The 121,896-nt window shown below is 29.5% G+C and overlaps 2 protein-coding genes across 2 annotated transcripts in view; both read right to left on the bottom strand.

The window, feature by feature from the left end:
• Positions 1-260: 260 nt before the first annotated feature.
• LOC129965842 (transcriptional coactivator YAP1-like) lies at positions 261-76,998 on the bottom strand. Its single transcript, XM_056080060.1, has 7 exons — positions 76,341-76,998; positions 10,877-11,067; positions 8,217-8,299; positions 6,794-6,970; positions 4,381-4,609; positions 3,132-3,226; positions 261-1,594 (listed from the first exon to the last, which is right to left on the bottom strand). Exons 1-7 carry the CDS (start codon positions 76,817-76,819, stop codon positions 1,514-1,516), a joined length of 1,335 nt encoding a protein of 444 aa, XP_055936035.1. The 5' UTR covers positions 76,820-76,998; the 3' UTR covers positions 261-1,513.
• A 39,600-nt stretch (positions 76,999-116,598) lies between these two features.
• The window catches only part of LOC129967080 (collagen alpha-2(IV) chain-like), a 79,903-nt gene continuing 74,605 nt past the window's right edge, over positions 116,599-121,896 (bottom strand). Inside the window, exons 37-39 of the mRNA XM_056081746.1 lie at positions 121,222-121,530; positions 120,023-120,309; positions 116,599-118,469 (exon numbers count right to left, since the gene is read on the bottom strand). Coding sequence (XP_055937721.1) covers positions 118,194-118,469; positions 120,023-120,309; positions 121,222-121,530 — 872 coding nt within the window. The 3' untranslated portion in view covers positions 116,599-118,193. The remainder of the gene's footprint in view (positions 118,470-120,022; positions 120,310-121,221; positions 121,531-121,896) is intronic.

Raw genomic sequence — 121,896 nt, 5'->3', positions numbered from 1 at the left:
CCATTCAGTATGAAATCATTCATTAGTTACTAATAAAGTTATAAGAAGAGTGGGATGGTGTGTTAAACACTAAGGATAAAAGTGACAGTTACAAGACTTAACCAAATGCTTCTTGCAAGTGCAAAAGTTGTAATAAATAGTGTATTTAACTGCATCAGTAGCAAGAAGTAGTAAGTCTTGATAAAGAGAGGTGCAACAAGGAGTTAGTAATGCCATTCATGCTATTGATGTTCATCATGAATTGTGTGATTACAAAACAAAGTGCAACCTCTCCTGAATGCTAGTAAGTGCAGCTTGTTTCATGTAATATGAAATTACATGCTGATGCCAGTGCTGTCAGGTTACAAGCATGCACCCAGTGTTAAAGGGGGGGGGGGTGAATTATAAACTTTTTAAAAGTTTAAAATTCACGAAAAATTTATTAGTAAAGAAATTCAACTTTTTAATTTAACAAATTTTTCATTTCATTTTCATTAAACTGAAATAAAAGTACAAAAATTGTAATGAGAAACCGGTTTAAAATATAGAGCATTACAATTGCGTATGTTTACTTCAAACATATGAATGGTGGTATAGGTGTCATTGGAAAAAAGTTAACCTGAAAAAAAGATGAAGTTATTTTGTGCTAAAATACCATGATTGAATGACTATGATAGCTGTGGCTATGAATGCTGATAAGACAAAGCACAAGTTTTGAGCACAAAACTTAAATGGTTTTTTATAAATGAAAACATGGAACAGAAGAAATACAGCATGTAGCTTCTGATGGTGAGCAAATGGTCATACAGCTTTCCAACACCTTTCATATATTAGTCTTCCAAATAAAGAAATAAGAGTAGTAGTAATTGGTTATGAATTTGAATATTTTTGTTATTGTTGTAATTTTCTATTGTTGATGCTGACTTTTTTTATAGGCAATGCATAAAAATTAAACACGATTCATATATGAATATACATATTTTAAACAACCTACATTTCATAATATAAACATGCTTTATATTAAGTTGATACACAAACATTTTAAAATATACTCTAACTTTGAAGTTATGAAATAGCAACATTTAAAATACAAGATAAAATATAGCTTAAACATTTCACAGTCTTAAATGAAGAATTAAAAGGAAACAATCCCATACAAGATTTCCTCTAGATTTATCCATACAGTTATAACCAACCACAACTACTCCTTTATTTGGAAGACTAAATATCTAGTAAAAGTTTTCTTGGTTAACATAGAAAGAATAAAAATAAGCAATCAAAGAATAATTACAACAATAAAAATTACAACATTTTACAGTTTCAATCACTGTACCACCATCAAATTTAAAAGTCAAAGAAAAATAAAGAAACAGTAGAGCAGCCAAGAAAACTTTTACCAGGTAATAACTACACATGCACATCCGAAAACAAACCCTCTTCATTCAGAAAGTTTCCAGACAGCAAGTAAACAAACAATTTTTATAGCTATCTCTATGGCCTTAGAAAAAGGCACATCTTGCCACAAAATGTCCATTTATAGCCATGTCAACACGCTGTCCTTGTTGGCAGCTAAAAGTGCTTCAACGTCAGACAATATATCAGCATTCAACTCTTCCTGAAAAGAAATTAAGAGATATTTCAGAAATTTTGGTACATTCTTATGCACTTTGGTTACATCCAATTTCACACATAATTAAACATGAAAATTTAAAAACATCTATTGTTTTTTCATATTTTATTGTTTATGAAATTAAATGCTTTTCATATATTGTTTTATTATTATGTATGAAAACTTTTGTTTTATTATGTTGAGAGTAAAACAAAGCTGGGTTATAGAAACAGTAATTATAAATTTGAAGTAATTTATCAATACATCAAAATAATATCCACTGAAATATTATTTTCAGAGCAAAGACATTTTACAACTTTTAATAAATCACATTTCCATTCTTTTTAAAGATAGACACAAAGCACTATGAAAAATAAAATGCCTAGTAAAAAAGCAATCAGATGGTCAAACGAAATCAAAGAACAAATTTTGAATTGCTAAATGGAACATTAAATAACACATTTGATTACTTTTAAATTGGACAATATAAAAATATTCATAAATAACAAATCAATTCTTTTCACAAATTTAAATCACCTAATTGCTTGATGTATGAATATAAAAAGAAATTTTTTTAAAAATTAATACTCTGAGGGAAAGCTCTAAAGAATAGTTTCCTTTTACCTTTTTTTTAAAAAAAATTAAGATGTGCATGTCAAGAGGGGGGGGCATGCATGATATTTATGGCAATTTTTAAATTTCTTGAAATCAAATAAAAATTGTTTAAAATAAGTGAGTGCTACATTTATAACAATAATGTGATAAAATAATGCAAGATACTATGTAATATTTGTGAACTGTCCAATAAAAGAATTCAGTCCAATGTAATATTTTAAATTTTTGATAAAAAGAAATGCAGACAATCGTATTCAACGACCGAAACACTATTGAAAAACAGGAAAGAACAAAACAAATCAATATTAACACAACAAAGAAGCAAAATTATCATGTTCATTGTTAAAAAAAAAAAAATTTCTAAAGAAGATGCTTAAAACTCTTCAATTTTTTTTATTTTTTGTTTTCAATCCGTAAAAGGGAATACTTATATCTTAGTCTTTTTATAGTCCAGGTTTGTTCAATCTTCAATCAAGCAATAATTTATATGTTAATCTACATTTAGTAAACAACTGTGATATTATATGAAAATTTAAAAATGCATCAAATTAAGATATATTAAATCAATAAAACATATTTTTAAACAAAAATTTCACTACTTTAATTGTAGCAAAAAAGACAAATCTTTACAAAACTGTTTTAAAACACTTGATACAGTTTATAAATGATGCATAGTTGATATTACTTATAAATATATGCTTTCCTTTTTTTAATTAATATAACTTATATTAATGATTATACATTTGAATTCAATTTTTATTAGCCATTCATTCATTCATTTTCTTATTTAAAAAATCAATATGCTTTTATTTGAAATAACTTTGGAATTTCATGATGAAAAAATTTGATGAACATATTGATTGTCTAAAATAAGTAAAATGTCATGATATACAAGACTCAAATTTATTTATTTATGAAGTATATTTACTTGTAAACTTGGAACTAAATCATCAGTGTCCATGTTATCATCACCAAGATCCAAATTTGTTTGAAGATCCAAACCCAGATCATTACTCTGACGATCTGAAAGAATAAAAACATTAAATTATATCACAATTCACCAACATATTATTGTCAGATATGATATTTTTACAATATTTGAATAATGTCAATAATTCTAGAGGCATTCTTCATTCATATTCCAAATTACAATATTAATAACATAATCAGTCATTAAAATTGAAAGACTTTTTATTTAAATATTCATATAGTTGAATTATTAAAAATTAAACATTCTGTGCAAATGAAAGTTTTAATATCTTATAGAACAAACTAAAAAGGGGAGGTAAAAATTGGTATGAACTATAATGCAGCATTATGTTCTATATAGTATAATTTAAGGTTTCAAAATAAGTTAATAAGATTAAATTCACATTGAAAAGTGTACTTTTAAGAAAATGGAGAATATAATTTTAAAAATTAAGATTATAAGAATTAAGGCGGCATACAAGTATGATGATTAGAAAAGATTTTAATATAAGTCATAAGTAAATATTTTTATGTGTGTATGCATACATATTTATATATATGTGGAATTTTTTTAACCAAAAAATAAAATTAATACAGTAAATAAGATAAGAAAAATATAAAAAGAAAGAAAAATTGCTTAATCCTTAAATGACAAAAAAATATAAAATGCAGAAAAATTTAAGTACCGAAAAATAAGTAAATACTACATTAAATCAGATGTATAAACTTTAATAAAGATAGTAAAATATTCACAAAGAACAAAAATGAAAATGGTTTACCAAATTATTAACTTGTATTTTTATTAACTTGTTATCAAATTATTAACTTGTAACTTTTCCAGTATTTTGCAATTCTAACAGTATATTTATCATTAGCACTGCAAAATCAATAAAAATTGCAACAGCTAACAAGTAAGTTTAAAGAATTCATTGTTTTGCATTCATGATGTTGCAAGAATATTGAATTGTATAAAAATCATTTAAGTATTTCCTACATATTATAAATCAAAAACAATCATACAATATTATATACATTTTTAAGACCTAAAACAATATATCGTAAACATTAACACGACACAGAAATGTGCAAGAAATTTTATGGAAATATCAAAAGATTAAACATTACTAATTTATATAAATAAGGATGTTTTTTTTGTGGAACTCTTCTAAAATCAAAACATTTTTTTTTTTCTTTGAAAACTGTAGTACCTTCAATGTCATCCAAGTTATTTAGGAAATCTTCCGGTGTATGTGGAAGGCTGTAGTTGGGACCTAATCCTAGGCCACTGTCTGCACTCTCTTGACGGGAATGAAAGTCTGTCCCTCCTTCCAGAAATGAATCGAGACTGGTAGATACAGGAGGCAGTTCAGGAGTGGATCCTGTAGGGGAGGGTGCCAAAGTCAACTTTTCACCAAGAGTCTGTCTCAACATTATTTCCTGTAGGAAAAAAACAGATATTATAAATATTTCTATAAATTTAGAGAAAATAATTTTGTATAATATATATTGGGTAACTGAACTATAACAGTTATCCAATATTTTATTTCAAATAAAGAAAATAAAACAAATTATACATACATATATTTGCATAGGAGTCCAGTACTTTTTAAAATATATATTGTTTTTAATTATAATGTACTTTAAGTAATAACTTTGAAAAAGATAATTATTCATGTTTTTCAACATTCTTGAAATTTTCATGAGAAGTTAAATTTATTTCCAAACATGTAGTAAAATATAAAAATTATAGACATATAATATGTAACAGAAATTCAATACCATTAAAAGGCACTGTATAAATGATCTGTTACCACCTGAGAAAAAAATACTTCTCTTTACCATTTTTATAGCACGAGAAGGTTACATTAGAATATATAACTTAGAAATGAGAGCAAAGTTATACATTTTAAATTAAATAATGGAAAAATAGTTCAGTAATTATCTCTCCAAATTGTTTACAAGTAAATAAGAAAAATTTACTGTAATTCTTCTTTGAGATATATTTACAAATAAAAATTTTATTAAAATTAAATGAATAAGTAGTTTTAGTGGCTAATATCATTTGTAGGATAAATAGAAAGCTGTAATTCTAATTACCAATAAGGATGGTATTGAAAAAAATCAAAGATTATATAAAACAGTGTTAATAGATAAGATTTCCTTTTCTGCAGAAATGAATAATGAGATTTATATTTCGATTGCAGCACATTTTTTTAAGAATTGTCTCCAAAATTTATATATTTAAAAATGCTAATTAATCTATAGATATCCTCATTTTTATTAAACAGAACTTTAATGATAAAAGAACATATATTTTACAGTAAATATTATGAAAAATGTCTTTTTAGCATCAAGTTTTTGTTATTGAAAAATATCTACATAGTTATTAATGTTGGACAATTATTCAGGCTTTGACAGTTGAATAAAAAAAATTGATTTCATCTAGATAATTTAAATTTTAGATATTTTAAAATGCAATAACTATGAATAGATTGAAGTGGCTAAAAAATTAGCAATAAAGATCGATAGGAAAATAACTAGAAACAGTATTTGAGCTTCATCAAAGAATCCATTCAATGTGTATGCACATATTTCATTATTACTTAGGACAGTGTTTAACAAATTTGACCTTAATACAGATTACTATTAACTATTCTTATCATTTCAAATGCTGCTATATTTTTTTTGGGGGGGGGATGATTAATCATTAGTATGGCAATTGAATTATCTCCTCAACCCACTCCCTTCCACTTACATGTATTCCTTAAAATTCATTTTTACTTCCTACACATAAGCATTCAAACAACACATAGCTTGCTGAAAAAGGATTTATATTATATATATATTACAACAGATGAACTTTAAAATTTATATTTATTATTTAATACAATTTATCAAAGAAGAAAATTAAAATGATTTTTCTTTTTTCTTCATAATTATATATGCTCAGTTTTACTCATTACAAAATCTGCCCTTGATCGATTGTTTGACAAGATTAAATAAAGAATAACTATTCAAAACTTTGAAACTTCAGAGAACTTCCAGTTTTTATAAGTTAAAACCTTTTTTATGTTTATCACAGTTGAAGATATCATAGTTCTTTAAAAATATTTTTCCTGTTCTTTATTATCTTACAAATAAAGCCCTTGACTTTTTAATTTTCACGGTGAAATAAAACAGAACATAAAAATGCATATTAACTTTTTTAATAATATAAGATTGCAAATATTTTCAAGGTTTAAGAATTTAGTCAAAACAAAAAGAAAAGAAAGAGAAAGGGAAATAATATGTATAGATGGTGCAACAGGGTGTGAGTGTGTGAATGATTCTTCAGCTTCTATCAAAAGTTTAATGTAAAACCAAAAGAATATATAGAATAGCTTTAAAAATATTTAATTTGATTACATTTTAATATCGCTCGTCATCTATCAAAATTCCATTTATACATATATTCTTCCGAAAAAAAGAAAAAAGAGGATTAAATATTTTTACAAATATGAGACTTTCATGAAAGTTTAGAAATTCTTCAAAAGAAAGAAATATGATTAAAAACAGTATAAAGCTTTCAGTACATTTTTACTATATAAAAAACATTTAATATAAATCAGACAGGAATTATACCTGACGCATTATCTCCTGTTGTCGAAGTCTTAGTTGCTCTCTTTCCATTTCTAAGCTCTGCACACGGAGATTCTGTTGTCTCTGTTGTATACTTACAGCAGCTGCAACTGAAGGTGGCAATTTTATACTTTGTGCAGGAAGTTCTCTTAATAGATTGGCATTATTTGTAGCTTGTACCTGCAAAAGAATGGAAAAATATGAGAAAAAGGTTAATATTTAGCAGCTTTTGCTATAAATATATATATAAGGAATTAAATGTTGAATTTATTTCTCCATCAATGAAATAATAGCAAATCATTTGTAAAATAATGATAAAGCATGTTCTGAAAACTGTAATTCAACAATAAAAGATATCTACATAGAATATAAAAAGAAGCAAGACAAAAATAAACTTCAATATTTTAAATGCATAGCAAATAACATTATGAATTAAAAGCAGATTTAAGAATTCCAATGATTAACTTGACTGCAAAAGATTTTCATATATGGTAATAAATCTAATCGAATAGATTACTTTGATTAGTTTAATGTAACTATACTGAAGTTTTTTGTTTTGTTTTTTAATAATTGACAATTGCGATTTAAAAACAAGCAGCAGTTTAAATTTCTGAATCCTTCAAAATTAGAAGAATAAATTATTCTATACATAAATAAATTCAAACATAACAGTAAATTTTACTTTTATATAAACAATTATAAAGCCTTATTCTCAAAGGAAACCTTATCTCTCAACGATGGGCTTTTCAATTTTCAAAAGTGGTTAATAATAAAAATAATAACATGCTATAAAAGAGATTAGAAATAGATAACTTTAATTTCATGAAATACAAATATAAAAGAAATATTTTAAATAAAGAATATTGAATCTTGATAACCAAGCTTCTTGAAGACATTTTTACAAGTTTTTAATATTCAGTTAAACTGCTGTTTTTACAATATGTGGATTAGTTTTCTAGATATTTAATATGATTTGACAATTTACAATAAGTTCTATTTATTTAATATAGTTTAATTCTGATATTTCACATACATTACAAATCAAATAAGTATAATGTTGAAGCCATACCAGTTACAAAGAAAGTTTCTATTTGTAGGTAAGGAGAAGAAAGAAAGAACAACACTTAATACTAAATAGTATCAATTAACTTATACAAGATAAAGACGATCTCAAAGGATTAATAGTAAGAAATAATAGATTCATTTTAATTAAGAGAATATAGAGATAAGGCAACTAATGAACTGAATTGGAAAGAAATGGTTTAAAAGAATTCAGCAAAAAAATCATAGGGCTATATTTTTCCGTATGGTGAGAACAACAAATGCAGCGATTATCTAAAATTTAGTAATTAATTAATTTAGTTAAATTTAACAAAAAATTCTATATTTTAATCCTAGTTCCAACTCAATCAAATAAAATAATTACTTGAGCTTGAGTTTGAGACTGAAGAGTAGAATTAGACTGCTGAGTAGGAGTTGCTACAGTTGGAGGATTCTGAAGATGAGCAGCTGCAAAATGAAAAAAAAAAATGCCATAAATATAAGTAAAGACATACACAAAGTGAAATATTGAGAGAAATGAAGTAATTTAATAAAAGTTAGGATACATCTTCTATATTTGAACTCAAATCTTTGACAGTTTAGAAATTTAATTTACAAAACTGACTTTACACTAACTTATATTATTGTTGAACTATTGTAAATGTGCATTACATTAAATATGTGTTATACATTTTATTCAACAACAATACAAATATCTTTTCCTTCAAGTTGAATAATTGACAAAGAGCACAGCAAAACGGAGCCCTCCTTTTGTTTTTGTGTTTCCAATCTTTAGGCTCTATGGCAAAAATTATTGGGTTTTGTACGCTTCATCTACCTTTAAAATTTGTCTTTAAATTTTGTAAACGACTTTTTGATACATCTTGCATAACAAGAAAACAAATGGAATGACTCAAAGTAAAGTTGTGTTTATTTGTTGATTTTGAAGAATCTGCCAATAACAGAGTATTTCAAAATATTCAGAGCAAGAAAACTGTGGATCATGATGTACGGTTAAAAGTTATCTTTATTTAGAAAACAGTTACTACAAAATATATTTTGATCTCTTAAACTTGTTAGAATGTGTTTTTACAAGAATGGTGACAGGACAATTATTCTCCTGCTCATGAGAGGAATCATGATAAGAAAAGTCATTTAAACAAGCAATCTACGCAGGCATCTTTTTCTATTAAGCTTTTTTCATTATATTTTGACCGCTTTATCGAAATAATGATAAATCAATAATAGTAATCACATTTGGATTACCTGCATCATATACAAAACAAAAAAATGGGAGCTGGGGTTTACACTGTCTCAATAAGAAAACTTGCTTCGACTACAATTGCATTTTTTGCTCATAAGTGAAATTACACAAATATTGAGTACCAGTATAATTTTAATATACTAATAAAACTTGCAAATAAACTTAATTTTTTAAAAAAAAAATAAGTTTAGATATTCCCAGGAATTGATTAAAAATATACCCCCCCTTATTCAAACAAAATTTCCAATTCTATGTCCAAAAATAAATGGATATTTAAAGATCAATGCATATTGATTTCAGATTTCACATTTGGTACTTGTCGCCGCCGAAAAGCGCCAAGAAAAAAATCGTCAGCCTATATAGCATGTGATTCGCACGTTTAAAATTTTTCATAATAAATAATAATGCACTTGAGTATATTTTTATAATTTGGCAAAATTTTTGATTGCCATTGAAACCGAATTAAGCTTTGGATTTTAAGTAAGACACGGAAACACAAATTGAGGAAAAATTGAATATTGTTATAGTATTTCATCATATATACAGAGTGAGAACAGAAAACTACTGAACTGATTTGTTGAAACAAATAATTTTTATTGACAAATCCGAATTTAATAAAAAAAATAACTAATAATGCCAGAAGTATTATTCAATACGGAATTTTATTTAAATTACTATACTGGAATTTTTTAAAAATAACAATTGGAAGAAATAAACCTTTCGGATTCATCTTATCTCTTGTATGCGACCATTTATTTCAATGTCAGATTTCTGGATTATAGACCGGAAGTGATGCAAACAAGGATTAAGTTTTACTATACCATTGTTAGTTATGTTCGATGTAATGCAAAACACATGCAGATGAGCATTTACTGTTGTATGAAAGACAAGTAAGAATAACCGGCCTTCCTTAAATTCCATAGTTATTCAATGCCACCTGATTCTGATCTTAAAGATATTAGACAATAGCATAGTTCTATTTGACATCCAGTTATGAATATTAAAGTAGAGTTCTTTATTTTCATAGATACATGAAGTATTTCTCTTATTATATAAAAAAAAATTATGTAAACATTGGATTTTATTCGCTTTGTGATTCGTAGATAGCGAGTCACCTGACCCATGATACTTGAGGTTTGGTTTGTCAATATTGTGTACGATATTTAATGAAAATTATTATTACATAGCAGCAAATACTTATATTGCACTTGACGGTGAAATGGTCGGATAAAAAAAAAAAAAAAGGAAAAGGAAAACTTTAATAACAAGCAAGTCTAAAATATTGTTATTTATTTTCTACTTTTGGAACACCGCTTGTGGCAACATAAATGAATGGTTTTTCGGTTGTTCAACGAAAATTTATCGTCTCCCAGCTAACAATTGTCTGAATATTTAAGCAATACATTTTAAACTTGAGTTGTTTTATAAAATTGCAATGCAGCGTTAGACGAAGAAAAAAATATGAAGGAAGACCGAGCGGGAAGACATTCATAATTCGAGGATAACATCGGGGTTGGCGAACAAAAGCAAGCACGGAGCAATCCACCCCCCAATCCACCCCCGAACAAAAGCAATCCACCCCCTAATTATACAGAAATACATAAAGACTTTTCCCATATAAAAGCCTATGCAAGGATTAAAGTTACTAAAGTGAAAAAAAAAAAAAAAACGTTTGGAAATCATATAACGTTACTTTTTAATCTGTTTATTTTCTAATCTGTATCACAAAAGGAGGGGGGGGGGGGCGTATTAACTGTAAGCAGTTCATTAAAAGCACTTACGTATTCGAGGATCCAACCAACTCGTTGTACGTTCAATGTGATTGATAAAATAGACTTCTCCTTCAAGTGTTGTCGCTTGTTCCCAACCTTTTGGCAAAGGGCCTAGGTTTTGCATGTTTACTGAAGTTGCCATGCTTCCAGTAGTGATTTTCTTCCGTGGATCCACCCAGGTAGTGGTCTGTGTTAAATGACTGAAATAGAATAAATCAGAATGAATATATTAATGCAAAACATACCCGAAAACATATTTACTTTACAAAGTTGATATGTATTTATTTTTAAAAAGTGAAGATCTACTTTGCAAATTTTATATAAGGGTTAGCTTTATAGAAATAATCAAAACATATATCTTCAATATAGAAAGATATAAGCATTTTATTCAATACATGATTTCTTTATTTTACAATCCATTTTATGGTCTTTTTTCATGAAGAGTTTGTTTAGTATTATCAAAAAGATAACGCTTAAATTTGTGATACATTAGTAAGGCTATTCAAAAATAATGAGCCACATATTACTTTCAGAAGAATACTCATCTTTTAATACCAAATATGAGACCAAGCCTTTTCAAATATCTCATATTTGCTGCCATGAGTACCTCGTCTGCAGCTTTCAGAATAAAGGGAAAAAACAAAAACTTTCAAAGTCAAATGATAAAGGATTAAATTTTAGTTATTAAAGTAAAATTATTTTAAATAAAAAAAAATCTTCATTCGCGATTTTCACAGAAAGAAAATCTAATCACGGCTAAAAGAAGATCAATACAAATTAGAAATGTATATAAATATAGATTTTTATTCCATCTTTATGGCATACTTCTCATTTTTGGTAATAAAGTTAGGAAATCAAATTTCATATTCTAAAGAAAAATAATTCTAAGATTCCTTTCAGTTTCCCAATAGTTGGCGTCAAATGCAAATGAAACTCTGTACAAACATTTTGTATTAAAATACAGAAGTATGAGTTGACTTTAATTTTTAACATCGTTAAAGAAAAAGCTGTTCTAAAAGATGTGAAGTGCTTCTTCCGCCTGTTCAACATACTGTTATGATTTCTATATAAAATTTGCACTTATTTATTGACGTAAGAAAATAAGTATCAATATTTGCATTAAATCATAATTAAAAAAAATGTTAAATCATAAATGAAACATGAAAGGTTTTTATGTTGCATTATCTCAACTGAGAGAAAGAATACTTCCATTCTAAGAATATCGACATAAAATAAGACAACTGGGCAAATTATCGACATAGATTGTTACTGGAGATTGATCACTATAATATAGACCAAACACGAGGAAAATATAAACCACTACTAACCATAATATAGACCAGGGGTGGGCATTAACTCGAACGCGATCGACCCGTGGATCACCAAGACATTTTGGGTGACTCTTACTAAAACCTAAGACGCGCATACTAAAAGAAACCAATTGTTATATTCATGTGCTTTACCTATTAGTGTGAATCTGCATTTTCAACGATGAATATAATTAAGACAACATACCGTTCACTTCTCACAGACGGCCACTTAGAATCTAGTGCAAGATTAGCAATTAGTAATTATATACCGAGATATTCAAGATTGGAAGACAGTATGCAGACTAAGTCTTCTGCCTTCCTACAACTACGAGAACTAACTTTAAATGAAAATGATTTATTGTTTTAATGTATTTTTGTAGTGATGTATATTTAATGTGTCATTGTTTGCTATTAACAGCATCCTTTAATATTACTATATTTGTGGCCACTATTATTATGTTTGTAGTTATGTAGGTACATATTCCGTATTTATTATTAAACTATAATCAATATGAAACGATATTAATATAATTTAAATACTGTAGGGTTTTTTTTTTTTTTTGGTTCACCACACCTATGCTACTGAGTGGACCGCAGCGCCCTGAAAAAATTAAAAGTATCCTTTACCCTAGAAAAGTCTGCCCACTCCTGATATAGACCAATCACAGTTGTCATCTAAAATATTTAACACTAATGGCAGCGATGCCCATATAACAAAAATATATTTTCTTAGTGCATTTTAAGTCATTTTGTGGGATCGTTAAGGATTTCAGAAAAGAGTCCGAATAAGTGTAACATTTATTGATTTACAGGTTACGTTACACACAACCAATTTACATACAAAATTTTAGAATAATTTAAAGATATACATATAAGAGCATGGATCATCGCATGCAGCACATGCCATCGATAGATCTGAACTGAATTATAGTGCCACATGGCATCAGAGGTCGCTGTCTCTAACGTCATCATAATCAGTTATGGTTTGTGTTACAAGAGTGGCTACAATTTAAAATTATAGAGCTTTTTTAAAAAAATTATAAGCTTCATGCCAGGGGAAACGCGCTGCAGCAATATAATTTATTTAGATCTTTTATCTCTTTTCCTTTCCCAGGTTGAAGAGCAGTCCATATTCTGAAAGTAATGAACAATGACCCAGGGTAAATACTTAAAAGCCGTCGAACTCCGAATTCAATCGTTTTCCGGAGACAAGAACAACCATTATTAGAGGGCCCAAAAAGCGTTGAGGTCTATAGTCGGAGTCGATTTCCGGAGAAGTCACTCACAGCAGCAACTTCCAAACATGGCCCAGAATCTGAAATGAGACGGCGACGAAATTACAGCTCACGCTCCGGTGCTCAACGGACCCCGACACAAGAGATTTACTCGATCACGTGCTAAAAAGTTCAGTGAAGCAGCGACATATAAGCTAGAAGTTTCGGTTTATCATGGTCAATTTTCTGACGTAATTTAAAAACGGAGTTGCAGAGAGCGGTTGATCAAACTGTTCGAACACGAAGGATAATTACTGAAACTTAATGATGTAAGAATAACCCGTGAATAACAAATAAAATTATATTCCCACAGTAATGCGTCAACATGAGGCAACTTTCTCAAAATAACATGCTTATATAAAAACTGATTGGTATCGCATTGCAGTTGAAAGATTCGAACGATTTTTTTTTAATAATTAAAAAAAAATGAGGCAATTCAGAAAAAAGACAACAATTTTTCTTTTTTCAATAAGCTACCTCAACTAAACATACTATTTGAAAAATTGATTTGCGGGCGCAAACAATGTGGATCTACAGATATGTTATTAAAACAGAGAGCACACGTTAAAAACAGATAATCGCAAAATAACGTGCAAATGGAATAAAAAAAGTAGAAATGGGTGTATACTATTCTACTGGTTTTTCAATGAAATCGTGCCTTTTTCTAGATTTTTTTTCTATTCATCTTACATAAACAAAGATCAATGAAAAAAGAAACATGTAATTTTAATATAAATTCATTTAAGAACATAGCCAAATTCAGTAATGCCTAGATCAAAACGAATTACTATGGTCACATATCTTTTCATAATTTTTTATAGACATATAGAAAACATTTATACAAGGATAATCCAAAAATATCAATTCTATTTTTATTATTTCCATTTTGTTATTTTCTTCAATCAGGAATTTATTATATACCAATACATGAATTAAACATATGATCAATACTTTGTTTTTGTGGCCACGGTAGTAACAATAATTACAGTATATGTAGTAAAAATTGAATAGACTCGCAGAAAGAATAAATGGAATGCATTAATTGATTGCATCAAGGAATTCAAAGAAGCTCGCGAAGTTATCTCAATGAAACTTAGTCACTGTATTGAAATCAAAATAGGAAGAATTTAACTGAAATCGAATTGTTTATAAAAAGCGATGAATCATTCATTATTTGCATTTCAATCCATCAAGTTTCCGCTAAATATTTGATTCTGCATCGGGGCGTAATTAAAAATTTCTACCTTTCCTTTCAAAAACTTATATAACTTATGTGGATAGATAAATTGAAATACAATATATTTTTTTAAAATATCATGAAAAAAGCATAAATATTGAATTGATGAATATAGATATTGTGCAATTGGCGAAATCCACTGAACAGTGTATAGCTGTTCAGTGAATTATAAGTGGTGGCAAAGCTTTATAACATAGACCGGTTATAAAGCTTTGCCACCACTTTTCTTTCCAAGAAAATAACTAATTTCTCGAGAGCTTCAGAATGGAATGGCATTATAAACATTGCTAAAAAAAATCCATATTCTTGTATAATATGAAATATTTCACGATATATGAAATTTGATCAGAAAACATGATTTTTTCAGTATTGTCGGCAAAAGTTTCACAAAGATGTCCGGGCAAACGACAACTTCATGTCGTTAACTTTTGGAAAAGTAAATTATTCATCACATATAAGTCATTATTACACGCACTCAGTCTTTTCTCACGATTTTAAAACTTTTCGTGTTTTCTGACCCCGGGGAAGTGGAGGGTAACTGAATGATTGTGAGATCATTTTTTTCGCTTCTTCCAGATGTCAAAAACCTCCGATTCTGTTTTTCTTTTCATTGAAACATTGTTTCTCTCTGCAGCGTCCGGACACGCTGGTTGGTTTCGTAAGAGAAGCGGGCGAGCAACTCAACTCTAGTCGCTCAAAATCACAGCGTGCCTGATTAGATGAAGGTTCGCCGACTGAGAAAATAGTCTACAGCAAAACTTTGTCCGAACAGCCAAGAGATGGATTGGAACAGTTACTGGAGCCTGAGATTAGGCGCATCCAAAGCCGTCCAAATTGTTTCAGTTTAGTCTTTAATGGGCTAAGATGGTCAAAAACCATGACTAATTTTTTTTTTTTTTTAATGCACAGAAATGTTGTAGAAAGCAGAATCTTAAACGAAGATCCAAACCTTTTCTAGCAAATAATACTGATATCATTTATATATATATATATATCTATATATAAAGGTGGCTAAGAAATAGTTAATCTTGTTAACTGTGATATCTATAATTATCACGGTTAGTAGGACAAGTATAAAAATGTTTTTAAATATAAAATACAAAATGGTTAACGAAAATTTTCTATGAAATTTTACTGATTTTAAATTATTTTATCTTTTTAACAGCAGCAAATTTTCAGAAATAATAAAAGGAATACATGTTACATTTCAAAATTGTAGAGTCATGTATAAAAAATCTGTTGTAACTTTACTAATATAATAAATAGTCAATTCTATTCTGAAGTTTCGATATCCATACATAATTTTACAATATGGGAATAATTATAAAGAGGAAAATAAGTGCTGCACCATAATCATATTTTCAAAATTTTATTATATTTACGTATGACAAAATGCATATAAAATTTTCACTAACTTTTTAGATATCAGAATGTATAATTGTCAAGTAAGATCATATGATTCATCAAGTGAAGAACATGTATTATTATTTTTTAAAAATGAAATTTTTGTACAATACTTGTGACTTCCGGTCTTTACTCATTACACCCATGAGCATACGTATGTAAATATCAAAAACGTTTTACAATTTAAAATTTTTTTCAAATTAAAATTCTTCGAAAATAAATCAAATCCCATCAGTTTTTTTTTTTTTTTAAAACTGATAGGAATTAAAAATCAGGAAGTCAAATAATTTATGCCCATCATTTCTGGTCAAAGCTTCACCTAACACCAAACGATTTTTATTATTATTATTATTTATTTATTTAATATTGGGCAACTGGTGTTGCTTAACATAACAAACAGTTCTGAACTGGCGAAGCGACATTTTATAGCAAATGGAAATGAAGAGGAGAAGCAATTGTCACATTAATGGCAATGACAACGATTCAAACGCCTGTTTCAGAAAAACCTATCAAAACGATCGAAAGTTCCCGTTCACCTGTCAAATCTTCCAACAGACGGGCAAGTCATAACTTTCAGAACAATACGCCGGTCTCTCTTGTTAGAGGGCTGGCCGCGACAGTTTTCCGACGAGAAGAAACAATGGTGGAACGTCACAGGAAGGAAGTGCGACAGAGAGGAAACGTCTCCCTTCTCTATGGCCGACAAACAAAACGCAAGAATTAAAAGACACATCAATGGAAAACCGAGATGGAACTGAGGCCTAGTTTCGAATTGTGGGCGAGAGAGACAAAGCATCCCATCTATCTATCGCAATCGATGTGGTGAGTCAGCAAAAGGCGCGTCTATCCATCCGTCGCAATAGGTGCGGAGGCGTACGGACTGCAAAAACACAGGCACCAAATATTCCGAGTCTAGTACAAACAGAAAACTAAACAAACCAATGATGCAGTCAAGAATAGTAATTCTGCATCAAAAGTAGTGGGTCTGGTACCAAGGGAGTTCGGAGAAAATGACATAAGTCGGTCGATCGTGGTAAGCTGTAACGTCAACTGATGGTTAACTTTAAATCCAATCAAACAGCATGTCTAAATGGAACAAGGATTTTTAACCTATCTATTAGGACTTTACAAGTAAATGTCTAAGTATGTACAGTATATATAAGACACGTTCATTTGATTTGCTATCCATTTATAAGCATTACAATGAATCCATATAAGTTTTATAAATATTGAATCTGATTAAAAATAGTCTCAACAGATTCAAAAAGTGGCCCTTATATTAAATGAAGAATATGATTAGATAACTGTAGTTAATTCCTGTAGCTGTAGTCCAATAGACCGAAATGTTAACTCAGAACATTTCGGTCTATTAGAGTAACTACACTACATTTCCTTTCAGTTAATATTATAGAAAATATTTAATCGAGAACTACTCGGAGCACATTGTTTTCACGAGTAAAATGTGGAATGATAATATTCGAAATAAATGTGAAACTCAAATTAGAGTTATAATATCATAAAGCATTATGTGGTGATATACAAAATTAAAGTATGTGAATTCAGCCTTTTTATTAAGCTGGTTATATAATATTATAGGGTTGTTTGAAATATTGTGATAATGCAAATAAAAATAAATCATTATTACGAACTACAAACACAACGAGATGCAAGCAAATGGATATTAGATTTCTTGCTTACGATACTGCTAATGGCTCTTGATAATTCGAAACGATTGAGATCGATTTAAAGATTCATTTTCAATAATATTTCAATACAAGCTCCCTTAATGTATTAAAAACGAATAAAATATACGGAATTAACAATCGGTTATAAATTTATATGCGTCTAAATTAATTTCCTAATTTTAAAATTTACTTTTGATACGAGAAGAATGAAATTTGAGAAAGCAGATGAAATGCAGTTTTCCCATCTTTCTTCACAGAAGAGATTTGGGTTTCGAAAGAAATATTTATTTAATCCGACAATTTAAAGCGTTCGGAACAGGTTCAATCTCGTTCTTTTACGTCATGAGACATCATAAACCACCATCAAGACGAGAACAATATTTATGTGAAGGAAAATGCCTTTTCCAGCGAACGACAGATAACATGTTGAGGAATGGAAAGAATTCTTCTATAAGCTTCCAACAAAACGGGCTGCACATGAATTTACGTCACTGGAGTTAAAATGCTTGATCTTTGAGACGTATCAATTAAAAAATGTTTTTAAAAAAGCAACACAAGAGTTACCGCACAGCTGTTGTTTGGATTATTACGAGAAATTATCAATTGATAATCTAAAAAGGCATTCGGTCTTTGTTAATGCTCTATAAAACTCCAATATACGAATTAAATGATGAGAAAAACAGAATTAAAATGTTATTAATTCTTGACTAAAGTTTTGCTTAAATTTAAATAATAATTTTAATAGTTTTGGATTTTATCAGATCAGATTTTAAAGAGAAGTTGTAGATGAAGCTCCTCTTGGATAATAAAACAAATTAATACACAATTCTATTATTTATATTTAAACTGATACTTTTTTGGAACGGGAGAAATTTTTAAAAATAAATTCCAAAACGTAATAAATATTTAAAAATATTCTGTAAGTTTAAAATTAGTTTTGAAACAATCTTTATATCTTCGGTTAGTGTATCAAGAATTAAAAGCATAAAAGAAATTGGAAACGCCTTTAATTTTTCTTACATAAAAAAAAAAGGACATCACTTACGATTTATCCCACAAACTAAATAAATAAATAAATAAAAATTAAATAAAACATAAAAACCAGAAGAAATTCCGCAAAGTCCTTAAATATATGGAAATATAATTTTTTACAATAAGCAATTCCTACACCATTTTTTATGTATCTAAATACGAGGCAAAATTAATTCAATTAACTAATTTTCAATAAATTTAAACAGTTGCACAATATGCAGAGGAGCTGAAATCAAATTTCTGCGAGAACTTCTCAACATCGAAATAAATTAAATATTCATGATTTCTTTCATTTATACAATAAACCGAAAGACAAAGGCAAGCCAATGCACCTTTTACAAGCAATGCATCTGAGAGCCAAACAAAAGCAGGCACACAAAATTTGAAGAAAAGGGAAGGTAAAAACACCTCAACTCGAAGTTGTTACTTCAGCTTTCACGCGAAGCCTGTTTTCGGTTTATGAAAGCAACTCCATTGTTTCCATTTTATTCGCTATTTTAGGCTTAATTTATTTCATTCGCTTCCGTACTCTTTGCCATTGATTTTAGTCTTTTTGTGACTTTTCCAGAAATAAAGAGGGGAAAATAAAGGAGGGGGAGGGGAAGTAAAGAAAAACGCGATTTTCTTTCATTTCTTTTGGAACGGAAATCAAAATAGCCATGTTTTTCGTTCGTGACTCAGTCAATTCTTACTTTCTAGGTACAACGATTTTTTTTAAGTATTTAGTTTTTTAAGTAGTTGTTATATATATAATTAGAGTTAAACGTGAGCATATTCCTCAACATTTCAAGAATTCAATAATTAATTTAATTTCAACATAAAAGAAGTAAATATTTTCGATTGTCTTATATAAGTAAACCAGTTGAAACTGACAATGCTGTGCTTTTTCTAGATTTGAGTATATGTATATACAATGAAATCTTGATATCGATACAATTGTATCGATATCAATTATTATATTTAGTTGAAATTAGGCATTTATATACATATACATCCACAGTCATCTTGGATTAAATTCTGAATCGATCACATATTTGAAATTAATCTTGCATCCGATATAGCTGACTGCATTCAAGTCCTTAATAATAGAAAAGATTCTGATACTAGTATGCTTAATAACAACTTAATTAAAGAGTTTTCTCTCAAACGAATTTCCATGCTTACAGAAATAGACAAATCTATTCTGAAATTGAAAATTTTACCATTTGTTTGGAAAATCGCAATCATCATTCCCATTCATAAACCAGACAAAATCTTGATTAATTCGATAATTATAACGCCATCAACTCCTTCCTAGCCTCAGCAAAATTACTGAATAAATCCTTCTTAATAACTTTAATTAACATATTGAAAATCTCATTTTTATCTAGCAATCTGGATTCAGAAGAAACTTATCTACCAACGAGCAAATCCATAGAATGGGAAAAAACATTAGATAAAGATGTAATTCGGGTCTGGATATTGATGCAGTTTTCTAATATATTCTATGCAGTTTGGATTGCATTTACAAAATGTTTAAAATGAATATATCTGATGGCACTGTCAAGCTGTTGGCTTCTTATTTATCAAATAGAAAATTTATGGTCAGAATCAAAAATTCACTTCCAATTCCTAGAAACTTTAAAAGTTGTAGCCTTCAAGTTTACAAACACGGTCCGAATTTTTTGTCAATTTTACACTAACGATGGATCTAAACATAATGACACCACATGTAGCCTTATGTGCTGATGACATGGTAATTTTATGCACTAACAAGCAGTCTAGAATAATAACCGAAAAACTTGAAAAATCGAGAAAATTGGAAAACAATATAACCAGAGGAGGATCAAAATAAATATTAGTAATTGCCAAGTTTTCCTTTTTAACATGGAAAATGAAGCCCCCCTCACAGCTTCAACTTTAGAAAAAATATTCCTCGGAATAATGAAGCAATCTACTTTGATGTAACAGAGGGGGAAAAATCATATTTAAAAACCATAATGAAAACTTAAACAAAGCTTTAAAAAGGCGCCAGCAAAACTCTACTCAACCATCAATTCTGAATTCTTACTTCTTCGTGAGTAAATTATGTACAAAAACTATGCTTCAAATTCTTTTTAGTTATATTATATATCAGGTAGGTACTGCTTTCAAAACATACATGAAAGAACTCAAAACTTTTCAAAATAAAATAACTCTACAAATTAGACACATGCTGTAGTTCGTCAGGGATACTGATATCCAAAAACATCTTAAACTTATAACAATAAATTCCATACAAATATCCAAAAGGTCCTTTATATTATATAGATATATTTGGATACATAGATTATATAGATATTATATATTTGTTTTCATAGCCAACTCTTCAAAGACTTGATAATGCAATTATACTAATTTAAATCCAAAGTGAAATTTTGTATATCCTAAATACATTTGTATATCCATTGTATAATAGAGTCAATATTATGTAAATCTAATTCCATTTCATATTCTTTCCCTTTCTTATTGTTATTATATAACTAAATTCTTCCTTATTACATGCTACTTAATTAAAATACCATATCCATATTTTTTAGATAATTATATGCAGTGCCACTTTTTTTTTTATATATAAATACTTATGCCCGGAGGTTAAGAACCTTTGAGTCAAAAAACTCCATTAATCTATTACTGAGAAGCGATTTCAGGAAGCAAATTCTAGAAATCAAACACTGTCTTCCTCACATGTTCAAATACTACTTAATAATAATAATAATAATAATAAAATAAAAAAATTGATGTTTTTTCAAATTTTACGATTCGACAAGATTGTCTCATAATTCAGATACAAGTATTATATATTAATTATAAGTGTCCTAAATATTTTTTAATACATTCGTGGAAGTTAATGTTATAGCATTTATTTTCATTTGATTTCAAATGACAGCATTCAATTTTTCAATTCAATTGAAAAATAAATAACACATCGCATTTTTTCAGCTCATTGAAAAGTTTACTTTCCACGAGCCTATTAATAATATAAGGTGTTTAAAAATTGAAACGCAAGGTTTCTTTCTATCTACATTTAAATAAAATGAGAAAATTAAAGAATATTTAGGATACTCCAGCATACCTGCCATCTTCTCGCCAAAATGCTTCTTGGCGAGATGGCAGACATGTTCAATGAAAGAGGTGGGAGAGAACAGATTTTTCTTGAAGGTAATTTGTAGAAATGATAAATGAGATGAATAAAACACTGGGAAAAAGGAATGTGAAATAACAAACGGGAAAAAAAATGTGAGATGAAAAAATGTACATTTATTCTCTGCTTATGGACACAGAACTCTTTGTTCAAGTCTGAAATGCACGCTGATTACATATTCATTTAACAGCTGAAAAATTTGGAATTCAATCTATTCAATAATATGTATAAGTTGGATAATGTCTAAAACACAACGAGCTACTGTATTTCTAATCCAGGATCGGGAAAGATTCTTATGTAATGAGGCATGGGAGATTAATCAAGTAAGATAAGGTAAATTGACGGCAAAGTTCTTCTGAGAGCTTTCAAAACAACCCATGCTTGAGATGCTCTTTAATCGCTCTATATCGATAACATTACAAAACTTCTAAGATATTTACCATTCTTCATGCAGTAAAAAAAAAAAAAAATTGCAAACAGTTTATTTAAATTTTTTTTTATCGGTTTGCTTCTTACAGTAAAGAAAGAGAATGTTAAGGTTCTACATTTATCTATAGATCAACAAATACTGAAAACTCGAATCATTACAATCTATTTAACCTTAAAGCATATATTATAAGAAGATAGTTTTAGATACATTCTGATGAAAGTTTAAGACATTCATTGAGAAATAAACAGTCGGTATTTTCCTCCTAAAGTGCACGATATATATATATATATCATATTTTCTGAAATCGAGGGATATTTAAAAACATCGCAATTCCTATTAATGGAGAAGGTCGCCCGCTTTTGTTCCAAGTTCAGTCAACCCGTTTTTAAGTGATACGGCGGCAATGCACCCTTTAAAGCCACAAATGGGATATTTAAGCAAATAAAGCTGTCTTTCTAATTGCTTCGCGTCCGGTTAATGGCACGGCTTACTTTGGGTTCCGTGTCGTGCCGGAAGGAACTTCTTCCACAGAAACAAGTTTCAGGCTTCTCGGCAGATTTCGCGAAGATGGAGAAATTTTACAACCCGTTTTAACGCCTTCAAAACGGACTCAACGTGACTTTGAGACAGATACTATCGATACGTCTTCACTATTCAACTGCATATCGATCAGAGATTTTGGCAAAAGAATATTCGCACACATATTTAAATTATATTTCTTACAGCAGTAGTACTTTCGAATGGTAAAAATGAGGGGAAGAGAGGGGGGGGGTATAGTAATAGAAAGCTGCGCTAAAACTGACATTATCATTTGAAACTGCAATGAGACGGTGTGCTAATACTTAACTAGTTGTTTCGACCCTTTCGGAAAATGCATACCTAAATTGTCATAAACATATAAATATAATAATTTTAAATATAATAATTAAAGAATTATAAATAAAATAATTGTCATTGAATAAAATCGTAATAACGCAAAATTTTGTACATTTTCCATGTACACTCGTCAAAAAAAGTTAACAGATTAAAGTTTATTATTTCTAATTTTTTAAAAAGATAGTTATATACTTCAGAACTTATTTCCAAAGATTCTTGGGAATCTATTAGATGCTTTAGATACAGTAAAACAAGTTTTTAAAAACCTTTTTTTGGACTATTATAGATTTTTAATAAATGCCCAAAAGCTATTTCATTTCTGATTTAAGAGACTAGATAGTCATGCAAGATAAATTCACAATGGAGGATAAAATAAATTACATAGTATTCACATTTGTATAAATTATTATCACAATTCAGAGTATTGAAAACAAAAAATAAAATCTTAATCTAAAGACGAAGATAAACAGATACAAGGTAAAGCAATATATCCAACTAAATTTTATCCGAATCAGCAGCGAAGAAAACAACTAAAACCCATTTAATCAATGAAATGACATATTTAATATTAACTCTTAAGAAAACAAATATCGCCTGATATTTTTTTATAAACATTCATGTCGAAACTTACGAGTTTATACACTTTTAATACTTCAAAATTAAACCTGGATATTATTTGGAAACAAACAGTCAAGAATTTTATAATTATTTTAATATCAAATATCTTAGCCACTAAAAAATACTTTTAAAAAAACTGACAAATACAATTTACGCACTCTAAAAATAGACCAACCAGCTATATATTATACAACAATATAAATAAATTAAAATATATCGTTGTTAAGAATCCCAACTAATACTTTCTAAACACCTATTGTCAATCAACTAATGCTCCTTTCACACTCGATACCAAATTAATCTAAATTAAAACCATTTTATGAAACTATAGATTAAGGAGAAGCTTAGCAAATCGAAACTAAATTATGACGCTGAACATCGTTAAAAACGCTGATAATGACTAATTTACGGCGTTTAATCAGGTCAGACACATAAAATCCGCAACCAATCAATTAAATACAAACAAACAAATAAAAAAATCGGAATCCCAAAATAAAATTGTCCTTGTTGGAAGAGATAAATGGAAACCTAGCGGTACTGCGTATAGAAAAATTAATTTCCAATTCGTGCGAACAGAGGCATTGAAATGGTGCGAACTATTTTCAATTAAGGCCTGGATAACACGTTTCATTCGCAGATCTTCAGTATCAATGATGTCGCGGGAAGTGACATTTCAAAGCCGCTCTCATGATAAACGAAGTGTACAAAAGAATGCAAATTTCTTTCAAGGCTTTTTTTTTTCTTTTTTCTTTTCTCTCTTTTCTCCGTTTTTCTTCCGGCGTTTCCCTCCGTCTCAACGACGGGAAATAGGGCGTGTCCATGATAAACTTTCGAATTCGTACTGCTTCGGTTTTTGCTCATTATTATTTTTTTTACCAAGGATTTTGTCAGCCCTTTTTTATTTATTTTTTTAACGTTCCCTACGACCTTTTCACATCCATTCGCAAGAATTAATTTTAACCATCTCCCACACTTTAAGAGAAAAAAAAGAAAAAGAAAAACACGTTCATAAAAGTTTAGGTGAAAAGAAAGAAAAGGCAGTAAATTAGCATATTTACGAATAAAAGCTGAAAACAAGTTTTTACAGAAGAGGAAAAGACCAGGTTAGTTCACAAGGCAGAACACGTGAGATATCTTTAATGTTGGTTCTCTTCCTGATAAGTATTTAAAAAAAAAAAAAAACTATATAATTTCATTTTATCCCTACGCACCTAAGCTCACTATGTTTTAATTATTTTAAAATTTAGAAAATAGCTTTTTTAATTATGTTGAAAAGTTCATAACTATTGTTTTTAAACAAATATGCATTTTTATTTTCAGTATAATTACATAAATGGAATAACCTTATAATTTAAAAAATGGTACAAAGGTAATATATTTTAATAATATTTTTAAACACATCATCGGGATAGCTATGAAACAGAATCGGCGAGCTTTAAAATATACAACTATACTCAGAATGACTTTTTTTTGGGGGGGAGGGGGGTATGGGGGTGGATTATAATAATATATTTATATTTGAATTTTTGATTAAAATAAATTGAAGAATCAGTTATGAAACAAAAACATATTGAACTAAAAATCAGCAGTGTTTAAAAATATTGGAAAAAATATGCCCCCCCCCCTGCTAAAATGAAATATAAAGCAAAATCTTAGTTTAGAATTATCAAATGGTTTAAGATCCTGCAGGTGAATTTTGAAAAAAGATTTACCAACTAAGAAATAAGAAGAAAACTAAGAAACAAGTTCCATTTCTATCCATTCTTTAAAATACTGGGATTTAGTTGATAAATAACATCCAGTTTTCAAATTTTTTACATTTTAAAGCATTAAAACAACTGTAAAATCTTTTAAATGAGCAAATTTCTTATTCTATAATACAGGAATTACAGAATATACAGAGAAATTATCACACATTTTTTTTTTTTTTAAAAAGTACTGGATTTTAATTTGTGAGGTACTTTATAAGAATAATTTATCAAAATTTAGGATATGTGAAAATAGTATTTTAAGATGAAAACCGCAATGAAATGTAAATCATACAAATTTAAAAATGAATGCAACCAACTATATATGCCACTATGGAAACTAAGAACTGGGCAACTTCTAATTTTCGTATTCGAGGTTGTTCCCGATTCCTAAGATACATTAGATTTTATTATGATTTTATAATATAGCATATTTGAACAATACCACAATTCTGCAAAAGATTTTGATAGAAGCATGCCTATTAATCTACCGGAGCCAAAGGGAAAATAATAATAAATCTTTTAAAATAATAATCAAACCATTTAGTGACTAGAAATAATAGCAGGGAAAAAAACTTCCGCGTGTTTTATTTTAATGTAAACATTCCATCTTATTTCATATATAATAATATTATATTCCTAAATTATAAGAGCTTATGGTATATTTAAGATACTCCAAGCTCTTTATACAGGCAGTGATTAAATCAGGTAAGATGCACCACAATTGGTACATACATACGTTGGATGATAGAAATGTGAACATCTGAACATTCTGATTAAAAAATTTAATCAGAATTTTAATTACTTAAAAATTAAACTGAAATTTGGCACTTTTCGAGATAACTTCCGAACATATTATTGAACAAAAAATAATTTTTACACTACTTCAAAGTTTAAAAATTGTCTTTTTAGCGATACTCATTTAAAAATGGCGAAATTTTTCCTGAGTTTTGGCATTTTTTTTAAAGTACTTTCTGCCTAATTTTCAATAACAGATTACTTTATTGTCCTGAAATCCAAACTGTTACCACTGTTTCAAATTTTAATCACGTGATTTCTTCGATTATTGAAAGCTAAAGAAGAGAGGCTCTATGTAATATCTGCATAGTTTACAGGAAGAAGAATAATACGATACCGCGAAATTTAGAAGACAGATGAATCAAACATTCATGTTTTTATTAAAGCCATGTTATTATAGGAACTGGTCTCCATAAAAAAAGTTCATATGCAAAATAAAAAGAACTTATGCAAAATCATTATAATAATAAATGCAGTTTTAATATTTGATAACATAGCGAAATCATGGACAAAAAGTTGTATTTGTATCTAAAAGATTTCTCTGACATTATATGTAGAGACAAGTTTCTCGGTGAACCAGCCAGTCGCCAGAGACGACAAGTAAAAATGCTGTATTTTTCACTAAAAACAACTTTAAATCTTTATAAAAAAAAAAAAACATTTTGCACTCCACACTCAAGATACTGCGTAAGAATCGATTAGCATTAGAAACAACAACACAACGACAGCCATACCGGCCATTCCCGATTTCTGGAGCCTGAAAGAAAACTGGATGGAAAAGCAGAAACTGCATTTTTCTCTGTCTTTATGTTTACTATTTTCTGCCCGATGTCCTTGATAAGACAGCAGCATCCGACAGAGTGCAGAGACCTCGACTACCGAAAAATACAGCAGTTGTTATTCATGCCAGCAAGAAGTCATCTCCCCCTTCCTCCCTTTACGAGCCGCAAGATTGAATGACAAAGCAGCTTTCTTCACTGAATTCGCTCTCTCTCTCTCTTCCACTTGTTTTCCCGAGACAAATCCTTTTGTCTTTTGCTACTTTAGGCCGGTTTTATGTTCCTCTGCTACACGCTGGGTTTTCCCCTAATCGTTGCGTCAAGTCAGGGTTGCTTTATTTGTAAAGTAATGGATGTAGCTTTGTTTCATAGAAAAATCGAAAGTTTTTTTCCTTCGAAAATTTCGACGCCTCGGTTTTCATATTGATGCCCTAGATTTTTAGCTGATCATAATAAAAATTTTTTTAAAAAACTCACAGAAAAGTACGGTTTTAGGTTTGAGTTCCGATTTTCATAATTTATTATCAATAAACAAATATTAAGAAAAATTAACCTTTATTTAAAATTAGTTGCCCATGCGATTCGGTCCATTTTGTCAACTGGAAAAAGTTATTCATATATTTTTATTTATTTTCCACCCTTTTCTGCTAATACATAAAGGTAAGTTTTTGAATAATTTTTGGGCAGGAATTTTAGAATTTTAATATCAGTATCAAAAATAACCCATTATGAGAAAAAAATTAATTTGTTAATGTAAAGGTGATATGAATATTTTTTTAACGGAAAAGTTCTGATTCGATAATTAAATAATAAATATTTAAGACAAAACTAGTAAAAACGTAATATCTGTAATATTATATATATAATATAAAGTACGCTCTATGATAGTGAAAGCGAAATGAACAAATTTCACTTTATTGAAAAACTGTGTTTGCAGTTGTTTCGTCAACGCACGAAGATAAAATAAGAGCAGCTAAAATCATTTTTATACAATTTGTTCTATATGTTGCCTCGGATCATTTCATTCCCAAATTTAACCAGTGTTTTACTAATTAGCAGAGCACTGTAACGAACTTTTTATTAATACTAATCAGGCGTAATTATAATACTTCAGATTATGGAATGTTATCAATAGTAATTTTAATATAGAAATGCATCATTCAGCATGACACAGGTGAAAAGTAAATACACTAAAAAATAGTTTACAAGTTACTGACTGCAAAAATAAAGTCGTGGCAGTCAAGAAACGTTTTCTCATAACAAACTTAACAAAGAAACTGTTTAGATATAACATTAAATTGTCTGATTCTCAATTTATAAAAATAATTTCGACTCGCCGAGATCTCATGATATCGCATTAAAATAGCATTAATGAACTTTTAAATCACAAGCCGTGTGGCGAGGTAGGTTACATTTTAAGGCGGTCGTTATCGCGTCTCCGTTCTAAAATTATCGCTAACCTATCCGAGATTTCATTACAGAAGGATAAAAAACAGTGACAAAAATATATTTACCTTCTCTACTCTTACTCCAAAGTTTACCCTCGCCATCATTCATAAACATTTTGTCCCACTGAAAAAGAAGCCTTGGCACCGTAATTAAAAGATCGTAGGCAATTTGCCTGAGATGTGTTCTGGAGGCAAAAAGCCAAAAAGAAGGCTAATTTATGAGCTTCCCTTTTAGAACTCGAAAAACCATCACAACGAACTTTGCGAGAGAATTGTCAAGCAAGTGATTTTCTTTCTTTCACTGAAATCGTGAAAAATACACATCAAAACGGATAGCAAGAAGTCATCTTTGGTGTAAGTGAATGAGAGAATATTGGCGATTTTTCAACGGGAGATGACAACAGCTCACTTGATTCAGCGTTAATAAAATATTTTTTCATTGTTGGCAATCTTGCCAAGTACATTTTCATCCATCATACACTGGGAGGATGGAAGGGCGTAAACAAAGTTTATTGAAAGAAAAGTTCTTTTTTTCTTCTTTTTTTTCCTTTTTCCAAGAAGATATGAATGGTAATCAGCAGTTAATAGTAATATATATATAACAAATTTTTTAAAACTAAACATCAAAGACATTTTATTATTACAACAAGTTTTTTTTTTTTTTTTTTTTTTTTGGTAAAGCAGTACACTTCCAGGAGGTGTTAATTTAAAATCATTTAGCGAACAGATCAATACGAGACAAAATACGTACACTCTGGCAATTTGGATTAATCGCCGCCTAAGATGCAATCGAAAAAAAAAAAAAAAAGTTGAATATGAAATATTTTATACGCCAGAAATAAACTAAATCTATACTTGGATCGGTAATTTGCGGTCTTGTCTCGATGTCGTATAAAATTAGCAATGCACTTTTCAGAAATTACTATAAAAACAAAACTGCTATACGCAAAATAGAACTATCAAATAATAGTCTATTAATTTCATATTCAAAATCGGAAATACGCGCATAGTTATGTGTATAACTAAACTGATAAAGCAAAATGTAGAGTCTGAAACGGATTTTCTTGCCTTTAGAGAATAATGTGGATAAACACACGCCATTTTCACGCTAAGCTTCTCTGCCACCCTAAAGCATTTAATTATAGCAATACCTCAAATTGAAAAAATGAAGACAAAAACCCTATGGGATATATCTATCTTTATACAATTTAGAATATTACTCTAAAATATTTAGGAACTGTTAAACAAGGCTTTGTTCAGCAATCAGTAAGTAATGATTTTTATATTTCAGAACTGGTAAATTTCAGACATATTTAAGTAAGTTTTTTTAAAGCAAAACTCTTTGAATAAGCGCATCTGTATGAATTAGCTTCATCTATTTATTCATTTTTTTCTTTCCTTCCATTCTCTTCTAATTCAAGTTTTTTAAAAAAAGTTGCAATAAGTACAGATATATAAAGAAAATTTATAAAAGTGGACGAAGACACCAGTTAGACAAATTATTTGGTGATAAAAGAGGGTTGAAATGTGGCAGAGCGGCATCAGTTCATTCGCTTATAATGAGAGCATAAAACATTAATCTCGGATGTGCACACCTGCAAGAATCAAAAGCCGCATAAAGACGAAAAAAGAAAAGAAAAAAAAAAAAAAAAAAAAATTGCTGCTGACCCCTGACGTAAGAAGTCCCTGTCTGCGGTTTCAAAGCAATTATCTCAGGTAGTTTCTTTTTCCTCCCCTCCCCCACACATTCTCTTCCGATTGGTTCTTCCAAGAAGCGAGCTTCTGGCTCGGCTAAAAAGTGGTTTTTAAAGCAGGTTCTGCGCTATCTACAATTCAAGCAGCGGAAGTCTGTAACTCTGGCGTGGGTTGGATTACATCGATAAAGGGTAATGGGTTCCGTCACTTCGTATTTTTTCCCCCCAGAGCAAATAACAGTAATCTATACTAAAGGTATAAAATGTGGGTTATTCACACGTGCATTTATCTAGAAACAAACAGTTTTAAATAATGCAGCGAGACGAAAGATATTGCTTAAGAGCTAGAGTATGAAGACTATAATGATAGTGCGCAATGGAAAAATGGCGAATGAGATCTTCTAGCAATCATAAACTTACATTCAACTTTACGATTGCAATTTAACGAAATTTTATTGCATCTTCTTAAAAAGGGTCATTATGAAAGAACAAGAGCACAGCGCTCAGCGAGGTTTACAAATCAAATGCAGAAAATATCTGTTGTCGCTTATGACCGATCATCCCATGCTACATTAGCCCTCCCCCCCTCTTAACAAATTAATCAAAATCTAGTCATAATACACGAGATGATAAAGCAAGACAAGAGTAACAATTTATCTACAGAATAATTAAAGCAGCCCATAAATTTCACATCTGAAGAAGAGTGACATTCTAATGTTCTTAAACACCTGTATCCTTTCGTAAGCAAAATTATATATAACATTTTTTTTTTATTATTATTTAAGGAGAAGCAGACATGGAATTCTTCAACTTATTCATTCATTATTCATGATGTTACAGAACGAGTTTAATTTTGATCCATTTTTAAGATTTCTTTTGAAGAGACATAAACAACGTGAGACAATCTGCAAAAGGGGAAAAGCAAGAAAAACTGAACATATGAAAGTATTTTGAACTTATTTAGTTTTAAAAGGGAAATTCGCCGCAGTAGCGTTTTTTGGTTCGTGAAGCAGTGAGATGAATTCGTAATGCTGGGTTGGTACATTTTTGAGTTATCATAGGAAAATAAGACGGTACAACTCGCAAGTTAAAATGAAACCCGGATTTGAATGATTAGAAGATAGCTTTAGAACATGGATAACATTGAAATCATAATACATTAATTTCGATACATTCAAATAAAGACTTTTATAAAAGATGTTTAACAAAGATTGACTTCTAACCATACATGAGCATTTTAATTGCGAAAACCAATTGAACTAACTTCGATTTTTACAAATTAATCAAAAGCAATTGACTTTAGGACATGGAAAAAAAAATATTTAAAAAAAACATCGTTGTAATACAGACAGCCGGAAAGAGTTAACATGCACAACAAGGAAGCATCCTTTCAAATAATAAACAATGCTAAGACATTTTATGTCTATCAATACAGGAAGTAATGGATAAGCATTAACAAGGTCAAATACTATAGATCATATTGAGTTTATCTATCCAGAAGACAATGCTTTTATTCTAAACCATTATGTTTACTCGTAACAACATAATTATTACATTCTAAATATTCTTAACATAATCAAACGGTAAATAAGATAAATAAAATAAAAATTATAGAGGAAGTTTCTGAAAATATTGACTGCTTTACTCAATAACATACGCAAAAAAAATATAGGGGTTACAATAAATCATTGCGTTGGAAATGGCAAACAGGATAGAAAATTTTTTCAAACTTGTAAGTAATCGAAATACGGTCATTGATCATTCAAAAGAATTCAAAGCAACAATTAATGCTTCAAAGTATAATCTTCAATATTTCGAAACATAAAAATTAGCTTTTTCGCTTACAATTACGTAATACCAACAAGATCTACTTGGACACACGAATTTAAATTTATTTAAATTTCAAATCGGTAAGTCTTTATTTTCTTCAGTAAATCTGAACTTTCTTTTGAGCTCTACACAAATCGCGATGTTTCAATGTTTTAAAATTCATAGTCCATCATTTTTCAGCAATGCCGATAATTGTTACAAAATGTAAATGCATTTTCCTTAGAATAATAAATAAGTAAATTTCATGGAAAGAATACAATCTAGATAATATTAATTTTAAAATAAAACTCGCAAAGAAATTACAAAATTATGATTTCTTACGAGCCAATTTCTAAAAGAAAGAAATTAATACAAAAAAAAAAGTTAATGCTTTCATCAATCAACAAAAAGATCGATGTCTTATATCTGTGATAAATAAAGCGTAAAAAGGCCAGCGTATTTCGAAACTTCTGACATTCATCTTACAAACGTTTCTTAAAAACACGAAGCATAAATATAAATATTAAAATACCTCAGTTAGTTAAATATGATGAAATCATATTTGAGTATGGCAGATTTTAATAGGAAATCTTAATGTCTGAAAAATTAATAAAATTAATGTTCTAATCAAATGCTTTACAAATAATCATGAACTCGCCATCTGTGCATAGATATGTTAAAATTTTGAATTAAAAATTAAATAAACAGAAATCTACACGAGGAAGGACTTCTTTAAAAAGTAACAGTACTTTTTAATCAATTATTCATTGAACAATTCATAAATTTTCAATGAAAAACTCAAATAATGCTTCAAAAATTTACTTTAAACAGAAAATATCTTATTTTGTGACCTACAGTGGAATCTTGCAGTGAAATAGCTATCATCAAAAACTTTTAATCGATAATTTATTTTTCTATTCTACTCCGAGCAAAACTAATACATTGTGACCTACAGTGGAATCTTGCAGTGAAATAGCTATCATCAAAAACTTTTAATCGATAATTTATTTTTCTATTCTACTCCGAGCAACTAATACATTGTGAATGTTTCTACTCATAAATTTTTTGTCGAAATTTTGTAACGTGAATAACTGAAAAACATATATTAACCTTCCACAAGACATACAAGAGTGTATTAAATAAACTATCTAATATACTATGTAAGCTGGCTAATTTACGGTTCTGTTCTGTATTACCGAATATCCTCGTCCAGTATCTTAAAAGCCATTCTTTAAAAATAATAGCACGAAAACGAAACAGACATAAACCATTGTTCTTAACCATAGTAAGAATGATCCATGAAAACAATGCACCGCAAGCAAATTAGTATGAACACAATGAAAGCATCCATTAATGATCATTTAATGGCAGGAAGTAAGAATTAAAAGGTTACAATGAGTCCTCAAAATGAATCGCAATATAGACTCTGTCCAATTAATTAAATCAAATTAAACATTGAAACTTGCATTGTGTGATGAGGAATTCACTCAAATAATTCAATACATATATAAACGAAAATTAAAACATTTGAGATAATACATGAAAGAATTCCTTTTTAAAATAAATTTTTATAAGCAACAGTAAAATGTACAGGACTCGCGGCATTACCAACATTCATTTGTCTTTAAATTTGAAACGCAAAAAAAAAAAAAAAAAAAAAAATGGCGCATTTATGTATTACAAAATAATTTTTTTGAACTTTAACTTTCTGCCACATAATGCAAAATAGCTTTTCTTAGAGTGATAAGATCGCCAGAATAAAAATAATTTCGTTCAATTCTGTAAAATTTTCATTTCGTTTGCAAATCGCAGAAGACAAAAGGTCAAAGATCATTATTTTAGAAACGAATACATATACTTTCAAGGAAAGGAAGTTTACCAATTGCGGTTAATTCATTGGGTATTCTTTTATACCAGTTTGGCATGGGCGTATCCACGAGTGAAAATGGCCCTCAACACAATTTGTTCTTAACATGAGATCAGAACGTTCAATGTTCAATTTTCCAGTCAAGTTGTAACAGATTAAAAAGGATTTGATAAATGGGAAATCCCAATGACTAAACGTATCTCTCAGTGTTCGTTGCATGGGACATCCGTAACAGAGTCTGCTTTTGCAAAGGTTTGAGTGCCTTATGCTTGTGGCCGTTTCGGTTAAAGTCTTGTAACTTATTTTCAAGTTTCTCATAATTTTTTATATTATAATTTTACACTAACCATCACTTAATTGTACGCACAGCCACAAAAACCACAATCTTGAGCAATAATCCATACAAATGAAAATCGTGGCCAGTTCACAATCAAGTCAAATGTATTTTTAACATACATATTCATCCCACTTAAGTGTATTTAAATTTATAACAAATAATCTTAGTTGAATAGAATTTGCTTCTCTTTTGATACAAAATTATTCGTTTTAGAAAAAAAAAATAATCTATTTTAAAATATTTTTGTTTTAAAATAATATATATATTTCGACATTAGCATACGAAACGAAAACCAAGCAAGAGTTAGAAGTATTCTTTGTTAAGAAATTTTATTAGCACAAAAACGAAGTTTTTTTTTCTTTTTTTTTTTAAAAACATATAATCGATCTATTAAGGAATAAAATAAATGAAAAAATACTTATTTTACTAATAATAATTGTAGCATAACTAAGTGTAGGAAAAGTGAGAAATTAAAGTCCAAATAAAATAAAGGCTCTAGGATTGCTAGTTGTATTACGAAATATAAATTAAACAATTACATAATTAACTTCTAATTTATTTGAATGGCTTTTTTAAAGTTCAAAAAGATGATGTAAACAGCCTAATGGAAAAAGTGTCTGGATTCGAAAATCCACTTCTTTCGCGCTTATAAATAAATACTCGGAAAAAGTAGCCACCCAGACTACCTTCCACACACGCTGTAGATGATTTAATCTTCCTTGAGATTCAAAGCACACTTCTGCAGATAATAAAGAGAATCATTGCAAGCAAAGTGAGATTTTTCTAAAAAGATTTTCGAGATCAACACAGAAAATGACGATGCCACCTGAATGTAAAACGCGCTTAAGTGGCGTTGGTTTTTATATCGATAGATAATAAGCTACTAAAAATCTTATCTGTCTCGCTTTCGATGGCACACGAGGTAAGAATACGAAAAGACAAAGAAATTTAATGTAACAATTAGAGGTACAAAACGCGACGGATGAGGTCAACAGTGATTATTTTGACTGTATCCGAAAGCCAACGATTTTCGGACTCGCAATCCATCAAGTTGCTCCACAGGAAGTCATTACAGACAGTTCAGTTCGGCAACTGCCTAGTTTGGCAAACAACGTCACCAGAAAAAGTAACTGACTTACATCAAGTTACAAATTAAGAAGGGAAACAGACGAAAAAGGAAGGGGAAAGAGAAAACAAAGTGAAGAGAGAGAGACAAGAAAAAAATGCTCGACGCCACACGGGGAACTACTGTTTATTTACCACTATCGCTCATAATAAGGAAGGAAGAACTATTTTGGCTACTAAACGCACCACTCTGAAAAAATAACGCCATATATTTTTAGCCCGCGCACATATTTAGAGAAGGTCACAAAACACTACTACAACACACAATTACAACTACTCGCCATAATGAATAGATGCTCCCTAAATTAACTGCAACAACCCAAAACTACCAACCATACCACCCTTTTTCTTAACGATGAAATGGATATCGAATGGGGACCATGCACAAAATTATGCTCGGACAGGAGGACAGAAGCCGTTCCAGACATGGTTATAACAGGAACAGATCAGTGTCTTTAACCTTTCTACCGAAATTCTAATAAAAAATGACAATTCATCTGATATGATCATATAGTGGCCACAAAAGTGATTTAATGGAAATTTAGTTGCCAATCATTATTCTAAATAATATTCCAAAATTTGAATTCATTACTGTTAAACGATATTTCTATATTTATTTCGACAATTCATAATAGATGGATAGTTTTCAATAATCAATAATTCGCCTTTTATACATCTAGCATTAATACTGTTGTATCTATCAAAGTGTTTCCAAAACCGAATCATTTTTCGGCAAGACTGCGTGAATTTTTACACAAGACAGCTACGAAAAAGAAGAAACGGCTCTGAATTTTAAAACATGAATTTTTAAATATTTTTTAATCTGGTTTTGTCCAAAATCTGGAGGGAAAAAAAAAATCAGGAATGTGCTTAATTATCATTTTTCAATCATTCAGATATATGCATGATCCTCCAGTTCAGTTTCTTTCAAAAAACATTTTTGTACATACAAAGTCAGATTCGTAATCACACACCTGTAAAATAAAATAAACTAGGGAAGAAAATTGTTGCTCTTAATTTTATGTTCATTTTATTCATAATGGACATTCTCAAAATGCATTGAGAAAATAAGATTATTTTAGAGAAATATAATTACTCATATTTAATTCCATATGAAAAGTGTTGTAAATAATTTTTAAATCAAACATAACCTAATATACGACTGAAATTTTTTATAAAGTGATTCTGCTTAGCATTCTGCATTCAAATTATAAAGAAATCCCACACAAATTATTGCATTCTTGAAAATTATCACCATGATGCATCATCCACCTAATCAAGATTAATAGTAAACGGTAAAAAACTATGCTAATATATATAACAAAATAACGTGTGCATACAGGGCTAACCAGCATATCCAAATGATTTAGAGTGTCCTCGTATCTAAAATTTGCAAAAAAAAAAAAAAAAAAGTGGTACTAGTAGGCCAGGAACAGGATAATCGGGCCAAAGAGTAGTTTAGAGTCCATGAACCAAGCTTCCGTCCTCTGCACAAAGGATCACGCTACTACTACTTTTACAACCTGGGACGGAGGCCAGATAATAAAAACAAAATTGTCCCACTAGTTACCTTCGTTAAGTAGGGAGTGCACGCCTCTCACCACGCAAAGGAAGCTTTAGCTTGCACGCGGACGGAAGCGAGACACAGTGTTTGTGAACGAATTCAAGCTATCCCGAAAGCCACTGGTGGGTAATGACAGCTCACAGAGCCTTAATAAGGCAACGATGCATAAATATGCGATTGAAGAATCATAAAAGGTGGAATGTGAGCATAGGTTGTTTGGTACCACCTATGCACCGACTTTCTCTTTTATTCCATTCAGTATTTTCTCCCCTCCACTTTTTTTCATTTAGATGTATTCTGGGACCTATGTTAGAATTAATATTTTTGATAGTTCTTCATGAACGCTATAAAAATGCGATGCATTTCAATCATAAGTTCAACAATAATAACTTATCTGCAACTAACATATCAATTACAAATTTTAAAAAAACACCTCTATAGTCAAAGACAATTCAAGCTCATACAATGGTGAAGTTACAAGATATATTATAAAATACTAAATAGTTCTTAATATCATCATAAGGCCTTTTAAAGTAAGTGGCATACTTGAAGAGAATTTAGTTTTCAAAACCAATCTTCGCTTTAATCGTGAGAATAAAATAATAAATATTCATCTTAGCTGTTGATGGATCTGTTAGAAAGCAATCTTAAGATGCGTAAATATATGTAACGTATCATCAACCAGACATGTGCTTACTTGCTGTTTTCTAGGTTCTATCAACTTGAGCTCTCTTTATCTTTAATAGTTTGAGATTGATACAAATGATTAAAATGCTATTTTAATTCCAATAATCTATAGACTACTCCAAAAGCTAACTTTCCCATATGGTGAAAATCATACATAGTGGAGCTGAGCAATAAATACATTATTTCGGATAATCATAAAAAAAATGAGTTAAATAAATTCATAATGAAAGCAGTCTTATTTTGAATGCCTGTTTTTAGAGCCTATATCTTACTTCATTTAAATTCTTTCAAATAAAATCAGGCATCGAAGCGTATGAATCGATCAAGGTAATCTTAAAGTGAAGGATTCATTCGTACAACCTTTAAGAAGCAGTTAAAGTTATAACCTTTCAGCAAGGCTGTATTTCATCAGCTGAAAAATAGGGATTATTTAGATGATTCAATAAAAAAAAAAATTCCATTTTCAAATCGATTTCACAAGATGGTGTGTATTTGATCATGAAGATTTAAAATCATTCGTGATTTATATACCTATCACTCATATATATATATTACATATAAAATAAAAATTCATAGCTACTTATAAGCAAAAGGCTGACAGTTAAAAGAATAGGAGCTTAAAATCTAACGGCCTAGATCATTTCTTCACAACGTAATGTTTACAAAAATGATAGTGAAATGATACAGCAAGCGCTTTCTAAATTCCAAATCATTGCCAACCCAGGATGATTTAAGATTAAATGCGATTAAAAAAAATGAGTAAAATATCTACAAATTTGCCCAAGACTTTGATATACAAACATTCAACTTACAAGACTGGACTAATTGAAGTTTAATACATCAAATAATTATTAAAAAAAATAACTGAAAATTCTTCTACCAACGGCTGTTCAAAACCTGATTTCTTTCGGTAGTAACGGTATTCGGAAATGCCAGACCAAAGTGACCCCTACATCATCATGAAAAATTAAAGGAAGGAGAGTGAGACTGCATAGCGATGGGGCAGAAAGACTACCAATTGGGAGCTGAGAAATATTCAAGGCTATTATAGGTAAGTCAGAAATGACCACTCCAGAGAAATATCGCTCACCTTGAAATATAGTAAAAAAAGTACAAGCCCGTAAAGAATGTAGGCACGTGTTAAAATTGTATGAAGTGGTATTTCCTTCAGAATCAGAATATATGATGTGGATCGGTTAGATAATTGTTTCATTCAGCATTTACACCATAACAATTCTGAACGATATCGAAACCCCAGAAGAATCCCTTAAAATTATAGTTATAAAAGTAGTTTAACGGCTTATTCTAATTCAGATTGAGTTTGGTTTGTTAGAGCTTTTTAGAATTACTTCTGATTGAGATAAGCAATTTAGAATTCTTTAAAATTGAATGCTTGCTTTTTCATACAAAATTTCCTTTACAGATTTTTTTTTTTTTTAAAGTTAATCTGTATTTTTTTTTTTTTTTAAGTTTGAAAAAAGTTACGTTACATTAAGTTTTATTTCATTATTGTAAGAAAACGAAATTAATCCATGGCTTAATGCGATATTATTAAAAATTAATACAAACTAGCAAACTTTATATATTACACAATATATTAATTCTTGAATTAGCACTGCTATTCAGAATGTAGCATATGTTTTCATTAACACTTATGAGAGATCAATAACTTCAAATGTTTTACACGGCTACTGTAGATATGCCCCGTACACAGATTTCTGAATAATAATTCGAACCAAGGTTCGAAATTCGCTCAAAGCAAATAAGACTAAATTCGGTAACATTTCCCGACAATATAGTTTATCAAAATTTTCAATGGTCATTCAATAATAGTCATTAAATTAATACTCAGTGGAAAAATTATATACATTATACAGTATTTTATTGTACCACAACAATGTGAGTTCACATTTTACACAATTAACACGGCATTCATAAACTAACACTTGCTTCCATTTTGCAAATCCAACCACAAAAGATCAATGCCTGGCGAGTTTAAAAAAATTCAGTAAGTCACACTTTAGCAGCTTCACACTAAACACTTATGATGAAGCAGTAAATGCCAGAGAAGTTATCTGAAGGGATGAAAGAAAATTATGAGGTCATGTTTGATAAAGTCTGGATATACGAGGTCAGCGGAAAGTTTTGATGGCATTTTTATCATGAGAACAGACTACCTAAGAAAAATAAATTAGAATGGATGCTAAAACGAAGGCCTCTTGTGAGAAAAATTATAAAAACATGTTTAAGTCAGAGTAGTAAATAATAATTAATATTTCTTCGGGTCTCAGTAAATGATGGTAAATTCAAGTTTAAAAATGTATAATAAATACGGAATAGACGAATTCCGCAGTAAATCAATTTCAGTAAATCAAAGCAGACAGGGGGAAGGTACCGCAAACTAAACAATAACCAGGAAACAGAAACGTATTAAATAGTTAATTTCTGACGAAGTTGTTTCGGAATTCAATGCTTAAGATCGATTTCGAAATTCATGTAGAGAATAATTACTCCATGTTTAAAGGTGTTTCTCGATTATCACGATATCGTTTTCTAATGGAATAAAGAAAATTATTTTTAATAAAAACAGCAATTAAGCGTCTTAAATCATGATTCAAATTCTGAAGATTAAGAATTTTCTAGGTTTCTTAAAACTGTCTTGTATATTCCAACGCTTTTCATGGTATTAGTACAGTAAATTAACTCATTCCATTCAAATATGAAGGAATTAAATTTCATTATAAGAAACATACAAGGAAAGAACAAATTATTCATAAATTTTCTATTTCTGGAAGCTTATTAAATCCAAATTTACAAAGATGTACAAATGAAGAATATTTATATTATATATATTATTAATTCCGCAAACAATGCTAAGGATTTTGAACTAACCAATTTATTTCAGAAATTAAAAAAAAAAAAATCAAAGACAGGCAATTTGTTTAACTAGACAAAATAATGGTTTTGGGAAAGAGGGGATATCCAATAACAATGAAAATATCAGAGAATAATAAGTTTTATTGAAAACTCTGCAGTAAATAATATTTATCTTTATTTTCCTTTTGTTTCATACATTAAAATCTAGGTTTAGCTTAAAAAATTAAAACAATTCTAAACAATAAAAGAATTTTTAATGATAAATGAATCAATTTAAACAAAAAAAAGGGGGGTGGGGGTGTAAGTTATTTCCTTACAGATTGGTATTTTCTGTAGGAAAAAAGCCATCCCATAAAATGTATCACATCCCTACTTGAAATTTCCTTTTGATGTTTAATATAAACTTACTTTTAAATTATTCCGTCCACTCTTTTGAATTAATCAACATTATTTACCTCACAAAGCTGTTTTTTACACTCGTCCCTGTTTTTTATTTTATTTATTTATTTATTTTACAAAAAAGTAGAAATGGACTACATATGAAGCAGTCAAAAATCCTTAGCTTAAAATTCAAATTAACGTAAAATTATAAATTAAATATGCAATTAATCTTTTATTGAGATTTAAGACGTAGTAAAATACTTTATAATAAATGTAAGGCCAGCTTTGAGTTCAGCCAGACTCTATATCATGTTACACACACACACACACACACACACACACACACACACACACACACACACACACACACACACACACACACACACACACACACACACACACACACACACACACACACACACACACACACACAAAATAATAATAATAATAATAATAATAAAATACTTTATGTATATTGAGTTTAACCTTTTCACTAAATTAAAATCGTTTATATCCACTGCATTTAAATAAATACTCTAAGATCAAACAATACTTCGTCAATAAACACAAGCGCTCGGAAAACATTAGTTGTCATGCTTCTTTAAGCGTGATAACTACAGTGATAAAAGTACAAATGGTGCGGTGATTGATCAGAATTCAAGAACTCCAAAAATAAAAATCTACTTTAAGGGCACGTGTAATTAATAATAATAAAAAAATTTTAAATTAATAAAAAAATTTTATCATATAGTCGCCAGATGAGGATCCACTGTCAACAGCACGTGCCACGACCCAAGATTCTCACAGATCAAGTTGTATTAACTTTTGCAACTAAAACTCCATTCAGTGTGAATGCCTTTTAGCGAATGGCACTTTATACTGTCTAGCTTCTCATCTGAATCTGGAAAAATCTATGATGGAACCGACAGCAACTTTAAAGAAGCAAGCTGTCGGCTTGTCCCTGGGAAAGATGCGCATGGGGGAAGACTCGCTTCAGGGATCGCCATTTTAGCTAGCACACTCCAGCGATTCGTAATTCCTTCCCATTTTCCACACTCGTCAGCACACAATGACACTATTAGTAAAGATGGCAGATAAGCGGATATATAAACTTCTCTTTTGTAGTGGGTGCCGCGTGTACGATGCCTTCATCAAAAACTCGAAAGACAGCAGTTGGCACGCTCCTCGGCACATGGCTTCTCACGAATAAGAATAGAACAATTAAAATAAGTATTGTTTATAGCCTTGTTGGGAATTATTGTTCGATCATACCATAAAGTCCTGATAAAATCGTACGATACACATTTCAATGAATTCAAAAGAATAACTGAATTGCTAAACATGAATGGCAAAGATAAATTTAGGGCTGGCCTTTGGAAATGGGCTGAACTTTAAGGAAATTTCGTCTTTCCATTTTAATGAACTAAACACTTCCGCAGCTACTGATATGAAAGTAAGAATAATTTTCAAAAAAAAAAAAAAAAAGAATTGAAGAAAATGTAGTGAGATTTGTAATTACCCTGATATCCTATTTAATTTATTAAGGAACGAAAATAATTAGCTTTAATAAGAACAGAAAATACTTGTGTATATTTACAGTAAATTCAGTAAGTTATTCAAAGTAAAAGCACCGAAATTCGTATTCGTGAAATTATTATTATTATTTTTTTTTCAATCTTCGTACTACTTTCAATAACCAATTTCTTCATTCTTAATAAGAAATAATGATTTAAAAAAAATCTCGTTTAAATATTCCGCAGTGATTCAAAAGCAGCTGTATACATCGTTAATATTAATCATGAAGTGAATTCTTGCTTTATTTCTATCTTTTGTTATCATCTTCCAAAATCCTGTTCTAATGCGGAGCCATTCTTGACATTTCGTTATAACTGTATTAATTTAAACAACAAAAAGTTAAAATTCTCAAAAACTTGGGAATATTCTACAATATTTTCAATAACAACTACATCTTTGAAAAAAAATTAGAAATTTTAGAGCATTCTGGATCAGTTTCAAATATTTTTGAACACTACTGTATTTTAGACAATCCAGGATATTAAAGCAATATAAATTTTGAAAATGATAGATTATTCTAAAGTATTTTGGAGACATTCTGTTACATATCTATATAATTACTTTAGGTATTGTTTGAACTTTAACATTCAATATTTTTTAAATTCCCCTTCGAGTTTCAATGAAATCATGTCAGTTGTTTCTATAAAATGCTTTGTTTATTTTATCTCTTTATTAAGATGCAATAATTCAAACCACTTTGGGAAGAAAACTGAAGATAAACTATGTTGATTATACACAATCTAGAATACAGGATAGTATCTAAAAACCCATTCCGACGGTGGCTGTTTTCTGCTTATAATGTATCATAAAATAAATTTGTCCGTAGAAGTATTTTAATATCTTTAAGAATTAATTACTTTTTAAAAAAAAGTAAAACAGTGAAAATAAAAATTATCCAACCAATTCCACGAAAACGTTTGCTAAAGAGATCTTCCAGTAAATGTCCAAGAACCATCAAAACCAAAATAAAGGAGACAATAACGCAACCTTGACATCAAACCATCATTCGTTCGAGCTAAAAAGTAATATATTGGGCGAAAAGACACGCATATAAAGACGTGTGACGTACTCGTTCCTTCGCAAATCTGTCAGAGGCGAGAAAGAAAGAAAAACGCTTCACCAATCGATACCAGGCACCCATGAACAGACGCAGGGTGATAGTAACTCACGCGTGCTAAGTCTGCTTGCTGGCTTAGAGAAAGCGAAATTTTAAGCTCGCCAACCCTGACCTACATGTCTTCGCCAGCAGCCAGGTGAGATTAGCTACAGATGGTTACAGGGGCGGAAAACGAAACTGAAATGAAAAGAGAAACGCACAAGAGATCGTAAATATAAATTTATTCAGTTTCCGAGATTGGTGCCACGATGACATTATTACAGATGCGCAAATAAGAATGGCCATGTCTTGTGGGAAATATACAAGAAATTTAATGAGAAACAGCAACTAAACGTCTTCGAAGACTTTCCAGTAGATTCTAAAATACTTTATATAAGGTAATTGACGTAACAATTCAAATAGGAATACTTATCAATGCATAAATAGCAAGGATAGTATGTGTCGTATTTTAAAATTAAGAATTAGCTACTTATTCTTAAAAAGGCATTATTACACTGGGATAATCAGAAAGGGTTCCTTAAATTCGAACAAATGTCATGGCTTCAGAACGCCGTCTTAAAAAATATTTTTAACAACTAATACAAGTTTATAAAATTTTTGGTGGAATAAAGAATGGTACTTAGAGCTGAGCCTCTTACATTGATATCCACAGCTTAACCTTTGCACTCTTATGTCAAGTCTGACTCGTCATTCTGAAGGATAAAAAACATCATTTTCACATTCTTAAGATAACGTTATAATCATATAGAAGCAAAATCTCGTAGGTTAATTTTTAGGAATTATAACAAATCTACATTTTTGAATTTCCTCAAACTAAAAGGGAACCCTACATTGGCATACTATGTATAATTATGCTTCTTATTATTTTTCTAAGACCAAAGGATAAAGGTCAGAAGAGGGCCAGTGAACATTTAATTGAACAGCTTACATGATCTAAACTAAAATCATATTTTTCAGAATCTGGTGTAGGAATTAAAAACAATGTTACACACTGAGATAGATTTACGTGCATTAATTTATAATATAGCCATAAACATTCACGTTTTTAACAAAGAAAAGGAAAAATTGTTTGCTCGCTTATAAAACAGCCAGTCTCAAAGAAATCTCTTTGATTCTGGATCATTTTTCGCACTCACTTCTTCATGACCCCCCCCCCTTTTTTTTTTTCGCAAACAATAATAGGAAGAAAAAAAATGATCATAATAAAAATAGAAATACTCATTTCTAAAGTAGGTTTTAATCCAGATAGTTAATGGAAGACATAACGCAGAAAGATGAACATCCATGTTGAAATAGTTTTTGATCCAAGATGATTCTTGGTATAATAACAAACAACACTATTATTATTTCTCTTCATTAAACAAAAGAACAAATGTTCTACATAATAATTATTTCGGCATTCATTACATCAAGAGCTGTACGAAAAGTTCTTGTGATGAATGGAGTAAGAAAGAATGAAGCAGTGAAAAATGAAACAGTTCTTGCAAGGAATGAAAAGAAATAGTGATATAAAACTACTTTTTTTCTCAATGGCACAAATATCACGTGTGCTGTGCCTGAGAAAACAAGTGACTCAACAAGAGTCAAATCAATGGATAAAATGAATCAGAGTTCGATGAAGAGCAGCACCACTTTTAACCACTTAACTGTTTCATTTTCTTTACTATTTAATAAGATGACATCTTAAATTTTGGGAATAATTTCTTATTTTGATTCAAATGGAAATCCATTGAATACTTGACTCATATGTGTATTCAAAGTAATTTTAATACACATTGAATATAATATTGAACTATAATCGTTATAATTAGTTATTTTTGCTTACAACTATCAAAATTCGATAAATCGATACACGTATAGCATATAGGCAAAATAGTTAAGCGGTTAAAATTATGAGATAAAAATTAGAAGAAAGATTTTAATTTATATATATTATAACTCGACACTAAGCATGGCATTTTTTTTTTTTTTAATTAACTGAATCACGATGTATATAGGGTGTCTCTGAATGCATGGGCCAAACTGCCTATAAAGAAGCCTTTTTTGTATAGCAATGGGGGATTAAAAATAGAAAGTTTTAGCGGAAAAAACTAAAATGTTCAGGAAATGAAAAGAAATAATATTACAGTTAAGTGCTAAAATATGCCACCAACAGCATCGATGCAGGCCAGGCAGCTGATTGGTGTATTGCTACCCGAAAAGTTACAGCAGCAACTGTAAGTTTTACACTGAGGTCCTCATCAGAGGGCCTCAGTGCAAAACTTAATGGGAACAATGTATTTTTCAGTCTTGCTTGAATTTACTTACGCTTGCTTGCTCTGCCTACACTTTTTATTTCCGATTCTATATTTCTGTACAAAAATTGTTTATATGTTATTTTATTTACTCTTAAAATTTGGCCCATGAATTCAGGGACACCCTGTATATAAAGAAGAGTATAATATTTAAGAATTTAGATCAAATTATGCCAGTGCGATATTAACAATTAAATGATTAAATAAGAATCAACTATAAAAAAAATTGCGACAAGACCAGACTTATGGCAAAGGGGGAATGGAAATTTATGTCCAAAAAAACGCTATTTGATTTCTCCTTATAAAACGAGAAATTATGCAAGCCCAAAAATCCAATAAATAAATAAAAAATGTCTAACACATACAGTATTAGCATGTATACATATATCATTACATTTCATATTTGAGTTTTTAAATTTTGAACATTACGATATAATTCTTCAAAAGAAATATTTCGACAAAATTATTGCGAAATGATTTGAATACCCTAAATTTCATATAGTTCCATGTTCTCGAAAATTCCAGTATCGATTTCGTAAACAACTGAATGGTTCTTTCAACTCTTCGAGAGACCCGTCTGCTTTAGTGAAAGAAAGTAGACATCATCGAAAGAGAGGTACATGAGCAGAAAGTTCAATTGAAAGAAATGGGGAAACAATGCAGCATTGGCAGGAAAAAAACAAAAGTTTTATTTACGTTTCCGCTTCAAGAGGTTTTGTTTACAAGGCCTCATGCCTGTGAAACCGGCTCTAGACGTCATTAAACAGGTTCGAATCCGGTTTCCTCTCTCTGCTGACAAACTACCTATTGAGAATAATCTGGCTGGAAAGTCTCCCAACCCTTGATTCGACTTGATTTTGGAAACTCCCTTTCATTTAAGAAAGGAAGACCTTTGCTAATAAATTCGATTTTATCAATTATTTCGAAGGTTTAAAGGAGGAAAAGTATACATCATAAATTATGCTGAAAAATCAAAAGTCAATAAATATTTAGTTATAATAACAATATGAAGAAATTTGCACAGATCTGAATGATTTAACTTAAGTTTATAATTTATTATAGTATGTGTCAGCTTAAAAATAAAGAACACAAAACAATGCAGATAACATCAAACTATAAACTGTGGTGCGCGAATATGGATCGTGTATCGAATTATCGCATTTTTAAATGTAATTCGTAGATGAAATGACATGAAATCCTGAACACCTCAAGCGCTTTACAGACTTTTAGCTGAATCAATAGGATAACATTTTCAAAACAAAAGACGTCATCTAACTGGATACTGTAGAAAGCAATACAGTTAAGAGGTTAATCCATGCCTGCCAACCACTAATCAGAATCGAAAAAGAATTTTGGTTTTAAATGTTTGTCATTTAAAAATACAAAGTTATTGTCCAAAGTAATTTTATTCAAAACGAATAATAAGTAAAGATAATAAAATAAATAAGAAAAATATCTGATCAGATCTAAAATGGCAATGAATTAGGGCAGCTTTGAACAATAAAAGAAAAAGATACGATTCAAAATTAATAAAAAAATAATGGCTACTATATATGAAGGTTTGAAAGAGGTGGAGATATGTTGCATATATTTTTAAAAAATCCGCTAAATAGTACTTACTGTAAGATCTAAGAAATTAGATTTTTTAAAAATAATTTAAGAGTATGATTCTGAACTTCAAGCGAGAAATTACCCCTGCACGTAATAAAGACAGCAAAGCTGACTTAACTGTTTAGATCATTTAACTTATATTATTTTATAAAAATATAGCAACTTAAGATATTATTTAAAGACATCTAAATGTAATATTTCTGAAACTACTACTATAAAATAAATTATGTCCAAATCAAATTTTTATCAAAACAGATAATTTTAAACTGATAGCAGCATTACATAGCAGTAGATGGAAAAAAATTGGCACAACTCGTTTCTTATATGAATTTTGGGAAAGCAGTATTAATTACAAAAATAAAAGTTATTTAATAATAAATCACAGTAGACTTGCATTAAAACCAGAATTTAATAGGTACTAGGTTCTTCTAGAACTGGAGCTCTAAAGCAGATAAAATAATCAAAATCAGGTAACATAATCATAAATAACTTAGTCTTGAAACTTATGACGGCAAAAAGTATTTAAAATTGCTGGCCACATTCGAATGAATATCATTAAATTCTTATCTAAAATATCCCAGCTAGAACAATGGAAGGGTCTGTTATTAAGTGATTAAAACTTCCATATAGCGGAAGAATAAGTGGAACAAAAGAAAGAAGTAAAGATGTAAGAAGTAAAATTTTTAGAATACAAAAAATTTAATCAAAAAAATTTTAGAGCCTTAATGTTTTGACCTGCTTTTTGAATCTTAAAATAGTCGGGAAATAATTTAAAAATTATTTTCGGAAAAAGAATTTTCAAATATATAAATGAATGAAAATAGCAATAATGTTTTGAAAATCAATATAAATAAAATGCATGATTGTATGTAATAAAACACATCATCTCCACGGATTGTTCACAAAAAATTATGAAATAATTTGAATAATAAAATTTAATACATGAAAGAATTCTACTAAGAAAAGTTGTGTTCTTATTAAGAAAACAAATTGTGTTCTTATTACTTTTAACTTAATAAATATATCGATAAGACAAAAAATTATTCGGCTATTTTTTTCCAGTTTATTCATAAAAAAAAAAAAATCAATTTTAACCTTACTACGATATTTAATGCAATACGAGTTAAGTCCCCAAGATTATAGAAATAAATTTTTAATTAGCAAATGTTTTAATTAATCAATTTTAATTTAAAATAACTTCATAAAATTATTATTTTTATTTTACACTTTTCTTTATTCCGTAAATTTATATTTTTGTTTGAATAAAAAAAAAAATTGTACAATGTGGAATTAAAAACTGCGTTCAAGCAATTAAGTTTTACAAAGGTTTTATTCATAACCTAAATAAATTATTTTTCCAAAACTACACAAACATAATTCAGCTCTCCAGATGTAAGGAAAAGAAGTTAGGGAAGAGAGAACTAACGATTGGAATATCACGTGAGCAAATGAGGTTTGAGGGTCGTTGTCCGTCCCTAGCTGTTTTTCCACTAGGTCATTTTCTTTTGTAAAGGAGAAAGTAGAAGAGCTACTTCTTTTATTCCCGACAAGTTTCTCCTTAACTTGGGCCGACTACCGACGTTTTGTAACGCACCGATGAACCCATACGGATTTGCACCAGAGATACGGCGGCGTTTTGTTGTGTCGGCTACAATTTCGGAGCAGAAATGGAAAATCTCACCATATTATAATATTTACCTTGCCACAGGCTGAAATCCGGAGATTATAAAGAGTTTTCCTACATCACAAGTATTAAAGATTTACCGGCCAGCTAAAGGAAGTATTCAGAAATTCAAATGAAGGCTTTTCAACATTTTCATTCAAAATTCATAATATATTAACTCAGCTTATGAAGAGATATCGAGACAATAATAAAGGAGTATAATACCATAGTATTTATTTTAATTTATCATTTTCAGATATTTTCATAATCTTATGCATTTTTAAAATAGGTTCTAACACCTTCAAATGTTTGCATATTAAGAATTTAATCATACTGATATTTCAAGCAATAATAAATACCTCTACAGGTGGCATTTTAAAGTGTTTTGGTTACGATCTTTAAAACCAAAAATATGATTTGGTTTGTTTTAATGGCGCAAAAGCCATAATTCGCCATGCTGCGTCATCAGTATGGAAATGCATGTGCATGAGACTCATTTTAAGCTTGCACAAAACTAATGTCCAACGAAAAAAAGTGGGGTTGGGGAAGAGTAATATTTAACACAAGCAAATGACAATATGTCTGTCATAGAAAATGCAAAAACATTTCTTGACAAATGCCTCAGTTAATACCACTGCAATCATAGTTAAAGAAGTTTTCATCAATGTTCTAAGTCCTCCTCTACAAAATTACTGCCATTTTACAGAACACTTGTTTCATCTATCGCCATTTTATTATTACACACACAAAGGGGAAAAAAAAAAAAACATATAAGAATTGCGAATTTAGATATAGTGACTAACTTTATACCACAAAGCCGGTTTGTTCAAATCGCTCCATTTGTACAGCAAAAACATATACAGTACAATCGAAATGCATGGTTCATTTCACATTTGGGATAGGAAAAACCGAACTGCAGTACAAAAAAATATCAAAATTTGTAATAATAGTTAAAAACAATAATATTAACTGTAGAAAGCGGATGAAGCTTTGCTGATATCTAACTTTTCCTTTCCTTGTTTACGAGGATTTGAAACAAAAATTTTAAATTTGATTCCTTTTGTATAACTGAAAACTTTTCACAGTTTGATACATTCAAAAGAACATTTTTTATAATTTAAAATATCTTCGGCTTTTTTTTTTCACTGCTTTTTTTTTTTTAAGTTTTAATTTTCCAAACAGCTTTTAAGTTGTCTCACAAATATCGATTTCCAATTCAAATTTCCGTAAATAAGGCAAAAATATACCAATTAAATTGTGCTTTCCTTAAATATTGCAACAAAATGAGAAGAATAAATTAGAGAATATTGAAAGAGCTGATTTTTCGAAAAATATTCAAGAAGAAATTAGAACAGTTCAATGATGCAGCGGATCTCGAAAACAAGAAAAAAGATTACTAGCTTTTCTAATTGAAATCCAAATCACAAACATAAAATTTCGAATACTTAAATTTATTCAGATAAAAAAAAACAATATCAAACAAATACAACTTTTCCACCGATTTGAAGGAAGTTATTAGAATGGGATTTAATGGATAAACACCGTTTATAAAAATACATTTCCAACAGTACTTGTTGTTGTTTTGAAGAATTTATATGGATTCTAAAGCAGATTAATTATGTAATAACCGGTTTTGTTTAAATAGATCGCCGTAGTATGCCTGTAAAATGCTGATATCACGAATTATACTAATTTACAAAAATTATTGAACCAAAAGTCGTAAAATATGTTAGGATAGATGTTTAAATTTCAAATAAACGAGTGAATTTCAGCAAATTGCATAGATATGCGACTACAAAAATTATTTCCTTCATTTTTTGTGCTACTAATATCAAATCTCGCATGTCGTACACACTTTTGAATGCTTAAGTTAATGACACTAAGTTACAAGAGAAAAAAAAATCCGTTGTATACTTCTAATAAAATAATTAAATTCAAGTAAGGAGGGTGGATATTTCAATAATTTTTTTTAGGTAGACTCCTATAAGAAGACTATCTATTGCAACTGTTCTCATGACAAGACTTCGGGAAAGTTTCTTCAGTTCTTCACCCCGATCATGGCCCCTAAAGCCCAAAATCACCCTTCGTTCAAAAGCATGTTATCTTGTGATAACTAGAGTAATTTTGTTTCGATTTTGATGGGCAAGGAATGTGTTGTTAGAAATGTAAAAATCTCGAACGAGTTCCTAAATGGCTCATCTAGTTCAAAGGGGGGGGGGAATAGTGGAGGTGAAATTTTCATTTCGCTATACGTTTATTAATAATGAAGATAGAAAAATAAATGCAATTAGCCAAATTAGCATCTCATTAAAAGGAACAATTTTTGTATTTAAAATTTTTCAATAACTGCAATATCTTAGAAGTTAGGGACTGAAAAGTGATTTTCAAGCCCCAATTTTGACCGTTTCTAACATCAACAATTTATGTTGTAAGATAGTAACTTAGATGTAAAGGAATCTATTGTTGTCTTCCAGCTTGCCGAAAGGATTTTTTTTTTTTTTTATCTTTTTAATTATTATTCTGGACAACTATTTTAACAGCAATAGAAGTAGAAATTCGAATTTTTTAAAGATTGGTTTAAACAAAATAAAGATGACAGATTTTTTTTCTTTAATTTTTTTTCTCTTCTTTTCGAAGCAAAGATTCTTATATGAAGAATATAAGCAAACAGGAGAAAGAATTACGGAGGGGAAACGAGAAAGAATTTTATGACAAAAATCTGAATAAAATCTCACGCATTATGTAATTCTGTACAGAAAAGCAAGGACGTTATGACAGTAGCATTAATCAGCATGAACTTGCGCGTGTGCCGAGTTTCAATGCAGTTTAGCGTCACATGTGTTTTCGTCTTATTGATTTACGAGAGATTAGTGATGTCAGACACTGAGTCACAAAAAGCACTGGAGATGAGTCAGGTGTAAAGAATGCGCATTTAGGGAAATTTTTTTTCTTCCAATATGTTCTTCAAACTTCAAAATTGCACTTTTTCATAAACAAACTATTCATCATGACAAGTGAAGTACATATTTTCTACCTTTCTGCATACGGCAGCAGTTTTTTTTTTTTTTTTTTTTTTTAAATAATTATACAAACTCGAGTCTTTCCTGGTTTCCAACAACGCGATGCTAAAAGTATAATGTAGAACATTTTATAAAATTATTAATTCTATAAAAATGATAATCCATTTTCAAATTTAAAAAATGCGTCTTAGACTTCCAATAAATTATTTAGAATTCGTTTTTAATAGCAATGCTACAACAACCTATCAAAATTTCACAGCATAAAAGGTAGGTGCAAGTGTTTCAGCTACACTAGAATCTATTCAGATAAATGGCTTCCGGATTTTGGAAATCTAAATGATAAATATATTATGTAATAAATACAGTGATATGATTTAGAAATACAAAACAAGAAAATACAGCACTACAGATACAATATATAAATAAATAAAAATAAGAATAAAATTGCAACACCACATTCATTTTTTTATTTTAATAGTTACATATGTACATAAGCCACAGAATTCAATTATTACTGGTTATGGCAAAAATGCTGGATTTTCAGTAATTACTTTTTTCGTTGTTGTTTAAATGTTAAATCATTCATTTTTACTATTTTTAGGAAATTTTCCCTAAATTAAAATAATTGAATTTATGTTTTCTTTTAATTATTGACTATTAGATTTCCAATACCTTAAAAGGAAATAAAATTTTCGTTTAGTAAAAACATTCTCTATTCATGTAAAAAAAAATTTTAAAAAAATGCTATAAATAAATGAGGTTTAAATCAGACAAATCTTATTCGGAATGACAGTAAGGCATATTTAACCCTCTGACTGCCATTTTTTTAAAATCACTATTACGGTATAAGTTTGTAAGCAAATTTAAATATTTTTTTAAAAGAAACTAACTATTAGCATATGCCACCCAATAATAGCATGATATAATTTAATTCTGCAACAATAAAAAATAAACTGTCTAGTCAGTGAAAATCGAAGAAGGCATAAAAAAACTTCCACTCTCAACCATCAGAAATCGCGAAATAGGCAGTTGAAGGGTTAACACTACAGACAAAATCTGAAAAGATAATTTAATTATTAATATTAATTTTATATAAATAATATTCTAATGAAAGTAACGTTGCTATTCATTATAATACTGAGCTTCCATTTCCGCTTTCGAATACTTCAATTGTATTTCTCAAAATTGGAAAATTAAATATATACAAAAACACATTGCGTTATCGGAAGAAAATTTTAATGCGAGAATAAATTGATTTATCAAGAAATTTTATTCAATTCAAATTCGTAAATGCTGAAACATCAAAACGTAAATAAAATTAAACCTTAAAGTATCGAATATGTTTTGAAAAAAGGAATAAATAATTGAAACTCTTTTTACAGTTGAATTAAATGAAAATATTAATATATCTGTATAATATAATGTAATAAAAATAGTTAAATATAAATCACTGAGATTTCTAAAGAAGAAAGTATCTTTTCCCTTTTTCTCTACTAGGATTGTCTAGTCATCACAAAATGACATTTTTGAGAGAGGGCACACGCACGACACACTTCCGTTTTTCATACGCATTAGTTGATTTGAAAAGGGACGTCGCGACAACTAATTTTAACAGCTGATAGCAGCGGTTTCTTTAAAGAACCGTTTACCAGGTTATACTAAAAACGCGTCCAGTGGAAAATTCAACGTAAGGCAAGAGGAGACAATACGGGCGAGATATCTGAAAGCTAACACAGCATGTCGTTCTCAGAAAAACGCTGAAAATTGAAATAAAAGAAACAAATAAAAAAAAGACCATAAGGATAGCATAATGGAAGGGCATTGTGGTCTCGAATTTGGGTTGAGCCATAAATTTAATTCGTCGAACAAAACGTCAGCGCGTTCTGACAGATCTAGTTTACAGATGCGAGACAATGCATATTGTAATGGAGAGCGGCGAATCCTATACCGAAACCTTTCCTCTTTTCAGCGTGCGCGCCGGGTATGAGATTAATTGCAGAAAGGATCTCGGATTCGATGGCTAGGCGAGAGATGAGTGAGCATTATGCTAATTCTGCTCACTCAACCCGAGGAAAAGGCAAAATAAATAAAAGCAGAAACGGCTATGGGTCACGGCTGTCCTGTTCTGGCAGGAACAATTTAATGCGGATGCGTCTATCAGGTGCGCGAGAACGTCGAGACCTTAACAGGTGGGTGAAATTTCGGGCGGGAATTCTTCTGGATGGGTCCTTACTCTTCCTTATATTGCATTGAAATTCGTGAACCACAAAACATTTCATGGTTGTTTTTTTTAAATAGATGTAGTATCGCGAAATAAATGCTGTAATCAAATAATTTACATATAATCGGAATTAGAACTTAAATGTCTCTTAATAACTGGAATGAAATTACGAAAGAACTATTATTTATTAAATCCAGACAAATCGTTAAACATTTCATATCTAAAAATACTTTTGGTGAAATTATATGACTCTTGCAAAAGTTTTTAGGTCTATAAATTTTCGGTTTCGCTAAATATCTTAAGAAAAAAAAAATCAATTTACAAATGACCGATTCTTTTCTCCATAAAACCTTTCATTCACTAATTAACAAATGAAAAATAAATACTTAAAAGTTAGCATTTCCTGTACTGCCGAACAAAAATTATAGCAAATATCTAACATACATATTACAAGACACATATATTTTAGTTTTGATAATGATTTCAAGCACCTCCCCAGACAATCCAAGGGGAAGAAAAAAAAAAAAAAAAAAACACTAACTCATAGCACCTTAGTTATTCTGATGTATTCTGAAGAAGATTAGGTGTGTGCCAAAAATGACGTTACACCGTTAAAAAGCCCATAATTAAAATTTAAAAAAAAAAAATCTTTCATACGCTTGTATACTAGATGCGAAAGAAGCCGAAGACAGCCAAAGAAAAAGAAAATTAAAGGAGCAGACATAAAAAGAAAAATTGGAGAAGGTCTAAATGGTTCAAGCAGAAGAGCCTACATAATATCCCACAGTAACAGTGCCATTAAGTTTACCAAAAAATGGCAGTTTAAGTTTTAACTTCTTAGTTATATCAACATCCTTCTATCGAGAAAAGGCAATTCATGGACCGACTTCATTAAAAATTAAAAAATAGGGTGCACGTTCATATTTCCCAACTTAATATCTATAGCGCACAACAATAAGACCTATTTAGCTTTCTCCATAAGTATAAACTGACAATAATTAAACAATGAGGTGGCTTTTTAGATATTAAAAAAGCAACGGAGTAAGAGGAAACAGTAAAAAAGGCGAATGATTATCGTAAGTGTGGAACCCGATTAAATAAAGATAGTATCTCAGTTGTGGTCCTATCACTGTACGGTACACCAAACCGGCAAAAACTCATGAAGAGAAGGGAAAACAAAGCTAAGTGGCGCAATATTTGTCTCAATGACGAAATTGTATTCTTTTCGCATGAAAAGCTCGCAATTCCAACTCGCTCGCTATCAACTTAACCTATTTATCTTGCCTTTTTCCGCGCACTTATCGGAAAATGGTTTCGTTCTTGATGAATTAAAAAGTAGATCTGGCGCAGTTTCCTTTCGAAGCTGTCGTTTCTCAATTAATCTAATATTAGACGTTTCCACTGTCTACCTGCTTTTAAGTACTTCTCTGCTCTATCCTCAATTTTAATTAATTATTTAATAATAAAAAACACACAAAATCATGCATTTCCAGATGATTTATACAAATCAAAGGAGATACTAACTATTATGTTTTTGATATAAATATAGAAACTGCTATAATTGCTGGTAAATTTAAACATTTGAGCATCATTAAAAATTTGTTGAGTTAAAATCTGTTCATAAATTATTTTTAAATTCATATCAAGAACTGAAAAATGTAAATGCATTCTGTTCAAGGGTTTTAACATATTTTCAAGACATGCTATGTAAAGATTCATACGCTATTTTATGGCCATTAGATGAATTATAGCCTTTTACATTTTTGTTTGAAGAGGCAAAAATGAATATAATAATTAGATAAATTGGCTATTTTAACAAAATTAAAAAAAAAAAATCTAAATGCAAAAATTATTCTTTTAGTCCCGAAAAATTAGAAAAATAAATTAACGAATGTATCGTGCGAAAAAAAAAAAAAATCAAACGATGATTGTTCTCATTTTTTTTAAAATAAAGAATCACTAAAATTTGAAAAAGAAACATGTTTAATATTTTTAAGAATGAATCCTTCTGAAAATATTGACTTCAAACTTTTGAAACATACTATTTTAAAGCTGAGTAAGGAACAAAAAAAAAAAAAAAAAAAAAGCTTATTATGATTGTAACGCGATAAGGCAAATAAATTAAAGGAGGAAGGGGGGATCTTGCTTTAAGTCGCATTATACGAGATCGTAGCTAAAGCTTTAGAACATAAAAAACAGGACCAAAAAAAAAAACAATCGTAAGTTTTTCAATCTTGGTAACATAAATAAAAACATGCAAACAAATTCTACATGAAAAAAATAACAATATCATAGAAATTTTTTAAAACAAATTAATTCACATTGATAAAGTAGAAGAAGAGATGGTAGTGTTATGGTGCTATATATAGCTCAAAAACTAGTCAAAATAACAACCCCCTCATTTTTTTTCCCTTGCCGGTAGCAACATGTTCTTGTTACAGGTTTATCAATTCGTCTATCTCTTTTTAGCGATAGCATTCCTAGATACACAAGATATTGTTATATTTTAAGCGAATTCTTCTTCACACGCACTCATCTCCGGCGCCAACAAACAAACCAGAAGATGTTTCTGTGCACCGTAATTGCAACAAACAACTGAGATGCCTTTCGAAGAAAACACATGAATATATTTAAAAGAAAATGAAACAACTTTTAACCCCACCCTTAATGAATAAAAATTGAAATTTTTAAACTTTGATTAAAAAATGAAATCCATCGCATGAAAATGTTTGTAAATGACGTGCTGCGCCCTAGGCAAGAATTTAAAGATTGTTTTCCCCCTTGTATTTAAAATGTTAAATAAAAAAAATTTAATAAATGAAGAAAGAAAATCGAGCAAAGCACTTAGGATTCTTATCATATACCACATATTAATTCTTATTTGGTTGTCCTTAATTGTCCGTGTAATTGTTTAACTCCTATTTGGAAAATCTTATCAATAAGTACAAAAATAAAGGTGAATGTTTGATCGTATGCATTTTATACAAATTTACAAATTTTGCCTGACCTTGGCTTCACAGAATTTGCTTCAGTGTTGTAGGCAAGAGGAAGATCGTACAAATTCCAGAAGGTCAATTTTTAAATATATTTTAACTAAGCAATGCTATTTTGACGTTTTTCAGTCATATCTTTCAAAAAAAAAAAAACATATCACAAAAATGATCTTAAAACTTTTTTTAAAGCCCTTTTTATGTTATTAATTACATTTCTACATTTTCTTTTTCTAATTTTAATAAGCTTGTTAATCTAATTCTTAGTAATATTTTTATTGCTATGATTTATTCGATTCGTCAAATAATTTAAATGATGCTATTTTGCTAACAAGATTTTTTTTAATGCTTTCTTTGAGAATTATAACCAAAATAGGATTTTCACTTCCATTTTTAATTTATAGCATATACACTTCCTAAGTTACATGTATAGTAATTTGTAGTAGAATGATTCTATTAAATTCATAATTGTTCAGCTTAATTAAGTACCAAAATGAAATTTTAAATATATGCACTCCATTTTAATAGTTTGTCAGTGAAAAGAATGGTAAAACAATGGTCACCAAAGGCGGCTAATATAAAATATTCTTACGGTAAAATAATACTTGACGTAAGAAGAAACTATATTTCTTTTAAACTCTTTAAATTCGTTTGAAAATCTATTGATGAGACACCAAAATTAATTATTTGATGAATTCTAGGCAATAAACCTACAAGATAAGAAAATTTTGATTTGGTATGCCATTATGAGAAGGTACAGAAAACTGGGAAGTTCTAAAGTTAAAATTTCATTAAAAATTATAAGAGTTGGTTGGTAAACTACGAGTGCGTTGTGTTTGCATGGTGGTGCAATTTTCGTGATAAAAATGTTACAAAATTCCATATGTTTATATTAATATAGAGATTTGTGAATTGCAAAACATACGTATGTTCATTTGACGAGTCATAAGAACTATTGGAAATGATCAAAATTACATTCGACAATCGCTCGCTAAAAAGGAGAAGGAGATTTAAAAGTAATATTTCACTTTCTGCTATAATTGTTTAATATAATCGGTTTGAATGAGGAATTAACTAGACAATGTTTTTCCATAGCAGTTCAAAAATAATTATCTACATAAATATAAATCATAAAAAATAAATACATATAATATAAAATCGGATTAAATCCAGATTCAAAATTATTCATTTTACAAGTGATGAAATCAACATTAGAAATCAGATTATTTATTTATATATATATATATATATATTTAAAAAAAGCAAAGTTCTATAGAACTTTTAATTTTTTCCTCATTTGTTGCATTTATAAATTATAATATAAAATATTATCAAAAATAATGTTCTTTCATTTAAATATTATCTATATAACATACATACACATATTTATTGTTACATATAAATATCGTATCATATTGATTTCATTTTTTAGTCACAGCTTTATTACAGTTGAAGCCTTGTTAAGAAAAAGAATGCCATAAGCATAAAATTAATAATCAGTCATGCAATTCCCGAAATGAATCTTTAAATGAATTTCAATATTAGTTATATGCAATTTTAAGACTCCTTCTTTATATATATTTAAAACAGATAACACACGCTATTAGATTATTAAATTATTAAAAATATATTTTGTATTTGCAGCTGATTTTCTAGAGACATCAAAATTAAAATTGTTAGGCAATAATCTTTTATGAAAATCAAAATTAAGATGTGATGAAATACTAAAACTTTTCAGCGGAAAAAAAAAATGAACCGAAAAGTTAACATAATTTTAACATTTAACATAATTTTGGGGAAAAAAACCTGAATAAATACATCGTAAACCGATTCACATTACAAAACTACAGAAGTAATTTTAATAAGTAACAATGTTTTTTTAAAGATTCGACTCATTTACATTCTTATTCGCTACAAACTGAGTGAACTCCTTAATAGTTTAGATAAAAGCTGATTAACTAGGAAAAACAACAAGCTTTTTTGTATAAATCAGTTGAATCCGTTCAAGTACTGCACTTGGATAAATAATGAAAGTGTGGCTCGTGTTCAAACGGGTAACTAAAAACGATTGTTCTCGCCTGGTAAGAGACAATAAAACAAAAGAAACGACTCAACGGTAGTGCTTTTAGTTTTATTGATCACCACCCTAGCTGCTTAAAAAGAGTAGCTCAGAGACTATAAAAAAAATACTTGCTCGCCATGGCCTCTTGCCAAGTGAATCTATGAAAGACCGTCCAAACTTTACGAGAGCTTATTATAGAAATAAGAAAAAGGCACACTCAACAAGGGAGATAATATACATTCGATGTGTGTGTACGTGTTTAGGTGGGTGGGTAGTTGCGTCAGTAGTAATAAATGGCTAAAAGCAGTTAAGAGAGAAAACAATTCTCAAGTTCAGCAATCTTAAGAAGTTAGCTTTCATGGTGAATAAAACGTAAAAACCAAACTTGTCAGAGAAACAATCTATATTAACCTGATTCTATTTGTTTTAAACCAGAACTGAAATATTGGCTCTAACTTTAATTGAAACCATGTGCATGAATTTTGAAATAACAACAGACTAACCTCACCCCACATTAGTAAGTACTAAGCACAAATAGTTAAAACAGCCATCTTAATTTGAAATATTTCAAAAGAATTTTACAAATAAATGAATAAAAAGTTTTTTTCCCCCGTCATTATATAAATCATTTTGTAAAATTTTTATTCTTTACTGTCACATTTGGACGTCAGAGATTATATTAATTTCGGTGATTATAAATAGAAAAAAATTTATCAAGCTTTGTTTTAAATCAAAAATTAAAATATTTTTGTATGTAACATACACCTAGTTACCTGTTTTAAATACAAAATTCAAAAGGATGTGGCTAATTGATAAATACATATTCTTTATCAAGAGGAATCATCCCCCTTTCAGAAATCACACTTTTGGGAAATAACTACTTACAGAAAAAGGCGAATAAAATGAAATTTAATTATGTGTTTTTAATGCTATGATACATAACTTCATTCAAAGAGGAACGCATAAAAACATTTAACTACATAAAAGGGAAAAATTTTTGAATAAAAAAAATTATCGCTTATTGATCAATAAAATAATTCACGTAACAAAATATCACGTTCTAATCCCAGCAAATTTTAATTAGTGATGCCATATTTTCAGAAAGCAGGGGCAATATATTTATGAAAAAATTTATTTCAAACAAATTAAACATTTGAAACAGACAATGTCTATAATTTAATCTTTAAATATAATATATTGATTTAAAATTAAATTATCCATGCAACAATCTGGCAACGCGCTCGAATATTATACTATGTAAAATGTGAAAGTAAAAATTTCGTTCCATTAAAATGAAAACGTAAAAAGTAAATAAGAAAAAAGACGAAAAACAGAAATGATAAGATTTTATATGATACATTATCCAAAAATAACAATATTACTATAGAAATAAAATATTTAAAAAAGCAACTTAAGTATATCACATATAATTCAAAATCAATTTACATTTTTTTTAACTTTATTCTTAATAAACATAAACTTACTCTTACAAAGCAGATACTTTTTTCGAAAATTTTTAATTATAATCGTTAATAGTTTTTATGAGATAATAATTCAAAATTCTTTCTTTAAATTTTTGAATAAAACTTGAAAATAAATTAAGAAAAAAATATAAGCATTAACAGAAGATTTTTAAAATACGCGTAATAAAACTTTCATGAATTGTATTTTAAATATAAAGTGTGTCTATATCAAACACATTCACGTTTCAGTAAATGTAATATACAAATAAAAGATGGTAAGCACGTTTTAAGTATTAACAAAAATATTTCAAGAATATACACTCAATAGGAATTATCAGAAAAAAAAAATGAAATACCTTTAAAAACTCTTCCAAAACGTTTCTAAAATGATTACAATTCACATAAAAAAACTGATGCCAGCGCATGAAATATATAAATATAAATAAATAAATATATTATCCGTCTAAAGAAAATATTTTTTTTTTCAATTGAGACAAAAATATAGAATAAATCGCTGATGATTTTCTTATTTAGCATTCAAAATAAAGCTTTTTTTTATTTATTATTCTTTTGAATAGAATACTAAAGGAATGAGAAAATATATAAATTTAGATTTGCAACCAATACTGAACAAACGATAAATTTTTTTGATAATAAATATATTGCGATACTACATATATTTATTAAATATTCCATTTCACAAAATATTCTATTAAGTGCAACAATTCATATCAAATACAATTAAGCGAAATATTTAGAAATAATTTCAGAGAAAAATTTAATGTTGTAAAATAAAAGCTTTTGTAAACGCTAAAAGGAATAATTTTGAAATATATTATTTATTAACTTCAAACTGCGTGAAAGGCAACTTTCACATCAATGTCAATGGAAAACATAGTTAAAATACTATGTAATGCGGATGTGATTTTGGCACCTATAATGAGACAGACTAGTGATCGATGGCAAATAATGGATTAAAATCGATAAATTATAGATTTCACAACGATGAAGCTGAATCTGAGCTTTTTAAAGACAAAATCATTTATTGTAAGAAAAATGTTTTACTAAATCATTATCTGGTATTATGAACTGAATTCATAGAAAAGATCTAACAACACTAGAAACCAAATATAAACCATTATATGTGTACATGCGCTTTCTGTATTTTTAAAATGTGGAAAGCTGATATAAATAAAATTACAATATTATAGTAAATAAATGAGCATATCTGAACTGGATATGATATATAGATACGTGCTTATACATAAACAAATAGTTTCAAATAATTTCTGGGAGTTCATTTCTTTTTTTTTTTTTTTTTTTTTTTTTTTTTTACTTAATTAACATTAAAAAATGCTTCATTTATATTTTTCATCGATAACAATTGAAACATCATGATTTTCTGTTATATTACATTATATGTTCATTAATAAGATTCAAAAATTACCAAAAAAAGCATATACAGGTAATGTGACATATCCATTCATTATTATTAGTACACGTAAAATGAATAAAATGTTTATAAGTCTTCAGCAACGAGCTACCCAGCACTTCATTACTGTGAACTTCCAACAGTTGAAGAGCGGGCTAAACATAACGCACCCGCTAAAGAGAAAACAAAAATACATCCAAAACTACGAATACACGAACAGTATCGTAAAGTAAGAATACAGAGAGAATGGGGGTAAAAACTGTCCCCTTTAAAAATAGCACTAAAAAGTAGTGGCGCCAGTGTGCTCACTCATCGAGCTCGGGTGGGGAAAAAAATTCTAAGCAAAAGCAAAGGGCGCAGGGCCAACGAAGGGGGCACTCATATGTACAATTCAGAACAAGGATCTTCTTGAACCGTTTTGATTACTCAACTGTCGCCACAGTCAGAAGTACAATCATTTAACTAGCACCTTTAACACGGATTAGAGTAATTGACACCAACTTCTATCAATCTCATCAATTACAGAAGACACGTTTGAAAGGATGCACTATTTTCTACTGGGAAAGTTAGGAAAAAGACAATAACAATAGAAACTCACGGGACAGTTTCACACAGCAAATAAAATTCGACAAAGACGTTTTGTACTGTTTTTTTATGATAAAATTTATTTAAAGAGCTTTCTCCCGAGAAATCCAAAGTATACCTGTTCTAAAGATTCTATCTTTTATAAAATAAGGATTCGTTTTTACTTTTACTGCCAAAGAAATCGGTACGTCTCAACATTTATATATAATTTGAAAATTGAAATAATATACTAACATAAAAATCCCATATCAATATTAGCAATAAATAATAAATCATAGCAATAAAATATCTACATAAATATAAGCATTTATTCGTATTACTTGTTGGAGAAGTCTCTCAAAGCATTCCAACTATACTCATTTTCGTTCGATATTTTTATATAGCGTGTTCAAGTACAATTCACCAAAACAGCCATAAAAAAATATCGTCTGCAATAAATTGTTTACTTAGAAACGAAAAGAAAACGATTTTCGAAATGAGAACAAAAGATTCTATGCTTTTAGTTTAGAATCGATACAATATATAAAATTCTATATAATATAGAAAATCATAATATGAAGTAACCGAATAAAGAAATTCTTTATATTTAGCGAAAGTAAAGAAGAACTACATTAAGAAATTTTGCTAATTTCTATGATTAAGTAATTTTTATGAAATTGGAATGACATAGGCTTAACATATCAACTAAAGCAATGAAAAAAATTTAATTTATTAAGTATTAAACAAACATTGCTTCCAATAATGTTGGAAAATAAAGAGAAAATTTTTTTTTAATATTATTGAAAAATTCTAGAAGTGGCAATGAGAGTGTTAACTGCCCTGAAATCTCTAGATTAATCAGAAATTAAATTCGAATAGTCTTAATAATCTTAAATACTGACTTTATTTTAAACTAATACCAAAAATTAGTTACATTCAATTATATAAAATTTTAATTGCAACATCAATCGATTATTTGCAATATTAAAATTAAATATTATATTAAATTAATACTTCTAACAGTTAATGATAGCAAATTAGAAATTTTAATGAAAAAAATATTAATGATGATCCGATAAAGAACAAAACGATAAATAAGTTTAGCATGTTTATCTCATTTAATCATGTTATCAAATACTGTTCAGGAACTTCATGTTCGTTCTTCTTGCACACTGGATTCTAAAATTAAATTAATCCATTGTAACTAACTATCGGCAATAAATGAGTCATTAAAAACAATGGTCTCTTCATAAAACGTGATGTACAGCCCAAAGAATTGAATTCTCCTGATCAATCACGTTATCTTTCACTTCATATTACGAAAAGATATTTCTCACTACATATTGCCTAGTAATGCATTGCATAACATATTCACTTATATGCAATATTTATAGAATTACGAAAAATGACCATTACATGAAACATCTGGCAATTTAAGCTGCCGTAATGACAAACTGATTAAGACATTGATAAAGTTAAATTTCGTTCAGGAAAGCTATTTCGCAGTTTTATGTTTAAAGAATATTTATATTTTTTAAATGCATTTTGTACATAATTTTTATGCCAATGGTCGAAAACATTCTTGTTCTGAATTTGTTTTTTATGCATTTTGCATATGATTTTTATATCAAAGGTCGAAAACATTCTGGTTCCGAAATAAAGAATTCTTGTTCTGAATTTAATAAAAAAAAAAGGCATATAAATTTATTTAAGATTAAACATAAATAAATCGCACAAAACTCGTTAAATATGCAACTACATAAAGACCATGTAAGAAAAAAAAAGCCCTGTCAATTTTATAAATTACTATTCATGCGGCAAGTTGATAAGATGTAATAACCTCTCGAATACGAATGAATCCACGAGTACATGCCATAAAAATTCCAGAAGAAGAGAGCGAAAAATTCAGAGATCAGATTGACATTGATGGATCTGTTATTTTTAAGAAGCCATTGCCGATGCCCAAAGGGTAAATGAAAACCCACAATCTTCAAAAGGAATTTAAGCAGTACACAAAAGTACCGATAACTTGATAATTTCCTTTAATAAGCATTCTAAAAAGACCTAGAGCAGCAAAGTGACCGCAAAAAGAAGGTAATATTAATGGAGATTCGAAATATACTGTTTTTTTTTTTAATTTCAAATTCTGCAAGAGAAATAAGCATGTTATACACTATTAAAGTATCTGAAAAAATCAAATTAAATGAATTTTACACTAGAGCGATGTATTGAGCTATATATGTTATTCAAAAATAAATTCTGAAGGAAAGACACACGGAAAATACAAATATTCACTAAAGATTACAAGGATACAAAACAATGGAGTTGCAAACTTGTTCAGCTACCACAAAGTCCTTTAAAAACCCGGAGAATTGAAACTTTCAGATTAAAATGGTGTTACGCTTTTATCCATACAAAAGTCATTAAAATTTGAAATATCTTGTTCTAAACACCGAAATAAAGAAAATTAAATTAATAATTAAATAAATTGTGACAAAGTTTTGGCATTTTACTTTCTAATAAGTTACAAATGTGTCAATAATAGCTGCCGTAGCTATGATTTTTACATAACCCATATATATTTGCCAGAAATATCGATAATTATAAAAAGTCGGTCTTCATAAAACTTTCTCGCATATTCTCTTATAAAGCTGTTATCACAGAGAACACTTGGCAAGACATGGCGCAATTGGCCTAGACATTGGCCAACTATTCACCTCTGGCTTGAATTAAGAATTTAATAATATCCGCAAATAGAATTTGTGTTTTAGGTATGTTTTTCTCAATTGACTGAACAAAATTTGGCAAAACTACACTTGTAGTGCCAAATTCCCATACCAAATTCGACATATTTAAGTCAACGAATTTTTAAGTTATAGCATTTACATGTTTCTAAAAGTACAAACCGACAGAACGGCTCACTCGCGAGTTGGAATTTGTTCAAAATGTTATAAGTGTCCACAGTATATATGTTAAATCTGTGTACAGAATTCTAGCTCTCATTTTGTACTTATCTATTAACTTGCATTCGAACTTATCTATTAACTTGTGTTCCAGTTTTCAAAATTTAACTTTTTAGAAGGATATGCGAAATGAAACATTTTTTTAAAAAAATTCCAATGTTATAATTATTTTTAGCAACGATAATAATACAGAGTCGAATAAATGCTGAAATCAGATGCAACCTCGAAATTATATATAAATGACAGTAAAGATTATATTAATCGCTAGATTTAGTCTCGCATGCACTTATTTAGTTGTTTTTCAGTTCATAATATTAGAAAATTCATACAAAAAGTATTATGAAATAGATAACTATAATAGCTGTCCCAGAATATACCTGAGAATATAAAAAAATTGCGTGAACATAGATTCATTTAAAAATGCTAAAAATGTGAATAAAAACTGAATTTAATTGCAATTTGTTTACCAAACATATCTCGATTTTATAAAAATTCCTTTTTCTTAACTGAAAATTACATTTACTTTTGGATCTTTCATATCATAAAATTTTAAAAATATATAATATATTTCGGCTTCTATACTGAAATATTTCAGTGTATACAGACTAGGGTAATAACTACTACCGAGGTACTCCTCCAATGCCTCAAGTTTATAAATCCGTGTAAAAACGAATACATATTTACAAAATTGTATTCGAGATTGTATTTTAATAAGATTTATTTACTCAGAAATAAAGGCTTTAAATCGGGATTTTCTTCTAATTGAACGACCAAAATCAAAAAATTAAAACTGATAAGATAATTAATGAGTATATTTCCTCAAACAGATTTTGGTTACAAGAAAGAAAAAATGTGTTTATGTTTAGAAAACTCAATAACGAGGGGGGGGGGGGGGGTAGTATCGGTTCCTGGAGGCTCCAGTCTCTAGTTACGGCCGTGATACAAAAACGACACATTCTAACAGTCTCATGGAGGACCGTAATAGAACCATTACTGAACGGGAAACGAAAGACACACAAATAGAAACAAGTAGATAGGTTTGAATTTAATAAACTGTCCTTGTTTTTACACACTACTCGCTCCCTCACAGTCAAGATTCGAACGTTCTTGCCAGAGTATCACTCAGGGCCATCTAGCCTATGACTGAACAGAACGCAAGGTTCCATCATAAACGAATCTCACGATATAGCTTTCGAGAAAGGAAGTCCACCTTAACGGAAAATGCCCGATGAATGCATCATAAATGACATTATTATTTTTTTATTTTATTTTAATATTTGATCTTAAGATTTTCCTGAAGGTACGTCTTCAAATGTGAATAAAATTTAATGGGTCTTTCTATATTTTTTCCAAGGCTTTTTTTTTTTTTTTTTTTTTTTTTTTTTTTTTACGAAATAGACGAGATTTAATAAAATTTGAAAAACTCAAAACAAGTGGTTTATATAAAAGGTTTTTGAAAATGGAATAAGATTATATACAGAAAGCCTCACAGAAGAAACTGTAAGCCGATATGCATATAACTACAAAAACAGAATAAAATAACAGAGAAATATTATCACTAGTAGATAATTATGTACTTTTAATAATCCATTAAAACTGCATACAAAAAATATGTAACAATTAAAGGACTCATTTTATATCTTGTTTGCAAGTTGAATTTAAATTATGCGCGATTTAACTTTCTAAGCAGTCAGCAAAATAATAAATTTTGGATTTAGAGAATAGGCAAATCGAAATGCATAATTAGTTTTGTTTTTTTTCTCCTGAAATATTTGAGAAAGATATTTTGAAAATAAATTATTTAAACTTTTTTTAACTAAACAAAAAAAATTATTATTTAAACATTGATTAACATATTTAAATACTATTTTGATTTAAAATAATGTGACACTTTTACTTAAATTGTTTGATAGATTTAATACCTTAAACTGAAGTTACGTGTTAATTCTGTTATTTGCTGCATAAGTCTAATATTTAAAAATCTATATTACATAAATTACTTTAAAAGTTTAAAATTATTTGGACACGTTTAAGTATTTTGGGTGTCGTTTCCGTTCTTATGGATGAAAATAAACTGTAGCAACTAACTGGGATTTAATTTTCAATTCAAAGGGAAATTTCTTTAAGATTTTTCCTGGACACATGTTTTGTTGATATATTAAAAATAATTAAAAGGAGAACAATTTTATTTTTGAATTCATAAAAACACACTTTTACAAAAACTTTTTTTCAAAGGGGAGATAACGTTTTAAAACATTAAATGGCAATATAAAAAAAATGAAAACGAAAGAGTATATCACTTTTTTTACCCAATTTTAAATCAAATATATACTTATTTTTGAGTTGGGAATAATACAAGAATGCTCATGACGGGATAAGGTAATACGCTGAAACTGTGGAATCGTTTTTAACATTCTTTCATAAATCCTTATGGACATTTTCAGATCCGAAATCTAAATAATTCCCGGCATTTTCATTCAACCAATTTCGACAAAAGACAAGAAAATTATAATTCCGAAATAATTTCACTTTAATTAGCAGTTTAAATAAACATTGTTATCTCTCTCTCTTACTTACAGGAACATGCAATATACGTGATAATCAACTATTCCCCATGAAAATTATTGAACAGAGAAAGTGATTCGAAAATCATGCAACAAAGCTTAAAGTGAGACTAGGCATGTAGAAACATGTCATTTTTACACCAGAACGCGTTTACCACAAAAGGGGTGGAAATCCAGTTTAGGGGACTCTGTTATCTCTGCCAAACTGCCAACCAAGATGACTGACCAGATAAATAATACTGTAAAACAGTAACTATCAGCCATCTTGATTTTTCAGTTTGAAAACTTAGCATTGTTGGCATCTTTGGAGAGGCACATTAAAGTAGATTTCAACCAAGAAATGAATACAATAGATAAAACATACACACCGTTGGTTTAATGCATTGCAAAGTCACAATAACATATGCACAAAATTGTATGCATAACAACAGTCTCGAACATTAAACATTTGTTTAAAATACAACGAAGATGAGTTGTTTATATTGCATTCTACTTACTATCACATCAGTCGTGCTGTAAGTGACTTATAATGCTATTATGTATGCAATTATATTGTTGTGGCATTGTGAATTTGTTTTGCACTAAAATGTTGCATGCATTTAGTGAATCAGATTCTAATAATTCACTATGCCTTCCTTTGCGGTGGTCGACCATCGAAACCATGTTCTTTTATTTTAAAAAAAAATGACGTTTTAGTACATCTGGACTACTTTTACAAGATTTTAGAACTATCTTTAAATGATTTGTCCCAAAATCTTAGAATCACCCTTATACTGTGGTCAATAATTGACTGCGTGCATTAAAAAAATTTATAAATAATGCAGATTATATACTTTTTTTCCCTCACAGCCAAATTTTACAAAAACTGGCAAGGTATTCTTTCTTACAAACATTCATACATATAAAAAAAATATATATTAATATAAAATTGTCAGGCCTTCTTCAAAAAAAAAAAAATTGCATCTCCACCTAAATCGTGAAAGTTAACAAAACTTCGGAGTATATTTTTCTTGAAAGGAAAAATTATGTTTAAAAAAAAAGAAAAGAAAAGAAAAGAATGCAACTCCTGTCTTCTTGAAAAATAGTTGTACAATTACTAGATCCACCTTTAGTCATTTACCGTTCATGATTAGAAACCAAAGGAAGGAAATTGAGAACTTCCCAACAATTTCGGAGTTGATTTTGTCTCCGAGACGCCTTCGTTTGTTCAATAATAATAACAGATGATTCTGCTTTTCCCCATTTAATGTGAATAAAAATCATTAAAGGACAAGAGAGTTGCGCCAACTCCTATATTACTTTGTCACATACAAATCGCCCATGAATTATAAAAGGGTGGCAACTTTCTTACGCAAATGGATAAATTAGTATGATTACAGAATTGAAGTATACTTTCACCATTAAAAAAAAATGTAGTTGTAGATTGGGTGCAATGTAAGTTTCAACCTTCTACAAGAAAGAGTAGATTTCAATTTAAAAACGTCTAAAATTGCATATTCTTTCAAAGTTTCTTAACACTGTAAATACAAACATCAAACATTAATCTCAAATTAATTGCTATATCAACCTCAAAAACCACCCTGAAATATGGAAATAGATCTTAATCTGATGAATTGATTAATTAATGACTCAGATCGAAGTACCGATTAACAGTGAAATTTTCACTTGCATACTTCCTGCTCCCAAAACCTTCGTTTTAAAATCAATCGAACAAATGTTTTTTCATTCGATAATCATACCAGAAGCTCCATGAGTAAAAGCTAAAGCCAATGACCATGACCAGCCTAAGGTCGTCTGGAAACAATTATTTCTCTCTTTATAGGTATTCCAACCCGAGACATTTCTAAGGTTAAACGCAGGCGTTTCTCTTTAAAGATTTCTTTGTACCTCTACCTGCTTTTCAGAAGTTTGAAAATATAAAATTAAATCATTTTAAAAATAAACAATAAATCTCTTCTGTAAAAAGTTTACTGCAAAAAGTAAAAAACACAGGTTAAGTATTTTTTTCATATTTTACCAAACTGGAACGAAAATATTTGTCTAACAAAGTCTATTACTTCGTAATAACAGATAATAGATATTAAAATATATAAACAAACGTTTATCCAACATGTGTAAAGTACAATATCAATATCTTATCAATGAATAATAATAGCATTGATTGAAACGCTACATCCTTAACATTTCAACATGAATCCATGCAATGAATCTATTTAATACTACATGGCCTTAAATATCACTATTTTTATTATATTTTATGAATTATATAAAATAAAAATCACCATAGACAAACCATCTGTAAACATTGATTAAATCTTCATGGGGAAAAAAATTATATGAAATGTTTTATGCATTATATGAGAAGAAAGACTTATAAAGAAGTATTTGAGTTACAGCGTATAACGATTTTATCATGGACGGCTGCTGTGAATTGCCTTTAAAAAGTGCAATCTTTCTAAATTCATATATCGAAAAAATAATTTCAAATGTTTATCATTCAACGTGACTAACGTCATAGTGTATTCAGCAAGAAATGACATCATACAGGGACGAATCAAGGACGCACATCTGATTTATTGAGAATAAGGTCGGAGATGTGCAAATATACAAAATGAAAGAGGGAATATTGTTTGCACACAGAACACTTGCGTCAGTACAAAATAGAAACTCTACTCATGTACTGCGAGTATGTTTACGAAACGCAATGCATTAGAAAACTGTAGATTCATTTTACAAGCCAGTCTATAAAAACTCAAATCTTTAAACAGAATGTATATTATAGAAATGTGAGCACACAATGATATCATTTTATTGTTATATCCTTTTTATATTTCTAACTAAATCCAGAGTATATTAGTCATTTTTTTTCTCTATTTTTTAATTTATTACTAAGAAAAATATATTTGTTTTGAATATTTACGAATGTATTCTTATACACACATGTTTGCAAATAATATTATTGCAAATTATTCTTCATCATTTTTAGTCAATTTCTTTATTACCTTTATTAAGATTTTCATAAATATTCATACTTTAAGTTTTTAAACACTGAAAAAATACTAATTTTCAAAATACTCTTTATTTTGGTACTGTAAATTTATAAAATATTAATAACTTTATTAAATCATTCAAAAAAATTAATATACCCAAGAAAATGTGAAACTTTTTAATTCCATTATTATTCTTGCTTTTGAATTAATAGAATAAAGTATTAGTTAATTTATTATTAAATGAATAAATAAATTTAAGTTAAATGTTTTATTACTCATGATTTAAAATAAACTTTTCCCAATTCAGAGTGTATATAAATTTTTAATCTATTTTTTTTTAATTCAAAATCCTGGAATTCTTCCCTTTCTATGAATATGACAGTATAAATTTACAAATATACTTCAAAAATTTCCATAATGAATATTTTGTATTACATTATTATTTAAAATATTATGAATAAACAATAAAAAGTTGATAGGATTATACTAATATTAAAATAAGAATTGCAATTAAATGTGGATTTTTTAATTTGTATTAGACATTATAAATACAAAATTAAATTAGATAGTTTCTTGCTTGGAAAGTCAAAAGTATATAAAATAGGTACACTTTTGAAAATAATATGCTTCAAATGACCACTTGACACACTTGCATTTATTTTTAACCCATATGGATTATCAACATATAAAACTGATTCTTTAGTTTTATATCAAAATTTTTTCTTATTTTTTATAATGAACTTTACATATAATATTTCCTACATGCACCAATTAAAAAGAAATTTGTAGCAAATATCCATCTTAAAACAAATATGAGGGTGCCTCAAACAATAAGGATCAATAAATCTTGTATACAATTCAGCACTTTAAGATATTAATTATCAATATTTTAACTTGGACATTAATAAAAAGAATTAGAAGTTTATAACATGGCAGCTGTATTTTATATTTTAAAAGTAATTTGTGTGTTATACAAAAAATATTGAGTTCTTAAGTTCTTATTTCATACAAAAACTTACGATTCCTAGCAATATCATAAATGGTCACCTATCCTCTGTTTTTGACTGACATTTCAGAAACAGTTAACTGTACATTTCCTATGTGAGAAAAACTTTTGACAGAATCACCCATCCAAAACCACTTAATTGATTTTATCAATTTTTATTTCATACAAAAATTCATGACATACAAAGACTGCCTGCCCCTCCTCCACCTCCATTTTTAAGATTTGTAAAATATTAATTTTGACAGAGTTCTCTTTTCCCAAAAGCTGGATTAATTTTACAAGCTTTATTTGCCACATTGCATATATAGTTAACAAATCAGATAACTAAGTGCAAAATGCTATTTTAAATAATGCTTCTTGTAGTAATCAAATATAGTTCATCAAAGTTGATTGATAGTTAAATTTATGTTATTAATATGGTAGTCTTGTTAGAAAAGTCATCCAAGGTGGTTAGTTTTAAATAAAATTCCTTTTTTATTATAATTCAAAAAGTTCTTAATACTCAATGATTTAATCATCTAAATTTGATATAGTATTTTAAAATTCATGCATAGAAGTTAGATTACCAAATGATGTGAAAAATATAATGTTGTTGCTTCATAATATATATTTCTTATAAGCAATAACCTTCAATTGTAATAAGTAAAATATTCAAATAAAACATTAATATAAACAATATTCTATATAAAATAAAAATAACAAATCTCCAATTAAAATTGATCTTATGCATAAATTAAATAACCAGGAATTCTTTTTATGCATGCATTTTCAAAACTGACATAGCAATATACTATGCTTGCTCAATTATCCATAGACAAATGTAGCATCAGCTGCTGTTAATTCCAAAATATTGTTAAGAAAACTTCAACCAACAATGAAAACAGAAAGTATATTAATATGAAAAAAAATACCAACTTTTCATGAAAATGTAAGCCAACAACTGTAAGTACAGAAATCTACTGCGTATTAAGCCATTATTGTATATGTAAATAATAAAAAAATATCCACTGTAAATATAAATTTTTTAAAAACATTTTTATACTCATTTCTGTTTATTTTCATTCATTCATTTTGCAAATGATCCATATAATTTTCTTTACCTTAATTACTGTTCTATAGATAATTATGTGTTTATTGAGTAATTATTAAAAAGTGCAATCAAAATATTTTGACAGAAAGATATTATTCAACGGTTAGATGCCTTCCTAATTTATCCTTAATTACCAAGTAATTAGTCTGAATAATAAATAAAATTGAAGAAAATAGTTAAATTTTTTTCTTGTAAGAATCTTTACAACTTGAGACAAAAAAATTAACAAAAATTATAATAAAAATCAACTGAAACTTATCAAATAATTCCCAAAAAAGATATTGCTTATAAAAATAGAGCTAAAAATGTTTAAAAATTCTTATTAAAAAGTAGAATCCTGAAGTATACATTCCAATAAGCACCTTTGTCAAATAACATTTTTCAAAATTATCACCTTTTCAAAGTGGTATATGTCAATATTAATTTCTAATTTAATAAATAATACTGAAAGCTCAATTTTAAATTTGATTTCAAATACTTGACAGGTTTCTGGCCAGATTATAAAATTGACAAAGACGACAATTGTTTGTCTTCCATGTTTTTTTATAAGAATTATTTAATTTTGTACTTTCCTTTAACTATAAAGATCATGCAATCAAATTTATTCAAATTATAAAAAAATACTGAATTCTTTTTTAAAAATGTGGTCCTTATTTAATTTTAAAATGTGTTATGTGCTCCTCTTTAAATAAATAGTGTAAAGGAAATTTAATATTTTTTCATTTTATAAAAAAATATTTTTAAATTTCCTTTATTTTTATATTATATATATACACAATGTACTGAAAATCTAAATATTAAAAAGTGATCTGTAATTATGCATTTTGCTATTTCAGTTTGCCAAAATTTGTTACTTAAAACTACTTACGTACAAATTAAGTTTTTTAAAATTTGGTTTTGAAAGTTTGCAAAAAGAAAAAAAAGTTTCCCAGATTTCCATTATGTATGGGCTGTTATGAGGCTTTCATCTCACTCTGGCAAAAAGTGTATAGAGTTTTATCCATAACTTTAAGGCTTACAATTCGCTACTATAAATATCAATGAAGAATCAAAATTCAATGTGTAAATATTTAAAATGATATTATTTGCTGTTAGAATCAACAATTGATATTTTGCAAAGACATACATGGACTAAATTGTGTTGTATATATTAATATTATATGGGAAAGTAGTTATCTCATTCAAATTTTTTTCCAGCTAAAATATAATATTTTTTATAAGAAATTCTTATTTAATTGATATATTACTTCTGGATCTTCTTTTTTTAATAAAAAAGGAGAGAATATCCAAAAATTTCAAAGATTTTCAATTCTTCCCAAATATACAGAAAAATGTCAAAAACAAAAAAAAATTTTAATGGAAACCTTCCAAAAACAAAATGTTACAGAATGTTTTTAATAGATAAACTTGAATATAGCAAAGAGCAGACTAAAACTATACTGTAAAAGGAAGGCCATACAAAAAAAAGACCTATTCAATTACGGTAAATCTTTATGCAGTTCCAATTTTTTTTTATTACTATTTATTTCGGTTTAATTTCACTGTTAATGAACAAAAAAATTATACAGTGAATGTATCTCGTATAATGCAATACATTTTAAATTTAAATCTCGAGCATATCATATAGTAGATGACATAATGGTTATGTTTATTAGTTTAAAGAGTTTCAGAGGAATTTTTTCAGCACCAATTTATGTTTACATTTCCTTTCATCATAAAAACAAAAAAAGCATGTAGAATTCACAGAATATTCTTGAATTTTAGTATAGGAATATCAATGATTATTAACTAACTTTTGACAAACGTCTTCAATTTTGATATTTCCTAAAATCTATGAATTTAAATAGTAACTATAAGTCATAGCAGAAATAAGAACTGAGCATTTCAAAGTGTCAAAAAAAAATATATACTTCATACATTCACACATTATCATAGATTTGTTAAATTAAGTCTTGTTATGAAACAATGTGAGGGTTATTTTATTATCACAGAACAGCATGCCTGTTCACAATTCCTTATAATATTATATGCAAGCATATACTCCCCACAAACTAAAAAAGCTATATACTTCATTTATTAGGACATTATCAGATTTGTTAGTTATGTTAAATTGAACCTTGTTGTGAAACAATGAGAGTTATTCCATTTTCACAGAACAGCATGCCTACTTACAATTCATAGTCCCTTATAATATTATATAGAAGCATATACTCCCCACAAATTAAAAAAACAAGATGCTTCATTCATTAGGACCTTATCAAAGATTTGTTAGTTTCGTTAAATTAAGCCTTGTTGTGAAATAACATGTGGCATGAGGTTTTGCGAGGTACAACATTTCATTATCACAGAACCGTGTGTCTGCCAGCAATTCAGAATTCCTTAGAATATTATATATAAACATATACTCCCCACAAACTAAAACGACAATATCATTAGTGCATTACCAAAGATTTGTTAGTTTTGTTAAATTAAGCCTTGTTATGAAATAACATGAGGGTTATTTCATTATCACAGAACAGCAAGCCTGCTCATACTTCACAATTCCTTATAATACTATACACATTTTCTGCATTATAATTTATCATATTATATGAAATAATTTAATGTAGAGAACAATAACATTAATATAGTGTTAACATGCAGCAAACATAATGGTCGATGATAAATCAAGTCTGTAACAAAAATGCATTAAAAAAAAGACTTACTTCAGGAAATATGTTTGGCCAGCAGAAGTCTTTGCCATTTCCCAACCTGGAGGCAGGGGAATGTTATCATCCAATAAATCCCCAAAACTCCTCTGTCTGGGGTGCTGATGAGGAGTTGGTACATTCTTAGTATAGGACTGTTGCAAAGATGCAGGGGACGAATGGGCCCTGGGATGGTTAATCTGTAATCCACTAGGTAGCTGCTGCTGTGGATGGGACGGAGGAGCACCCGAGGGGTAAGTGGTATTATCGGAACTCGATTCTCGAGAATGGGACGGAGATTTTGAGCCTTTCTCTGGCTGCTGAAAAAATGACGGAGGCAAGTTTCTCAGTCTCATAGGCACAGTTAAAGGCACCTGATAATCCTTCGGGTGGATGACGGCATTGAAGAGCTCATCCAACTTCGTTTCGGAGTCACTGCGTATGTGCACTACTTGATTAGGTCCTTTCTGTTCGATGACATCTTGCTGTTGGGACATCTTGTGTTTCACAATATTTTTTTAAAAATATATATCTGAAGTGCGATGTGAACGTCACACCAAAGAGAGGAGGTTGGTTAGTGTGTTGCTCTCGAAGAGTTCACAGACTTCAGCAACGTATCATACCTCCTCCCCACAAACTAACTCACACCACCACACCTTCGTTGAAACTCGACTTCTACCGAGTATTATAATGTTTGGAAACACGGGTGCAATCCGATGGAGGTTGCCGCAACAAAAAGTTTCTCTTTGGCCAATCAGAGAGCGAGGCTGGTTTTTCTCGCCAAACTCAATCGCGATAGAAAAGAGTGATGTTGACGTCTACGTCACGAAAGTTAGCGCACGCATCGATACTTCTGTGCTGGGAGTCGATGAGATTCCGTGCGACCGCCAATGACAGATGAGTTAATATTTCGAATCGGCTTTTCGAAAGGGGATGAGAATACTTAGTTCACGTATTAAAATTTATAACTTTTATAAGGAGAATGACATTTGTAAAAATAATGCTTAAATATTCGAGAATAATGTTAAAAAAATATATTTCAGAAAATTTTGTTTATAAAAAGTTGAATTAAAAACAATTCTATTAACTTAATTTATTTGAAAGAGACCATGCATAGTAAATCGCCAATCATATACACAGGGCGGATTTCCAAATATGTAAACTAGGCAACTGCCTAGTGCCAGTAGGCTGAAAGGGGAGACAGGCATGGCGATTCAAAAACAGTGTTAATCAAATTATTAAATAAATAACTTTTTAGTCACAAATTTTAAGAATTAGGATAATTTTAATTCTTTTTTAAGTGTAATTAGTTAGATTTCTATGCTCTGTTTAGGGTAGTAAAACGTCTTAATCTAAATAACCTTAGAGTAGAAAACGTCTAAATTGTTAATGAACCCCTTCTGAATTATGATTTAGTAATGTCAGCTTTATAATAAGTAATTTTATTTAATTTCACAAATGAAATTATTATTAATAAATAACTGTTTAATAATATAAATGAAATAATAATATTATAATCACTAGTAACTATTTGCTAATAAAACTGAAACAATATAAGAAATTAAATATTTATCATGCTTTATTTAAAAAAGCAAAATACAAATCATTTTATTACATAATAATTGATGCATCTTGTAATCGATTTCAAAAATTTCTTATATGAAGTATAATACTCTTTTTATAAATATTCTTAATTATTTTTAACTACAATGACATTTACATGTATGGGTCTTTTTGACAATACTGACTTCAGATTTCTACACTAGAAAAAAAAAATACTTAGCATGTCTCTGTTATAAATAAATTAGTTTCGATGTCAATCTGGAAAAGTTACACTTATATGAACTTAAATTTTTAGACAATTCAATAAATTAGAAAAAAAAAACTTTTATATCTTTCTAAATTAGTTTAATTAATTTCCTCCTGGAAAAAAAATTTAATTTCACAAAACTGTGAAAACAAGTGTATTCTTTTAGTTCGCTGACACTTCAATTGTAATTATTCAGACTTAACTTCGAGAATTATTTTTACTGACTTTTTTTTTCTTCTGTATTTTACAAAAACATTAAATTTTTCCTTGAGATTATGAATCTTTAAAAGATTCTTCAAGGCACCCTACTTTCAGTTTAGATGCCGATTATACTTTTACTTTATTTTAAAATATATACCAGTAGAAGTTTCATGATTCAGTAAATTGTTAATTCATATTTATTCTTATAAATCTGCTTGGTATTCTTACAAATTATTAAGTCATAATGACTTACTAGCAATATCTAGTTGAACTCTGAAATTGGGAAGTCATGAGTACTGAATTGAATTCTAGAGGAAGTTCTATATTGTAAGTGTAGTTTCGTTTAAGTTGGAGGGCAAAGATTTTCACATTAGAAAGAAGTGAAATCTTGGAATAGAGTGGATATTCTTGTGTTGTCTTCGTCATCTAGCGGCAGATCAAAGTTATTAAGTCCATCATCATAAGTGGATACTTAACCAACAATTATATATCATGAATTTCAAATTATTTTAACTGCAATTACTTAATTAACGATTACACAGTTTAACATTAATTTTATTTCGAATAATATTTCAATTATTTTTTCGGAATAATTTCACTGTGCAAATTTTTAATTCGACATTTTTTCCTCTTTTTTTGTAAGTTGGGATTAAATTTTTGAGATGAAATGAAAACAAAATTTCATAAATAATATAATTACAGCACTCAAATGGTGTAAAAACTGCTTCAAACATAATTCAATGATAAAATTAAATCAGCGCTTAAACCAAAAGAAGAATTAATATATAAATCAGATGATAAACCATTCAGAAGCATGAAATCTGCATCAAATGCAAAAGAATAAAATTTAAAATAATATTAAGGAATGAAATAAAGAAATGCGTTTTCAGCAAATCAAAATAAACAAAACTTATGATATACTAAAATAATGATGATAAGTTAAAAAAATATATATATATGATGATACTGCATTATATTTAATAAATAGAAAACAATATGTTATTTCAATTAATTCATGAAAATTCATTTTTTTTATATATAATTTCCTTTCATACGTTGTAAAGTTTTCGTATTAAAGGCTCCAACATAAATCTGTTATATGTGTGTCTTAGCTCACTTAATGTCTCAGTGGAACCTCTCTACTTGTTAGGGCCGGAATACAAAATAGGCAAAGTAGACACAACTACCTGGGGACTCCGTGACTCTGAGGGGGGGAGCGCAAAATCGCCGCATTTCTTTTCTTGTGATATTTTCAGAGAAATTTAATTTTCAAATATTGTACACTTAAAATTATTGAATCAAAATAATCAAAATTATGTTTTTCTTAAATTTTGGAACATTAATCTAACAACATGCCTAATTACCTTTAGCCAGTTTATATATATATATATATATATATATATATATATATATATATATATATATATATATATATATATATATATATATATATATATATATATATATATATATATATATATATATATATATATATATATATAATTTTGAATTACAATTCTGACAAATTATATAACTTTATAATTTAAACATTATATGCCTGAATAGCATTTAGCTTGTGTTAAAAAGTTCTACCATTTTTTTTTTTCATATTACAAAGCAAATTAGAAACTAGGAAGGAAAAACGGGAGACCACAGATTTGCATTGCATAAGAACCCGTAGAAGATAGATATATTCGGCCCTGTATTATTCCTTATTAAAATTGCCTGCACTCTTGTTCAAGTGATTATGAAGAAGAATCAGCTTTGCGCAAATATTAGCCGCTAATTTTTCAAAAAATTTAAGCCTATTTTGCTCTAATAATTCACATTTCTCTTTAAAAATTCTCTTTATAAAAAAAATGGCTCTAATGCAGATTTGGCTGCCCCTTCGATTGACGACAAATTTCAGCGATGAAGTACTACTTCTGGTTTTCATAATGTTCTGTTTTCATTGACGTTACTGCTGGGTTACCGACAGAACATTTTCACCCTTGGCGGTGATTTTGGCGTCAAAAAATTCGGCAAAAAATCAAGGGGCACCCAATTGTAAACTTTTACCAAAAATATTTATGCTTTAAAAAAAAATTTAATAACTAAGATCCCGTGAGCATGAGTTAACAGAAAACTCAGTATTAGATACATTTATGCTGAAAATTTTAAATTTTTATTCTTTTTCTTTACTGTATATGAAAACCATCAAAAATCTCTGTTAGCAGCTTTTCATTGACCTGTTGCATTCGTGTGTCAACAAAAATGGAATGCAGACAAACTTACTATTAAGCGAAATCTTACTACATTATAAATAATATTACCAAATTAACATCAACTTATTTTCATTCAAACTCTAGTATCTTTTGAAACATATATATATATATATATATATATATATATATATATATATATATATATATATATATTGTAAATAACTGTTAATTCAGATTAGCAACACTGATATGTTATTGAATTTTTGAGTTTGTTGTTTCAAAAGATACTAGAGTTTGAATGAAAATAAGTTGATGTTAATTTGGTAATATATATATATATATATATATATATATATATATATATATATATACATATATATATATATATATATATATATATATATATATATATATATATATATATATATATATATATATATATATATATATATATATATATATATATATATATATATATATATATATATATATATATATATATATATATATATATATATATATATATATATATATATAATTATTAAACTACTTATGAGGTTAATTTTAAATGAAATATTTATAATTTATGTCACAACAGATCAATCCAGGAAACATTTTACAACCAGAAGTCAGGGCCAGCTTCGAAGTAGTTGGCGCCCTGTGCGAAATTAATGCGCTGATTTCAAGTCAGGTTTTTCCCACTTACTTTTCTTGGCGCGATTAAAGGAGTTCGCATTCGCAAAACAAAAAATAATAGTTAAGCAAGTGGTTAACAGGTTCTGTCCATTATATCAGCTCACTAAACTGCAAACTTTCCTGTTGCCCTTTTTTTCATCGTCGTAAAGAATCTATGCAATTTTGCAAACTCTCTTGTAAATATTCGCCAATATTTGGCTTAAAATATCTCTGCTGTAGTATTAAATATTAAAATAAAATAATAAAATGGATGTAATGGATAAATAAAAATATATAAAAATTGAAATGAATATAACATATATAAGATGTTGAAGATACCATTTTAATGTTAAGATTATGCATTATTTCAAAAATTAAAGCCAATTCTGCGAATGTGATATCAGTTTTGAAATTAGCAGCTTTAAAATACCTGAAAATTATTGAAACTACCATGTAAAATGATTTTTTTTTGGGGGGGGGCAAAGTTATTATAGTACAACACTATAATATATGCCATAATTAATAATTGCAATTGTGTGTTCAAAATCTAATTAAATGCAAAAGAAAAATAATAAAGTCCAATTTTGACTTGAATGCAAAATTTATTCATCTTCAGATACCATATTTTACAAATATTTGTGAGCCAGATTTGGATTAGTTTAACCCTTTCTAAGGCCGTGGGAAGTATGCTTCCCACCAAATTTATCAATCTTTGTATGAAATTATGTAGATTTTCATAAGTTCTGACAAATTTTTTTAGAAAGACAGAAACTTATATGCTTCAGTTCTTTATCTCACACAAAATGATGTGTCTTGGTTTGTCACTTAATTATTAATTAACCAAATTAATTAATTGATCAAATTAAATTTATCTAATAAGCTAAATGAATCCCTTTTCTTATTCTAATTTCAAGCCTAAAAATATTTTAACATAATATGACTAGAAAAAAATGGCCCTTTAAAGGGTTAAAAGCACGTTATTGTGAAATTAAATATTAAATTAATCAGTTATAAAAAGGTTTAGGAATTATGAATGTTTACTTTCTCTTATACGCAATATAGTGAAAGTATAGTAATTATCAAAAAAAAAAAAAAATCGAACATGAGATTTTGACGAATGTCTATGATTTATACCTCTCTGAGATCGAAAAACACATTTTTGGAAAATGCCCTTCTGTCTATGACAAAGATAACTCAAAAACACTTTGATCTACACAGATGAAATTTAGTATAGGTCTTTACAATAAATTCACAGATTTTTATCAAATTTTCAGTAAAACGTTTTCAGAGGAAGTCCGTCTGTCCGGCTGCTCTTATATAAGTTAACATACTAATTATAAAAGAGGAGAGTTAGGTGTATAAAATTCGATACATAAATTTAATATCTATAGAGTACATACCTATCAAATGTTAAACCAAATCCAACAAGGTGTTTATCACCTATTGGTCTGTACTTTCAGAAACATATAAACTTGATAATTCAAAAATGCAATGACTTAAATATGTTACATTTGGTATGCGAATTTATGGCTACAATTTTAGTTCTGTATCAGACTTTTTGTTTCAATCGGTTGAGAAAAACGCGTCTAAAACATAAATTCGATTTTCGAATACTATTAACTGCGTATCAGAGGTTAATCGCCAAATAACTCGCCAAGGAAGACACAACAGATTCAGTTAAAATGTTAAATTCGCCCCAAGAATCTATATTTTGTAACTATTGTATGCCAATGCCTGTTCTCTGGCATGACAAATTTGTTATAGAGTCCGCGAGAAAGTTTTGGAAAGACCACACTCGCTGGTTTTATGTGTACTTGCTGATTAAACATCCTTTTGGCCGTCATGGATGAGCCCTTTTCGAAGTATTTCTCATAGAATTTAAAAACAGGAAGCTTTTCTTTTAAGATAATTTTTATTGATATGGCAGTCATAGCAGAATTTATTCATATTAATACAATCGTATTCATAAATAAATATAAATATGATTGTCATTTGAAATTTTATTAGAAGTTTAAAATTTTATTGCAGTTCTTTAGATCCAAAGAAAAAGAAGATCTGATTTGTTATCAAGGCTATAAAGTACCATTATATAAATAGAAAACTTTACTCATTTGTCACAAGCGAGATGCGTGTTACTTGATACAAATTTTAAAAAAAATCAAATAAAAGGAAGAATCATTATTATTTTTTTTTCTGAAAACAATGCATAAAGTATGAAAAAATAATTTCAATAGTCAACCAAACATGAAATCCTATTATAAATCTAAAATTATGTGAACTTCGTGCGTAGCAACTCAAAAGAATCAACGAATTTAATTTCCCTTAATAATGTCTCACGAAAACACTGTAAAGGAAAGGAATTATAATTATAGAAAACGAATCATCATTTACTGTCCTTTGTGTTCGACATGCCAATTTATCACGAAATCTCAGTAATGAACGGATGTCCAAACGCGTCATACATTAGAATTGGCAAAGGGAACTTCTCCCCTCGAACTTACTTGACGCATTTTTACTGGTTTCATGTTTAGCATCGTCATATAATGAAAATATAAATATATATATATATATATATATATATATATGTCTTTTGAACTTCGAGAATTCTATAAATTTGATATAATTTAGTTGCCTTGCTTGCTGAGTTTTCACTTTCTCGTACACGTGATGATGATGATGTCGCGTCCGCGTTACCACGGAAAGGGGGTGCAATAGCTTCTGAGGGTAAAGACCCCTGAACCCCCGAGGGCAGAAGTCTGACTTCTAGCTCATATGAAGATGAAACACACACATTCGCTTGCACAACCCCCTTTTTACAGAGGGGTGCACATTCACACACCTCACGGATAGAACACAGTAACAACCATGCCCGAACCGGGACTCGAGCCCAGGACGCCCAAGTCACGGGGAAGACGCGCTACCCCTATGCCAGGACGCCGGCTCTCGTATACGTAGTATAGAGAAATTACTGTAAGTTCGCCGTCTCTATCTGTGATGAAGACAACGGATAAACATTGTCAGCTAGGCGGTTGAAATTTGGTATACTGTCTTTACATCAAATTTGCAGATTTCTATCAAATTTTGAGTAAAACATGTGCAGAAAAAGTCCGGCAGTTCGAATATAAGTTAACAAAATAACTAAGAATGAAGAGAGCCAGATGGGTAAAATTTGGTGCACAGATTTAATATCTATAATGTACACACATATTAAATTTTGATTCAAATCCAATAAAGGATTGACTGTCTGTCGATCTGTACTTTCAGAAGCCTGTAAGCAGTAATTACTCAAAACATAATCACTTAAATATATCAAATTTGGTATGGGATTTTTTGACTACAAGTGCAGTTTTGTGTCAAATCATTTCAATCATCTGAGAAAAAACGTGTCTAAAACACAAATTCCATTTTTAGATACTATGAAAAAAAACAAGTGATTAATGGCTGATTAAACCTCCAAGGATAACATGGCAGATTTAGTAAAGATGTTAAATTCACGCCAGTAGTTATTATTGTTCCATTGCCATGTAAGGCATTCTATGGCATGATAAGTTTATTAGAGAGTATGCGAGACAGTTTTGGAGAGACCACTACCACTGGTTTAGTTGTTATATCGTTCACGTACACAAGAATAGATAAATAAAACCATCTATCCTCATAGAGATTTAAATTCAAAATGAAACACAAATCAAAAACTTAGAGTGATTATCACCCTAGCCAAAGCATCACGTTATTAAAATTCACTCATTGGACTCACTGAATTTTAGAGTTATTTCATATTGTTTTTTCTTATGGCACGTGCCATGGACAAGCTCGCTGTTACGAAGATAGCTACTTTAAGCCGGTGGGAGAGCGTCTCTTGTTTTTATAGTAGCGCCATCTAGAGTCAAGAGAGCGAATTAGCTACACACACGTCACAACCCTTTTTACGGAGCGGGCTTCATTCAAGCATTTCATTCACTCATCTATAGATCGTCATTTATACCTGAATCAGAGAATGATCACCCCTGATCCAGTACCCCCAGTGGTATTACTCCGACTTGGAGGACTTTGTAACCACGTCAGATTTATACGGGCGTCAGTCACCAAGCACGCGAGGAATCTTCGGCCGGCGAGGTTCGAACTCGCAACCTAAGGGACGCGAATCTAACGCTCTACCAACCAGGATATAACGGCCCTGAGTTATTTCATTCATATATCTACTAATAGATAGATTAATAGAGAGTTAACTTTCAGATGGATTAAATCTGATGTGTATAAATCCACATCTGTTTAAAAAGTCAAAAACAAAAACCTTTTCACACATTTCTTCTATCTAGCCTAGGATTCCCCAACCTTTTCTAAACAAATCACACCCTTTCATAAAAAAAGTTTCAATGCCCTATTTTTTATGATAGCTGATTGTACCTCAAAATAAAATATTATATCATATTATCTGCCCCTATTCTAAATGTCTATCTATGTATTGATGGCGATGTCGTGTTGCCACGGAAAGGGGGTGCAGTAGCTTCTGTGGTAAAGATTCCTGAGCACCCGAGGGCAGAAAGAAGTCTGACTTCTAGCTCATATGAAGATGAAACTCACACATTCGCTTGCACAACCCCTTTTTACAGGGGGGCACATTCACACACCTCACAGATAGAACACAAATGAAGAACAACCATGCTCGAGCCGGGATTCGAACCCGGGACGCCCAGATCAAGAGGAAGAGGCGCTGCCGATATGCCAGGACGCCGGCTATACATGTATTAAGAATCACAAATTGGAAATAAAAACGCTCGTTAAGCATTAAAAAATGTATGTTAAAATTTCCTTAATTAAATGTAACAGAAATTTTAAGAAATTAATGAAATGTTGAGGCTGATTGAATTTTAACAAATTGTTAATGCTAAGTGCCAGTTTTCAATGACAGATTGTTATGTTCAATGATATGCAATCTGTTGTATTTTTAGACAGTAAAATGATCTACTTAACTGAACCCAAGTTCCATCAGATACAGTGAAGGAAAAAATAAATAATAATGTCCTTCACTTGGGTACAAAAACCAGAACTCTTGATATCCATTCATGAATTTTATTCTTAGTTGTAAGTTTTAAAAGCTCTTCTTCTAAATTTGATGGTTTTACTGTATATGCATTTGCAAAAGAAGCCCGCGTCCTGGCTTAGGGATAGCGCGTCTTCCCCGTGATCTCGGCGTCCTGGGTTTGAATCCCGGTTAGGGCATGGTTGTTCTTCATCTGTTCTATCTGTGAGATGCGTGAATGTGCTCTCCCCCCCCTCCCTGTAAAAAGGATTTGTGCAAGCGAATGTGATGCGTGAGTAGCAAAGTCGTACTCTTGGCCCTCCCCCACTGGCTTAAATCGCTGTCTTTGTAACAGCGGGCTTGTACATGGCCAGTGTCATAAGAAAAAACAACAACGAAAAAGAATCGAAAACCTAATTCGATATATCAACGTTTAAAATATCTTGGATTTGCCCCATAAAATCAGTACCAAGAACTTTCAAGCATTGGTAGTGAATAAGTAAATTTTCCTATTTTCCATATTTAGGCATGTTATTGTATTAATTTCTTAAATGGTTGAATTGCCACTTTCGGCCTCTTGACTTATTATCAATTTTTGACTTAATGCCCCCATTTGCCTTGAACCCATTATCACCCTCATGGAAGGGGAAATTACGATTTTGCTCAGTGAAGTTATTGCATTCATATGCACGTGGGGGGGGGGTATAGACATATAAATTCTCGCTGACGAATTACGACCGAAAATTGACAGAAATCAACAGTTTTAAGACAAAATACGAATGTAAATTTTTTTTTTTTTCCGTTTAGAGAGTTCAGTTTTTGAATTATCGTGTTCACAGACAAACATTCATAATTTTGAAAATCGTTTCTTCGAGCTAAAGAAGGTTTATAACTAGGAAATTTACCGAAATCTCTAAGCTGATATTGATGATTCACAGAACCAGAGTCTTCTCTCTGATAGAGGTTTGCTCATATTTATTTTCTGATAAAATTTTATCTAGTATTAGATTTCTCATAAAGCTAACTTAGATCATGGTATTGGGAGTAGCAATCGGAGAAACATTCAAATATTTGAAAAGATTTAACAAGCCTTTTACTAATCTATATAGATGGTTCATAGAACCAAAGTAAACAGTCTCTCTGGTAGAAGTTAACTCACACTTATTTTTTCTGATAAAATATTATCTAGGGTCTGATTTCTCATAAGGCCACCCTACACCATGGTCTTGGGGGGTAGCAATGGAGGAGAGGAATACATTTATAGAAAAAAAAAAACTTTCAATTATTTTAAAAACAAAACAAGCCTTTTACTAGCTTATATCGGCGATTCACAAAAGAAATTGTCTCTCTGTTAGAAACTTTCTCACACTTTTGATAGAATCTTATTTATAATCGCATAAGGTCAACCCAGACTATAGCGTTATACGTAGTAATCTAGGGGATGAATGCATTTACAAAAGGAAGCTTCAGTTATTTGCAAATTTGTAAGTTATTATTTTGAAAATACAGTACACTCCCGATTATCCGCGGAATTGGGTGGCGCGGCCGCCGCGGATAACAAAAATCGCGGATAATCCGAAAAAAGCTAAAAACGGGTATAGCAAAAAGGAAAACAGTCATTACAACTTTGAAAAATCGTTTTATGTACAATAAAACGTAAAATAAACAGCAGGAAATGTTTAACTAACGCTTAATATTTTAGTATATCACTCAAAACTAACCTAAAATGCATTTTGTTAATGAAAACAGAAAAGTGCTTTGTATTTACGAGAGGCGTCAAGGATGCACAGAAAAATTAATACATATGTACTGTTTTAATACTGTAATGTATTATCTAATTACAAAAGCATAACTGTAAAACTGCACCTTTTTGGGAAAAAAAAAAAAAAACTTTGTGCGGCAGGCGCGAATAATCGGGAGTCTACAGTAGTTATAAAAAATATAGTTTTTTTTTTTTTTTAAATTTATATCCATGCCCTCAATTTTTTCGAAACTCAAGCATTCTTTAGAAATTCCGATGCATTTTTAATCAAATAATAAAATATGAGAACTTACAATGGAATTAGAAAACATGACAAATTAAAAAATATATATATTGTTCCGAAAATTAAGCAATATTTTATTTTTATTTGAATATGTTCGAGTGCATGATCTTTTAAATCGAATGAAAACATATAATTAGATTAACCTGAAAAAATCTTTTAAAAAATTCGCCTCCGCCTTCTTCAAAGTTTTGAATGGCAAATGTAATGTAATACCTTTTGAAACTTTTAGAAAAGCTCATGTACACAAAACACTAGTGTAAGGCCATTGAAATAGAACAACTGAAATATGAGTGATGTGTTATTGTTTTAAAAATAATATATTGACGGAGCAATGATAAAATTATGAATATGATATTTAAATGTAATTAAGAATAACAGTTATCCTTGAGAAAACTTGTTGTCGTCAAATCGATAAATAATTTGACAAATAAGATGAAGAAATTTTTTTCTTAGAAATTATCTATTAGTGATTATAGAATAATTTGAAAGAATGAATAATAATTTGGAATTATCTTTATCTTTTAAAGACATTAAAGTCATAAATATAGAAATTTGCCTTGCAAAAATTGAAGTGGTTTGGAGTTATCTATATAGATTTGAAACACAGTTAATAACACCTTATTATAGTGAACAGTTCTGTGAAATCTTAATTACAATTCTATGTTATTTAAATTGGAATAAAAAAAAGATAGAATATAGAAAAATTTGGTGATTATTAAATTTTTTCTCAAAAATAAGAAAAGGTGGAGAAAGGATGAAATCAATATATTATTAATACAGAAATTTAATGTTTAATTGTTAATCTTGCTCTTAGTTATTGGCTTTCTAGCGAATTCTACAAATTCATGAACTCTCTTGTTAAAGAAAAAATCTTTTTCAAAAAACAAATTAAAATTTTATTCTCATCAAAATAAACTTACTTTTCATGTTGCATGATTTTCTGATTCTAATTTGAAGCGAGTGTTTATTCCGTGGAATTGCAAAATATTTTTTTTAGTTTAAATTTTAAATTACAGAATAAAATTGTTCCAAAATGAAATTTACCACCGCCAAATTGTTGATAAATTGCCAAATCAAGTAACCTTACATTGTTTTTAACACTTTTGAAATCTGGCTGCAGTCGAAAATTAGGCTGATCCTTATACACAAATGGAAATTTTTTTATTGTGGATGTAAAAATTTGAAATCAATATAAAGGCGTGGATTTACGAAATTAAATTCTCGATTTTATTGTTAATATAACACTTTTTAGATCTTAAGGAAATTCTTACTTTTTGTACAATATATCGCAACATGATATTTCAATCTTAATTCATCTTATTTCAGTTTATTTTTAAAATTTAATCTCAATTATATGACGCCGATAATATGTACACCAAAAATATACTTAATATCGGGGCAAAGCGTGTTAATATAAATCTAGAAACTAAAACAATGTAAAGGACTAATATATGCTTATTAATTTCTAAATATTCTTTAAAATTAGAAAATAAATTGGTATGATTTAAAAACTTAGGTTTTCAAAATAGATTTCTGCAATATTATACTTCATATTTAAAAAATATGTTAATGTTTTTTAATTGTTAAATATGTTTAATGTTGTATTAAACTTTTTAAAAATTTTAATTAAAAGTCTAATTAAAATCTTAAAAAAGCATATTTCAATACCTAATACTCAAGAAGTAACTTCGTGCCAACTTTTATGGCTCTAGGTCAGACGCTCTGCCCTGTAAAGCATTTTGAATGATCTTTGCAGCACGGATTCATGTTCGCAATTTACAGTTAGTCTGCTTATATATGCTATCATGTTTAATAACTAACTGGAATCGGTGATAATTATGACATGAGAAAACGTAATTTTTTTAAAGTCAAAAAACATTCTTTTATTTTTGTTATCATATTAAATTACACTCTTTGGTTAGAAAAAAAAGCAGTTAAATAAATTTATAGGAACTAAAGGAAACTATCTCCTTGAGCAACAGTCAAATAACAAACTTCATCTCTACTATTAATAACGGAGAAAGTGTGTATGCCGCTACAGAACAGACTTTTATACCTAGATCTACCAAATTTGGCACAGATATACATTAGAGGATGAGAATGTGCACTTCGGATAGATTTGTTCGAAATATTAATTGGGATTTCAATTAACTAAAAATGTAGTGAAATAGTGTTAATTTTTGTGCATAGTGTTTAATTTTTGTATATTAGAATGCAAAAAATTTTCTTTTTAATGATATCAATTTAAAACTTTTGCAAATTTTTCAATTTATTTTATTTTATTTATTTATTGCCTAATTTTGAGTAGTACATTGCTGAGTAGTACCTCACAAATTCAAAACGTTTTTATTGTTTCATTAAACATTTAACTGTTTTTGATGAGTATATTCCTCATGAAAAAAGTACAGCATTTTGCGTTATGACGAGTTTATTCAATGACAATTATTATATTTATATAATAATTGTTTAACTATTATATTTATAACTAATTATCTATATAATATATATGCGTTAATGACAATTTAGATATGCGTTTTCCGAAGAAATCGAAACAGTTAACTGCTTAATCGCGTCATATTCTTCTATTGTTGAAAGCTGGGGAAGAAGGACTCTGTTTAATATCTGTGTAGTTTATATGAAAAATAAGAAAATAAAGTTAGTAGGCGAAATTTAAATAATAAGTGAACCAGATAACTCCATTTGGTGGCAGTGTAGTGTTATGGGATCTCACTCCATTAAGAAAGTTCATATACACAATATAACAGGTGTTAGTCTATTAAGTTAACATGGCTTTAATTTCACAAATTCATACTTAAAAGTAAGCAGCAATTTATGCTTAAAATATTTTCATGAGGAAAATATGAATATTAATTCATGAATAAGTGGAACTGAAAATACTAATGCAATAAGTACAAAATCATGTACAACAGTAATCATGTGCAACCGTAAAAATTATTCATGTATAATAGTACATGTATAAATTAATGTAAAGTTAACACAATCAAAATTCTTGGTGAATCAACTGGTCATCAAAGGCGGCTAGTATTAGAGTGAATTGTGATGAAACTGCTTCTTCGAACAAGCTAGCCGCAAAGAATTTCTTTTAACTCACTTGCATCGTCTAGATGTGATTTATATGTAAAACAAAGCCTTCCGTCTTTGCAAACTTTCACGGTCTCGCTGCCTAGGATGATTTGTGTGTTTCTTAGCAGATTTTTTAGGCTTTATTTGTTTATTTCTGTGCTAACCAACAGAGAAATTTGTCAGAAAAATTTCCTCAGACGATAAATTTAGCCGTCAGCTGGAAGAATGCAGAAGAGAAGTATTTATTCCTTGTCTAGTATTGCATTATATTAAGGCGTTTATAATGATAAATTTTTGTTTATGTTGGAAAAAAGATGAAAAAGCATAGGGAATGGTCCCCTTGAAATTTTTTCGAATGCTCCTTAATAAAGGTGTTTCCTCCCTCTATCCTCCCTCCAGAAAAAAAAAAGTGATATTATTGAAGCAATAAAGTCGCGGGTACTTAAATTTTTATTTTCTGAGTTCCGTACATGAGCGTTTTGTGGTACATAGTATAGTAACGTAAAAGGGGTGTTATATATTGGATGCCTTTTTGTTGATATGGGATACCGAGTAAAACCAGAATTTGACAAGAACTACAATTTTAGTATAAAAGATTACATATCAGATTTCATTTATGTTTGTCTTTACGTCTGCTAAATACGTCTCCTTGATCGAGAAAGGGTTAACCTTTGGACAGCTTGGATTCAGAAATTAGATACAGATTTACAATGTTAATGATAAATCCATATGCTCAGTTTTCATTTATCTGTTTGCTTGTGTTTTTAAGTTTTCATATTCACATGGATCTACGCGAATGAATTTTGTCTAAAACTTGATAAATTATATAAATATCGGGCAATTTGATGAAAAGACTACATGCCAATTATTATACTTGAAATTTGTTTCGCTTTTGAGTTAATCATGTTCACAGACCGACCGACAGACAGACACCTAAAAATGTGTGTTTTGGAATTAGAAGAGTCAAAACTTGATAAATTATATAAATATCGGGAAATTTGGTGAAGAGACCACATGCAAAACATTATGCTTGAAATTTGTTTCATGTTTGAGTTAATCATGTTCACAGACCGACAGACAGGCAACTAAAAATGTGTGTTTTGAAATTAGAAGAGTCCAAAACTTGAAGATAACTCAAAATCTGGACATAGAAAAGATATCCTTCGTTCCAACCTAGAAAAGTAAAGAATTATTATTCTTGTATGCGCCTTCTTCATCAATATTAACCTTATAGAAGAGCAGTGGCGTATCGACTAAGGGACAAATGGGTGACTGATGCCTTCGCGCCATTTTTATAGGATGCAATAAAAATAACACATCGATGCTATTATATAAATTTTTGAAATGAAATATTATGAAGAAGTGAAAAACTAATGCCATACCCCCCCCCCCCCGCGTTATCTATATTTACTAAATCACTGACTAGGGGCGTAAAATTAATAGTATGAACCCGTTTGCTGGTTATCCCCCTTACCCCACTGCAAAAGAGTAAATATATCGGCAAAGCAAATAATTATCCCACAGATTAGATAAACACTCGAGAGTATTCAAACTCGCCTGATTCAGTGGAACAAGTTTTATAGGAGCTTGTGCATTGAGGAGAAGGAAAATTGCTTTTAAGAAAACGATAGATTCTGTGAATCCTTTTAAAAAACCAGCGGGAGTGGTCTTCTAAAACGTTCTCGCATATTCTCTAATAAACTTATCATGCCAGAGAACGCCTTGTACTTGTTTCGGCGTACAATAATTACGACAAATTAATGTTTGGAGTGAATTTAGCATTTTTATTGAATCTATCATATCATTCTTGGCGAGTTATTTGGCGATTAATCACTGGTATGCAGTTAATAGTATCAGAAATTTTAATTTGTGCTTTAGACAAATTTTTACCTATCGTTTGAAACAGAAATTTTACACAGACCAATACTTATAGCCAAGAAATCACATACAATATTTCACATATTTAAATCATTGCGTTTTTGAATTATCACATTTACATGTTCCTCAAAGTACAGACCGACAGACAATCAACCCTTTGTTGTATATGACTCAAAATGTGAAGGGTGTCTACAAGATAGATGTTAAATTTGTGTATCACATCTTATCTATCTAGCCCTCTTCGTTTTGTGGTTTTCGTGTTAACTTACATTCGAACAGCCGGGAAGACGAACTTCTTCCGAATAGATAGTATACCAAAGTTAACCTATCCAGCTCAAAGTGTTTTTGAGTTATCTTTGTCACTGGCAGACAGACAGACATTATTCAAAAAAGCTTTTTTCGAACTCAAGGAGGTCAAAAACGTAGATATTAGACAAAACACCGAATTTTAATTTTTGAGGATCACTATACTTTTTTTATACTATGTACATGAGAAAGTAAAAATTACTGTTGAAATGAACTTTTATATATATTAGGTTTCTTTGGCAACGAAATAGTTTGCCTAGATTTTTGACTTTTTATGATGTTACCACCACAAACTGGCTTCTCCGATCCGCCGGAAGACATACGAAAAAATCTGAAAGACCGGACCACCGCAACAGCAACACTGATGGGAACAGTGGTTGAGTCCTAAGGGTCAACACCGGCCACGGTACAAACCTTCCCTAAGGAAGTGCGTCCCGTCATTGATGGAAGGAGCCAGCCCCCATCTTTTTGTGTATCCACAAGGGTGGTGAGAATCATCCACAATGCCAGAAGCTTCTCATTACTATGTGTCCCAGTGGGACTTTTTATGATTTTAAATGATTAATACGGAAAGCCTTTTTTAAAATCACTCTTTTATTTTATGCACCTAGAAAACGTGAATTTAAATGAATAAGTTTAAAAAACGAATTGAAAAGTGAAATAAAAGTGGGAGATAAAGTCCTACTAAGGGGTTAATGATTGTTGGAAGCATGCGATTGAACATTTTGATAGATGAATTTGAATTTCATCATGACATTAAAACTATTGCAGTAGTTTGTGTATCAAATTGAATAAAAAAATATTTTTTACAGTTATGGGGGAAAATTATAAGGAGATAGAGCTGACATCATTAAAAAGGTAATTAAAAAGATAATAATGGTAAAGATAATTTTAAGTGAACGTAATGTGATGTTTAGAATCCTGATCAATTATACTTAATAATGTGTCAATATCATTCTTATCGCATACAGATTTAATTTAAACAACTCAACTTAACAATTTTTTGTAAAAACGCAAACGATAATTTAATGAAATTCTTTACGAACTCTTTTATTGTAAATATTAATTTCATTCATTTTTCTTTCTTTCTTTTTTCTTTTTTTAACAACTGTGAGCGTTATTTTGTCACGCAAGTAAATTGACCAAGTTTCATATCAATCTTACTAATTAAAAGAATCTGATGTTCCAGCATTTTGGTAATTAGAGAAGTTTTATTTATAATATTTTGTGGGTAGTAAATGCTGATGCAACATTTCTAGTATAATTCATTGAATTTATAATTTTTTTCAAATGTATTTGTTAAGAGACGGGGAAAAAATATTTTTTTAAATCGACCTACTTGCGGCTGTCGCCCCTTGCCTAATCTGCCTTGTCTGAAATCAGGCTGCTGTGCTTGATGGATAATGAAGAAATAACTGTCGAACATATAGACTAAGCAATAGATGTACAGTGTATATGGTGGAAATTATCGCAATAGAACAAGCAATAAACTAGTTTATTAATCACCTGTTAGAAGACGGCAAGATAATATCGGATGCTAAATCCATTTTGATCCTTTTTAGTCTGTGAAGAAGAAAATACAAATACTAAATAAGCTAAAATGCTAAGAGCTACGGAAATAGCGGCAGTGGTCTCTCCGAAACTTTCTTGAATACTCTTTATTAAAGGTGTCCCCCTTCCCCCTCCCATATAAAGTCCTGGATCTTGGTGAGCGGCTTTAGACCTTCAGCGCTATGAAGGCTCAGATTTCTATTTTCACACATGAGAACTGAGTGCTCCTTGGTATAGTAAAGGAAAACGGTATTTGTGTATTAACTGCATGTCATTGGCAAAAATTAGTTATGAAACATCAATCTAGGGCAATTTTTTGGGGGATCAATCCCTTAGCTGCGGTTAATACACAAATACGAAAAAAATTGAATACGTCATTGAATCGCCTTTTTTTCCCGACAAATTGAAGCCAAAATTTGACATAGAATTACAATTGTAATCACAAGATTGCAAGCCACATTTCATTCATTTAAGCTTTTTTTTTTTTTTTTTTTTTTTTTGAGTATCAAATTGACATGTGTTAGAAAGATTAAACCCTTTCACGGATTTAGTCCCAAATTTAGTCACAAAACTTGTGTTAAAAGTTGTCAGGTTCACGCCGATAGATGGCGTTTCTGTCGCGTGAGAAATTTTTGTTCATTCGTTTTGTATCTTAACGTTCAATTGAAGAACGGTTTTCTGTGTTCGAAACGTGACACCCAATGCGCTAGTAATGAGAGAGGTGTCCTAATCTGTGATAGTCAACTTGAAGTGGCACAAACTGTGCACGAAAATAAAATGGTGTTAACAAGACAAGAATTTTTATTTGAAGAGATTTACAAAAGTGTACATATGTGTGGGTGGGGAAGGGGAAGAACAGACGACCATTGATAACATATCTAGGCATCACGGGATTCCATATAAAATAAAAAAAGCGAAATAAGTTCAATAATTGGGACTGGGAAATTCTATCAGTTTTCTTCCCACAGAGAATGTACAATAAAGCAGTATTTTTGAAATTTCTTTCAAAAATAAAAAGCAGTGGGAGAATAAACGTCCATTGATGGCATATTTAGACGGCTTAAGCTTTTATTCAAAGCATACATTCTACAGGAGCTAACAGAAAATAAGAGAGATACATATTACATTATGACTGAAGGCCTTTATAATATTATGAGTGAATTATATGACTATCAAAATTTGAAGTTTTAAAATATTTTGATGAAGAAGCTATTAAAGTAGGAATTACATGAAATATTTAATTATTAAAATTTCAACGAGCATTAAGATTGGCGAACCGGCTGGTCGACAAAGGCGGCTAGTATAAAATAAAAATTGTTAAATCGAGCCAGTAATTGGGATTGGGAGGACTGGTTCTTGGATTTCCCTAATAATCTTAAATATATAAATGTTTTTAATCATATTATTCGCATATAAACATATATTTTAGAAATTAAAATGTTGGGAGTTTCATACTTCGGCCATTTTTTAAAAAAATTCTGTATCCGCCATTCTCTTAATGTTTTCCTTTCGCCAATATTTAAAGGTAAATATAAGACTGACATCTTAATAGCAAAGCAAGCGTAAAGAAGGCCCACTCCAATCATCAGCAGAGGTTTGGCAATGTCAAATTGCGGACACTTCAGGGTTTTTTTTCTCCTTATCATCATATTTGACTTTTAAAAATTATCATAAACTCTCCCAAAGACTTGAGTCCGAGCATCTGTACCTGGCTTATCTACCTATTACTAGATTTTGCCAGATCCCATTTTCAGGAGAGTAGAAAGTGCTAAAAATGGAATAAATATATTTTTTACCAAAAATTTTGAGTGGATTATAGTGCTTAAAAATAGGAAAATGGTTTTTGAAACTAATTATTTGCATTATTTCAAATTATTTATATTTTTCCTTTCGATATCAAAAATTTTATTTCCGGTTTATTTTTTTATAATATATATTTTATAATTCTTCTAGTTATAGCAAATGTAAAACTAAAGAATTTTTTGGTATGCTTATAAAGTAAGGGCATAAAACAAGTTTCATTTTTTTTTCGAAGCGAGCTTACAAGAATGGGCACATATTACCTCAAATACACACTATTCATTTCATTGTTGAATTGTTAATTACACCATAATTTGCGTACGACACACACAATTACGACAGTACCAACATTCCTCTGTTATCTACATTGTTAATTGTTAATCCAACTTCTTGCCCTCAATTGCCCTCCTGTAATGGCTGCATTTTTGTTCGAATGCAATAAATAAATTCCACGACAGAATGACTTCCAGAAGAAAATGAAAGGGGGGAGGGTAGTAAGCAAGGGGAAAAAAAGAAATAAAAATATATATATTGTAAGAGAGTGAGAGAAAGAGAGAGAAAAAACAAGACATGAAGCGATTCCGACGGGTAAATATTATTTCGCACATCCACACTCACAAAAGAATAATAATTTCTCATATTTGTATTCATGCAAGCAGGCGAATGCAAATGGTCGTTTTCGTTAATGGCGCTTGAAGGTGACATCAATTCCATTTCTAGTGTTATGTAAAGCAGAAGAGGCACTTGGAGTTCTCGCTCGCCTGAGCGTAGCAATGGTCAGAAGAATTTCGCCTCCAGAGCGTGGATTTGAGAACAGAATTTAATTTCATTGTTGAAAATCACTCGATCATTGCCCCCCTTCTATGGAGAACGATTTCCGTTGGTCCGGGGAGGAAATAGAATTTTGATAGATGCATCGTTTCGTTTTTCTTTCGATAAATCGAACGATGTTCCCTGGTACCTTGAAGCACAGTTGACTTGGTGAGAGAGTCTTAGCTTCGAAAATGGAATTTGGCGCTAAATAACAGTAGCGACACCAAGGTATGCGGGTTTGACAAGCGTTTGGGTATCAAGTGTCTCATTGATGTGAAAAGATCCAAATATCAGGAAAATGGAAGTCTTGGAACCTTAGCCGGATACTCCAACCCACCTGAAGGAACAAGGATAAATCTGATTGATCGGACCGCAATACTAGCGGGAACTATATTTGAGTCCTAAGGGCCATCACTGACCACGATACAATCCTGCCTGTGAGAATCTCAACCCGTCACTGATTGAAGGTAGTCGATCCCCACAATTTTTGTACCACCAGAGTGGTAAGAACCAACCAACATACCGGAAGCTTTTCATCCTCATTTCTGAGGTGCCCTCGGTGGAAGGAAAGTCTGCGATCGGGATCAGGACCCCCCCCTCCCATCATGGTATTTGAACCCTCTGCAAATTGTAGCGTTTCTCTTGAATATGGCCATTCCTGAGTCGGCACTGTGTTTGGCAGTTGTGGTTACCATGATCTTGACACAGGCATCACTGTCAGAGCAAGTGAGCTGGAAAGTGTTTGGGTTGCATACCTAAGTCGGTAATCGTCTCTAGAATGAGAGGGACTGGTAAGTATGCCTCCACAAATAATCGCATGCTCTGCTGACTAGTACAGGACTGGAGGGGAGGGGAGTCAATGCATTTAGATAGCAATTCAAATTTTAATGCACATAACAATAGCTTAAAGACAAAGTTAATTTAAAGAACACACTACTAGACCATGTCGGACACTAAGACCTGATTAATTGGCTACAAATGATGCAGGCATTTATACTCTTTAATTGTGCATAGCACAGGGGCAAAGTGCATAACGTACGCACGAAGCGCTGTTGCCACCGAACAGTGTAGTCATGCTTTAATTTTACCAAGAAAATGAGGGCTCTTAACATGCATGTTGTAACTGACGATTATATGCATCACAAAATGCCCTGCAACTCTAAAGGGAATCTAATCTAACGAGATCTCTAAACATAAAATTCAAGTCTCATGCCCAAAGTATGTATTTCCTTGAATTTTAATTATCATAATGGATTGGTAGCACTAATAAAACCAATTGAAGAACTAAAGTTGATCGAACCTATTTTTGAGCGAAGGTTTACTGTCATGTGAAGTAAGTTTTTGTTGAATTTGTACTATAAGCTAAATGTCCTTATAGTGGTGTGGAAGAGTGGAAAGTGGAGTTAATGATCTTGTTTGAAATTAGGACTTTCTAATAAGTTTTGGAGAATTTCATAATGGATGATTAGCCTAAAAATTATTTTCATTAATTTAATACATTAGATTAAATGAACAAACATGCTATTTCAGAATGAAGGAAAGAAGTTCTCAGATTGGCATCAGATAGAAATTTAAATTCAAGCCAGCATTATTGATGACGATGTTCAAGTTTAATATCGAAATCGTATTTGATTCATATTACAGTACACTCCCGATTATCCGCGGAATTGGGTGGCGCGGCCTCCGCGGATAATCCGTAAAAAGCTAAAAACGGGTATAACAAAAGAGAAAACAGTCATTCCAACTTTGAAAAATCGTTTTATGTACAATAAAACGTAAAATAAACAGCAGGAAATGTTTAACTAACGCTTAATATTTTAGTATATCACTCAAAACGAACCTAAAATGCATTTTGTTAATGAAAACAAAAAAGTGCTTTGTACTTACGAGAGGCGTCAAGGATACTCAGAAAAATTGATACAATACATATGTACTGTTTTAATACTGTAATATATTATGTAATTACAAAAGCATAACTGTAAAACTACACCTTTTTGAAGAAATCAGTCATTTGTGTTTGCTTCTTGCTTTGGAAGCATTTTCTCTTTGCTTAGAAGCAAAAAAAAAAAAAAAAAAAAAACTTAGTGTGGCAGGCGCGGATAATCCGCCCCCCTGATAACCCGCCCGCGGATAATCGGGAGTCTACTGTACTTAAAACTAATGCAATGCATTGTTATTGATGGAGCTCTTAACTGAAAATAAGCCATATATATCAGATATCGCCATATCGACACTGTGACAGACCTGATGAGCAGGAAGTAAGGACTTTTTAAACAGGGTTTAAACATTTTGAAATAACAGTTTATAAGTTCTAGGTTCTATCTCGTGAAGGGACAATGTATCAAATTTGATTCTTGTGAGTGAAAAAAAAAGTAGAAAGCTATTGTAGGGAAAGAATATTTTTTATAAAGTGTCCACAAGAACAAATCGCAATCGAAAACACATCTGTGTTCTGCATTAAGCTAAAATAATATTACACTGAGGCATAAAGAGTAAAAATTGTCGATTCCGATTAGAACTGCGAAATACGATAATGTAATATCTATGCTAAGTGATGCCATATTTAGAGAAAAACGGTGTAAAATATGTCGCATTAGCGCAATTTGTAAATGCACTCAGCTTAAATATCTATTGCCTTTAATTTTAATTTTCCTAGTCAATCGATAGCAGTTATGAAGTCGAAGTAGTATAGACTCAACTTTTGATAGAATTTCTACTGTTATGTGGAGTTGGATTTGTTGAATTTGTATTATAAGCCAAATGTTCTCCTCCTAGAGTGGAAGTTGGAAAGTGGCGTTAAAAATTTTCGGTTCGATTAGCATTGAAAAATGCAATAAAATGCTAAATGATACGATATTTAGAGGGTGGGAATGCTGTAAGCTATATCGCAATTATGCAACTCATAAATACACTTTGTTTAACCTACGGGAATATGATTCTAAAAATATATGCATGTATAGTGCAAAAAGAAAAATTCTATGAAATCTGAAACATGAAAATGAATCGAATCTCGAGATCGAATTTTTTAACGATTACGAATTTTTGACTTACTTATTTCATATACCAGAAAAAGAGTAAAGTTTTGGGGAAAAGTTTATTATAATTATTTATACTTAAAAAAGGAAATGTGAATGAAATTTGAAAAATATGCTTTCGTAAATGGTGACTCAATGCACTTGGAAGCTCAAATTTTCAAATTTAACGAAGAAAAATTCTTATTTAATGATTTATGTTATTTTGGATTCTTTTTTCTCTCGCATTTTTATATAGTATCATTTTTAATGATGCCTAAAAAAATCAAGGAATTGTCAAAGAGAGCAAACGATTGCCGTGCCAAAGAAATTTGATTTATATTTCAGCTGTGATTTATTGTATTCTAAGAAAGTTTCAAAAAATCCATTTCAAAAAAAATTTAAGTACTGAAACTAAAATTCCTACATCCGTCCTTCTAATTAAGTGTCATTGAGTTGTGGAATTTAAAACAAGGAAAACCAAATTACCTCTATTCATCGATTTAATTAAATAACTTTGTGATAATTCGAAAATATTCTTCACTGATCTGCGGATGATTCGTCGGGGAAAGTTTTATTTTTTCGTTGGTATGGCTAGGAGCCAAAATTTTTTTTAATGATCTACCAGGAATGGGAAAAAATTTTACTTCTTCACGGATTCTGCAAAGAATAAAATTAAGAAATCATGAATCAAGAAAATAATTTTCATAATTTAAATTCTCAGATTAATCATTTGCTTGACACTTTCTAAATTAATTGACTCTCGTTCTTTACTTTAGAGCATTTTCATTTCCACTTATATATATATATATATATATATATATATATATATATATATATATAAATAATTATATATATATATAAACGTGGAAATGAAGAGTTGGAGAAAAATTTTGAAATTATAGATGCAAACGTATTGCGTCTATTTTAAATTCCCTCGAAAATCATAAACATGCATTTACAAATATGAAATATTTAAAATAATATTATAGCAGCATTAACTATATGTTCTTTAAAATGACTGAACCAAAAACGTACATAATCATTCTTTTTGAAGTGAATTCGTCTGAGTAATGATAATGCGTTTGGGGGAGGAGGGGTTGTATGTAAACAATCTCTTCCGATTTCAGATATGATTAATGTAAACCGCATGACTGTTATCTATGTTAGAAAATGATTGATCACACAAGAGTGTAAGCTTCAAGATAGAGAAAATATAAACAGAACGTGTGTCTTGTCATGAGCGATGAGGCTGAACTTTTGATTAGGTACACTTTATAGCACCGTATATCTTTCACATGTAAAGCAGCAAAGTTTTCAGTTTTACTTTAGCGCGAATTGTATGAAGTCAAAGACCCTCCATTTGTCCACCCCTGACCTTTAATAAGGACTCTCAGCAGGAATTTTATACCACAGCTTTTGGTATTACACCGTTGAGAGTTTAGAAATTATTTCAATATATGTAATAAAAAATGCTACCATAATATATTATAATTTATTTTTATTATTTTATGTTTACATTGTCGTATATGAAGGGAAGATACTATTGTGGGGCCACAAAAATTAAACCTTTCAATTTTGTGAAATCTTATTTTAGACATTTCAAAATCCGACGAAGTCATTTATGGAAATATGTATGTTTGTCATTCAGTCAGTTTGTTTCAGAACATTATACTCAAAAACAGAGGTAATAAAGGTAAACATATGAAATTCTGTATATGCTTTCTATACCAAAATTATAAATTTCTATCAGAATTTTGATGAAATTCGTGAATTGAAAATTTATATGCCCTTCCATATATATGTATGCATGATTATTGAAAAAATGCAAAGAGCTGATAACTGCAATTCAATTCTGATAACTACAATTATTATTTACCGGCGTCCTAGCACGGGGGTCGCGCGTCTTCCCTGTGATCTGGGCGTCCTGGGTTCGAGTCCCGGTTTGGGCATGGTTGTTCTTCCGTTGTTCTATCTGTGAGATGTGTGAATGTGTCCTCCTGTAAAAAGGGGTTGTGCAAGCGAATGAGTGGTGCGTGAGTAGCAAAGTCGTACCCTTGGCCCTAGTTGGCGCTACTAAAAAAAACAAAAAAAAAAACAAAAGACGCTCCCCCACCGGCTTAAAATCGCTGTCTTCGTAATACCGGGCGTGTCCGTAGCAAGTGCCATAAGAAACAACAACAACAATTATTATTTGAGTTGTAGATCTGAGTTAACTTTTGGACCAGATCCTTCGAAAGCTTTATTGGCTATCCCTCAAGATATCCGGCTTCATGTGAATGCGGTAATTAAAATATCCAGCAAGCTATATGAAACATTTTTGTCACATAATCTTTACAACAAAACTATAGACACACGCCAAATTTCGAATTAATTCTGTCAAAAAGAAGAATATCTATTTCATTTTCAAGGAATGCAATAATTTAAAAATGCAATGAATAAGATAAATGAAATTTGATGCAACATTTGAAGACACACAAATTTGTGGATAATCAAATTTTGCACCAATCGAAAATGGAAACATATACAAATAATGTATATTAAGACCTATGTACCTAGGACCTCCACTTTTTAAATGAATATTTATTTTGTTGGAAACTAATTCTGAAAATACGGAATTTAATTGTACATATTCTAGCCGATGTATTGCTTTGACGGTACTCTTTAAAGACAAAGAGAATGCTACAGTTTTGTAGCTCGCCACTACGAAACAGAGGAGATGTAGAATCTTGAATTATTCCAGAAAAGAAAGAAATAGAAGTAAAATAGGCAATTGTAATGGTCAAACAAAAAAGAAAACTCCGAAAAAAAAAATTATACTTCAGATTGAGGCGTCCTAAGAATTATTAAACAATCAGTCAGTTCTGATTCCACTAATGATACGAGTCAATCCCATAGTAGCTTTTATAAGTGTTATGATTGAAAAAGAGGATTTTTGTTTAATAAGATTGCATGGCATAGCCAGCTGGAATGGTCACCCCCAAACTTTCTTGCATATTCTTTAATAAATCTGCCATGCCAGAGAACGCCTCATATTGCTTAAGCATACAATAGTTACGAAATATTAACTTTTGGCGTGAAATTAGCATTTAATGAAACTATCGTGTCATCCTTGGCGAGTTTTTTAGCGATTAATCCTTGATACCGTTAGTAATATCTGAAAATCGAATGTGTGCTTTAGACACGTTTTTCTCGATCGATTGAAACACAGATCTGGCACAAAACTGCACGCGTAATTGTACCAAATTTGATATATTTAAGTCACTGCTGCTTTTTTGTATTATAACGTTAACACGTTTTTGAAAATACAGATCGACAGACAGCCAATCCGTAGATAGATTTGGCTCAAGATTTGACATACGTCTACACTATAGATGTTAAATCTGTGTACCGAATTTTACCTATCTAACTCTCTTCGTTTTGTTACTATCCTGTTAACTTATATTCGAACAGCCGGACTTTCTCTGCACATATTTTACTCAACATTTGATAGAAATCTGCAAATTTGATGTAAAGACAGTATACCAAATTTCCTCCGTTTAGCACAAATTCTTTTTTGTGTTATCTTTGTCACCTGACAAAAAGACGGTCATTTTCCAAAAATGTGTTTTTCGAACTCAGTAAGGTCTAAAGCGTGGAAATTCGTAAAATTCTCGAGTTCGAATTTTTTCACGATTACTATTCTTTCTCTATACTACGCATACGAGAAAGTAAAAACTGAAACTATTTATGTAACAGAAAAAATAGATTGTAAAGAGGAACAGTCAGTCAGCCATCTAACTCTCCGACCCGCCACGAAGGCACACGGATTTAAACCTTAAAAACTGAATGACTGGTTTTTATCTAACTCTCTGACCGCAACAGCAACATTGGCGGGAACTGTGGTTGAGTCCTAAGGGCCATCACCGGCCACTGTATAACCCTCCCCGAAGGAAGTACGTCCCGTCATCGATGGGAGGAGTCAGATCCTCCACCTATTAATGTACCCTCCAGGGTGGCGAGATCCAACCACCATGACGGAAGCATCTCATCCTCATTTCGAGGTGCTCCCGGGGGGGGGGGGGTGTAAAGAGGAACAATAAGATGTTAAATGCCTAAAAACATTGAATATTCAAAAAAATTTCTGCACGATAAAGATATTGTTTATTAAACAAAGAACAACAACGATGTGCTCAAATTTCCCCAAAAAATAAGTAATAAAAAAAAATCTGTTATTGATTCAAAGCAACAATGCATGCAGATGACGTTTGGAATCAATTCTTTTCAGATTTTAATGTTGATTAACCTATGAAAATACTTGTAATTTACTAATGATTTGGCACAATGTAATTTAAATAGTTGTTATATAATAAATAAAAGTATTACCCGATATTTTTCTTATAAAATTCATGTATATTGTTACAAATCTGTAATTTTGCTATCCGGCACGGCGTGCTGAGCTTGGCGACTATTTGGAGACTTGGCGATGAATTTGGCGACTTTGGCGACTAAATGGATAATACCAGAAAGTTCGAGAAGTTTCATGATCCATCCAGTAATAACAGAGATACACCCAGGTACGCCCTGATTGGTCTGCAGTTTCTAGCCCCGCCTCCCGGAACTATAAAAGACGAGCACTCTGAAGCTGCGGAGAAGTCGTGTGGATCGTCAGAAATGGTGTGTGCGAGTGGTCGGAGTCGCCGACGAGTAAACAGATTTGAGAGGATCCGACTGCAAGCAAGCTGCTGAACTATTAGAGATTAAATGCGCTGCGTCATTACAATTGAGTGGCGGTATTTGTTGTAGGAGGAAAATTTTGTAACAATATGTTAGTTTTCTATTCATTAACCAGTAAAGTTCCAGTAACCAGTTAGTTTCAGGGGTGGGCGTTAGGTACAATGTCAATTTTGTGCATAGGATCCTTTATGGACTTTCTTAACGAAGCCTTCTATTAGACATTAAGTACTTATATTGATTCCTGTAAGAAGTAATTAGTAAAACTATGTGTACATATCGGTTTCATAGTTTTGAACGGATCAATAACTCTGCATTTGTACATTGATAAAAATATGGTCCTAGGTGCTCAGATCTCCCTCACTGAGTTCATTTCACAATACCCAATATCTAAACATTAAAAAAAAAAAAAAAAAAACTCTGCATTGTATAAATATATGAAAAAATCGGAAAGAGAATACGCCATGGCAACTTATTGTTATTACTTTAACATTTAAGAAAAGCAAAAGAAAGTTTAGAAAAGCAAAATGTGCTCTCACCTGCATAATATAATGATTTAACCTGATTAGCTTCATAAAGCAAAAGAATTGTGTGTTTATTTAATTTATATTTACTTGGAAAAATTCATCAAAGATATTTTTAAAGTGATATATTTTATATTACAAATATAAATATGTACAATATTAAAATTGCAATGGTACAAGTCATATTTCCTTCGTTTTTCTAGAAATTAAAGTTTTACAAGAATTACTTTTTTAAATGAGGGCAAAAAAATGTAATATTATCGATTTAGGGACACCTTGAATCTTGATTTAACAGAGGGATTGCAATAAGTTGTACACTAGTTATATTTTTAAATTTGAGTTTTATTTATTTATTTTGAAGAATCAATTTATTTTAATCCTACCATAACTTGCTACTTTGTAACGATAATCCTCCATATTCAATATATTAAGAAAGCAGAGAGGAGATGATGGGGTTACGCATATTAATCGTAAATTCAATAAGGAAAAGAGGATCAGTGGCCAAATTTCAACTAGGCGGATTTGGCAGCTGTCTGGATCCGTTTAATGTGAAAAGAAACCGCAAGCAGATTTTTTTAAAAATTCTGGATGCAAAATAAATCATTTTGTTTAAAATACAAATTCTTGGAATAACAAAATATTAGGAAAATATCAATGCTTTATCAAGAATAATTACACGACTTCTTATTTGTTTCATTACTTTCATTTAATTATTAGAATATCTATAAAACCGAACCTCTGCTACAATTATATTAAATAAATCGGACCATCCGGAATCATAATATTTAAATGAAAACGGTATTTTTTACACATTTAATAAAAGAAATATTAACCTAGAATAAATCATATGTGTTGAATAAATATGCTGTTAAAAATATTAAATATCGGCTTAAAAAATGTGATGTTAAATATAGCTGAAAATATGTGCTGTTAAATATATATACGCTGAAATGTTAAATCTGTGCTTTAAATATGTTATATATCCGTTAAAATGTTAAATATGTGCTGCTAAATATGTCCTGAAATTTTAAATATGTTGAAAATATGTGCTGTTAAATATGCTAAATAAGCTCTAAAATGTTAAATATGCGCTGAAAATATGTGATGTTAAATATGCTTAATATACGCTGAAATGTTAAATATGTGCTATTAAATATGTCCTATATACGCTGAAATGTAAAATATGTGCTGTTTAAATATGTTATATATACGCTGAAATGTTAAATATGTGCTATTAAATGTTATATATCCGCTAAAATGTGAAATATGTCCTGAAATGTTAAATATATGCTGTTAAATATGGCATGAAATGTTAAATATATGCTGAAAATATGCGCTGTTAAATTTGCTCCGAAATGTTAAATATGTGCTGTTAACTACGTTAAACATGCACTTAAATGTTGAATATGTGCTGAAAATATGTGATGTTAAATATGCTTAATATACGCTGAAATGTTAAATATGTGCTATATATACGCTGAAACGTAAAACTAAATTAAACCTGCTGATTAAAAGAAGGGCCTCATATGCACGGCTTAGGCCTGCAAGATAACAAATTGTGCCACTGGACAGAATAGAATTGGTTCGAAGCTCACTCACATAATATTAGAATTCGCTTTTCGCAAACAGAAATTTTTTCTTAGACAAGAAATATTTAAATAATTTTATAGGCTCAGGCACGAAAATTATGACAAACAAAATCAGTATGTGCTAACAACAAATAAATCACCGGCGGCAAGCAAAGGAATTAAAAACTGAAAGGTTACTATACTGATTGCTAAAAAATAATTTATCATAATCTGCATACTAATTTCAGTCAGCTCTCATTTATAGTGAAACTGTGCGTTTCCCAGCCTAATCCAAGTACACGCCATTTGCGTTTGCGTTTCAGTGCGCAAAGGTTGAAAATCATTTGCTGAGAGATTTTAAGTGTTGGTCCTGTGTGATGGTGCGTGTCCGTCTTCAAAATTTTTTTCACAAGACATCACTTTTGTATTTGTCAGTTTTGTATTGTCCTTATCACCGAACAACAGCGCAATCAAAAGAATTGTCCATTTTGCAATTAGCGACAAAATATTGATAGCAATTATGATAAGCTAGTGGTCAACACAATGTAGCACTTAGTGCAAAGATACTAAATGCCGACTCTGCATTCATTGCAACCTCACATTCAGCCTACGACATATTAATAGCTTGGCTGTAGATGTCCGGCTTTCTCTTAGGTGGCGTTGCAGTGGCTACGGGCCGAGGAGACAATATATTAATACTTCCATTTCACTAATATTTAATATCAAATTAATCTACGATAGATGAAACCAACAGGAATGATCTACTTGAATTTTTTTTTTACATTTTTTGTTATAGAAATACTATTCTCACCCCACATAAAATTGGGACTATGGAGAAGGCTTTTAATGCCTCGAGTATTCAGAATTTTATTTTCAGACTCCTACGCATAAGATTTTTATGCTTCATAGTATATTACCTAAAACCGAATAAGCATTTCGGGTCTTTTTTTTCTCAGCGGAATAAAACCAAAGTTTTGGCACAGTATTACAATTTAGTAAAAAGAGCACATAATAAATTTCAAGTTATTATAATTATTATTTTTTAGTTTTGGTGTTTACATGCATACAAGTGTACAGAATCACAAATGGTCAATCTCTAGAATGATTTAGTTTAAATCCATCAAATGCAAATCAACAATTTACACGAAATGTGTAAATTGCGGAATTCATGTAAATTGTTCATTTTTTTTTCCCTTACTCGCAATAAAAAAAATAAGAAAAATAAAATTCTTTGTTTTGTCATTAATCGTGTTTTTTTCTTACTGATTTCCTTCTAAATATATGTTGCAAAGTAAAAATAAATGAATTAAAAATCAATAAATCATTTAATTAGTTAATTGCAAAATCTTTTCGAAAGAAACCTGTATCATTACTAAAAATGAAATATTTTTTTTAAATATCAGAATATTTTTACCTTAAAAGAGCAATAAAGATAGGCAGACATCTTTCTAATTATGAACTTAAGTATTTAAATATTGCTGAAAAGAATTTTTTTGTCAAAGGTTTCGTATTCATCCAACCAATGAAGAAATTTCTTATAAATCTTCAAAAGAATAAATGTTGATCAGAGGAAAAAAATAATTTCAGATTAAAAAAAAAAGTCGTCAAAAATAATCAATCGTCTAAAAATTTTCAGAATAAAAAATAATTTCAGATTAAAAGAAAAAGTCGTCAAAAATAATCAGTCTGCTAAAAATTTTCAGAATAAAAATTTAAAAAAAATTTAAATAAATAAGCAATCTCTCTGAATAAACATAAAAATATCTGCGTAAAATAGCAAAGAAAAAAATTCGGATATTTTATTCTAATATAATACGATGATTTCAAAAATCTCTTTTTTAAAATTATTTCTGGTAATATTTAATATATTCTGGTATATAATATTTAATTCTAGAGCCATTATTTTGGCGAGAAGAATTATTGCACCAATTTAGACATGTCGCCGTTATTGCATCATTCGAATTTATTTATCCTTCAAAAAAAAAAAAAAAAATGTCGAAATCACGCGCAATCCATTTGCCAGTATACACCTAATGAAAATTTTCTTTTGTGGTCTACTAAAACCCAAGAAATAAATGAAAATTATTGGTTTTTGTGCGAAATCAGGTTAAATGAATGACTGGTTTGCAGTGCAATAATTGCCAATTCCCTACTTTCAATCAATTTCCGGAATTTCCTGATAAATTTATAATTTTGATTTCCTTAATCAAAAAAGTAGTATCGAGTATTTAATAATTATTTCAATTCTCTTTTTATTTTTAGTGTATCAGGCGATTTCACAGCATAGGAACCGGAATGAATTTCGAATTTCGAACTCGTCTTTAGGTGAGAAAACATGTGTTGCGAAATCGTGATATTAAAGAAAGGGCATGGCATACGTGCTTCGAAGTAGTGAACCAGAATCCGATTTCTTTGTTCTACTGCAATATGCTTCTGTGATGTTGAAATAATTAAAGCGATGTTTCGTTTTGACAAGTCGCGAGAGAAAGTAAAACAAAAAAAAACTCTATTAAGCCTAAACAGTTCTGATCAAAATCCTCGCTTACCTGCTTCTTTCTTATGTAAGGAACGTTTTAATTGTCCTACATTTAACTCTGAGCTTTTCGTGCGTACTTTTCGATGATGTAACTAGGTGACCGGGGTAATGTACTGACCTAAGGCACATTAATACATAGTTCTTTATTATTATTTTTTTAGAATTCAGGAAAGCTTTAATAAATTTTATAGCAAAGAACATTTTAGGCCATAAGGCATAGGGAGATAAGCTGGCATTTTCGGTAGCAACTATCTCCAAATAAATCCTAATAATGTCGCCAAATAAACTTCAATAAATCATCGCATAGTAGATATTTTTGATCTAACTGCCTGAAGATATGCGGAAGTACTTTCGTTTACTCTAAATTTCAGTTTAACTTGAAGAAAAAATGCCAATATAAGAAAATCTTAAATTTCATAGAGAGAGACTTTATTTTGATTTCCGTTTTTATCGATTTCAGTATATTATAATATTTAAAAAAAATTATCTCTGCAAGCCGGAAAGCAAAAGCAGATTTCTTATTATTCAATTTAATATTGTCAAAATGTGGTTCTTTCAATCTTAGACAAAAACTAGAGACATTGAAGTACCTCTAGGTAACATGCCATATAGAAGCCGTAGATACTGATATCGCATAATTTAACATTTGTTGCAAAATAAGCATTTAAGTAACGGACTAGGTTAAAAACATAAATTTGGATGAAAGTTCGCATTTTTATTTTTTTGCAGTTTAAAAAAATATGTACTTTTCTGTTACCAGTGATATCTTTATTTTGCTTCTATGTTAAGTAGAATTATTATTTATAATTAATTATTAGAGATTATTAAGAAGATTTATTTATTTATAACTAATTATTACAAATTATTAAGAATAATTATTTATTTGTAATTAATTATTATAAGAATTAATGCATTTAAAGTTTTTATATGCTTATTTATAAGCATATAAAAACTTTAAGTGCATTTTCTGAAGAACGAGTTTTTTTCATAATTCTACAATACGAGTATCGTCATATCTCACAAAATAATCAAGATATCTGAATGAAATTTATAATTAATGCTCATTATGTTGTCGGTATCATATGCAGAATATAATGGACTATGGATTTGATGTTGAATGCTCTAGAAGTGGATTTATGATTTTTTAAAGTAAATATTGTTGAAACAATTTCAAAATTTCATAGATAATTTCTTACATTACATACGAAAAATTTTATTTTTGCATATAATTCTTAGATAATAGTTAGTTACACTTTAAGATATGTTGCACATGTAATTTTACAAAGAAAAATGAAAAACTGTAACCATTTTTTTCTCTACAGCAATCTTAGTTTTTGTAAAAAAATACTAAAATTTACTTCAGAACATTAGAAGAAAATAACCACTACAAAGTAAAAATACAATTTTACTTTGTAGTGGTTATTTTCTTCTAATTTGTTGTTTTGTATTTTCCTTTCTGTTAAAATGGTATATCTCTTGGGCCTAATTTCAGGAGATTTTCGGGTCACGAGGAATCATTATTAGACCTTTGTCTGGATTTCCTGACAGAAAAAATCCCTTTCTTTGAATCCCTGCTTGAGGGTGACCGTTGAAAAAGTCTTCAGGTCGGATTCTTTTTTATTTGGTTTATTTGATTTTCCTATTAACTTGATTTTTATACTTTGTATCAATTCATCTGTGTTTTAGAAGTAGCTGCAGTTGCGCTCTCTAAATACTATGAAGTTTCTTTCCTTTTCCGGTTTTAGTTTGAATAGGTAATAATTTTTAATTGCGATTTCGAAACTGCTTTGTTTTGTTTTCATTTTAGTTTCGTTTTCAAACTATTCTTACTTTAGATTGGTTACTATATATATATATATATATATAGTAACAATTAAAAGAGAGAGAGAGAGAGAGAGAGAGAGAGAAATAGTGATCTAACCAAAGGAGTTGGCAAATTCATTAAAACAAATATATAGTCACAAAATCACATATCAGATTTCCTATATTTAAGGTCTTCGAGTTTACATGCTTGTGAAAGTACAAATTGATGGGGGGACAACTTCTTAACGGATATGATAAATGTCTACAGTTTTGTTAATAATCTGAGTACCAAATTTTATCCTTTAAGCTCTCTTCTTTTAGTTGTTACTGTGTTAATTTATATTCGAACAGCCAACCCGCCAGATTTCCTCTAAATGGATTTCTTTTAAAATTCTATAGACATTTAAAAATTTGATGTAAAGATCATATCCAAATTTCATCCAACGAGCGCGAAGCAATTTTGAGTTATCATGTTCATGGACCGGCAGAAATAATTCCAACAAGCGGAATTATCGCCAAGAAACTTTCGCATATACTGTCTAATAAATGTAATTGTGTATTATTAACTTGTGGCATTGGCGAATGACAGTTACTAAACCTATTAAAATGCAATCTTTGGCGATTTTTTTAGCAGCTAATTGCTTCGATGCTTTTAATGAACAATTAAACACCAAATGCGTAGACACCTTTTTACCAAAATTAGACGCCTTTTATTCACCCAACTGAAACCAAAATGGGACAAAGGACTATAATTGTAGTTACAAAATTACATGCCAAATTTCATTTATTATTCATTTATTATATTTTATCGTGCTTATAAAAGTATAAATTGACAGAGGGTCAATCCCTTGACGGTTCTAAATTCGATATGTTGAATTTGTGAATCAAATTCCATCCATCTAGTCCTCTTCGTTTTATAGTTTATTGTATGAATTTCGTACAAAATGTGATAGAAATCTACAAATTTAGTGTAAAGACCAAATTTCAATCTTCCAGCTCAAAACATTTTTGAATAATCGTATACACAGAAAGACGGACAGGTATAATACCAAAAAATGTGTTTTTTTGACAAAGGAAGGTTTGAAACGTATAGATTCGTAAAAGTCACTAGTTCGAACTTTTTGACCATTGCAATAATTTCTCTTTATATACTACGTATACGAGAATATAAAAATTAATCGAAATATAAAAGTTTACCATGCATAACTTCAGAGCGTATTATTGCAAAAAAAAAAAAAAAAAATATTTATATACCACTTTAAAATAAAATAAAAGAAATAATAAGTTTTTCAGCGACGTCAATATTCATCTTTGGACATTATTATTTTTATTAATTTTTATAAATATTTTAAGTATTTTTACAACAATACTTTTCATTGTTTTAATTACTGAATTTATATTCATGAGCATTGTGATGATTTTAGATAAATTTTTTAGTGTGTATTTTAATTTCAATGCTCTATTTAAGATCAGATTTTTAAAAAGAATATTAAGGCGAATCAAGGCTTATATGTTATTGTACTAGTATGTTTTGATTGTAGTTTGGAATCTCCTTCAATTTTTTTTTTTTTTTCAAGAACTTTTTCCAGCCATGTCGAAATATCCTTCGGGGAGAAAAACAAATCTCATTTCATTAAATTAAAAGTTAAAAAATTTCATTTTTCCTCATACATATAAACTTGTTCGTAATCTTTTTCGTCATTTTTTTTTTCCAAAAGAAAAAAAAAATGATGCTTTATAGAATAGGTATTTCAATAAGAAAGAAAAAAAATTCTCTTTTAGGACGAAAGGCAGGTAAATTCAACAGAAACATAGAAAAGTTGAATACTTAATAAAAATTTAATGCACGAATTGCATCTAGATTCTTTCGCACGAATTATGCCCAAAAGGTTTATGATTTTTTTTTAGTAATAATAAGTTTTTTTTTTTTTTTATAAACGCTTGCAAGTATTTCACTTTTTAAAATTCGAAATATATACGTAGTGATTGCAAATTAAAAATAGCTATAATATGCATGTTAAAATAGAATTGTCATTATTTCATCCAAATGTTTAAATTTAGTACAAAATAAAATTTTTGCGAAAACCTTTTAATTGTTAAAATTCAGGGAAAACTCCCGCTGCAATTCAACTGATATCATTAAAAAGATTATTATTATTATTATTATTTTTTAGTTTTTAAATTATATGAAAATTACTTTTTTGCAACAAATATTTTCGGAAATATTTTGCTGAAATGTGTCAAAATCTCTCGTCATTTTTAATAATTAAAATTAAAAAAATAATAATAACTGAGAAGCAATTCTTTACCCTCTGATGTATATATGTGATAAATTTAATAACTATAAAATAAATGAACTGATCTCTGAAGTTCCACCACATATACTTTCTCCTTCATTATTAATGGAGATGAACATGTTTTCATTCAGTAAGCAAATAATTAGATAAATTAAAGTTTTATCATTTTCTTTCAATTCAATGTTTAAATTTTAAGTGAAGTGACAGAGAACCCGAGAGGCACATAACGCTGGGAAGAGAAAAAAAATTTTTTTTTGAAAATAGTACAAATGAAATTTTGAAGTTTAAAAATACTTTCCTTTAAGACCCAGTGACATTTAAAAGACTTCACTGAAATTGTTTGCAAAAAATAATTCCAGCAATCCTCGGAAGACGACAAATTCGTAAATAAAACGTATTTTTTAAAAGAAATATATTTAAACGTGATAGTATTCATCTTTTATTAGATGACTAGGGCTTATTTTAATTGTGATTCAACAACCAATTTCTGAACTGTTAGAGATAGGCATATACTTTCAGTTGGAAAAATGCTCTAACTGATATAAAGAATTATATTTTATCTAGTTTGAGTCAATAATGTATTACTGAAAATGATACGGAAGCAAAATGTTTAATCGGTTCCTCTTAAATATATAGATATATTGAAATGTTCTTAACACACTACTATTTTAAAAAAAGAAGAAGAAAAAGGGGGGAAAAAAACTCTGACTGAATTATGAAACTTTGAATATAAATATTTTAGACTATTTTAATGGCCACTTTGAATAAGAACCGTGATTAACATATGCATTTATCTGAGGTAGCTATTTATTGGTTTAAAATAATGAAATGCAAAGCTTTATAATCTATCAGATTTGGTTGCACAAGAATGGAATTTTTTCTGTTTAAAATATTAGTATCTCAAAATTACTTTATGAAATAATAAATGCATACAAAAAATTTATATTTTATAATTTTATAAAGAGATAAATTTTATTGCCTTTTTTTAAACTGAAGGTTTAATGACTTAAACTATACCAAAAATAATTCGTTATTCCATAAAGAAAACATTTTTCCAACAGGAAATATTTACTTATCTCAATCTGTTTAGAAATTAGACACTGGGCTATAGTTACAAGTGACACCCTGTATTTTAACTAACACTGTAAAATTTGGTAATCTTTGGTTCTTTTCCGCCATTTCTATAGATATTAATTACTGTGACATGTCAACAGCTGACAAGTTTCATTTCTAGTATGTTAGTTTGAAACCATCAGGTCAGAACGTTTTGATATTAAGTACAGCATAAATGAATTTCTGCACTGCCCGAACTTAATCTCATGTTCAAAATATCACTACAAATATTTAATTACTTGTAAGGTTCAAAGTATAGATTGATACCATCACTACACAGTTGTCTGTATACAGAGATATAGCTCTTTTGCAATGAACTTATGTGAAAACTGACTCACAAGCTGAAACTTTTTAGTACTATTTAATTGTCACATTTAAAAACTGCATATAAAGATAATATCTCAGTGGATTCATAAACTTGGTGAATTGTATAATTGGAAAAGTTAATTGTTTTTTCTTGTTCTGAGAAAATTTTTCAATTTCATAATAAATCACAATACAATTTCTTGTATTGACTAATTTCAAATGGAATAAAGCATTATTTTTTAAGAAATTAAACAATGCTATAAATCAAAAGTTTACACAACATTAATCACAAATTACGTGATACTTCAATTTAAAGATAATGGACTTACACCAGTTAAAAAAAAAAACGATCCAATTATCTGATGATTTTTGTTGAATGCATGTAATGAACACTTAAAAGTAAATAAATTGCAATAATTATATATTAATTAAAACTCTATACAATATATTCAGATTATGTGACAGATATCATGGAACATTCAACCAAAAACTTAAATTGTAAGGTAAAATTTTTAAGTGATATTTTTCTTTTTTTGTCTATGGAGGTTGCTTGATTAATTGTGTTTGCATATTTCTTTATACTATGACTTTTACATAGGTTCCACAGTTCATATTAAATTAATACATTTAAATGGTAAGATTTAGTATTTCAAATAATCTAAATTAAAAACAAGTAGAGATGTGCATTCTATGTTTTCAATACTTAACAAATTTTCTCAAATGCTTTTTCAAAATTTCTTGGTTTTTCAATTAATTATGGGAACAAATAAGGGATAGGAATTAAATGAGTCTTTTATTCAAAGACATGAAAGGTTTTAAACACAAATAGAATATTATTAATACCATTAAAGCAAACAGTGTAATATATTCATGGCTTATATATGACTGGTATTATAAAAATGTAACTTTGAACATAATTAGCATAATGAGTTATGTAATTAAAATACAAGCTTACTAGCTGTTATGTTAGATACAGTAGCACATATGTATGAATGATACCAAGGCATTCATAAACACGTATAAATAAATTTTATCTTTATTGAAACACAGAAGCTTTCATTGAGCAGCATATCAATAGAATAGAATAGATAATTTACATCAGAAAGAAGAATGTATAAAAAGATGAGACTAGGACCTAAAGATGGCAGTGATATGCAATTGTTAGCTTCCTTTAGACTAAAAAAATAGTCAAGATTATATTTGGCAGTGTCAGCTTTAAATATAAGTAAAATTTCATTAAAAGTGTATTACTTACAAAAATATTCCAAAATATCGCAATTCATTAGCATTTGAATAAAATTTGATAGTAGATAATTCATTTCATCCATTTAGAAAACTTTTAGATTGCTAGAAAAAATAATTTATAAATATGTACAAAAACATTCTTAATAAAATATATCTACTTACAACAGTAAAATAGTTATACATATTATTTCAACCTTAAATAGCAGTTATATGTATTTTTAGGCACCCATAACAAATTGGCATATAAAACAAGTCTCGATTTAATATAAACCCTCGATTCATAGGTAATAGCGAATTATATAACATTTCTGAGAAATACAGAGTAAAACAAGAGGTTTAGAAGCACAATGTTAAGAGTCTGCCTGAATGCAATCAATATTAAAATGGTTTATTCAGCAAGAATAGATGTTTCTGAATATTATAAATAAACTAGATGAGCATGGAAAATCAAAGCATATGCTTATTAAATTATCTTCAAAGTTATGAAAAATAGAAAAGTTGCATATTTTTTTCAAAGATTTAAAGCATAGAAAAATAATGAATATAACAAATTAAATAATAATATATGCTGAGTAAAAATTAATAAAATAATTATTTAAACAGATAGAGCTTTTAAATGATATAAAACACGATGAAGGATATAAAAATGTTTTCTAAAATGCAATTATATTTTAAAGAAATATGTTATTCTCATCATTTTATGTTACTTATGAGAGTAAATTCACAAATAGATAAAATAAAAAAAAAACCAGAGGTCATTCAAATTAAGTACACAATAAAACAAAAGAAAAGCTTTTAATTTAATATAAATTTTAGTACCATTTAGCAGAATTTTATTTGTAATAAACACTTCATAATTAAATTCAATCCAGGGTTTTTGCATCAAAAATTTTAATAAAGTAGTCACTATTTAGAGTGAATTTAAATTCTAATTATATAAATTAAAACTTGTAAACAAATTGAAATTTAACTGCATTAAAATCAATACATTTCATATGTTATTGAATTGCATAAAATGAAAAAAAAATTTCATATTTCCAATAAATATGAAAAAAACATAATATTCTTGTTTGCTAACCATAAAATTCATTACAAATATCACATACATTTCTGAAAAAAAAGACAAAATTGAGAGAAACTATGCATTTTTTGTTACAATATTTGATACAATGCTTTCACATTTTACAGCTTTAATGCACCCATGAGCACTGAGTAAAAAGCAATAAAAAGTTCTTTTTCTCTTTTCATCCATTACACAGCCTTCATTGTCTGCATAATACTGTGCCATTGTTTGTTTTTTATTAAAAATAAAGTAAATGTTCTAAGGCACAACTATAGCACCAATTATTTCTTCACAATGTTCAATTTTTAAAAGCCTGGATTAAAATTTGTATTTTTAATGCACACTGAACAGCGACTGATGCGCGATCGCAGGTCACCAGCCTTGAGAGTCGTACTCACAGGACGTGAGAACTGATCATTTTGATCGATGGTTGTCAGCCAGAAGCTGAATTTATTGGCAAAATAATGGCATGTTCCACGAGCACCATTGCATTCTATGAAAGGAGTGGCTCGGAAATCTTCTAAGCAACTTCCAGGACTGGACAATGACTGGCCACCACCTTCAGCACCAGCAGCTGTGTGCTAAAAATAGAAACAAAGGTTAATTAGAGAAATAACTTTAATAAGTGAATTGCAACTATCAAAAAAATAAACCTCAAATTTTCATTTTATAAAATACAAATTTTTTTAAAAATATATATACACATAAAAATTCCTGTATATTTTGCTACTAATTCTTTTGGAAACAACAAGTTCATGAATAACACATAACTCATCTTTAGACGAAGCAAAAGCGACAGCACATAACTTGAATTTTTCGGGAAGTTTTTCTGAAAAACGAATTAGAAAAAAGAGAAAAAATATAATTTGAAACAGCAGAAGATGAAATTATAGAAATCCCAGTTGTGGAATTTACATCTTATTTTTAATTCTGTAACTGATACTATTATTGTACAGATAGAAGATAGATTTAAAAGTATTTCAAATCAATCACTGATAAAAAAAAAAAAAAAAAAAAACTTTAGAAAAACATAAATTAGAAAAATGTTTCAAAACGTTGTATTGTAACATAAAAATCCAAATAATGTTTTGCTATGGGATTATATTTTAAATGAAAGGGCTGTAAATAACGCTCAATATTTATTGCAATACATACTAATTAATATTTAAAATGATTTATTTCTAAATGTATTAACCATTTTAAAATTTTTCATTACATTGCCAGTTAATATAATAAATGCTAAACACCCTTCCAGCAAATTTAAATTAATAAAGAATTGTATTAGGTGAAGCATGTATTAAGCATAACGCTTAAATACACTAAGCATCGAAAAAAATGTAATTTTATTGAAGTAATTAATAGCAAAAACAAAATTACGCATTAAATAAACATGAAATAGTAATAAATGTTCGTATTTGTATTTTTTTTTTAATTTGTAAAAAATTAAGGCCCTAAATGGTACCCGGGCCCCTTCATAGAGAAGGCCGGCTCTGAGTTCATTTATTTGTTAGCATACTTATATTCAAATATATTTCAGTGAAAATAATAATTGTGTACTCACATTTAAAGAGACATATTTTGTTAAAACATGAACAATAAATATGTATAGTTAAAAAAAGTAATTTAAAGAATACAGAAAAATTCACATTTTTGCAATGCTACAAGTAACTATAAATTTTTTTTCTAGACTACTTTCAAACTTATTTCTTTTTAAACTATAAATACATTTTTGTGAGAATTTTTTTCATAGCAAAGTCTTCACACAAAAAAATGAAACAAAATACTTCATAATTTGGAATAAATCTCAATGGCTTGTTCAAAGGTAATGCATGGCATTAAAACATTAAAGTGTCATTAAGATACATTTATATTACATTTCTATAATATATCATTAGAATACATTACAGATGTTTGCATTTATAATTACAAAAATTATTTATAAATATATTTCAACTCATTCTCTTTCAAAAGACATATACACACTAACAATTAGAAGAAAGAATAAACAAATTTTAATATCGCTATTAACAAAACAATTTAGGAAAATCTTAATTATTTGAATTTCTCTGGGTGATGTTAGACTGAATTACTTCCAGCAACTTTAAAAATAAAAAAAGAATTTTCTCCAACATACCATTGCAAAACTGTAACCTATCCATAACATATTCCAACCCTCTGGACACTCTGGAATATTTAAAGACTGACTATGGACTGCTATTGCATTTGCTGGAGCTTCGCATACAGCACATCTACTAATATATTCTTGGATGACAGACTCTCCAACAGGCATCATGGGTATGGGTGCATTTGTTGATAACCAGTAAGATTTGTCATTTCTACTAGCATAATTACACACACTATTAAAGTCACAGAACAAGAAAGGCATTGTGCTAAATCTTCTCAGACAAGACCCAGCAAAACCTAAAAGATAATAAAAAAGATTAATTCAGCATCAATGAACAGTTAATAATACATATACAACAGATAAAAAAATGATGATAAATTAAGCTTTTAATTCACATTTAAAGCTTACTTTATTATCTCACATAGCATATATTGAAGTCCAGTTAAAAAACACACACCTGACATTACATTTTAGGAAAATTTTTATTAGATATTATTGATTTGTATAATAATAATTTGCAAGCATATAATTTGTAAATGTATTATCTCAATGACTCTGATAAAAAAAAGTATAATAATTAGAAAGTTAAGTACTGTTCTGAAAAATTAGGCTTACACTACTCTTATAACAAAACCATTAACTATATAGTTAGTCTGATGTTGTTACTGTTTTATACAGACTAAAAATATGCTGTCATTTAACTTTAATAAGAGTAACCCTTTGGAAAAATGTATAATATGGATTTCCATCACTAACTTTTACTACAGATATAAATGTTTAGATGTATAAAATTGTTTTCTGACAAAAAGCTACATATGAATAGTATAACAACAAACGAAAGCTTATGAAAAGTTACTCAAGAAAATAAGTATTTTTCCTTCAGTTACTTCATTAAGCAGTATTTTGCTTTTGACTCATAACATAAACGGATTAAAATAGAAAATTTAGCATATTTACAAAGTTACTTTTTTAAAACACTGATTTCTCATCCAATTTAATACATTAATGTAGGCAATTAATGTAACATTAATAAGAAATTAACAAAATATGTTGAAAATAAATTTTTAAAAAATTCTCTAATATCAGAAAGAAAAAGTTAAATAACGTAATTCTGGGGAAATCTCTCCAGCTAGTTAAATAGCACATTACTACAGAAGAAAAAAAAAATCTATTATTTTATTGAAAATATAGTACAAAATAATCCATACCTAAATCTTGGTTATGGGATTTTTCATTGCCCTCAATATACAACAAACTGTAACCATCCCACAGTTTCTGCATTCCTTGAGGACAGGTAGGCACAAAGTTAGATTGACTGTGTTTTACTAGCAGAATTCCCATCAAGTAATCACCACCCGGGATACCAGGAAGACCAGCTGGGCCAGGTGATCCTCTTGCACCAGGTAATCCAGGTGGACCTGGCAAACCTGATACACCTCTATCTCCTTTCACACCTATTGGTCCAGGAAGTCCTGGTAATCCTGGTTGCCCTGGACGTCCTTGTTCTCCTTTGAAGCCTAGAAAGAAATTTATTATAATCAAAATTAGTACAGCTAATTATTCGTGCAATATTAACCCAACTTCAAGTAGAGAATATAAGAAAGAATTGGGTGGGAGGAACCCACCAAGGTGGTTGGAGGTGGAGGGAGTTAATTTATTCAGAAATTAAATTGCCTCTTATTACAAAACTAATTTCTTTTGTTAAATCAAATTCTTACTTAAAATAAAGCATACAGCAATGGCAGATATAACTCTGTTAAAGAATAATAATAGGGATATAGCAGTTTTTTTTTCAAACCTCCAAAAAATTCTTTGGTTCTTTTATACATACTTTAATTGTTATATGATATTCTTTATTATATTAAATGCACTCTCTTTTATTT

The sequence above is a fragment of the Argiope bruennichi genome, chromosome 4, assembly GCF_947563725.1.
Source record: "Argiope bruennichi chromosome 4, qqArgBrue1.1, whole genome shotgun sequence".
Classification (NCBI taxonomy): Eukaryota; Metazoa; Arthropoda; class Arachnida; order Araneae; family Araneidae; genus Argiope; species Argiope bruennichi.
This window is presented reverse-complemented; position numbering and strand designations above follow the sequence as displayed.

Coding starts and splice junctions, on each gene's coding strand:
- LOC129965842 (XM_056080060.1), bottom strand. CDS start 76,819: ATGTCCCAACAGCAAGATGTCATCGAACAGAAAGGACCTAATCAAGTA. Junction 11,068..76,340: donor GGCCAAACATATTTCCTGAA/GTAAGTCTTTTT, acceptor ATTCTATTTCAG/TCATTTAACACAGACCACTA. Junction 3,227..4,380: donor TAACTTGGATGACATTGAAG/GTACTACAGTTT, acceptor TTATTCTTTCAG/ATCGTCAGAGTAATGATCTG.